The 101,732-nt window shown below is 60.9% G+C and overlaps 6 protein-coding genes across 15 annotated transcripts; 4 read left to right on the top strand and 2 right to left on the bottom strand.

The window, feature by feature from the left end:
• Window positions 1-15,886: 15,886 nt before the first annotated feature.
• On the top strand, window positions 15,887-26,217 carry CD276 (CD276 molecule). 7 transcript variants are annotated; one of them, XM_066196542.1, is made up of 7 exons: window positions 18,791-18,998; window positions 20,547-20,897; window positions 21,339-21,635; window positions 22,422-22,562; window positions 23,399-23,440; window positions 24,004-24,039; window positions 25,053-26,217. In XM_066196542.1, the coding sequence occupies exons 1-7, from the start codon at window positions 18,797-18,799 to the stop codon at window positions 25,073-25,075; spliced, it is 1,092 nt and encodes a 363-aa protein (XP_066052639.1). In that variant the 5' UTR covers window positions 18,791-18,796; the 3' UTR covers window positions 25,076-26,217. The 7 variants fall into 7 exon arrangements, 6 of the variants coding, with proteins under 6 accessions (XP_066052644.1, XP_066052639.1, XP_066052641.1 ...); XM_066196547.1 differs by lacking the exons at window positions 24,004-24,039; window positions 25,053-26,217 and adding an exon at window positions 15,887-15,953 and having other exon boundaries at window positions 18,877-18,998; window positions 23,399-23,759; XR_010723045.1 differs by lacking the exon at window positions 25,053-26,217 and having other exon boundaries at window positions 22,427-22,562.
• Window positions 26,218-28,407: 2,190 nt separating this feature from the next.
• On the bottom strand, window positions 28,408-37,598 carry INSYN1 (inhibitory synaptic factor 1). Of its 2 annotated transcripts, XM_066196529.1 has the most exons (4): window positions 37,484-37,598; window positions 35,796-35,954; window positions 35,014-35,520; window positions 28,408-29,102 (listed from the first exon to the last, which is right to left on the bottom strand). In XM_066196529.1, the coding sequence occupies exons 3-4, from the start codon at window positions 35,221-35,223 to the stop codon at window positions 28,467-28,469; spliced, it is 846 nt and encodes a 281-aa protein (XP_066052626.1). In that variant the 5' UTR covers window positions 35,224-35,520; window positions 35,796-35,954; window positions 37,484-37,598; the 3' UTR covers window positions 28,408-28,466. The 2 variants fall into 2 exon arrangements, with proteins under 2 accessions (XP_066052626.1, XP_066052627.1); XM_066196530.1 differs by lacking the exon at window positions 37,484-37,598 and having other exon boundaries at window positions 35,796-36,705.
• A 5,487-nt stretch (window positions 37,599-43,085) lies between these two features.
• Window positions 43,086-61,766, top strand: LOXL1 (lysyl oxidase like 1). Its single transcript, XM_066196107.1, has 7 exons — window positions 43,086-44,333; window positions 49,913-50,021; window positions 50,757-50,894; window positions 52,651-52,807; window positions 54,034-54,129; window positions 60,633-60,748; window positions 61,633-61,766. The coding sequence occupies exons 1-7, from the start codon at window positions 43,307-43,309 to the stop codon at window positions 61,637-61,639; spliced, it is 1,650 nt and encodes a 549-aa protein (XP_066052204.1). The 5' UTR covers window positions 43,086-43,306; the 3' UTR covers window positions 61,640-61,766.
• Window positions 61,767-61,836: 70 nt separating this feature from the next.
• On the bottom strand, window positions 61,837-70,441 carry ZP3 (zona pellucida glycoprotein 3). Its single transcript, XM_066196110.1, has 9 exons — window positions 70,185-70,441; window positions 69,077-69,195; window positions 67,778-67,881; window positions 66,993-67,170; window positions 65,548-65,668; window positions 64,014-64,105; window positions 63,806-63,933; window positions 63,607-63,690; window positions 61,837-63,051 (listed from the first exon to the last, which is right to left on the bottom strand). Exons 1-9 carry the CDS (start codon window positions 70,377-70,379, stop codon window positions 62,942-62,944), a joined length of 1,131 nt encoding a protein of 376 aa, XP_066052207.1. The 5' UTR covers window positions 70,380-70,441; the 3' UTR covers window positions 61,837-62,941.
• Window positions 70,442-71,997: 1,556 nt separating this feature from the next.
• PML (PML nuclear body scaffold) lies at window positions 71,998-83,295 on the top strand. 3 transcript variants are annotated; one of them, XM_066196101.1, is made up of 8 exons: window positions 71,998-75,025; window positions 76,617-76,665; window positions 77,279-77,903; window positions 80,338-80,915; window positions 81,694-81,722; window positions 82,023-82,091; window positions 82,169-82,352; window positions 82,813-83,295. In XM_066196101.1, the coding sequence occupies exons 1-8, from the start codon at window positions 74,123-74,125 to the stop codon at window positions 82,899-82,901; spliced, it is 2,526 nt and encodes an 841-aa protein (XP_066052198.1). In that variant the 5' UTR covers window positions 71,998-74,122; the 3' UTR covers window positions 82,902-83,295. The 3 variants fall into 3 exon arrangements, with proteins under 3 accessions (XP_066052198.1, XP_066052200.1, XP_066052199.1); XM_066196103.1 differs by having other exon boundaries at window positions 74,940-75,025; window positions 76,591-76,665; XM_066196102.1 differs by lacking the exon at window positions 71,998-75,025 and having other exon boundaries at window positions 75,553-76,665.
• Window positions 83,296-86,881: 3,586 nt separating this feature from the next.
• LOC136296734 (cholesterol side-chain cleavage enzyme, mitochondrial-like) lies at window positions 86,882-96,715 on the top strand. The gene is made up of 9 exons (XM_066196108.1): window positions 86,882-87,204; window positions 88,304-88,459; window positions 89,860-90,059; window positions 90,785-90,988; window positions 91,656-91,816; window positions 92,205-92,371; window positions 92,627-92,705; window positions 93,480-93,671; window positions 94,323-96,715. The coding sequence occupies exons 1-9, from the start codon at window positions 86,942-86,944 to the stop codon at window positions 94,440-94,442; spliced, it is 1,542 nt and encodes a 513-aa protein (XP_066052205.1). The 5' UTR covers window positions 86,882-86,941; the 3' UTR covers window positions 94,443-96,715.
• Window positions 96,716-101,732: the final 5,017 nt, after the last annotated feature.

Below are 101,732 nucleotides of genomic sequence, written 5' to 3'. Positions count from 1 at the left end.
CGGCCTGAAGGAACCGTCCCTGGCAGAGCTGCCTGAGAGATCCATCCCCTCACAGACACCATGGTGGAGCTGCCTGAGGGATCAGTCCCCTCACAGACACCATGGCGGAGCTGCCTGAGGGCTCCGTCCCCTCACACACACCATGGCGGAGCTGCCTGAGGGATCCGTCCCCTCACACACACCATGGCGGAGCTGCCTGAGGGCTCCGTCCCCTCACACACACCATGGCGGGGCTGCCTGAGGGCTCCGTCCCCTCACAGACACCATGGCGGAGCTGCCTGAGGGCTCCGTCCCCTCACACACACCATGGCGGGGCTGCCTGAGGGCTCCGTCCCCTCACACACACCATGGCGGAGCTGCCTGAGGGCTCCGTCCCCTCACAGACACCATGGCGGAGCTGCCTGAGGGCTCCATCCCCTCACACACACCATGGCGGAGCTGCCTGAGGGCTCCGTCCCCTCACACACACCATGGCGGAGCTGCCTGAGGGCTCCGTCCCCTCACAGACACCACGGCGGAGCTGCCTGAGGGCTCCGTCCCCTCACACACACCATGGTGGAGCTGCCTGAGGGCTCCGTCCCCTCACACACACCATGGTGGAGCTGCCTGAGGGCTCCGTCCCCTCACACACACCACGGCGGAGCTGCCTGAGGGCTCCGTCCCCTCACACACACCACGGCGGAGCTGCCTGAGGGCTCCGTCCCCTCACACACACCATGGTGGAGCTGCCTGAGGGCTCCGTCCCCTCACACACACCATGGTGGAGCTACCTGAGGGCTCCGTCCCCTCACACACACCATGGCGGAGCTGCCTGAGGGATCAGTCCCCTCACACACACCATGGCGGAGCTGCCTGAGGGCTCCGTCCCCTCACAGACACCATGGCGGAGCTACCTGAGGGCTCCGTCCCCTCACAGACACCATGGCGGAGCTCCTCTGGCTGGGATATGGGAAGCACCACACTCCTCCTCACTTCTTTTCTTCATGGACTTAAACCACTGGCAAATACAAGGCAAATACAAGGTATTTGGCTCTGTTCATACTCACATCAGGAGTTTCTGTGCCATTCTGTGGGGGCCACAGTGTGTCAGGGAACCCAATTCCACCCCAAATTGTTCAGCTTAAGGTCCGTGCACCCTCAAAAGGCCGCTATCATTTTAAACACCATTCTACCCATCACTTCTATGCTTCCATACGAGAGGTTTTCAAGGGCTGTGTCATTTTTGCACAGGTAGGAAACCGAGGCCACATGAAGCAAAAAGGTGTTTGCTGCACGTTAGCAGTGGAATTGTGGGCAAAGGGCACAAAAACTCGCTCCTGGGTGACTGGAAAAGCCAGGCATACTGAAAATTGGCGAGCTTTGGCTGGCTTTTCTCTGTTTTCCTGTCATAAATCACAGTCACCAGGTCCATTTTGCTGCATGCTTTTGCTTTGTTCTGTGCCCGTAACCACGGGTGATGGTGGGGAGATATGAGGCTTCTAGGAGATCATGGGACAGACCAGTGGAGGAGGCTGGGGGAGAAAAGAGCAGAAAGTCCCTCAAAAATCAGATTTTTCAGCTTTCCGCAGAGCCCTGTGTCACCAGCTTGCCCAAAGATGGGTGGTGACATCCTGAACTGTCCCGGTTTCTTGATTTTGTCTCCCTCCTCCTTCCCCCTGGCCGGGTCGATCTCAGAGCTGATCACCACCAGACTCCACCAGGTCCTTTTATTGCTGCCGTGGTGACTCACGGAAAGCCAGGATCAGGCACACCTTTTCCATGAAAACCCCGCTGAAATCCCTGCCTGAGCGCTTCGGGGCTTGCAGGAGGACGGCAGGGGCGAGGTCACCCGTGAGGAGCAGCAGTTTTTTGGGCCACGTGCTGGTGCTCCACGTCACGCCGGCTGCCCCCGGCGCCCCAGGGATGCCAGGTTTGATGTGCCTCAGAGATTCCGCTGCTGCGCTGGAGAATTTCCATGGTGCATTTCCATGACTCACTGTTGGTGCCAGCTGATTCATCGGCGTGACACTACGCTTGCTTTTTCTCACCGCCGCACGGAAACATCCTCTTTTTTCCCCCTCGCTCTGTGTGGAACAATCCTGACAGCAGGCCTTGCAAACCGGACAGGAAGGACAGCAGAGATCCAGGAATCCCGGCTTTACACGGCGCTGCCCTTTGCACGCCGTTTCCCCCAGGATTTCGCTGTAACTCTGCTCCTCGCAGACACCCACTCGCTATTAGGCCTTACCTCCACTGCCTGTTTTCCAAGTTTGGAAGGAGTGAGCGCTGGGAGCAGGCTCTGGATCTGCTCAGGAATCCTGCTCCGTAACCATGGCAGCTCAGGGTGACTCACGCTGCCAAGAGGCCCGCGCCCAACTTAGCAGGAGGAATTTTTTCCCCCCTCTGTCACCAGCTCAGAGTTTTGCCGGGAGTTTCTCTCCACAATTGCATAACTCAGCTGTCACTTGTGTTATTCCTCTGGTTCCGCCTCTGACAAGCCCGGGACACTGCCTTGCTCTCCTCTCACCTGGAGCTTCCCTGGAAAGTCTCCATTAGAAGTTGTTTCCCAGGCTCTGCACGGAGCTGATCTGTAGATATGTGATCATACAGCACAAGGAATCAGAGCAGAAAGTCCCCATGGCCAGGAGGTGTCCTCATGGGTCTGATCCCGAGTCTCAAGAGTTCCTACAAATCCCTAAAATTTATAACAAAGTGCTCAGGTATCCAGCCATATAAAATGTGGCCAAAAAAAACCCCTCCTGTTGTTCCATGGGTGAGGGAATCCTCCTGCAATTGGAGTTCTGCAGGAAAAGAGGATTTGCCAGGCCCGGATCCACCACGGTGGCTTGGTAGTGAGGAGAACTCTGGTATTCCAGCAGAGTTTGGCTGGTGTGGGGATGGTGGTTCCTGCCTTCAGGAATGCCAGGGAAAATTCAGGTACATCAAACCCCTGCATTTTCCCTTCCATCAACACCCATATTTTCACCTGGGCAAGGGGGAAATCTCAATTTTGATTATTCTCTGCTTGTTCCTTCAGAACGAGGTAGACAGAAAATCTTGGAAACCAGACAGGCAAAAAAGGAAGGAAAAACCCCCCCCATAATCAGCAGGAAATTCAGGAGAGTTTCAGTTCCCAGAAAGCAGAGAAGAGGCATCATCCTTATTTTGTGGGGGAATTTTGAGCTTCTCTTCTTGCAGCTGTGAGTGTTTGAGAGATCCCTGTTATTTTGATGTGTTCAGTGATACGCTTTGGCACTTGAAAAGCTTTCACAGAGTGGGTTGGGGCGGAAAGGATTTCAAGGATCATCCCCACGGGCAGGGATCCTTCCACTGTCCCGGGGTGCTCCAATGTCCAGCCTGGCCTGGAACACTGCCAGGGATCCAGGGGCAGCCACAGCTGCTCTGGGAATTCCATCCCACGGCCTCCCCACCCTCAGAGGGAAGAATTTCTTTGCTTTGCCCCACTTGGATTCACCTTCTTTTGAATGTGTTCTGGGCCAGGGCAGGGCACGAAACAGAGTCCAGCACAAAACTCCTCTTTTTCAGCCGCTCTCAGGGCTGAGAAACCCTGGATAACATCAGATAATGCTCCCAGGGCGGCTTGCCAGGAAAACAGCGGTCCCAAAAGGTAACTCCGACCTGATTAATGGGTATTCATCTCTCCCCACAGGCACAATGGCAGCTGCAGAACGACATTAACCCCATGGGATAACATCGGGGCGAGGCTCCGCGCCTCATTCACACCCTGCTGCACAGGTGACCGCCTTCAGTTTTCATCCTAAACAGCCAGGAAAAAAAAAAAAAAATTAAACTGAACAAAACCGCCATGTTCTGAGAGATGGGAGTGCTTGTAAAATCACACAGGGTCGTTCTCTGAGGGAAAAGAGTCAAACGCAAAGCTGCTAAAAAAACCCCAACAAAACAAAACAAAATTAAAGATCTCAGGGTAGTCATAAAACAACCCCAAAACCCTAGATGTCCTTTTTTTTTCCTCAGCAGAAAGCTGAGTTGACACTTCCCAATGCCATGGGGAATTGCAGCTGGGTTATTCCCGGTCTCCTGCCCGTGCTCGCTGCTCCTGCCGGCAGTGGTCAGCCCGGAGTCACTCCGCGGTTTCCTCTCGGAGCAGAAATGGCTTTCCATGCAAAACAAACGCGTGACACAAAGGGAGATTTGGGGCAGGGTGGTTCGGCATGCAAACACGGAGTCCGGGCAGGAATCTCGGCAGGGCTGAGATCAGCTCTGTTATGACAGAAAGCTGAAGTTTGCCGGACCTTGTTCTCTGCAGGGACGGAGCAAGAGGGACACAAATCAAACTGCTTTTCCCCCTCCCTCCTCTCTGACCCAGCCCAAAATTATTTGTCTCCACTGCAAATTCCTTCATCCAGCTCAGCCACGCTGTTTTTCTCCACCCATTTTTTTTTAGGGAATGGGGTCCAAAAACTCAGCCATTCCCTGACCTCATTACCCCGAGGGAAAGGATAACTTTTGTTGGGAGCAGCTCCATCCAGCCACGGGCAGGGACAGCTTTGCTACCCCCCAGCTTGCTCCTGGGTGCCAGTGAGGGTCTCCGGGAAGGCACGGGGAGGAAAACTTGGAACATATGGAGGAATTTTCAGGCTGCAGCTGATGCGGCAGGAGCAGACGGCAGGTGGCACCCCTGGATTAGCACAGGGCTGGCTCCAGCCAGGCTGGGCACGGCCTCTTTCCCTGCACTTTTCTTCTCCCTGAGGAGAAAAACAGGGATTTGGGCTCTTGCGGTGGCTGCAGGGGCAGCCCCGTGTCCTGGGGTGTTCCCAGGGCATTTTAGTAGCCTGAGGTGTGGCTTTGGACACGGGGTGCCCTTGTGGGGCAGCAGGGAGGGCTCTTCTCCCTCAGGGACAGGGAAGGAGAGCAGCCAGGAATCCCCACATCCTGCACAAGGTAGGCTGGAAATACCAATCCATAGCTCAGGATCAATCCTAGCGAGGGCACCAAGGGCTGGGCAGAGCCAGGAGATCCCTGGGCAGAGCCAGGGGCACAGAGCAGACCTGAGCTCAGGCTGGGAAATCAGTCCAGGCCAGGATTCACATCCCTGGACAGAGCCAGGGGCACACAGCAGACCTGAGCTGAGGCTGGGAAATCAGTCCAGACCAGGATTCACATCCCTGGGCAGAGCCAGGGGCACACAGCAGACCTGAGCTCAGGCTGGGAAATCAATCCAGACCAGGATTCAGATCCCTGGGCAGAGCCAGGGGCACAGAGCAGACCTGAGCTGAGGCTGGGAAATCAGTCCAGACCAGGATTCAGATCCCTGGGCAGAGCCAGGGGCACACAGCAGACCTGAGCTCTGCCTGGGAAATCAGTCCAGGCCAGGATTCAGATCCCTGGGCAGAGCCAGGGGCACACAGCAGACCTGAGCTCTGCCTGGGAAATCAGTCCAGGCCAGGATTCAGATCCCTGGGCAGAGCCAGGGGCACACAGCAGACCTGAGCTGAGGCTGGGAAATCAGCCCAGGCCAGGATTCACATCCCTGGGGCCCAGAGGTGCAGGGACAGCTGAGGCTAAACTAGAGACCAGCAGGAGCTCAGAATAAACCAGGACCAACCTTAAGCTGAGCTTGAAAGGGCTCCCAAGCCCGTGGGTGGGAATGCCACCCCAGGTGGGGCTGCCCAGGGCTTCAGTGGCCCAGGACTTGTCACTTGGCACCAGCTTGCTCAGGAGGCAGAAGAGCTGGGGCATCCCTGGTGGTTACATCCAGACACACCTCAAGGAGCTGTTTTCCCTCAGGGATATATTTGGCCACAGCATCCTGTGTGTCTGGGCACTTGGTTTGCTCAGCCTGGAGAAGGGGGAGCTGTGGGGACACCTCCCCGTGCCCTTCCACGTCCTCCTGAGGGGCACTGGAGGGGCAGGTTCCACTCTCTTGCCCACGGACAGGCCCCAGGGCACGGCTGGAGCTGTGCCAGGTGGGATTTCAGGGCAGGGTTCTTCCCCAGAGGTTGCTGGGCACTGCCCAGGCTCCCCAGGGAATGGGCACGGCCCCCGAGGCTGCCAAGGACAGCGTGGGATTTGTTGGGATGTCTGTGCAGGGGTTGGTGCATTGGGATGATCCCAACGGGTCCTTTCCCATCAGCCTGTTCTGTGATTCCACGATTCCCTCCTGGCTCCTGGCTCTGGTCCCACACGATGTGGGGTCACTGTGGGGTGCTCAGGGCTGGTTTGGGGTCCGGGAACATTTCCCGGCCGCAGCCATCGATGGAAGCGCCGCTATCTCGGCCAGCATCGAGCGGCCAGAGGCGCCCCAGGGCGCAGGCAGCCGGGCAGAAAGGCCGATAATCCATCTGCCTAAAGAGCAGTGATTAACATGAAACGAAGACAATGAGCTGCGATCAGCGTGGCGGTGACACAGGGGACAGCCAGGAGGTCACTGCCGAGCTGGCGGCAGCGGCACGGGGACAGCGCTGTGCTGCTCCTCTCATCGCTTGTGGGCGATGTTGATTTTGCCCAGCCCCTGCAGCTCATCCTGCAGCAGCTAAATCCAGACGAGACCTATCGCTTGGCCTTGTGAATGATAAATATAATTTTGCTAGTCCCGCGTGCTGCAGGTTGCATTAGGCAGGCGTGGTTGTGACCCTAATGGCTCACTCCGATCAGCGTTCTCTGCCGCCCCCGGGGCACGCTCACTTGGGCCAGTGATGCAATAAAAGTGATTTCGTGAAACCTGAGGCTCCCTCCTCCCTCGGGAGTGTGACACCTAAAATAAAGCCCAGTGAGAAGAAAGAGCTGGGCCCAGCCAGGGGGGCACTGGTAGGTTTTAATGGCCTTGAGCAGCTTTACCTGGGACCCCCACCCAGCCACCCTCTGCTGTTGCCCCGTGTAAGCTCAGCCCAGGGAGCTGCTCCTGCTTTGAGCTGCAATATGCTGAATCTGGCCTGGTTTGGGCTTCCAGCCCATTTTCACCCCCTGGAGGGACATGGATGGGGTGCAAACTGTCCCAAGATTGAGGTGTGATGCACGACCCGGCTCCAAAAACCTTCTCCCGCTGGCTGGGGGTTACCAAAACGCCAGAGTCATCTGGGCCAGCCCAAAATCGTTGTTATCACCCCCCACAAGTGGAGTCAGCGCTGGGGCTGTGCTGCTCAGTGCCACACTTTGGGGTGTCCTGTGCAGGGCCAGCAGCTCGGGATTTTCCACGGTTCTGTGCCCCAGCAAGGTCTGGAAATGGGCTAAATTGGGAGAATTGGGGATTTTAGGCTCTCTGTGTGCTGGGGACAATGTTTGGCCTTCAGCCTCCTGAGTAACAAGCTGAGGAAATTGCAGTGGAGAGAATTGGGAAGAGCTGGATGCACACAGTAAAAGAAAAGCAATTTATGAAGAGAAGATTTTTTTTTATCTCAACAGGAGAAAATGAACAAGAGTGAGTGACCAGACTGGGCTGAATATCCCGATTATTTCACCTCCTACAGCTCAGAGGACTGACAGGAGGGGAGGTTTAATTGATGGCAAGCATTAAAGCTGGTGCTGAATTCTCCAGCCTGGGCAGGAGTGACTTTTATAGCAGGGAACGCAGGAGCATTGTGAAAGATGATTGTGATTCTTTGGGCATTTCGGGGTTAGATTGCAGCAAAATTGCAGCGAAAAGAAAAAAAAAGCAATTTTGCTTTAATCAACTCTCTAACAAAGCCCCAACACAGTGAAGAGCAGAAGGCATCAGAAGATAGGAAATTGTCAGCCTTGCTGGAGCTGAAAGATAAGATTGTACTCCCTCCAGCAACACTGAGAGAAGATAAATTATCCTTGGGGGCAATTCAGAGAGAAAATAATACACAATTAAAGTTGTTTGAATTACACTTTTAGGGAAGCACGAGCACAGGAACGAAACAGCCTCAGCGGAAAGGCTGAAACCTCCTTCCCGTGTGCTTCTAGAAAGCAGAACTAAGGGGGGGAAAAAAAAAATCACAAACTTTGGGGAAAAAATGATAAATTCGTCAGGGCAACCCTAAAGAAGAGCAAAGGATTGTCTGTGTGAGGGGCCCTGGAGGGAGATGCTGAGCCCGGGGCTGTGCGCAGGGCAAGAGAAGCAGCTCGGGGCTCGCCAGGAGCGAGAGGCAGGGCTGGCAATCTCATCCCCGCGGGTCCCTGCAGCAGAGCCGCGGGTGGGTGTGGAGCAGGGCTGAGCTCCGGCAGGAGCAGGGCTGGGGCTGTGCAGCTGCACCAAGAGCAGCTCTCCCCCCCTGTCCCCATCCCGGGGGGCTCCCTGAGATCATGGGAATGGCTGCGGATCTTTGGGAAAACCCCGCTGGTGTTCGGGGAAAGCAGGCGGCTGCAGAGGTTATTTCAGGCCTTGCTGACACGTGCCCTTCTCTGGGCTCTGTTTGAGCAAACAAGGCCGGTGTAAAGGTTACAGAAGGCTCTGTGTTTCCGTGGATAGCCGTCCTGCATGTCCCCGAATTCCTGAGGGGACCCGTGGCCCATCCCCAGGCTTCACCAGAGCTCCCCCGGCTGCCGGTGGGAGCAGCCGGCTGATGGTGGGTGGGAATTTTCTGAGAGCTGGGAGAAGCTCCTGCTCCCGTCCGGAGCTGCCGGTTCCTCTGAGCATCCCCCCGGCCACCCCACGAGGGGCAGGGCCGGCAGGGGACACGCCGAGCTGTCACCTTGTCACACTGCCATGGGACAGCTGCGCTGAGGAGCTGGGAGCAGCAGCCGCGGATGAGCTCCTGCAGTTGCCACATTCCCCCTCCCGTGCTGGCAGCTGCCTCGGAGGAAGGGGGAATGAGGAGGAGGATGATGGTGCTGAGGTGGAGGAGCCGCTTCGGGAAGGGTTTTTCTTGGAAAAAAAGCTCCGTGCTGTGCGCCACAGGGTGGGCTCCAGAAATATGTGAGCCTGGAGATGTGGTGTGCTCACACAGTCAGCTGCTCTGCCAGCAGCAGCAGCAGCAGCAGTGCGGGGGTTATTCCATCTCCAGGCTTCCTTCCGAGCCCTTCCCCACCACTGCAGGAGCTGGGAGAGCCGTGGCACAGGTGGTGGCTGGGATGGAGCTGCTGGAGCAGGCCTGGCTGCCTGGCTCCTGCTGAAATCCCAGCCAAGCTGCTGGGAACCTTCAGCTTCCCGCTGCTTTCACACTTCAGGGGGTCGGTAGCGCGGGGACACTCACAGGATCCTGGCGCCTGTTCTTTGGGAATGTGTCAATGTGTCCGTGTGTCCATGTGCGGCCTGGCCGCAGGATGTGCAGCAGGATGTGCCTCTGGAGCACTGGGATGCAGTGTGGGACAGGGCAGTGTGTCTGTGTGTCCCTGTGTCCCTGTGTCCCTATGTCCATGTGCAGCCTGGCCACAGGATGTGCAGCAGGATGTGCCTCTGCAGCAGTGGTGTGCAGGGCAAGGCTGTGTGTCCGTGTGTCCCTGTGTCCGTGTGTCCGAGTGGCCGTGTGTCAGTGTGTCCATGTGCAGCAGGATGTGCCTCTGGAGCACTGGGATGCAGTGTGGGACAGGGCAGTGTGTCCCTGTGTCCATGTGTCCATGTGCAGCATTACGTGCCTCTGGAATCTCTCATGGCACACGGAGAGCTCTGCCAGGCCCTGCGTGATCCTGGTGGCACCTCCCGGGCAGGAGCTGAGCTCTGGAGGATCCTGGGATGCGCCACGGCCTCAGCCCTGGGATCACAGTGATGCCTTGGGCAGGCTGACCTGAAGCAGAGACTGCACAGAGCTGGGGAACAAGGCAGATATTTATTGACAGGCCTCCAGGGTACACCTTGGGCAGGACAGGAGCCTGGCCAGGGCTGCACCCAGGGTGGGCCCAAAATGGTCACAAAAACCGCTCCCCGGTCACGAGATCTCACACTTTTATCAGTTTTGGTCCATTTGCACATTGGGGTTTAATTGTCCAATTCCAGCTCCAGGCTGTGAAGTCCCATCCTTCTTGTTCCACCTTGTTTCTGCCCTTGGGCCTGAAAGTTGTCCTCAGAGTGCAGCAGGAAAAGGATTTGTTTTGTGTCCCTGCTGTGTGCAGAGTTGAGTGACACTGTCTGTGAGCTCAGAGCTGCACCCCTGGGCAGCACAAAACCTGAAATACATGAAAGTTAAAACTGAAGGCTTCAACAGGATCCCACAGTGGGGCGTGGGAAGGGACCTCAAACCCGTCCTGCCATGTCCCAGTGTCCCAGGGCGCTGCCAGCCCTGCGCAGCCCGGCCTTGGGCACTGCCAGGGCAGCCGCAGCTGCTCTGGGCACTCCTGCTCTGAGATTTGCCCAGTTTCAGCTCAGTAAAAGTGCACGGTGGCGTCTTCAGGTGTGGGTAAAGTCTGTGCAGCCTCTTGGTGCTTGTGTGCTCACAGACAGGGAGCAGCCTCGCCTTGTGCCAGGTGCCACCTGATGATCCAGGCGTGCCTTGTCCCTCCTTGGTGACAGCTTTTTCCGAGTTTCCACACGGTGTCACCGTGTCACCGCTTCCCTGAGGACGTGGTGCCCCCCTTGGGGGTTTACCCTGCCTGGCTGCCCCAGGGCTCAGCTGTGCTGCTGCTGCTCTGCTGCCCCCGGAGGAGTTTGTTCGTTGTAGCCACGTGGGGTTTGTGATTTATTGAAGAAAAAGTTTTAGAGTTATCAGCTCTTTTTTTTCCCCCCCTGAACCCTGAAGGGATGAAAGCCACAGCTGGAATCGATCTTGCAGAGGTGTTGCTGGGCTAGAGAAAAGCCTGCTGACTTTCCCCTGATAAGAAAATACCTGGCTGATATTTACAGATAGCTCGGGCTGCTCGGAGCTGAATTAATTTCCTGGGAGATCAAAACGCTGCACATGCTTTTTGGCACTGAAGCAGGAACCTCTGGCTGCTGCCTGCTGTTGCGGGGGATTTCTCTGGCCTCAGGTTTTTCCAGGTGCAATGCTCCTGCCGCCCCCCAGGAAGAGCACAGAGCACAGAGGGGTGATGCTTTTGAGGGAGAAAGTCTCATATTCCTTAAATCTGGAGGGGAAAAAAAATCCACCTTTTTTTTTTTTGGCCTTCTCCCCGCTGTCCTTGCTGGATGTGAGGTGCTGCTGAATCCCGGCCCAGAGGCGTTGGGTGCTGGTGGCAGCAAAGCTGGGGAGGGAGGATGCAGGAACGAAGCAGGAGGACCAGAGGAGGGAAAAGTGGGATGGAAGGGCTCTCCAAGGGCCTGGAGCACAGCTGGCTCCTCATCCCTTCATGCCTCACAGGCAGCTGGAATAGAGGAGCTTTTCATCCTGCAGGCTGTGGAAAAAAAAAAAACCTCTGTGAGGGAATGACGTGGTTTGGGGTGCAGACACACATCCCCAGAGCCCAGACTGGGATAAAAACCTCGTGGGTTTGGCTGACCCCACCCAGGAGCTCGCTGGAGCTCGGGGCTGGGGGAGGCACCCGAGGCCAGGGCTGCTGCCAGTGCTGCTGAAAATTCGATGGCATTTTTAAAAAATCACCGGCTCTGGGCCGGGGAGGCCACGTGGAGCTGGCTGAGGGCCGGGCACAGCTGGCGGGAGCTGCCCTTGGCACGCACACCGATTGGGAAGGCTCTCCCAGGCATTTTCGGGGAATGCAGAAAAATTTGCAGAATTTTTCTGGGCTTGAGTTGGGGGTGACCCTGAGCTCAGCCTCTCTCCCTGCCCCTTGCAGGCCCTTCAGGGCAATTTGTGGGGGAAATTAATTAAAGGTGGTTGCACTGTCCCTGCAGCCGCTTCCCGGTGCATGTTCCCAGTTCTTCCCTGGCACCAGATCTCTCCGGCTGGAATCTGGGGAACTGGCCCAAATAAATTGGTAATATTTCACTTAATCCAGTGGGATTAGTTTATCTGCATTGTGGGAGCATCCCAGACCACCTGGCTCTTGCCATCCTGGGTCCTATCCAGATCTGGGGATGGATAAAACCTCCATGGATTCAGGGAAAACCATTTTCTGGAGCTGGTGTGACCTGAGGGACAGCTGAAGGCTCTGAGTCTTCACTCCGGGCATCTCCTGGCAGCGGGGACGTGCTGGGTGTGGCTTTGGGAAGGAGAGGGATGGAGCTGCAGGAGCAGGCCTCAGCCACACCTGGGAGCTCATCCCGTTTCCATCAGGATGGTTCTGCCTCTGAAGGTTGGGAAAAGGCTGAGCTGTGCCCAGAGCGGCCCCTGCCACAACACAGCCTTGGAGCATCCCTGAGTGATCCCATCCAGCCCTGCCCCTGCATCCCAGCACGGCCACATCCGAGGGATCCCAGCTCTATCCCTCCTGATGGCCTTATCCAGAGGCAGCCTCAGCAAAAAGAGACCCAGGATGGGCTTGTAGGGTTGTTTTCTCCTGGCACCGGCTCCCTGCTCTGCCCCAAGGTTCAAAACCCTCCAAAGCCCCTTTCCTGCTGCTCCACATCCTTTGAGTTTGGCACTGGGACCTTCCTGGTGCTCCTTGGAGGAGCCGGAGCTGGTTTGTGGGGTTTTCCATGGATCCAAGGCTCCTGCAGTGGGAAACCGTGTGAATTCAGCTTCCAAAGGGCTCCAGAGGGATGACCAGGATGGAACAGGTCGTTTTCCCCATCCCTGGAAGTGCCCCAGGCCAGGTTGGACGGGGCTTGGAGCAGCCTGGGACAGTGGGAGGTGTCCCTGCCATGGCAGGGGTGGCACTGGATGGGCTTTGAGGCCCCTCCCAACCCAAACCATCCTGGGATTTCCATGATCTCAGCAGGTTTGGGGGATGGAAGGTGGGATTTGCACTCCAAGCCCTGCCTCGTACTGGATCACTCCTGGGTGCTGGTAGGAAATTTGGGAACGAGCCTCCTGGGCACCCCACCTTTGATTCCCACATCTCAGGGGCTGTGCAGCATTTCCATGGTGATAACGGCCAGGAGGAAGAGCCCGGATTCCCAGAGCTGACCCTGGAGCCCTCCTGGGGAGGCTCTGGATGTGTCCCAGCACCTCCCTCCTGCCGCTGGCCGAATCCTGGCTGAGCACAGCATGAACCTTGCAAATTGCAACCCCTTGCTTCACCTTTCTGTGGTTTTTGGGGTCATTGTCGTGCCCGTCTCTTCTCCCCGTACACCTAGGCCGCTGCAGGGATGGAGGGAGGAAAATAAGCCAAAAAGAATCGTTTGGGAAGGAAACATCCCCAAATGACATTCCCCCACCGAAGCCCTTTCATTGTTAATAACGAGCAGACACACGAGCAGCGTGGATTTTAATCCTGAGCAGGTTTTGGTGGTAAAAAAACTGCCTTTCTTTCCAAGCATCTTTGTTTTTTCTGGGTTTTTTTTTGTTTGTTTGTTTGTTTTTCCCCAGGTTTTTGTTTTGTTTTGTTTGGGTTTTTGGTTGTTTTTTGGGAGGGGGGGGTTGTGTTTGTTTGTTTTGGCTTTTTTGTTGGTTTTGGTTTAATTTGGTTTTTTGTTGTTTGGGGTGTGTTTTTTTTTTTTAATTTTTTTGTGTTTCTATTTAACACTGAGAAAGCTCCAGGTGCTCAGAGCTCCCTCTGTGCCTGCAAACAGCTCCAAGAGCAGAGCAGCACCTACCTGTGGCTGGGAAATCCAAGCTGTGCTGTGCCTTTCTCAGCTGCCCTGGTGGGACAAGGGACGAAGCCAGGACACTGCGGCAGCGGGAAGCCCCGCCCTGGGCCGCGCTGGCATTTCTTGTCTTCTCCGGGGGATTTGTGTCTTTTTCTTGCATCCCACCTGTGTTTTGGGATGCTGGAGAAGCCCGTGGAGTTGTTGTGCCAGCTGTGTGCCAGGCTCATCCCCAGCAGTGTGGGCAGGGGGTGAGGGAGGGAAGTCTGCCCTGCTCAGCTGAGAGCCCACCTCGGAGCTGCCTCCAACGGCAGGAGGACGTGAAGCTTCTGGGAAGAATCCTGAGGAGGCCACGGAGATGCTCTGAGGGTGGAGCCAGGCTGGGAGAGCTGGGGGTGCTCACCTGGAGAGGAGAAGGCTCCAGGTACACCTCAGAGCCCCTGGCAGGGCCTGAAGGAGCTCCAGGAGAGCTGGAGAGGGACTGGGGACAAGGGATGGAGGGACAGGACACAGGGAATGGCTTCCCACTGCCAGAGGGCAGGGCTGGATGGGATATTGGGAAGGAATTCCCGGCTATGGCTATGAGGATGACACTCCATCCGTGGGATGGAATTCCCAGAGCAGCCGTGGCTGCCCCTGGATCCCTGGCAGTGTCCAAGGCCAGGCTGGACAGGCCTTGGAGCAGCCTGGGACAGTGGAAGGTGTCCCTGCCCGTGGCAGGGGCTGGGATCAGACAATCCTGAAGGTGTTTTCCAAGAAAGCCTCTTGATTTTCAGGGCACATCTGGGAATGGAACACAGGGTTCCCCATTGAGTCCCTTTTGAGGCAGGTTGGCCTCACCCTGTCCCGTCCTTGCTGTCACCTTGGGTGCCCAGGTCACAGCACTCAGCCCTTCAGCAGCTCCCTCACTGCAAAATCCTCCCTTGCCTGCCAGGGAGAAAAAAAAAAAAAAACACCAAAACATGAAATGGTTTAAATATAGCACGTCTGGAGTTATTTTAACTCGCCTTTTAATTTTCAGCTCTCCAGCTCTGGGTGTTGCAGCTTTCCCCTGTAATCAAAGGGGTGAGGAGCTTCCTTTGCTCTGCAGCACAAAAAAAAAAAAAAGGCCCAAACCACCCTTGTGGGTGTTCCCTTCCAGTGCCACGGCTCCCAAACTTTGGGGGTTTCCCCAGCAGCACTTTCTGCCCAGCACGGTGTGGGGAAATCATTAACCAGGATTTTCCCAGGAAGCAGCCTGGGCTCCACCTGGCAAATTCCAGCTGCCTTTTGTCCTCCCCACAGGACATGGCTCAGCCTTCCTGCCTGGTTCTGTGCACCTCGTCTTGAATTTGAGGTCTCCAGAATCCCTGGTTGCCTGCACCTCATCCCAAATCTGAGGTCTCCAGAATCCCTGTCTCCCTGCACCCCAATCCCCTGGGGCTGCGTGTCCTAGCTCTGAGGGCTTCCCCTGGCTCCGTGCACCCCGTTTCCCCAGCCCTGTGCCCCCCAACATTCCCCGCCTCTGTGTACCCCAGCCCTCTGGATTGCAGTGTCCTGGCCCCCAGGCCCTGTCACCCCAGCAGCCCCCAGCCTGCTGTACTCTGCTCCCCTGGCTCCCTGCACCCCAAATCTCGGGGGGAGGGTGTACTCCAGTGTCCTCAGTGCACCCCAGTCCCCCTGCTCTGTGCCCCTAATGCCTTGACCCAGCCTGTACCCCAACCCTCAGACTCCAGGCACCCCAAATCCCTCTGGCCTGCTGCTCCCCAACACTCACGGCTCTGTGAACCTCAATGCCCCGACCCCAGGCTCCCCAATCCCTCAGCCCTGTGCTCCCCAATCCCCCACGCTCCCCCACCTGCCGGCTCAGTGCTCCCCTGTCCCCCAGGAACCCCAGTCCCTGCTCGCTGCTCCCCAGTCCTCTTCTCCAGGGTCACCAATGCCCGGCTCCAGTTTCCTCGTTCTCCATTTCCAGGCTCCTCGATTCCCCAGGATCCCCAATCCCCAGGCTTCCCGATCCCCCAGGCATCCCAATCCCTGTGCTCCCCCATCCCTGGCTCCAGGGTCCCCAAGCCCCATTCCCCAGCTCCCCAATTCCCTCACTCCCCTCTCCGGACTCCCCAGTCTCCCGGCTCCCCCGTTCCCCCGCTCCCCTATCCAGGCTCCCCGGGCTCCAGGCTCGCTCCCCAATCCCCGGGCTCCCCAGTCCCCGGGCTCTCCGGGCTCCACAGTCCCCCGTCTCCCCGGACTCCCCAGTCCCCGGGCTCCTCTATCCAGGCTCCCCAGTCCCCGTTTCCCCGGGCTCCTCTATCCAGTCTCCCCAGTCCCCGGGCTCCAGTCTCCCCAGTCCCCGTTTCCCCGGCTCCCCAGTCCCCGGGCTCCTCTATCCAGTCTCCCCAGTCCCCGTTTCCCCGGCTCCCCAGTCCCCAGTCCCCGGGCTCCAGGCTCCTCCCGCGCCGTTCCCGGCAGGAAGCGGCCGCGGCCAATCGAGCGGGGGCCGCCGCCTGCTGCCTGCGCTGCCTCCGCCGCCGGCCCGGTGAGTGCCGGGGCTCCGGGGGCGGCCCGGGGGGCTCGGGGGGCTCGGGCTCCGGCCGGGAGCGGGGCTGTCCCGGGGCCGGAGCCGCCCCGCTGCCGCCGCCCCTCCCGCGGGCCGCGGCTGGGCGCCGGGCGGGGTTCCGGGACGGACGGACGGAGAAAGGGAGGGAGGGAGGAATGAATGGGGCTCCCCCAGGCCGGGGCAGGCGGGCTCGGGGGCCTCGGGGAGCCCCGCGGGGGTTGGGGGGCTGCGGGGGTCCCCCCGGGCCGGGCCGGGGCAGTCCCGGGGCGCAGGCGGGGGCCCCGCGGCGGGGGTGGGGGCAGGGACGGCGGCAACCCGGGATGCTTGGAAATCCCGTTGGGACCGCTTCCCTTGGGTATCCGGGGCTGAACGCGCCCCTCGCGTGGGACACGGTCCCGAGAGGAAGCGCTGGTTCCCCTTTTCCCCGCGCCGAGACAAGGGGTAACCCACCCACCCTTCCTCCGGGCCACTGGTGCATCCTGAATCCCAATCCCTTCCTCTCGGCAAGGATCAGCTCGAATCCTTGTCCCTTCCTCCCGACAAGGTTCACCCCAAATCCTCATCCCTTCCCTCCTTCCCACTGTTGCACCCCAAATCCTCATCCCTTCCTCCTTCCCGGTACTGCACCCCAAACCCTCATCCCTTCTTCCTGCCAGTTGTCACCCCGAATCCTCATCCCTTCCTAACCCCGAACACCACACCCCGAATCCCCGATGGGATTTGGGGTCTGTATCCCTCTTTCCACGCCCCCATCCCCGCAGAGTCCCAAGTGAGGGATTGCTGCTGCATGCCCAGAAGTTGAGCAGGAACTAAAAATAGTGCTGAGCAGAGCCGGGCTCTCGGCTCGAGCAGAGGGGCAGAGGAGGGGCTGACCCAGGCGCCCCAAAAACCGGGATCGAGCTGGACTGGGAGGCGAGGACTTCTCCCTGGATCCGTCGGTGTTTCCTTGACACCTCAGGGTGATGATTTGGCAGTGGATAATTGGGGGATTATAAAAAAAATTGGGAAGGGCTGGCGTATGCTTCCCAGGGGATTTAATTATTCCTTGGGTTTCCGGAGGTTTCGGCCATCCCTGGCATGAGAGCATCCCCCTTCCAAGGGAAGTTTTTGTGGGATTCCTTTTATCCCGACTTGAGCTGAGGTTTTTTTTTTTGTCCCCAGGCCTGGGGAAACTGAGTCACGGCATGGCGACAGCAGCAGGAGGGTTGGGGACACGAGTGTGTCCTGAGCCGGCCTGGCAGGAACTGCAGGTCACCAAACCTGGAAAAGAGGATTTGTCCAACATCCCCTGGAAAAGGGAAGGATTCCGAGGGGGGTGACTCAGGGTTTCCCTCTCGAGGGCACGGAGTGATGCCCCATCGCCATTTCCCAGCACGGCTCCCTCCTTCCCTGGGATGTGTCCAGCTGGGAAAAGTTAGGGATAGGGCTTGAGAAAAAAGCCTGGATAATTTGCTTTGCCTCGTGCTTGGGAGGGAAGGAGAGGGGAAGCTCTCTTAGGGCTCTTGGGGTAGAAGCACCCTCAGTTTTCCCCATTCCCTGTGCCTCAGTTTCCTCCTTCTGCCTCAGTTTCCCCCATTCCCAGTGTCCCACCTTTCCTCTCGTGCCTCAGTTTCCCCCATTCCTGGTGCTTCAGTTTCCTCCATTCCCAGTGCCTCAACTTTCCCCATTCCCCGTGCCTCAGTTTCCCCTCGTGCCTCGGTTTCCCCGGTGGCAGCTGAGCCGAGTCTCCCTTTGGCGTGGCCGTTTTCCCAGTTAAGGGGATTTAGGGGATGAGGCCAAAGCTGTTCCCGCTGCGCCCCAGGTGCCATGACCCCACAGGTGTGGCAGTGCCAGGGGCTGCAGGCACGGCAGGGACAGGGAGGGGACAGCGATGGGACACAGCGGGACCCTGGGATGGGACAAGGACAGGATACAGCGGGACCCTGGGATGGGATGGGACAGGGACAGGATACAGCGGGACCCTGGGATGGGATGGGACAGAAAGGGGACGGGGAGGGGACAGGGACAGGACACAGCGGGACCCTGGGATGGGACAGGGACAGGATACAACGGGACCCTGGGATGGGATGGGACAGGGACAGAAAGGGGACAAGGAGGGTACACAGCGAGACCCTGGGTTGTGCTGGGACAGGGAGGGGACAGGCAGAGGCGCCGCTGTCCGGAGCTCATTCCTGCCGCGAGAGGAGTCACGCGGGATCCTCGGGAATCCAGCGGGGCCGGGCGCTCTGCCTTCACCTTCCCCACATCCAGCTCCGGTTGAATTCCCCCTTTTCCGGGACTGTCCCATCCCGGAGATTTTCCTGCCGCGAGCGGGCCTGAGCCTCGCTGCCCTGGAGCCGCTGCCGGAGCCGGGAATGCCGGGTCCTCCCGTTGTGTTTGGAGCGAAATTCCGGCCCCTGGGAGCGAGCTGGCTCCTCTTGGAGCACGGGGACGGAACGGCCCGGCGCTGCAGGGAAAAGCTGGGAAAGACAGGAACAAAGGGGAGGAGGAGGAGAAGCGGCAGCGAGGAAGGGAAGAGGCTCACGTGGCTTCCCCAGGGCACGGCCGCCGCCTCCAGAGCTGCTCCCGGTGCCGGGAATGCCGCCATCCCTTGGCTGGGGCTGAACGCCTTCCCGGGGGTTCTGAGGGCATGGGTGATCCTGGGAATGGCTGGAGAGGGATCCCGGGAGTGGCCAGTGAGGGATCCTGGGAATGGCCGGTGAGGGATCCCGGGGAATGGCCGGTGAGGGATCCCAGGGAATGGCCGGTGAGGGATCCCAGGAATGGCCGGTGAGGGATCCCAGGAATGGCCGGTGAGGGATCCCAGGAATGACCAGTGAGGGATGCCTGGCCTGGTTCCCATTCCTTGCTCGTGTCCCTCCTTCCCATCCCCATCCCAGCGTTTCCTTGTGCTTTCCCTCAGCTCGCGGTTCCCAGGGAGGAGCCTCCCGCCAGCATTCCCGGGGCCGTGCCCGCTCCTGCTGCTCATCCCGCCTTCCCTCCTGCCCAGGATGCTCTTCCCGCTGCTCGTGCTGGCGCTGGCAGGTGAGTGGGGCTGGGGGGCCGGGTGCCACCACCCCACGGGAGATGTCCCCAGTGCCACCTGCGTGCCCGGGGCGGCTCCCCGCTGGGTTTTGTGCTCCTAGCAGGGGACACCTCCCTCCTTCCCGGTGCTCCGGCTGGGCGGCAGAGCCACGGGAGGGGACAGTCCTGACGGATTCCTCTTCCCAGGAGAGCTGTTGGCCGTGCCCGCTGCAGATCCGGCCGGGCTGGCTCCGGGGTTTTGTTTTTGTCCGGCCGGAGCCGAGGTGCTGGGAATGTGCCCGGGATGTCCCCGGAGCCGGGCCGCCCGTCCCGGACCCTTTGCCTGCCTGACTGCAGCCCCTGGCACGGCTCCTTCCCCTGCTCCTCATCCTCCCGGCACGGGATCCTCCCAGAAATCCCCTCTCCCATCCCGGCCCTCGTCCCCGGGTGGGTGGTGTTTGCCATGGGAACGGGCTGGAATCGTGCCAGGGCACTGGGATGGGGCTGGAATTGTGCCATGGCACTGGGATGGAATCATTCCATGGCACTGGGATGGAATCATTCCATGGCACTGGGATGAGCTGGGATCATTCCATGGCACTGGGATGAGCTGGGATCATTCCATGGCACTGGGATGGGGCTGGGATCATTCCATGGCACTGGGATGGGGCTGGGATCATTCCATGGCACTGGGATGGGGCTGGGATCATTCCATGGCACTGGGATGAACTGGGATCATTCCATGGCACTGGGATGGGGCTGGGATCATTCCATGGCACTGGGATGGGGCTGGGATCATTCCATGGCACTGGCTGAACTGGGATCATTCCATGGCACTGGGATGAGCTGGGATCATTCCATGGCACTGGCTGAACTGGGATCATTCCATGGCACTGGGATGAGGTGGGATCATTCCATGGCATTGGCTGAACTGGGATCATTCCATGGCACTGGGATGGGGCTGGGATCATTCCATGGCACTGGGATGGGGCTGGGATCATTCCATGGCACTGGCTGAACTGGGATCATTCCATGGCACTGGGATGAGCTGGGATCATTCCATGGCACTGGGATGAACTTGGATCATTCCATGGCACTGGGATGAGCTGGGATCATTCCATGGCACTGGCTGAACTGGGATCATTCCATGGCACTGGCTGAACTGGGATCATTCCATGGCACTGGGATGAGCTGGGATCGTGCTGTGGCGCTCCTGTTGGCGCCGTGCTGGAGCGCTGGTGCCACCTAGTGCCTGCCAGCCCGGCCAGGGCTGGCTGCTCCTGGGGACCGTGTCCCCACCGCTGCCACCCGCTGTCGTGTCTCCGTGGGGACAGCCCAGGCTCCGTGTCCCGGAGCCCACGGCTGCTCCTGGCAGCTCCTGGCAGCCCAAGGTGCCCCAGTTTGGTGCTGGATGTGGGATTGTTCCCTTTCCAGGGGACAGTCCTGGGGTGCCACCTGCCCGCGTGTCCCTCCCGCGGGCGTCCCTCGGTTCTCCTGGCCGCTCTCCAGGCGGGAAATTCCGGGGCTGCTCCCGGAGGTGTCCCAGCTCGTCCTCGTGCCCTCCCGCAGGTGCCATGGAGATCCAGGTGCCGGAGGAGCCCGTGGTGGCCCTGTTCGGCCACGACGCCACCCTGCGCTGCTCCTTCTCGCCCGAGGCCAACTTCAGCCTGGCCGAGCTGAGCCTCATCTGGCAGCTGACGGACACCAAGCGCCTGGTGCACGGCTTCTCCGGCGGCCGGGACCGGCTGCAGGACCAGGGCCGCGGCTACGCCAACCGCACCTCGCTCTTCTACGACCAGCTGGCCCGGGGAAACGTGTCGCTGCTGCTGCGGCGCGTGCAGATCGCCGACGAGGGCAGCTTCACCTGCTTCGTCCGCGTGCGCGACTACGACAGCGCCGCCGTCACACTGCAGGTGGCAGGTGAGGCCCCCGGGGAGCAGCGGGAGGACGGGGAGGAGGAGGAGGAGGAGGTGGAGGAAGAGGAGGAGGAGGAGGAAGTGAAGGAAGAGGAGGAGATGGAGGTGGAGGTGGAGGAAGAAGAAGAGGTGGAGGTGGAGGAAGAGGAGGAGGAGGAGTTCCCCAGGTTTGCCAGCCTGGCTGTGGGTTCCCCCGGGAGACTGGGGACCAAGGGCTGCACCTCCCCAAAATATCCCCCAGGGAAATGGGGAGGATCTCGGCTGAGGGGCCGCTGATCTCAGGATCTCAGCCGAGCATGGATCTGTCAGCTGGCAGAGTCACGGCTGGTCCAGGCGGCCCCTCAGCCGGGACCCTCTCCATCCCCGCCGCTGGTGGGTCTATCGGCCGGGACAGCCCATCCCGATCTCCTGATCCTCGCTCCAGTTCCCCCCTTGTCCCCCTCAGCTCCCTACTCCAAGCCCAGCGTGCACCTGGAGCCCAGCAAGGACCTGAAGCCGGGCGACGTGGCCGTGGTGACGTGCCACGCGTCCCGCGGCTACCCCGAGGCCAGCGTGCTGTGGCAGGACAGCCGGGGCGCCAACCTGACCGACAACGTCACCACGTCGCAGGTGGCCAACGAGGAGGGGCTGTTCGAGGTGCGCAGCGTCCTGCGCGTGCTGGTGGAGCCCAGCGTCACCTACTCGTGCCTGGTGCTCAACGGCGTGCTGCGGCAGCACGGACACGCCTCCGTCACCATCACGGGTGAGCGCCCGCCCGGGGACACCGCGCACAGAGACCGCCGGGAGAGAGGGAGGGAGGGATGGAGGGATGGAGGGATGGAGGGATGGATGGAGGGATGGATGGAGGGATGGAGGGATGGAGGGATGGATGGAGGGATGGATGGATGGAGGGAGGGATGGATGGATGGAGGGATGGAGGGATGGATGGATGGAGGGAGGGATGGATGGATGGAGGGATGGAGGGATGGATGGAGGGATGGATGGAGGGATGGAGGGATGGATGGATGGAGGGATGGATGGATGGATGGATGGATGGAGGGAGGGATGGAGGGATGGAGGGATGGATGGATGGATGGATGGATGGATGGATGGATGGATGGAGGGAGGGATGGAGGGATGGATGGATGGATGGATGGAGGGATGGATGGATGGATGGATGGATGGATGGATGGATGGAGGGATGGATGGAGGGATGGATGGAGGGAGGGATGGATGGATGGAGGGATGGATGGATGGATGGATGGAGGGATGGATGGATGGAGGGATGGATGGAGGGATGGATGGATGGATGGATGGATGGAGGGATGGATGGATGGAGGGATGGATGGATGGAGGGATGGAGGAACGGATTTTGTATACATTTGATACTGGATCATCCTGGGTGTTGGGATCATCCTGTATGCTGGGTCACCCTGGATGTGGGGTCCCCCTGGATGTTGACCCATCCTGGATGTGGGGTCACTCCGGGTGCGGGGTCACCCCGGCTCCCGGCCGCTGATCCAGGCTCTTTCCCGTCCCTCCCCGCAAGGCCAGCCCCTGGCATTCCCGGCGGTGGCCCTGTGGGTGACAGTGGCCCTGGCCGTGTGCGTGGTGGCGCTGCTCGGCGTCCTGGCCTTCGTGTGCCACCAGAAAATCCGCGAGAGCTGCCGCGAGGATGAGGAGCGCGCCGGTAAATCCAGGGAAAGGCCGGGAAGGGGGGGATGGGGGTGGTGGCACCTGCTGGGGGACACTGGGGCAGTGGCACGGTGACACCCGTCCCAGAGAGCCACGCTGGCCACAGGGAGCGCTTCCCACCTGGCTCTTCCCAGCGCTTATCCCTCTTTTCCTGCAGCCTCTGGCACCTCTGGGAGCAGCTCCAGGCTCCTTTCCCACGTCCTTCTCCCATTTGGGGTCATATTTCACATTTTTGTGGGGTGCTGTTGGCACCAGAGGGGGATTTGTTCCCTAAAAAGCTCCAGAACAGCCGCGGGAGCGGCTCTGCCACCCTCAGGAATGAGCTTTTTTCCATGGATTTTCCTCCCAGTTTCTCACTCCACACCCTCGGGATTGACCTTTTTCCAAGGATTTTTCTCCCAGTTTCCCACTGCACACCCTCAGGAATGACCTTTTTTTTTTCCATGGATTTCGCTCGGCCGGGAGCTGGGCAGGGCCCCTTCCCGCACGCCTGGGAAGCAGGGACAGGAATTTTTTCCTGCTGGGAATGGCAGCAGAGGGTTGGGAAACTCCCGGGATCCTGGTGGGTGCTGGAGGGAGGGAAGGGCTGAGGGGCTATCCCAAGGTTTGGGGGATCCAGGGATCCGTCTCCGTGTGGCAGCTGTGCTAAAAACACACATATCCCTCAGACCTGGGGCTTTTCCCGCTGGGATTTTTGGGAATGTGCCGCCCTGGCTGGGGGCACGCCCCTGTGGAAAGCCCCGGATCACGGGGATGCTCCAAGGGGCACCCACAGAATCCCAGGAGTGGGATTTGGAGGGAGTTTCCCACCTCTGGATCATTGTTTTCCAGGCCCAGAGGAGCGGGATGAGGAGGGGGAGGAGCCCAAGACAGGTGGGTGCCCGAGCCTGGTTTGGGGTGGCACCCCAGGTGCTCGGTATTCCCGATTTTTCCAACACCCCTGACCTGGCAGATCCCACATAAACCTCCCCATTCCTTAATAAAATCTCCCAAATCCTTAATAAACCTCCCCATTCCCAGAAAAAACCTCCCCACTCCTTAATAAATCCTCCCCATTTCTGAATAAAATCTCCCAATTCCTGAATAAAATCTCCCAGTTCCTGAATAAAACCTCCCAATTCCTGAATAAAATCTCCCAATTCCTGAATAAAATCTCCCAATTCCCAAATAAAGCCTCCCAAATCCTTTATAAAACGACAGAATTCCATCATGAAACCTCCCAATTCCTGGTTTTCCCAGCATCCAGCAGGTCCATGATGTTCCTAGGGATTCCCTTTATCCCCTGGCATGGGAACAAGCCCTTGGAATTCTGCAGGGAGATTGGACGCGGGTGTCGCTCTTGGGGTTTTCTTATTCCCCCAAAAAACGGGATCTCGGAGCCATTTCCTTGGGGAAGGGGATGGGATTGACCATGGGATGTTCTTCCCTTTTCCCAGCTCTGCAGCTGCTGGAAAACACGGAGAGCAGAGAGGGTGAGTGGATGTTTCCGGCAGATTTGGGATAATTCCCGAGTCCCGGGTGACGTTTTCTCCCTAAAATCCCCACGGGAATCATTCCTCAGCTTCCAGGCGGGATTTTCCTCTCCCTAGTTTCCTTTTTCCCCGGGTTTTCCGTCAGCTTTTCCCGGATTTTGGTTTCCCGGCTCCCGTTTCTGGCCCAGTTTGGGCTGTGCCGGTTTCTCCTGGCGTCCAGCTGCTCCTGCATCCCTCGTCCCTCCTTTTCCCGGCCACTCTGGGATGGGGAAAAGCCTCCTGACACCCTGGGAGGAATTTGGAGTTTTTTTTGGGAAGGGGGTTTCCATGGAATTGCTGGAGTTGGTCCTGCCATTCCAGGGAGCCCACGGAGCTCCCGGCAGCGCCCTGGTGCTGAATTCCAGCTGGAATTCCACGGGAATTGGCACCTCAGACCCTATTTGTGCCTCTCCCTGTTCTCCCAACCTCCTGCCCCCAGCCCAGCCTGGAAGAGGATCCAGAGTTTTCCAAGGCTGCTCAATCCCGTCCCCAAATCCCGATCTTTCCTCTTCTTCCCTCCTTCTCCACGGGATCAAAGCTCGGCCTCTGCTGCTGGTGAATCCCTGCTGGTTCTCGTGTCAGGAATTACCCCTTCCTAGTTTTATCGTTGGGAATTAACCCTTCCCAATTATCTTACATCCTCGGGAATTATCCCTCTTCCCCTCGTTTCCCAGCCCCGTGGCTTCCTGTCCCCGGCGCAGATCCCACTTTTCCAGCAGAAACGCGGCTGGAACAACATCTCCCGGCGTTTCCAGCCGGGAGCGGGAATGATGGGATAAAACCACGGCCGGGCGCGATTCCCAGGGTCTGGAGCAGGGTCTCCCCTTATTCCCGAGAGCTGCTGCTGCCCCGATAGTTCATTAATTCATTAATTCATTAATTTATTTGTGAGCCTAGTGCTTTCTCTGCCCCAACCTTGGGAGTTCTCTTTTCCTGGCGCTCCATGTCTTTCCTCTCGATTCCCTTTCCCTCAGGTCGGGAGCAGGAGATCGATTGACGGCAGCGGGGGCCCCCCGGAGCCCCGGCCCCTCCCGATGTCCCCGCACCGGGACAGCCCCTCCCGATGTCCCCGCACGGGGACAGCCCCTCCCGATGTCCCCGCACCGGGACAGCCCCTCCCGATGTCCCCGCACGGGGACAGCCCCTCCCGATGTCCCCGCACCGGGACAGCCCCTCCCGATGTCCCCGCACCGGGACAGCCCCGCCCGATGTCCCCGCACGGGGACAGCCCCGCCCGATGTCCCCGCACGGGGACAGCCCCTCCCGATGTCCCCGCACCGGGACAGCCCCGCCCGATGTCCCCGCACCGGGACAGCCCCTCCCGATGTCCCCGCACCGGGACAGCCCCTCCCTGATGTCCCCGCACCGGGACAGTCCCTCCCTGATGTCCCCGCACGGGGACAGCCCCTCCCGATGTCCCCGCACCGGGACAGCCCCTCCCGATGTCCCCGCACGGGGACAGCCCCGCGGCGCCCCGGCAGGGAGAACCCGGAGCCGCTGCCCCCCTCATCCCATTCCCATTCCCATTCCCATTCCCATTCCCATTCCCATTCCCATTCCCCTACTCCCTTTTCCCGGGGAAACGTGGAGTGAGGGTCTGTCCCTGTGTCTCCATGTCCCTCTGTGCCCATCCCCGGGGGGACATTCCCCGCTCCGGGTGTCACCCAGGGCTCCTCTCCCCGCCCTTTCCCGAGCCCGGAGCCTCGGGAATTCCTGCCGGGGGCTGCGGGAGCGGGGCCGGGATCTCCCGCGGGATCTGCGGGCTCCGTGGGGATGTCCCTGCTCGCGCACGCGCGTCCCTCCGGGCTCCTTCTGGCCTTAACCGCGGGATGCCGGCGGGGTTTGTCCCGCCAGGAACGATCCCGGGGCATTTTTGGGAAGGGCGGGGCGAGGAGGCACCCGCTGGCCGGGTGAGGTCCTGCAGTGGGGACAGCTCTGGGGACATCCCCAGCTCGTTATTCCCGTGGGATTGGGGGCTCGGTGCCCACCCCGAGTGCCGCTGGAGCGTCCCGATCCCGATCCCGCTCCGGAACGAGGCAAGTCGCCGAGAGCTCCTTGGGTCGAGTCCTGCTTTAAAATCCGGGATCTGGAGAGTTCCTCGTGCCTTGACTAATAAATTCGGGACCGTGTCGGTCCATCCTTCCCAGCTCCGTGTGCTCTCTGGGGTTTGGCCACGAAGGGTCGGGATTCCCGGGGGAAAAGTTTTCCTGTGCCTGCGGAGCACGGCTGGGGCCTGTCCCCAGCCCTCAGCAGGAGCAGGAAAATCCCACAGGGATGCCCCAGCTGGCTCCCGAATTGAATCCCACTGCCCCAATGGGGTGGGAATTCCCCGGGGGATCCCTGAGTTTTGGTTGTCCTTCCCCGAGCTCTGCATCCCGATGGGAGAACATTCCCGAAATCCAGCCCGGGAGAAGCGTGCTGGCCTCAGGCTGGGGCCAGGAGAGATGGATGGTGGATCCAGAGGGATGGATGGTGGATCCAGAGGGATGGATGTGGATCCAGAGGGTGGATGTGGATCCAGAGGGTGGATGATGGATCCAGAGGGTGGATGGTGGATCCCTCCCAGGATTTGATCCCTGGCCAGAGTGCGGAGCAGCTCTGTCCTTCCTGAGGTGCAGGGTGGAGCCGGGATCTCCTTCCTGCCGAGGATGGGATCGCTTCCCTCATCCCGGCCATCTCTGAGCTGCTGATCCAGCCCCCCCAAACCCGCTCTTCCAGAGGCCTCTGCTCCTGGTGGCACTGGCCTGTGATCCCAGCCCCCATCAAACCCCAGGAGAGGGACATTTCTGGATCATGGGATCATTCCCACTTTTCTGGGGGGTGGCCGGTGGTCTCCCACCGCTGGGTGGCACCGGGGACATCGGCACACGCCCTGGGGACAGCGGGACACGCCTTGGGGACATCGGGACACGCCTTGGGGACAGCGGGACACGCCCTGGGGACAGCGGGACACACCCTGGGGACACCACCCGTGGTCAGTAGTGGGATATCCTTGGTGGGTCACCTCTGGGACATCATCCCAGCTCCCTGGTCCCCTCCGGGGTGGCATCCGTGGTCACTGCTGGCTGGAATCGGGATGTGGGAGACGAGGATGTCCTGTTCCACGCCCTCACAGTCACGGCTCTGGAAGCCCCTCCCAGCACCCGAAGGGTTAACGGCACCGGGACGGATCGTTGGATATTCCCATGGGAACCCAGGATGCTCCCAGGTTGGTCCCCCCCCACCCACCCCGGTATTCCCAAAAAATAACGGATCACTGGGATCCGGCGCAGTTCTGGGGGGAGATCTCCTTCTCCCTGCTCGGATTGGGGTCGGATCGAGCGGGATTCCGCACGTCCCACGGTCCTGGCTCTGGGAAAAGCTTTGGGAATGCAGCCTCTCCGACCTGGATCGACAACCAGGAGCCGAGGTGGAGTTTTTTGGCTCGGAAAAACCTTGGGAAAGCCTCGTGCCAGGAATGCTCCGGGATGTGAACGTCCTGGATCTCGTCCCTGCGGGAAGAGGCGCCAGCGGGAAGGACACCGGGACCTGTCCTGGGAGCAGCTGCTGCTCCGACCCCTTTGGACACCTTGGAAAAAACTGAGAAAAACGCCCAGGGTGGGTTTGGAGCTCTGGATTCCTTCCTTTTCCAGAGCCAGACCTGATTTCTTTCCCTGCAAAATCAGCGTTTGGATGTGGAAAAGCGGGATTCGGGAGCTCGGGGAGAGCTCCCTGATTTTTCTGGCATTTTCAGGCAGGTGAATGACTCGAGGTCAGGGATATTTCCAGCGGAGAAGTTGGAAATGGAGGGGGGAGGAGTTCCCAAGGCCGGCTCCTCATTCCTGGGAGGTTTCGGTGATCCCTTCTTTGTCCCTCTTGGAGCCGGGAATGACATTCCGATGACACTCCAGTGACATTCCGGTGACATCCCAGGGATATCCCGGAGCCATCCCGCTGCCATCCCGACTCGCCTCAGCCAGAAAAGTCCAATGCCATCCATTTGTCCTGATCCAAACGGGGATAACACATCCCAGGGAAGGGAAATTGCCCCTCCCCGATCCTGCCAGCCCCTCCAGCATTCCCACATCCCAATCCGTGCCCCGTTCCCACCCTCCGGAATTGCTCCTGGCACATCCGCGTCGGGATTTCTCCGTGACGGATGGTTTACTGAGCTCCTCCTTCCCAGGAATTAAACAAAGAGCATTTAAAATTCCCTGAGCCTGGAAAAGCATCGGGGACGCTGGGATGTCGGGATATTCGGTGCCACCTGCTCACTCGGCGTTTATGAGGAGTACGGATTTATTGAAATATATATTTATATTTATATATAGATCTTTTCCAGCCCCTTTTCCAGGGATTTTCCTCCCCCCCCCCCTTCCCCAAACCCTTCCCAAGCCCTGATCCCGGGCTCAGTTTTTGTTGGGAATTCTCTGCCTGGCCGGGACGTACGGCAGCAACGTCTGCGTGCTCTTATCGGCCACGGTCTGGGTGCTGCTGTTCCTGGTGGCCCTGCGGATCGGCAGCGTGCCCGGATTCCTCGGGAGCTGCTCCCGAGGCCCTTTCCTGGCGGGATCGTCGGGAATTTCGGCGCCGTCGTCGGCGTCGCCGTCGTCGTCGCAGCACAGGGCGTGGTAGAGCACCTTGTCGCTGAAGCGGACGCGCTCCCGCGTCCCCGCCGGCCGCGGCGCCGGGATTTTGGGAACGGAGGCGCTCCCAAAACATTCCTCGCTGGAGGAATCCGGGGTCCCCCCGCCCCCGCGGGGGCCGTTGGCCAAGGGGACCCCCCCGTTCATCAGCCGGGCCGGCGGCGGCCGCGGGGGCTCCGGACAATCGCCGGGGTCCGAGGGCGTGGAGGCGTCCAGGAAGGAGCAGAATTCCCAACTGTCCGAGAGGACGTCGGAGGAGGCCAAGTCCAGCGGGCCCAGCTCGAGGCTGGCGCCGCCGCGGTCACTGCTGGACGTGCTGCTGGCCGTGGCCGGAGTCCAAGCGTCCGGCTCCAGGTCCAGAGCAAAGTCCGACGTCAGGCGGTCGATCTGGGACACGACCTGCGGAGACGGGGATGGACACGGGGATGGATGGAGGGATGGATGGATGGATGGAGGGATGGATGGAGGGATGGAGGGATGGATGGAGGGATGGAGGGATGGATGGATGGATGGATGGATGGATGGATGGATGGATGGAGGGATGGATGGAGGGATGGAGGGATGGAGGGATGGATGGATGGATGGATGGATGGATGGATGGATGGAGGGATGGATGGAGGGATGGAGGGATGGAGGGATGGATGGATGGATGGATGGATGGATGGAGGGAGGGATGGAGGGAGGGATGGAGGGATGGAGGGATGGATGGATGGAGGGATGGATGGATGGATGGATGGATGGATGGATGGATGGAGGGATGGATGGAGGGATGGAGGGATGGAGGGATGGATGGATGGATGGATGGATGGATGGATGGATGGAGGGAGGGATGGAGGGAGGGATGGAGGGATGGATGGATGGAGGGATGGATGGATGGAGGGATGGATGGATGGATGGATGGATGGATGGAGGGAGGGATGGATGGATGGAGGGATGGAGGGAGGGATGGATGGATGGAGGGATGGAGGGATGGAGGGAGGGATGGATGGAGGGATGGATGGATGGATGGATGGATGGATGGAGGGATGGAGGGAGGGATGGATGGATGGAGGGATGGAGGGATGGAGGGAGGGATGGATGGAGGGATGGATGGATGGATGGATGGATGGAGGGATGGATGGATGGATGGATGGATGGATGGAGGGAGGGATGGATGGATGGAGGGATGGATGGAGGGATGGATGGAGGGATGGAGGGATGGATGGATGGAGGGATGGAGGGAGGGATGGATGGATGGAGGGATGGAGGGATGGATGGATGGAGGGATGGAGGGATGGAGGGATGGATGGAGGGATGGATGGATGGAGGGATGGAGGGAGAGATGGAGGGATGGATGGATGGATGGAGGGATGGATGGATGGAGGGATGGAGGGATGGAGGGATGGATGGAGGGATGGATGGATGGAGGGATGGATGGATGGATGGATGGAGGGATGGATGGAGGGATGGATGGATGGAGGGATGGAGGGATGGATGGAGGGATGGAGGGATGGATGGATGGAGGGATGGATGGAGGGATGGATGGATGGAGGGATGGATGGATGGAGGGAGGGATGGACCCAGCTCCTCCCCTTGGATTTCCCTGGGTTTTTTTCCCACCCCAAAACTTCCAGGTGATCCCTCCATCCCTCAAGCTCTGGCTTTGAAGTTTCTTGGGAATACCCCCAGGGAAACCTGGAAATCAGGAAACCTCCTTTTTCCCCTTCCAGATCCCTTTTCCTTTTATTTTCCCATCTTTTTTGGGGGGGAGGAAATAAAGGGCTAAACTTGAGAAAGAGTAAAAAGTGATTTTCTGATGTCTTTAGTTTTGGGACAAGGAAAACTTGGGAAGAAGGCTGGGGATCTTTGGGAATAGCCTATTACCAAATGGTTCTGCTGGAATGGGATCCCCTCTGCTCCCACCAGGAATTTCAGTGCTGGGACAGGGTTGGCGTGTCCCCGTCACCTGAGATCCCTTCCCAGCCTCACTGAAGGGGCTGGGAGGGAGCAGGGACAGTGGGAAATGCATCCCAATCCCAATCCTAATCCCAATCCCTATCCAGGCTCCATCCCAGGACTGATACCACTCACAGCTGTCCCCATCCCAGTCCTGTCCCCATCCCAGCCCTGTCCCCATCCCAGTCCTGTCCCCATCCCAATCCTATCCCCATCCCAGCCCTGTCCCTATCCCAGCCCTGTCCCCATCCCAATCCTGTCCCCATCCCAATCCTGTCCCCATCCCAATCCTGTCCCTATCCCAGCCCTGTCCCCATCCCAATCCTGTCCCCATCCCAATCCTGTCCCCATCCCAGCCCTGTCCCCATCCCAATCCTGTCCCCATCCCAGCCCTGTCCCCATCCCAATCCTGTCCCCATCCCAGCCCTGTCCCCATCCCAGCCCTGTCCCCATCCCAGCCCTGTCCCCATCCCAGCCCTGTCCCCATCCCAGCCCTGTCCCCATCCCAATCCTGTCCCCATCCCAATCCTGTCCCCATCCCAGTCCTGGCCCAATCCCAGTCCTGACCCAATCCCAGTCCTGGCCCCATCCCGGGACCGGTGTCACTCATGGCTGTCCCCATCCCAGGATTAGTGTCACTCCGGGCTATTTTTAGGATCGTTCCCTATTTTAAGGCGGGGGTTAAATCCCTCGTTGACACTCAGCTCCCGCGAGGGATTTACACGGAAAGAAGGATTTGGGATTTGCTCCTCCCGCCTTTTCCTCCCTCGCTGAGGCTGGCGGAGCTTTTCCAGCTTGGAGGGGAGAAAATCCCCCCAATTCCCTGGGAACATCCCCAGGGACTCATCCCAAACCTCGTCATGTGTTTATAGGGGAGAAAATCCCCCCAATTCCCCGGGAATATCCCCAGGGACTCATCCCAAACGCACTTTTCCTGCTCGTGGGGGACAAATTCCCAGGAAACTGGGATGGATTCCTCCCCCACAAGCGGGGGAGGAGGTTTGGGATGAGGGAATTTGGGGGGGAATTGTTCCCCTCCCCTCCGGGCACATGAGGGTGTTTGGGATGAATCCCTGGGGATATTCCCAAGGAATTGGGGGGATTTTTTTCCCCCTCCAAGCGGGGGAAGAGGTTTGGGATGAGTCCCTGGTGCCAGCCAGAAGTTTCCCAATAAAATCCCGGCTGGAATGTTCCCGCCCAGCTCAGGCAGATGCGGGACAGCTGGAGCCCCATCCTTGTTTTTTTCGGGATTTTGGGGGTTTTGGCTGCAGACCAAGTCCGAGGTCCCTGCCGGGGGTTGGGATTGGTGGCTCCAGATCCTGGATTTCGGGATGGGATGGGAGGGGTGGGATCCAATGGGATCCAATGAGATCGAGGGTTTGAGATCCAATGGCATCAAAGGATGGGATCTGTCAGGATCCAAGGGATGGGATATCAGGATCCCAGGGATGGGATCTGACCCCCTCCATCCCCACAGGGATTAGGGAAGAGGATTGGGAAGTGGATCGGGGCCTGGGATGGGGAGCTCCAGGCCCGGCACTGCTCGGGGGGTTCCCCTCCCTGCATTCCAGAGGGATGGAATGGTTTTCCTGCATTCCAGAGGGATGGAATGGTTTTCCCAATCCCAAGCTCAACACCTGGTCCTCCCAGCTGCCGGTCCCATCCCGAGCACGTCTGGCCAGGAATTTTAGGATTCAAAGCTTTTCCATGGAATTCTGGGCTGGGTTGGGCTGGAATTCTTAGATCCCATCCCATTCCCAGGGCAGGGACACTTCCCACTGTCCCAGGTTGCTCCAAGCCCCAAAGTCCAGCCTGGCCTGGGACACTTCCCAGGATGGATTTTCCAGCTGATTTTCCAGGCTGGAGATGACCTGGATCTGTCCAGGAGCTACAATTTCCTGGCTCTATTCCCAAATCATCCCAAAGTCCCTTCCTGGCACCCATCCTTGGGGAAAAAAAAAAAAAAAAAAAAAAAAAAAAAAAGGCCAGATCCCAAAAACCCAGTTCCCCAAATCCCCCCCAAATCCAGTTCCCAAAACGCCCCAAAATCCCAAAACCCCCCCAAATCCCAGCTCCCAAAATCCCCCAAACAAATTCCCAAAACCCCCAAACCCCAGCTCCTAAATAATTCCCACCCCTCTCCCAAAGCTGTTGTTTTTGGGATAACAATCCCTGCGCCTTCCCCAGCATTCCCAATTGATCCCACATCGATCCCAGCATTATGAGGGAATTTAATCTCATGGGGCAGGATTTTTCCAGGGAAAAGGTTGGGAGGGAGCCCCTTGGGGTGCTGGGATCCCGTCGATCCCATTCCAGCAATTCCCAACGGGATGGGCCCATCCCATGGGAATTTGGGGGGGATTCAGGGATTTTTTTTCCATCCAAGGATTTTAATCATCATTTCTCCCAGCTCAGAACAGTCGGGAATAATTCTGGACACAAACGGATGGGAAGGAAGGAGGGAGACCGGGAAAAGAGGGATGTCACAAGTCCAGGACACTTTGGTGGCCCTGAGGGACCCCAACCCAAACCCATCCCACCAATTCCCAAATTTCGTGCGGTTCTGGGAGAAAAACAAAAAAATGGAGCTCTGGATTTTGGAGTCCTGGGTTATTTCCGGTGGCGCCGGTGAGATTTAGGTCAGGAAAATCTGAATTTTGGGGTGTTCTGGATAAATTCTGGGATCAGAAAAGGGGAAATTGGGATTGATAAAGAGGAGAATTTGGCTCAGAAATGGGGGAAATGGGGATTGATAACGAGGGAAATTTGGATCAATACAAGGGGAAAATTTGGGTCAAAAAAGGGGGAAATTGGGGTCAAGAAAAGGAAGATTTGGCCAAAAAAGGAGAAATTTGGGCTTGAAAAAAAGAGGAAAAATTGGATCAGTCAAAGGGGGAAACTGGGATCAATAAGGGGAGAATTTGGATCAAAAATGGGGGGGAAATTGGGACAAAAAAAGAGGAAATCGGGACCAATAAAGGAGAAAATTGGCTCAAAACCGGGAAAATTTGGAGCAATTAAAGGGGGAAATTGGCCCACAAAAGGGGGGGAAAATTGGCCCCAAAAAAGGGGAAATTTGGGATAGAGAAAGGAGGAAATTGGAATAGAAAAGGGGGAAAATTGGGGTCAAAAAAAATGGGGAAATTGAGATTAATAAAAGGGGAAGCTGGGATAGAAAAAGGGGAAAAATTGGATCAATAAATGCGGAAAATTTGCCTCAAAAAATTGGAAAATTGGAATTGCCTTTCCCAATTTCCTCGGGGTTTTTTTTTTTTTTGGAAAATCCAGCTCAGGGAGATCCCTCTTGGGGCTGGGGATGCTGAGCTGGCTCCGCTGCCCCAGCCCAGCCTGGGAATTGGGAAAACTGGGACAGGCCCTTCCCTTTTGGGACCAGCAGCATCCCAGGAGTTTTCCTACCTGGGGATTTTGGAAATCAATAAAAGGCGGGAAGCTGGACTTGGGAAAAGGGGGAATTCTGGCCCCCCAAAAAAAAGGGGGAAATTCGGGGTAGAAAAAGGGGAAATTTGAGGCCAATAAAAGGGAGAAATTGGGATCAATAAAAGGGGGAAATTGGCACCAATAAAGTGGAAAATTGGCCCAAATTTTCTCCTTTTTTGGGGGGGAAAATTCATCTCATCCAGATCCCCCCCGGTGCTGCCACCGCTGCCACATCCAGAGCTGGGAAAGGGAAAAACGGGGACAGGACCGTCCCTTTTGGGACCAGCATTATCCCGGGAGTTTCCCTTCCTCGGGATTTCACAAATCACGCCCAAATTCTCTCCTTTTTTTTTTTTTTTTTTTTTTTTTTTTGGAAATCCAGCTCTGGGAGATTCCCCCCCGCTGCTGCCACCGAGCCGGGAACGGGGAAAACTGGGACAGGACCCTCCCAACATTATCCCGGGGGGTTTTTTCTGCCTTGGAATTTCACAGATCACGTCCAAATTCTCTCTTTTTTGGGGAAGGGGGAAATCCAGCTCATTTCACAGATCACGTCCAAATTCTTTCTTTTTGGGGGGAGGAGGAAATCCAGCTCATTTCACAGATCACGTCCAAATTCTCTCTTTTTTTGGGGAAGGGGGAAATCCAGCTCATTTCACAGATCACGTCCAAATTCTTTCTTTTTGGGGGGAGGGGGAAATCCAGCTCATTTCACAGATCACGTCCAAATTCTCTCTTTTTTGGGGAGGGGGAAATCCAGCTCATTTCACAGATCACGTCCAAATTCTCTCTTTTTTTTGGGGAGGGAGAAATCCAACTCATGCATCCCCCCCCCTCCGCCCGGCGCTGCCACCGAGCCGGGCTCGGGCAGAACCGTCCCCCAAGCCTTTCCCTTTTCGGGAGCAGCGTCATGCGATCCGCGGAGGGTTTTCCCTACCTCGCGGAGCTCCTTGGCCACCTCCTTGAGCTCCCGCAGGATGCCCTCGAGCTGCCCGATCACCATCCTCATGCGGCCGCGGATGCGCTCCCGCTCGCCCTCGCCCTCGCTACGGGCGCTGCCCGTGCTGCTGCCGGTGGTGCCGGTGCTGCCGGTGCCGCTGCCGGGCCGCTCCGTGCGCTGCGCATGCCGGCGGCTCGGCGAGTCCATCGTTCCCTACGGGCCGCTGTCCATCGTTCCTCGGGGGCCGGCGTCCGTCCCGCTGCTCCCCGCCCGGCCCGGCCCGGGCGGCTCTCACCATCTTAACGCCGCCCGCGGGGATCGGCGCGCCGCTGCACCATGCGCGGGGCTGGCACTGGGGTGACACCGCCAGCAGCAGCAGCAGCAAGAGGAGGAGGAGGAGGAAGAGAGGTTGGGATTCGCCGGGCAGCGGAATTCCAGCGGCTCGGTGTCCCCAAGGAGGGGCTGGTGGCAGGTCCGGCGTTGGCTCAGCGCGGGTGTCCCCTCCTGCGGGCGCAGAGGGACAAGGAAATGGGAAAGGGCCGGGAAAATGCCTCGGGAAGGGCTCTGGCCGCTCGCCCCAAATTGAGGGGAGGGCGGCGGGATGGCGCCCGGGAATGTCGCTGTCACCACCCCGCCCCGTGGCCCTCCCTCAGGGTGCCCCGGTCTGAGCCCGGGCACGGCGGGGCCTCCCGGGGATGGACAGACAGAGGGACAGGGGGACACCCAGGGGGACACCCACGGGGACACCCCGGGGGACACGGGGACAGCTCCGCACTCACCGGCGCTCCCCGGGGCTCCGCTCCCAGCTCTTCCCTGTCCTGTTTTTCCGCGGCTCCTTCCCTCGCTTCCTCCTCCTCCTCCTCCTCCTCCTCTCCGCCGCCGGCTCCCGCCTCCCTCAGGGCTTTTCCGCGGGGGCCGGGGCCGCTCTGCTCCGCTCGCTGTGCCGGGGGGGGACACGTTACCGGCGGTGACAGCCCGGCGGGGGGGTGGCCGCGGCCCCGGGGCCCCTCCCGCCGTCATCCTCCCCCCGGGGCGCTCCGGATCCCGGCTCCGCCCCGGCCGCGGCGGGGGGAGAACGCGCCGTGCCCCCGAGTGCCCCCCCGGGAACCGGGAACGGCGCGGGGGGAGCGGGGCGGGCCGGGGGGCGCGCGGGGAGGGAGGGATCGGGAGGGCCGCGGTTCCCTCGCCGGTACCGGCATCCTCCATCCCCGGTACCGGCATCTCTCAGCCCCGGTACCGACATTCTCCAGCCCCAGTACCGCCATCCTCAGCCCCAGTACCGGCACCTCCCAGCCCCGGTACCGGCATCTCCATTCCCGGTACCGACATCCTACACCCTCGGTACCGGCACCTCCCAGCCCCGGTACCGGCATCTCCATTCCCGGTACCGACATCCTACACCCTCGGTACCGGCATCCTCAGCCCCAGTACCGGCATCCTACACCCCCGGTACCGACACCTCCCATTCCCGGTACCAGCATTCCCTATCCCCGGTACCGGCATCTCCCAGCCCCGGTCCCCGCGTCCTCGGGGGATGGAGGGTGTCGGTATCCGCAGCTTCCAGTCCCGCTCTCCGAATCCTCCATCCCCGCTTCCCGAATTCCCAATTCCCGGTTATTGAATCCTCCATCCCCGGTTTTCACATCCTCCATCCCCGCCGCTCCCCGAATCCTCCATCCCCGGTTCCCGCATCCTCCATCCCTGCTCCCGCATTCTCCATTCCCGAATCCTCCAGCCCCGCCGCTCTCCTTCTCCATTCCCTCTCCCTGGATTCTCCATTCCCTCTCCCTGGATTCTCCATCCCCTCTCCCCGCATCCTCCATCCCCTCTCCCCGCATCCCCCTCCGTCTGTCCCCGCCGCTCTCATCCTCCATCCCCGGATTCTCCATTCCCGGTCCCCTCACGCTCCATCTCCGCAGCCCGGAGCCTCCATTCCCCATTCCCGCTCCCCGCATCCTCCAGTCCCGGTTCCTCCATCCCCGCCGCTGTCACCCTCCATCCCCGGAGCCTCCATCCCCTATCCCTGCATCCTCCATCCCCGGAGCCTCCATCCCCTATCCCTGCATCCTCCGTCCCCGGAGCCTCCATCCCCTATCCCTGCATCCTCCATCCCCGGAGCCTCCATCCCCTATCCCTGCATCCTCCGTCCCCGGAGCCTCCATCCCCTATCCCTGCATCCTCCATCCCCGGAGCCTCCATCCCCTATCCCTGCATCCTCCATCCCCTATCCCTGCATCCTCCATCCCCTATCCCTGCATCCTCCGTCCCCGGAGCCTCCACCCGCGGTTCCCGCACCCTCGTTCGGCTCTCCCCTCTCCGGGAGCCCCGGGAGGCAGCGGCGGCGCTGCGGGCTCGGCGGGGCCGGGCCGTGGCCGTGCTCCGGGCGGGCGGAGCGTGTCCCCGCCGTGCCGACCCCCCGGTGCCCCCCGCGCCGCTTTCCCTCCCGCGGGGCCCCCCCCGGACGCACCGGCGGCGCTGCGGGCTCAGGGCCGGGCTGTCCCCGGGCTCCGGGCGGGCGGAGCGGGCCCCGGGCAGGGCCATGAGCGGCGGAGGGCCCGGCCCGGCCCCGCTCCGGCCGCAGCCTCCCCGCGCTGCCGCCCGGCCCCGCGCCGGCGCTGCTGTGTCACCGGAGGGGCCGGGCCTGCGCCGGGAAACGGGAATTAAAGGCGCCGGGAGCCGGGAACGGAGCGCGGAGGGAGACGGAACAGGATCGCGGGAAACTGAGGCAGAGCGGGCGGCATTCCCTTGGGATGAATCTCCTTTGCCCTGCTTTTCTCCTCCTCCTAAGATACTGGAGGGATGGATGGATGGATGGATGGAGGGATGGATGGATGGATGGATGGAGGGATGGATGGAGGGATGGATGGATGGAGGGATGGAGGGATGGATGGAGGGATGGATGGATGGAGGGATGGAGGGATGGAGGGATGGATGGATGGATGGATGGAGGGATGGATGGATGGAGGGATGGATGGAGGGATGGATGGATGGAGGGATGGAGGGATGGATGGATGGAGGGATGGAGGGATGGATGGAGGGATGGATGGATGGAGGGATGGAGGGATGGATGGATGGATGGAGGGATGGATGGAGGGATGGAGGGATGGATGGATGGAGGGATGGATGGATGGAGGGATGGATGGAGGGATGGATGGAGGGATGGAGGGATGGATGGATGGATGGAGGGATGGATGGATGGAGGGATGGATGGATGGAGGGATGGAGGGATGGATGGAGGGATGGAGGGATGGATGGATGGATGGATGGATGGAGGGATGGAGGGATGGATGGATGGAGGGATGGATGGAGGGATGGAGGGATGGATGGAGGGATGGAGGGATGGATGGATGGAGGGATGGATGGATGGATGGATGGATGGATGGATGGATGGAGGGATGGAGGGATGGATGGATGGAGGGATGGAGGGATGGATGGAGGGATGGATGGATGGAGGGATGGAGGGATGGATGGAGGGATGGAGGGATGGAGGGATGGAGGGATGGAGGGATGGAGGGATGGAGGGATGGATGGAGGGATGGAGGGATGGATGGATGGATGGATGGAGGGATGGATGGATGGATGGATGGATGGATGGATGGAGGGATGGAGGGATGGATGGAGGGATGGAGGGATGGATGGAGGGATGGATGGGTGGAGGGATGGATGGATGGATGGATGGATGGATGGATGGATGGAGGGATGGAGGGATGGATGGAGGGATGGATGGATGGAGGGATGGATGGAGGGATGGAGGGATGGAGGGATGGATGGATGGATGTATGGATGGATGGGTGGATGGAGGGATGGAGGGATGTATGGGTGGAAGAATTCACTCCAAATCCAGAATCCATCCAGGAGGGACCAGGGCTCTGTCCCTGGGCAGTGCTGATCCCGGCGCATTTCCAAGATTTTCTCCTCCCATTGGGAATGCTCAATACCCCTGGACACCCTCTTGGCCATGGCTCCGCCCTCCTGATTCCCAAAAATCTCCCAGTCCTGGAATGGCGGGAACTCCATGGAGCCATCCTGGACTCCACAGATTTATGGGAATGGCCTTTTCCAGGATCAGAATTCCCAGTGGGAATCTCCTTCCCTAATTCCCACCTTGGGAGAACGAGGAGATCCTGGGAAGTGAATTCCGCTCTCTCATCCTGAAAGTCTGTGGGGATACCAGCACATGGATTGGTGGGAATGTCAGGACAGGGATTTCTGGGAAGAATGGAGATGCAGATCCAGGGATAAAATCCACGGAATGATTTTGGGAAGAGAAGAAACCCCAGTGGAGGATCCTAAGGAATTCCAGCTTCTCCCAGATCCTGCTTCTCCTGTCTCCCATCCCGAGGTGAATCCAGGGAATTCCAGTCCGGCCTCAGGTGGATAAAAATCCCTCCAAAATGCTCAGAGTGGGAGCACTTCCCACAAAACCCTTCTGGGATCCAGGGAGAAATCTGGGAAAAGCTCATCCTCGGAGAATCCAAGCTCATCCTTCGCTCCCCTTTTCCTTCCCATTCCCAGGATTCTCCATGCAGAGCTTTTCCCATGGGAATTCCATGGAAGGCGATGGAAAGATGGGAATGATTTTATTCCCGTTCCTTGATTTCCCGCCTCGAGTTTTATGGCATTTCCCAGAATTTTCCTGGGAAAATCCACAGGAAGGGGATTTCTCTGGGGAAAAAAAGAAAAGGGATTTTTATCCCTGGAATAAATTTCCACAGGAAAATTTTCCCACATTTTTCCAGGCTCATCCAGAATTTACTGGGATCTCCCCTCCCACCCCAGCTCCCCACCCTGGGACCCAAAATTTCCAATTTTGGGGGGAAAAATTCCATGGATTTGGACTCCCCCTTGGCCCTGATTCCAGCAGGAGGGAATTCCCGCCTTCCCGGAATATCCAGGTCTGGGAATATCCCAGGGATTCATCTCCATTCCCACCTTTCCTGCAGCCTGAATCCATCCAGGGAAAGGCTGATCCAACGGGAGAATCCCATGGGATCGGGGTCTCCTGGAGCCGCTGGACAATGGGATTTGTCCTGCCCAGATGTTGGGATCAGATCCTCGTCCAGATGTTGGGATCTGATCCTTCTGGAGCCGCGGAACCTTCTGGAGCACGGCGGGATTCCAGCCGGGAATGCCGACGCGGTGCCGATTCCCGAATTCCAGCCGGGCTTTGGGGTTTCCCCGGCCCGGCTGTCCCGAGAAATGCCGATCCCAAACTTCCCGGGTTTTCCCAGGATTGGCTCCTCCAGCGCGGGCTGCGGGCGCCCCCTGGCGGCGGCGACGCGGCCGGTGACACCCGCGGGTGGCGCGGGGACAGCGGCGACAAGCGGGGACCGGGCAGGGCTGGGATCCGGGATTTGGGGTCTGGGATCCGGGATTTGGGGTCTGGGATCCGGGATTTGGGGTTTGGGATCCGGGATTTGGGGTCTGGGATCCGGGATTTGGGGACTGGGATCCGGGATTTGGGGTCTGGGATCCGGGATTTGGGGTTTGGGATCCGGGATTTGGGGTCTGGGATCCGGGATTTGGGGTCTGGGATCCGGGATCTGGGGTCTGGGATCCGGGATTTGGGGACTGGGATCCGGGATTTGGTGTTTGGGATCCGGGATTTGGGGTCTGGGATCCGGGATTTGGGGTCTGGAATCCGGGATTTGGGGTCTGGGATCCGGGATTTGGGGTCTGAGATCCGGGATTTGGGATTTGGGATCGGGGATCTGGGGTTTGGGATCCGGGGTTTGGAGTTTGGGATCCGGGATTTGGGATCCGAGATTTGGGGTTGGGATTTGGGACTTGGGATCCAGGGTTTGGGGTTTGGGATCCGGGATTTGGGATCCGGGATCCGGGATTTGGAATTTGGGGTTTGGGGTTTGGAGTTTGGGATGCGGGTTTTGGGATCCGGGATTTGGGGTTGGGGTTTGGGATTTGGTATCCAGGGTTTGGGGTTTGGGATCCGGGATTTGGGATTCGGGATACGGGATTTGGGGTTTGGGACTTGGGGTTTGAGACTTGGGATTTGGGGTTGGTGATTTGGGACTTGGGGTTTGGGATTTGGGATCCGGGATTTTGGGATTTGGGGTCTGGGATTTGGGATGTGGGACTTGGGATTTGAGATTGGGGATTTGGGATCCGGTATCCGAGATTTGGGTGTTGGGATTTGGGATCCGGGTTTTGGGATTTGCGGTCTGGGATCTGCAATTTAGGATTTGGGATTTGGGATTTGAGGTTTGATATTTGGGATTTGGGATCTGGGATTTGGGATCCGGCGTTTTGGCTCTGGGACCTGTCCCGATTGTCACCTCCCGTGTCCCCACTCCAGCCCCGTGTCCCCTCCGCCACCCACGGTGTCCCTGTCCCCTCGGCCACCTCCCTGTCCCCGTTGTCACCTGCACTGTCCCCACTGCCACCCCCGCCGTGTGTCCCCCGGAACCTCCGTGTCCCTGTCCCCGGTGCCACCCTGCGTCCCTGTCCCCGCCGTGCCCCCCTCGTGCGGCCACTGTCACCTCCCCTGTCCCCGTCCCTGCTGCCACACGCCTGTCCCGTGAGCCCGGTGTCACCCCCCTGCGCCCTCGGTGACACCCGTGTCCCCGGCGTCCCCGCCCCATTGTCACCCTCCCTGGCCCCACTGGGGTTTGGGATCGGGGATTGGGAATTCGGGATCGGGGATTCGGGATTGGGGATCTGGGATTTTTGGATCGAGGATTCGGGATTTTGGGAATCAGAATTTGGGATTTGGGGATTGGGCATTTGGGATTCGGGATTTGGGCATTCAGGATTTGGGGATTTGGGATTGGGGATTTGGAGATTTGGGATTCAGAATTTAGGATTTGGAATTGGGGATTTGGGGATTTTGGGATTGGGGACAGGACCCACATGTCCCCCCCCATTCAGGGTGACTTTGTCCCCTCATCCCAATCCCGGTGACATCGCCTGGGCCGGGAATGGACCTGGAAATCCCCAGAATTCCCAACCTCATGGAGACCCCCCCCCCCCCCGTCCCTTCCCAACCTTTCCCTGGATCTCCTCCCTCCCTAAATCCCCAAAATCCCCAAATTCCCATCCCCGCCATCCATGGGATCCAGAGGGGACATCCCAGTGCCACCCCCTGTCCCTGCCATGGGATCTGGGATTTGGGAATTATCCCGGATTTCCATCCCACCCTGCTACATCAACTCCAGCATTCCCAGAAGGGGAAAACCGGGAATTCTTGGGGGATCCAGAAGGTTTTGGGGTCCCACAGGATTTGGGATTTGGGGATTCCCTCCTTGGATCCCACTTTTTATTCAATATTCCCAGAAGAATAAAGGAGTTTCCAGCCAAATTCCTGATTAATTCCAGGCGTTTCCCGCCATAATTCGGGATTTAACATCCAGGGGGAAAAAATCCCAAATGGACCCAAAGAGGCAAAATCTGGGAGGAAAATCCCATTTTTTGGGCACAGTTGTCCTTTGGGAAGCTCTGTAGAGGGAACGAAGGGGCTTTTCCAGAGCCTCATCCCGGGAAAATCAGGGAATTCGGGAGGAAAAGGGATCCTTCAAGGGTTAAAAAAGAGGGGAAAAGGGAAATTCCACCTTTTTTGGTTTTTTTAAATCCCAACTGGATGCAATTCCCGCCTTCTCCCGGAGGGCAGGACCCGCTCTGGAAGCGCTTCCCGGGAGCGAATCCCGAGGAATTCCACCCAAATTCCACTCCGGGATTCATCCCAGGGTTTTAAAACCTCAAAAAAAAGTGGAGAAAAGTGACAATTCCAAGGTTTTGGGTTTTTTTTCCCCGCCTGGATTCACTTCCGCCCTTGTCGCGGAGTTCGGGATCCGCTCTAGGAGCGAATCCTTGGAGCGAATCCCGCGGAATTCCCGCCGAACTTCGCTTCCCCTGAGGAGGAGGAGGAGGGAGAAGGAGAGGGAGGAAGGCTTGGAAAAGAGGGAGAGGGGAAAAAGAGGAGGAGGAGGGGGAGGAGAAGGAGGGAGGAAGGTTTGGAAAAGGAGCGGGAGGAGGAGGAAAAAGAGGAGGAGGAGGAGGAGCCGGGGTCGGAGGAGGGAGAAAAGTTTGGAAAAAGGGGAAGAGAGGGAGAAGGAGGGACAGGGGGAGGAGGAGAGAGAGGAGGAGGAGGAGGAACAGGCGAAGGAGGACGAGGGAGGAAGGCTTGGAAAAGGAGGAGGAAGGAGGAGGAGGAGGAGGAGGAGAGGAGCAGGCGAAGGCAGCCGAGGCCGAGGCGCCGCCGGGCCCGAGCGGCGCTGCCGGCGGCGCTGCCCCGGGGAGGTGACGGGCACGGGCGGTGCCGGCGGCCTCGGCGGCGATGCCGGCGGGGCTGTGGCGGCGCGGGGCGCTCTGGGCCGCGCTGCTGCTGCTGGCGGCGGCGCAGGAGCCCTGGCGGCAGCTGATCCAGTGGGAGAACAACGGGCGCCTCTACAGCCTGCTCAACAGCGGCGCCGAGTTCGTGCCCGCCGGGCAGGAGCGGCCCGCGGGCAGCCGCCTCTGGCTGGCGGGGACGGCGGGCGCGGCCGGCAGCGTCCGCCGCCAGGCGCCCGCCTCGGGGACGGTGCGGGGACAAGCGCGACATCCCTTCGGCTTCGGCCAGGTGCCGCCCAACTGGCGGGACGGCCCGCCGGGCCACGGCGCGGGGGGACAGCGGCGACCGGCGGCGCGCGGGCGGCAGGCGACGTCCTCGGGGGTGGCAGCGTCCTCCTTCGCCTTCGCCTCCGCCTCGGCCGGACAGCCGCCCTTTGTCGCCGCGGGGGTGGCGGGACAGCCGCCCTTTGTCGCCGCGGGGGTGGCACCGCACGGCGAGCGCGCCGAGGGCGTCCCCGCGTCGCGGAGCGCGGTGGGGACAGGGATGGGGACAGGGATGGGGACAGGGATGGGGACAGGGATGGGGACAGGGATGGGGACAGGGATGGAGGTTGGAATAGGGACAAGGATGGGGACAGCGATGGGGACGGGGTTAGGGACAGGGATGGGGACAGGGCCAGGGCCGGGGGTGGCGTTCCCGCTGCAGCCCCGCGCTCTGCCCGAGGATTTCGCGGAGGAGCCCAATCCCTACGGAGCCGCGGGCTTCCCGTTGGATCGCCGCTATTCCCACAGCCTGTACCACGACACCGAGCCCGAGCCGCAAACCGCCACGGGCTCCATGGAAAACCTGGGCTTTGGGGCGCAATTCCCGCCCCACGAGCGGCAGCCGCCCTTCCGGGGCCCCGAAGCTTTCGGGCTGGCCCGCGCCGAGCCTTTCCTTCCCGGCCGGAGCCCCGAGCCCGCGCAGGCGGTGCCCGACAGCCGAGCCCGCCTCAGCGTGGGCAGCGTCTACAGACCCAGCCTGGGGGCCCGCGGTGAGTTCGGGGTTTCCTCGGGATGGGCGGAATTCCCGGGATTCGCTCCGGGACGGGGCCGGAGCCGCAGGGGCTCGCGGAGACCCCGCGGGGTTTGGGAACGGAGAGAGGGAACTGGGTTGTGTCCAGAGGCATCCCCGTAATTTTGGGATGGGGCTGTGGCGTGTCCCAGCTCATCCCTTATCCGTGGGGGGGGGGGGTTCTTGTGCCTTGGATTGGGATCACGCCGGGATGGGATCAGGGCTGATCCCGGTTATCCATGGGGTGTTTGGGATGGGATTGGATCCTGGTCATCCATGGAATGTTTGGAATGGGGCTCATCCCGGTTATCCATGGGGTGTTTGGGATGGGACAGGGCTGATCCCGGTTATCCATGGGGTGTTTGGGATGGGGCTGGATTCTGGTTATCCATGGAATATTTGGGATGGGACAGGGCTGATCCCGGCAATCCCAGCCTGCACACTCTCCATTCCCGGCTGGATGGACGGACGGATCCGTGCTCCCCCCATTCCAGCCACTCCGGGGTCACTCCGGGGTCACTCTGGGGTCACTCCGGGGTCACTCCGTCCCCATCCCGATGAAATCCCAGGATTTGGGCTGAGCTTTCCAAGAGTTTTCGCTCCGAAGGGCGTGAGGAGCCCTCGGGAGCCGTTCCCAGCCCATCCCTCGGGAATCCCATCCCAGCCCGACCCCGTGACCCGTCCAGCCCCATCCCAGATTTCTGGGAAAAGCCCATCCCGCGGGATTCGGGGCCGTGGGAAGGGCCCGGCCCGGCCCTGCCCTACGCAGACAGGGAGGGAACACTCCGGGAAAAACTCGGGAATGGGGGTTTTTTTTGGGATCTCAGGAGCAACCGGAGAAACTCAGGATCTTTTGGGATGTCAGGAGGAGCCAGGAACGGGGCCCAGGGGGTGAAGGCGATGAGGGATTCAGGGAATTCCGGAATTCCCGAGGCTCCGGAGGGACACCCGAGGACAGCTGCCCCTCCGGTGACCCGGCAAAGATTCCGGCCAAATTCCCCGGGAAAAATTCCAGCCAAATTCCCCGTTGGCGGCGTCCGTGTCCTTCCAGGATCCCTGGAGCCGGTGGCTCCGCCAGGGAATTCGGGACACGCAGCTCCCGGAGCTTCTTCCCGCTTTTCCCGGAGAAATTCCGCGGGAATCGAAGCCCACCCCGTGGAATTCCGGCCGCTCCCTCCGCGGGGTCATTCGCGGTGTTTTGGGAATGTTGTCACCTCCCTGTCACCTCCCTGTCACCTCCCGGGGCATCCTAATTGGAGCCAGCGGTTCCCGGCGCCGGATTTGGTGTTAATTGTTAATTGTTAATTATTAGTGATGAGTTCTGCGGCCAAAGCTCCTCGGGAGCCTCCTAATCCCGGCCGGATCCGGCAGGAATGTTCGGCATTCCCGGCCCCCGGCTGGGGGTTAATGAGGGAATCTGATCGGGGGGGAAAAACGGGGGGAGAATGGGGGGAAATGGGGGAAACCAGGGGAAATTCCAGGGGAAAATGGGGAAAACCAGGGGAAAACTAGGGGGAAATGGGGGGAACCAGGGGAAATTCCAGGGGAAAATGGGGAAAGAGGGGGAAAACTAGGGGGAAATGGGGGGAAACAGGAAAAAATGGGGAAAACCAGGGAAAACCAGGGGAAAACTAGGGGGAAAATTAGGGGAAAACCTGGGGAAAACCAGGGAAAAATGGGGAAAACCAGGGGGAAAATGGGGAAAACTAGGGAAAAATGGGGGGAAACAGGGAAAACCAGGGAAAAATGGGGGAAAACCAGGGAAAAATGGGGGGAAAAGCAGGGAAAACCAGGAGGGAACGGGGTAAACCAGGGAAAATCAGGAGAAACCCAGGGAAACCCAGGGAAAAGGGGGAAATAAATGGGCCGGGGGTTCATGAAGGAATTCTCGGGGGTTCTGCGGGAACGGGGCCGTGGGGGGTCTGCACCGGGTGGGGAAATCTGGGAAGAGGGGACGGGAAAATTCCAGGCCTGATCCAGGGGTGGGAGCGAGAGGAGCAGCTCCTGGGGGTGGGGAAGGGAAGGGAAGGGAAGGGGGCTCCAGACCCCAAAAGTTTTCCCTACCCAGATCCCAACCCCGATCCCATTTCCAGAGGTTTCCCAACCCCGATCCCGTCTCCAGGAGGGTTTTTCCCCTTGGCCCCATGGATTGGGTGCCCCAGGGTTGGTTTGGGAAGGAAAGGGGGATTTGGGAATTCCACGGGAATTTGGGTCCCACCGAGAGGGAGTTTGGCGTCGCCCCTGGATGAGGCGGGAGGTGTCGGAATTCCCAGGGAAGTCTCTCTTTGCTGGGGTCGGATTTGGGATTGGGGTGATTCCGGGGGTTGGGAATCCCGGGATTCCATGGGGATGGAGGAGGGATCCTGATGGAATGGGATTGGGATGGCATTGATGGGATGGGAGTGGGATTGTGAATGGAATTGCATTTGGGATGGGGAATGGGATTGGGATGGGTTTGATGGGATGGGATTGGAATTGGGAATGGAATTGGGAATGGGATTGGGAATGGGATTGGGAATGGAACTGGGAATGGGATTGGGAACGGGTTAGGATGGGAAGGAACTGGGATTGTAAATGGAATTGGGAATGGAACTGGGATGGGTTTGATGGGATGAGATTGGAATTGGGAATGGAATTGGGGTTGGGAATTGGGGTGGGATTGATGGGATGGAATTGGGAATGTGAATGGAATTGCATTTGGGATGGGGAATGGGATTGGGATAAATTTGATAGGATGGGATTGGAATTGGGAATGGAATTGGGAATGGGGTTGGGATGGGATGCCGGAATCCCCTCGGTCTCTCCGGGTGTCCCCATTCCCATTCCCTCCCCTCCCGTCCCCCCCGCTCCTGCTTTTCCACCGCTCCCTGTGGGATTTTCCGGCTGATCCCGGCACACCTGCACAAACAGGGGCCGATTATCCCGATTTTCCCGGGAACAGAGGGAAATCTCCTCTGGCAGCTCCCGGGGCGGCCGGGTGGGAAAACCCAAACCTTTCCCTGCTGGGATTGTCCCGATCCGGGAACGATTTTCCCAGGTTTTTTGGGAAGCGGGAAAACGCTGGCTCAGCAAAACCCTCCAGAATTTGGGGTGGGCTGGGGACAATCCCAGATCCCGGTATCCCGGGAATTCCGGAGGTTTGAGCCCAAAAGGAGGCGCGAGATCCTATAAAAACCACGGGGCCATCCCAGGGCGAAATCCAGCAGGGAAAGGGGAAAATCCAAATCCCACAAAACTCCCCGTTGGTCCGGGAGTCGGGTTTCGCTCCGGAGCTTCCAAGAATTCCTTAAAAACAACGGGCAGGGAGGGAAAAAGTTTCTGAAAGGATGGAAAACCTTCCCTTGGCTGGCCCCGGGGTCTTTTTCCATGTTATTTTTGTTTTTTAGGAATTTTTTTAAGGGATGGGGGAGAAGATTTTCCGAGCTCTCCCGGTTTTTTGGGATTTTTCTTTTTTTTTTTGGGTCCCCCCCCGGGAATTACATCAGCGGGAATGGGGCAGGAAATGAGCTCCAAAGGAATGACGTGATCCCTCCCGGGAAGGCAGGCCCAGAAACAAGGAGGCATTGTTCTCCTTTCCAGGGAAAAATGGGGAAAATGGGGAAAAACTGGGGAAAAGCAGGGAAAAAAACCAGGGAAAAGCAGGGGGAAATGGGGGAAAACTGGGGAAAAGCAGGGAAAAAAAAACAGGGAAAAGCAGGGGGAAATGGGGGAAAACTGGGGGAAAAAAACAGGGAAAAGCAGGGAAAACCAGAGTAAACCAGGGGGAAATGGGGAAAATCCAGGGGAAAACAGGGAAAAATGGGGAAATGGGGAAAAAATGGGGGAAAAGCAGGGAAAGGCAGGAAAAAACAGGGAAACACGGGGAAAACCAGGGGAAAATGGGGAAAATCCAGGAGGAAATGGGGAAAAAATGGGGGAAAACCAGGGAAAACCAGGGATGAACAGGAGGAAATGGGGAAAACTAGGGAAAATGGGGATAAACCAGGGAAAATCCAGGGAAAACCAGGGGAAATGGGGAAAAACCCAGGGAAAAGAGGGAAAATGGGGAATTGGGCCGGGAAACGGCACCAGAGGGAAGGGAGGGATCCTGGGGGGATTGGAAGGGGTGGGAATGGAGCTGGGAGTGGGATTATGGGAATGGGGTTGGGAATGGGGATTTTGGGAACGGAGATTTTGGGAATGGTGCGGGCATTTTGGGAATGGGCTGAGGATGGGAACAGGGATTATAGGGACGAGGATCGTGGGGACGGGGATGGGGTTGGGAATAGGGACGAGGATGGAGGTGGGGATGGGGATTTTGGGAATGGCCTGCGGATGGGGACAGGGACGAAGATGACGGGAATGGGGATCGGGATTATGGGAATGGGATCGGGATTATGGGAATGGCGATAGGGATGGGAACGGGGACGGCGGTGAGGATTTTTGGGATGGGAACAGGGATAGGGCCGGGAATAGGGACAGGGATTGGGATAAGGATGGGGATGGGATGGGAATGGGAGAAAGAGAGGGATGGGAATGGAATTGGGATACGGATGGGACAGGGATGAGGATGGGAACGGGCCAGGGAGGCCCAGAGCCCCTGGGGAACATCCCCCCCATGCCGATCCTTCCCGAGGGGAGATTCCAGGACAATTCCAGGGGCTGGAGGCGCCTTTGGGAACGGGAGGTGCAGAAAGGGGGCGGAATTCCCACTCCAGCTCCAGAAATTTGGGGAACCGAGGCGGCCCCGCCTGTCCCCGCATCCCTCCGTCCGTCCCCAGGGAATTGTGTGGAATTTCAGGAAAGAGGGAGAAGGGCAGGGATAACCCCGCTTCGGGGTGAACAGCGGGGAACGGGGACCGTGTCACGGCAGGGATTGTCACCGCCCTGTCCCCGCGTGTCCCAGGGACACATCCAGGGCCGGGACAGGGAATGGCTTCCGGGGCAGCGGCCCGAGCCATCCCCATCCCCATCCCGATCCTGATCCCCATCCTGATCCTGATCCCAGTCCCGGTCCCGATCCCCATCCCACTCCCAATCCCCATCCCCATCCCGATCCAGACCCCGATCCCGATCCCAATCCCGATCCCGATCCTGATCCCGATCCCAATCCCGGTCCCGACCCCGATCCCCATCCCGCTCCCCATCCCCATCCCGATCCCGCTCCCGATCCCACTCTCGCTCCCGATCCCGGGAAATGGAGGCTCGGGTTCGGCCGGAGGGAGGAGGGAGGGCGGATTTTCCAGCTGGAAATTGGGAAAACCTGGCGGGAGCGGAGACACGAAACTTCCCCAAAGGGCTGCGGCGAGGGGCGGCGCCGGTCCCTGTCCCCAGGGGTGTCCCTGTCCCCAATCCCTGTCCCCAGGGATGTCCCTGATCCCTGTCCCCAAGGATGTCCCCAGGGATGTCCCCAGGGATGTCCCCGTGGTCGTTCCCAGATCCCAAACGTGTCCAGGCCTCCGGGAGCTGTGTCCCCAATCCCAGGGGATGTCCCTGTGATCCCGCAGATCTCCCAGATCTGATCCCGGATGTCCCCTGTCCCCTGTCCCTGTCCCCAGTGGTATCCCGGATTTCCCGCAGGTCTCCCGGACCTGGTCCCGGATCCCAACTACGTCCAGGCCTCCACGTACGTGCAGAGAGCTCACCTGTACTCCCTGCGCTGCGCCGCCGAGGAGAAGTGCCTGGCCAGGTGAGAGTCCCGGGAATGGGACAGACGGGATTCCCGGGAATGGGACAGACGGGATTCCCGGGAATGGGACAGACAGAATTCCCGGGAATGGGACAGACAGAATTCCCGGGAATGGAGAGGGAGGATTCCCGGGAATGGGAGCGCTCTGGGATCGGGGGATGTGGGAGCAGGGAGAGGGGCTGGGGTGAGGTGGGGATGGGATTCCCGGGAAATGGGATTCCCGGGAAATGGGGATGTTTTGGGAAGGAGGCGAGGCCTGCATTGGGGTGAAGTGGGGGGAGAGAGGGTTCCCGGGACAAGGGGGACACGGGGAAGAGAAGAGGAAAAGGGAGGAAAGGGAGGAGAAAAGGGAAAGGGAAAGGGAAAAGGGAAAGGGAAAGTGAAGGGTGGAGGAGAGAGAAGGGGAAAGGAAAAAAGGGAAAAAAGTGAAAAAACGGGAAAGGGAAAAAAGGGGAAAGAGGGAAGAAAAGGGGGGAAAGGAAAAAAAGGGGAAAAGGGAAAAAAGGGAAAAAGGGGAAAAAAGGAAAAGGGAAGGGAAAAAGGCGCCGGGAAGAGCCAGGCGAAGCCCGGGACGTCCCTCTCCTTTTTCTTTTCCCTTCCTTCCCCACGGAGGAAATTCCCTGGGGAAAAGGGCAGAGGGGATTTTCCCGGCGGGCGGGCAGGGGGCGGTGGCAGTGCCACCCTCCCCACCGTCCCCGTGTGTGTCCCCGTGTCCCCGTGTCCCCGTGTCCCCAGCACGGCGTACGCGGCCGAGGCCACCGACTACGACGTGCGGGTGCTGCTGCGCTTCCCGCAGCGCGTCAAGAACCAGGGCACGGCCGACTTCCTGCCCAGCCAGCCCCGCCACAGCTGGCAGTGGCACAGCTGCCACCAGTGAGTGTCCCCAGGTGTCCCCAGGGCCGGCCCAAGCCTGGTGACGCCCCCAGGGCTTTGGGTGGCGTTTTGGGGACATTTCCCCGTTTGGTGGCTTCGTTTTGGGGTATTGATAATGGGGACGCTTCCTTGGGTTTTTTGTCCCCAAAGCCACCGTGATGGTGGCAGCGGCACAGGTGCCACCAGTGAGTGTCCCCGCGTGTCCCCAGGGCCGGCCCAAGCCTGGTGACACCCCCAGGGCTTTGGGTGGCGTTTTGGGGACATTTCCCCGTTTGGTGGCTTCGTTTTGGGGTATTGATAATGGGGACGCTTCCTTGGGTTTTTTGTCCCCAAAGCCACCGTGATGGTGGCAGCGGCACAGGTGCCACCAGTGAGTGTCCCCGCGTGTCCCCAGGGCCGGCCCAAGCCTGGTGACACCCCCAGGGCTTTGGGTGGCGTTTTGGGGACATTTCCCCGTTTGGTGGCTTCGTTTAGGGCTCTTCCTTCAGCTCGTTGTCCCCAGGGCCACCCTGTTGGTGGCAGTGGCACAGGTGCCACCAGCCCTGTCCCCTCCCCCTGGTGGCAGCTCTTCAGCGGCGTTTCCCCGTTTGGTGACGTCGCTTTGGGGTCTCCTTGGGGCTGGTGTCACCTTCCCTGGGCTCTTTGTCCCCAAAGCCACCGCGCCCCCACAGCGATGTCCCCTCGCTGCCACGGGGAATGTCCCCAGGGCGGGAGCTGCCACCTGCTGTGCCCCAGCACGGATGTCCCCTCCCCCCATGTCCCCTCTAAAGGGTGGGGACACCCCCAGTGTGTGACGTCCCCTGGGTGTCCCCGGAGTGTCCCCGGAGTGTCACCTCACTGTCCCCCTGTTGTCCCCTCACTGTCCCCATGACTGTCCCCCTCTTATCCCATGGCTCGTCCCCTTGATTGTCCCCCTTGATGTCCCCGGAGTGTCCCCTTGATTGTCCCCTGATTATTCCTCTGAATGTCCCGGTTGTCCCGGTGTCCCCAGAGTGTCCCCAGAGTGTCCCCTGCCTGTCCTGATTGCCCCCTGAGTGTCCCCATGATTGTCCCCTGACTGCCCCCTGATCGTCACCAGTGTCCTGACAGTGTCCCCTGACTGTCCTGATTGTCCCCTGACTGTCCCCGTGTCCCGTGAATGTCCCCTGACTGTCCCCAGAGTGTCCCCAGTGTCCCCATGTCCCCATGTCCCCAGTGTCCCCAGTGTCCCCAGAGTGTCCTCAGTGTCCCCATGTCCCCAGAGTGTCCCCAGTGTCCCCTCAGTGTCCTCATGTCCCCAGTGTCCCCAGTGTCCCCAGTGTCCCCATGTCCCCAGTGTCCCCAGAGTGTCCCCAGTGTCCCCATGTCCCCATGTCCCCAGTGTCCCCTCAGTGTCCCCTCAGTGTCCCCATGTCCCCAGTATCCCCTCAGTGTCCCCATGTCCCCAGTTTCCCCAGTGTCCCCAGAGTGTCCTCAGTGTCCCCATGTCCTCAGCGTCCCCTCAGTATCCCCTCAGTGTCCCCATGTCCCCAATGTCCCCAGTGTCCCCAGAGTGTCCCCAGCGTCCCCTCAGTGTCCCCTCAGTGTCCCCATGTCCCCAGTGTCCCCAGTGTCCCCAGAGTGTCCCCAGAGTGTCCCCAGCGTCCCCTCAGTGTCCCCATGTCCCCAGTTTCCCCAGTGTCCCCAGCGTCCCCTCAGTGTCCCCTCAGTGTCCCCATGTCCCCAGTGTCCCCAGAGTGTCCCCAGCGTCCCCTCAGCGTCCCCTCGGTGTCCCCAGGCACTACCACAGCATGGCGGAGTTCAGTCACTACGACCTGCTGGATGTCACCTCTGGTCGCCGCGTGGCCGAGGGACACAAGGCCAGCTTCTGCCTGGAGGACACCACCTGTGACTTCGGCCACCTCAAGCGCTACGCCTGCACCGCCCACACCCAGGTGACCCCGGGGACGGTGGCCTGGTCACTTCTGTCACTTTCAGGCCACTTTTTGTCACATTTCCCACCCTTTTTGTCCCCATTTTGTCCCTTTTTGTCCCCATTTTGTCCCCATTTGTGGCACTACCCCCGCCCCGCCCACACCCAGGTGACACCAGGGACGGTGGCCTGGTCACTTCTGTCACTTTGGTCACTTTCAGTCACGTTTTCCAGCCCTTTTGGACCCTTTTTTGTCCTTTCTGGTCCATTTTTAAAAACTTTTCCTTCCCCATTTTTTCCCATTTCCCCCCAATTTCTCATTTTTTCCCATTTTCCCATTTTTTTTCCATTTTTTCCTCCCTCCCCCCCCCCATTTTCCCCTTTTTGTCCCTTTTTCTGTCATTTTTTCTCCTTTTTTGTCCTTTCCCCCTCCTTTTTCCCTTTCCCCCATTTTTCCCATTTTTCCCCATTTTCCCATTTTTTGTCCCCTTTTTTCCTCTCCTTTTTTGCCCATTTTTTTCTTCCCCCGCCCCCATTTTTCATCCCTTTTTTTCTCCCATTTTTTTCTCATTTTGCCCCTTTTTTTGTCCCTTTTCCCGTCATTTTTTATCCCTTTTGGTCCATTTTTTCCCCCTCTTCCCCCTCCATTAATTCCCCTTTCCCCCGTTCATTCCCGTTTTCCCCATTAATTCCCGTTTATCCCATTTTCCCCCCATTTCGCAGAGTCTCAGCGAAATGGGGAAAATTTGTCCATTTTTCCCCATTTTTTCCCCCTCCCCCCTCCGCCTCCAATTTTCCCCATTTTCCCTTTTTTTTTGTCCTTTTTTTGTCCCTTTTTTTGTCCCTTTTTTTGTCCCTTTTTTTTTGTCCTTTTTTGTCCTTTTTTTTTGTCCCTTTTTTGTCCTTTTTTTCCTTTTTTTATCCCTTTTTTGTCCTTTTTTGTCCTTTTTTTGTCCCTTTTTGGTCCCTTTTTTTGTCCTTTTTTGTCCCTTTTTTAGACCTTTTTTTGTCCCTTTTTTGTCCTTTTTTGTCCTTTTTTGTCCTTTTTTTGTCCTTTTTTGTCCTTTTTTTGTCCTTTTTTTGACCCTTTTTGTCCCTTTTTGTCCCTTTTTTGTCCCTTTTCCCGTCATTTTTTCTCCCTTTCGGTCCATTCCCCCCCCTCTTCCCCTCCATTAATTCCCCTTCCCCCCGTTCATTCCCCTTTCCCCCGTTCATTCCCGTTTTTCCCGGTTTTCCCCCATTCCGCAGGGTCTCAGCCCGGGCTGTTACGACACCTACAACGCCGACATCGACTGCCAGTGGATCGACATCACCGACGTTCCCCCCGGCAACTACATCCTCAAGGTGCCGCGGGGACACTCGGGGACACTCGGGGACACTCCGGGGACACTCGGGGACACTCGGGGACACTCCGGGGACACTCCGGGGACACTCGGGGACACTCGGGGACACTCGGGGGACACTCCGGGGACACTCGGGGACACTCGGGAGACACTCCGGGGACACTCGGGGACACTCCGGGGACACTCCGGGGACACTCCGGGGACACTCGGGGGAAACTCCGGGGACACTCGGGGACACTCGGGGACACTCGGGGGACACTCCGGGGACACTCCGGGGACATTCCGGGGACACTCGGGGACACTCGGGGGACACTCCGGGGACACTCCGGGGACACTCGGGGACACTCGGGGACACTCGGGGACATTCCGGGGACACTCGGGGGACACTCCGGGGACACTCGGGGACACTCGGGGACACTCCGGGGACACTCCGGGGACACTCCGGGGACACTCCGGGGACACTCGGGGACACTCCGGGGACACTCGGGGGACACTCGGGGACACTCCGGGGACACTCCGGGGACACTCCGGGGACACTCGGGGGACACTCGGGGACACTCCGGGGACACTCGGGGGACACTCCGGGGACACTCGGGGGACACTCGGGGGACACTCGGGGACACTCCGGGGACACTCCGGGGACACTCGGGGACACTCCGGGGACACTCCGGGGACACTCCGGGGACACTCCGGGGACACTCCGGGGACACTCGGGGACATTCCAGGGACACTCCGGGGACACTCGGGGACACTCCGGGGACACTCCGGGGACACTCGGGGACACTCGGGGACACTCGGGGGACACTCGGGGACATTCCGGGGACACTCCGGGGACACTCGGGGACACTCGGGGGACACTCCGGGGACACTCCGGGGACACTCGGGGGACACTCCGGGGACACTCCGGGGACACTCGGGGACACTCGGGGACACTCCGGGGACACTCCGGGGACATTCCGGGGACACTCCGGGGACACTCGGGGGACACTCCGGGGACACTCCGGGGACATTCCGGGGACACTCCGGGGACACTCGGGGGACACTCGGGGACATTCCGGGGACACTCCGGGGACACTCGGGGGACACTCGGGGACACTCCGGGGACACTCCGGGGACACTCCGGGGACACTCGGGGGACACTCCGGGGACACTCCGGGAACACTCCGGGGACACTCGGGGACACTCGGGGACACTCGGGGACATTCTGGGGACACTCCGGGGACACTCGGGGACACTCGGGGACACTCGGGGACACTCGGGGACACTCCGGGGACACTCGGGGGACACTCGGGGACACTCCGGGGACACTCCGGGGACACTCCGGGGACACTCCGGGGACACTCGGGGGACACTCCGGGGACACTCGGGGACACTCCGGGGACACTCGGGGACACTCGGGGACACTCCGGGGACATTCGGGGGACACTCCGGGGACACTCCGGGGACATTCTGGGGACACTCCGGGGACACTCGGGGGACACTCCGGGGACACTCCGGGGACACTCCGGGGACATTCCGGGGACACTCGGGGACACTCGGGGACACTCGGGGGACACTCCGGGGACACTCCGGGGACACTCGGGGACACTCGGGGGACACTCGGGGACACTCGGGGACACTCCGGGGGACACTCGGGGGACACTCCGAGGACACTCCGGGGACACTCCGGGGACACTCGGGGGACACTCGGGGGACACTCCGGGGACACTCGGGGGACACTCGGGGGACACTCCGGGGACACTCCGGGGACACTCGGGGACACTCGGGGGACACTCGGGGGACACTCGGGGGACACTCCGGGGACACTCCGGGGACACTCCGGGGACACTCGGGGGACACTCCGGGGACACTCCGGGGACACTCCGGGGACACTCGGGGGACACTCCGGGGACACTCCGGGGACACTCCGGGGACACTCCGGGGACACTCGGGGACACTCCGGGGACACTCCGGGAACACTCCGGGGACACTCCGGGACACTCCGGGGACACTCCGGGGACACTCCGGGGACACTCCGGGGACACTCGGGGGACACTCCGAGGACACTCCGGGGACACTCCGGGGACACTCGGGGGACACTCCGGGGACACTCCGGGGACACTCCGGGGGACACTCCGGGGACACTCGGGGGACACTCCGGGGACACTCCGGGGACACTCGAGGGACACTCCGGGGACACTCCGGGGACACTCCGGGGACACTCGGGGACATTCCGGGGACACTCGGGGACACTCCGGGGACACTCCGGGGACACTCGGGGGACACTCCGGGGACACTCGAGGGACACTCCGGGGACACTCCGGGGACACTCCGGGGACACTCGGGGACACTCCGGGGACACTCGGGGGACACTCCGGGAACACTCCGGGGACACTCGGGGGACACTCCGGGGACACTCGGGGGACACTCCGGGGACACTCCGGGGACACTCGAGGGACACTCCGGGGACACTCGGGGGACACTCGGGGACACTCCGGGGACACTCCAGGGACACTCCGGGGACACTCGGGGACACTCCGGGGACACTCCGGGGACACTCCGGGGACACTCGGGGACACTCGGGGACACTCCGGGAACACTCCGGGGACACTCGGGGACACTCGGGGGACACTCGGGGGACACTCCGGGACACTCCGGGGACACTCGGGGACACTCCGGGGACACTCCGGGACACTCCGGGGACACTCCGGGGACACTCCGGGGACACTCGGGGGACACTCGGGGGACACTCGGGGACACTCGGGGGACACTCCGGGGACACTCCGGGGACACTCGGGGGACACTCCGGGGACACTCCGGGGACACTCGGGGACACTCGGGGACACTCCGGGGACACTCCGGGGACATTCCGGGGACACTCCGGGGACACTCGGGGGACACTCCGGGGACACTCCGGGGACATTCCGGGGACACTCCGGGGACACTCGGGGGACACTCGGGGACATTCCGGGGACACTCCGGGGACACTCGGGGGACACTCGGGGACACTCCGGGGACACTCCGGGGACACTCCGGGGACACTCGGGGGACACTCCGGGGACACTCCGGGAACACTCCGGGGACACTCGGGGACACTCGGGGACACTCGGGGACATTCTGGGGACACTCCGGGGACACTCGGGGACACTCGGGGACACTCGGGGACACTCGGGGACACTCCGGGGACACTCGGGGGACACTCGGGGACACTCCGGGGACACTCCGGGGACACTCCGGGGACACTCCGGGGACACTCGGGGGACACTCCGGGGACACTCGGGGACACTCCGGGGACACTCCGGGGACATTCTGGGGACACTCCGGGGACACTCGGGGACACTCGGGGGACACTCGGGGACACTCGGGGACACTCCGGGGGACACTCGGGGGACACTCCGAGGACACTCCGGGGACACTCCGGGGACACTCGGGGGACACTCCGGGGACACTCCGGGGACACTCGGGGACACTCGGGGGACACTCGGGGGACACTCCGGGGACACTCCGGGGACACTCGGGGACACTCGGGGGACACTCGGGGGACACTCGGGGGACACTCCGGGGACACTCCGGGGACACTCGGGGACACTCGGGGGACACTCGGGGACACTCCGGGGACACTCGGGGGACACTCCGGGGACACTCCGGGGACACTCCGGGGACACTCCGGGGACACTCGGGGACACTCCGGGGACACTCCGGGGACACTCCGGGACACTCGGGGACACTCCGGGGACACTCCGGGACACTCCGGGGACACTCCGGGGACACTCCGGGGACACTCCGGGGACACTCGGGGGACACTCCGGGGACACTCCGGGGACACTCCGGGGACACTCGGGGGACACTCCGGGGACACTCCGGGGACACTCCGGGGACACTCCGGGGACACTCGGGGACACTCCGGGGACACTCCGGGAACACTCCGGGGACACTCCGGGACACTCCGGGGACACTCCGGGGACACTCCGGGGACACTCGGGGGACACTCCGAGGACACTCCGGGGACACTCCGGGGACACTCGGGGGACACTCCGGGGACACTCCGGGGACACTCCGGGGGACACTCCGGGGACACTCGGGGGACACTCCGGGGACACTCCGGGGACACTCGAGGGACACTCCGGGGACACTCCGGGGACACTCCGGGGACACTCGGGGACATTCCGGGGACACTCGGGGACACTCCGGGGACACTCCGGGGACACTCGGGGGACACTCCAGGGACACTCCGGGAACACTCCGGGGACACTCGGGGGACACTCCGGGGACACTCGGGGGACACTCCGGGGACACTCCGGGGACACTCGAGGGACACTCCGGGGACACTCGGGGGACACTCGGGGACACTCCGGGGACACTCCAGGGACACTCCGGGGACACTCGGGGACACTCCGGGGACACTCCGGGGACACTCCGGGGACACTCGGGGACACTCGGGGACACTCCGGGAACACTCCGGGGACACTCGGGGACACTCGGGGGACACTCGGGGGACACTCCGGGACACTCCGGGGACACTCGGGGACACTCCGGGGACACTCCGGGACACTCCGGGGACACTCCGGGGACACTCCGGGGACACTCGGGGGACACTCGGGGGACACTCGGGGGACACTCCGGGACACTCGAGGGACACTCCGGGGACACTCCGGGGACACTCCGGGGACACTCCGGGGACACTCGGGGACATTCCGGGGACACTCGGGGACACTCCGGGGACACTCCGGGGACACTCGGGGGACACTCCAGGGACACTCCGGGAACACTCCGGGGACACTCGGGGGACACTCCGGGGACACTCGGGGGACACTCCGGGGACACTCGGGGACACTCGGGGGACACTCCGGGGACACTCGGGGGACACTCCGGGAACACTCGGGGACACTCCGGGGACACTCGGGGACACTCGGGGACACTCGGGGGACACTCCGGGGACACTCGGGGACACTCGGGGACACTCGGGGGACACTCGGGGACACTCGGGGACACTCGGGGGACACTCCGGGGACACTCCGGGGACACTCCGGGGACACTCGGGGGACACTCCGGGACACTCCGGGGACACTCAGGGACACTCCGGGGACACTCGGGGGACACTCGGGGGACACTCGGGGGACACTCAGGGGACACTCCGGGGACACTCGGGGGACACTCGGGGGACACTCCGGGGACACTCGGGGGACACTCGGGGACACTCGGGGACACTCGGGGACACTCGAGGGACACTCCGGGGGACACTCGGGGGACACTCCGGGAACACTCCGGGGACACTCGGGGACACTCGGGGGACACTCGGGGGACACTCCGGGACACTCCGGGGACACTCGGGGACACTCCGGGGACACTCGGGGGACACTCAGGGGACACTCCGGGGACACTCGGGGGACACTCGGGGGACACTCAGGGGACACTCCGGGGACACTCGGGGGACACTCCGGGGACACTCCGGGGACACTCCGGGCTGGGAAATCCCAATTCGGGCTCCCATCGGGATTTTCACACCCTTAGGGGTTGTTTTGGGGTTTTTTCTGGGATGGTTTTCCTGGTTTTTCCCCCTTTTCCTGGTTTATTTTGGGTTTTTTTTTTCCTGTGATTTCCCCGTCTCCATCTTGATTTTTAGGAATTTTTTTCCCTTCTCTTTTCCCTGTTTTTGGGGTTTTTTCCCCCCCTGATTTTTCCTGTTAATTTGGGGGATTTTTTTTTGCCCCATGAATTTCCTTTTCCCCCGTTAATTTTTGGGATTTTTCCCCCCCCAATTTTTCCTTTTCCCTGGTAATTTTGGGAATTCTTTTTCCCCCATGAATTTCCTTTTTCCTTGTAAATTTTTGGGATTTTTTTTTCCTGATTTTCCCTTTTCCCTGTTGCTTTTTGGGTTTTTTTTCCCCTTCTCTATTCCCTGTTGATTTTGGGGAACTTTTTTCCTGATTTTCCCTTTTCCCTGCTAATTTTGGGAATTTCTTTCCCTAAATCTCCTTTTTCCCCTAAAAATTTTTGGGATTTTTTTCCCCCCTCCTTCCCTTTTCCCTGTTGATTTTTGGGATTTTTCCCCTCCGGTTTCCCCATTTCCCTCTTTTTTTTTTCCCTGATTTTCCCTTTTCCCCTCTCGATTTTGGGATATTTTTTCCCCCTTCTCTTTTCCCTGTCGATTTTTAGCGTTTTTCCCCCCAAATTTCCCCTTTTCCCTGTTAATTTTGGGATTTTTTCCCCTTTTCCCTGTTCTGGGGAATTTTTTCCCCCCTGATTTTCCCTTTTCCTTGTTGATTTTTGGTGGGATTTTTTCCCTTTCCCTTTTCCCTGTTTTTGAGTTTTTCCTTCCCAGATTTCCCCTTTTCCCTGTTAATTTTGGGATTTCTTTCCTTTCCCTTTCCCCTGTTTTGAGGAATTTTTTCCCCCTTTCACTCTTTTAGGATTTCCCTTTTCCCAGACATTTTTCCTCTTTCCCACCCGATTTTTTTTTTCCCGGGAATTTTTTTTTTTATTTTTTTCCCGCTGATTTCCCAGCTCCCTTTTCCCTCATCCCAGGTGCAGGTGAATCCCAAATATTTGGTGCTGGAGTCGGATTTCACCAACAACGTGGTGCGCTGCCACATCCACTACACCGGGCGCTTCGTGTCCGCCTCCAACTGCCGCATCTCCCAGTACGGAATTCCCAAAAAAAAAATAATCTGGGATTTGGGCTCCTTTTCCTCCTTTTTTCCTGCTTTTATCCGGCTTTTTTTCTGCTTTTTCCTGCTTTTTTCCCCACTTTTTAATAAATTTTCCCCACTTTTTAATGAAATTTTCCCACTTTTTAATGAAATTTTTCCTGCTTTTTCCATTTTTTCCCAATTTTTCCCACTTTTCCTCTGCTTTTTCCAGCTTTTTCCCTGCTTTTCTCACTTTCCCCCCACTTTTTAATGAAATTTCCCAGCTTTTTTCCTGCTTCTTTCCAAATTTTTCCTGTTTTTTTTTCCTTTTTTCCTGAATTTTTCCTGCGTTTTTCTACTTTTTTTCCAGATTTTTCCAACTGTCTTTGAATTTTATTTTTCCTGCTTCCCCCCCCCCTCCATGTTTTTCCTGGGGTTTTGTTGGTTTTTCCCCACTTTTTTCCTGCTTTTTTCCCACTTTTCTCCCACTTCTCTCCCACTCTTTTCCCTGCTTTTTTCCCAGCTCTTTTCCCACTTTTTTTGCCCTTTATCCTGTTTTTTTCCCACTTTTCCCTGCCTTTTTCCCAGCTTTCCCCCCATTTTTCCCACTTTTTTTCCCCCTTTTTTCCCCCTGATTTTTTGGCTTTTTTCCTGCTTTTTCCCCACCTTTTTTCCTCTTTATTCCCATTTTTATCACCTTTTTCCTGCTTTTTCCCACTTTTTTTTCCCAGCTTTTCTGGTGCATTTTTAGTGGTGAAGGTCAGGGGAAAAAAAAAAATCAGGATTTGGGGTTTCCTGAATTTTCCATGGAATTTTCTGGGATTTGCCCATTTGGGGTTGGTTTTTTCCTCCTTTCCCACAAAATTTTCCAGGATTTTCCCATTTTTCCCCCGCAGATCCTGATGGCAGCCGAATCCCAGGACCGTCGCCCGTCCCATTTCCCGGGAAATTCCCGAGGTGGCTCCGACGTGACCCCAAACTTCCCCCTTTTCCCAATAAAAAGCGGGGAAGCCACGAGGACTCTTTGGAATCTTTTTTATCCCGAATTTTCCCGTTATTCCCGTTTTTTTCCCCCATTTCCTGAGGGAATCCACGGCTGGAATAAAAGCAGGGACCTCCCCCCCCCACAATGTTCCATAAAATCCTCGTGATCCCTCAAATCCTTGGGAATTTTTTGGGAATGTCCCCAAGGAGGGAACGAAACAGCTCCGGGAATTTTGGGGAGGGAAATCCCGTGAGGTTTGGGGGGTTTTTAGGGATTTTTTTTGTGTTTTCCCAACTTTTCTAAAAACCCAGAGAGATCTGAGAAGTTTTGGGATGGGAATGGGCTGGGAATGGGGACACTGGGATTGGGGACTTTGGGAATGGGATTGGGGACACTGGGATGGAATGGGGGACATTGGGATTGGGGACACTGGGATGGGACTGGGAACACTGGAATGGGAACACTGGGATTGGGGACATTGGGAATGGGGCTGGGGACACCAGGATGGAATTGGGGACACTGGGACTGGGAACACTGGGATGAGGACACTGGGATTGGGGACACTGGGATTGGGGACACTGGGATGGGACTGGGGACACTGGGATGGAATGGGGGACATTGGGTTTGGGGACACTGGGATGGGACACTGGAATGGGGACACTGGGATTGGGGACATTGGGAATGGGGCTGGGGACACCAGGGTTGGGGACATCGGAGTAGGACTGGGGGAACCGGGATTGGGGACACTGGGATGGGACTGGGGACGCTGGGATGGAATGGGGGACATTGGGATTGGAGACACTGGGAATGGGGACATTGGGAATGGGGATATTGGGACACTGGGATACTGGGAATGGGGTTGGGGACACCAAGATGGGAATGGGGACACTGGGATGGAATGGGGACACTGGGATTGGAGACACCGGGACAGGAATGGGAACACTGGGATGCGACTGGGGACACTGGGATTGGGGACATCGGGAATGGTATTGGGGACACCAGGATGGGACTGGGGACACTGGGACAGGCCTGGTCACCCTCCCTGCTCCATTCCCGGGATTCCTCCCCGGAGTGACCCCTCGGACACCGTTTGTCCCCCGGGACTTTTTGGGAATTCTGTTTGTCCTTGTGGGGTTTATTGGGAATTCCCCCCAGGATTTATTGGGAATTCTGTTGGTCCTCGTGGTGTTTGTTGGGAATTCCCTTTGTCCCCCCAGGATTTATTGGGAATTCCGGCGCCTGAGGCCGATGGCCAGCACGGCTCCGGCCACCGCCACGCCGGCCACCGCACAGGCCAGCGCTGTCCCCACGGCCGGCGCCGTCACCGCGCCTGCAAAGGGACACGAGTGACCCCGAGGTGACCGGGCATTGTCACCCATTGACACTCAGTGTCACCCAGTGTCATCGATGGTCACCCAGTGTCACTCATTGCCATCCATTTTCACTGATTGTCATCCTGGTCACCGATTGTCACTGATTGTCATCGATGGCCACCCAGTGTCACTCACTGTCACCCACTGTCACCCATTGTCATCGATGGTCACCCAGTGTCACCCACTGTCACCCACTGTCACCCATTGTCATTGATGGCCACCCAGTGTCACTCACTGTCACCCATTGTCACCCATTGTCATCGATGGCCACCCAGTGTCACCCAGTGTCACCCACTGTCATTGATGGCCACCCATTGTCGCCCGTTGTCACCCATTGTCACCCACTGTCATCAATGGCCATTGTCACCCATTGTCACTCACTGTCACCCATTGCCATCAATGATCAACCCATTGTCACCCGTTGTCATCGACGATTGACCCATTGTCACCCGTTGTCACCCACTGTCACTCATTGTCACTCATTGTCCCCGCGGTCACCGGCGGGGACGCACCCTGGTGGCTCTGTGGGCGCTGTCCCTGTTGATCACTGGCGAGCAGCACTGGACCGATGACAACATCGGCTTCAGAGGTGGCAGCTGGGGACAGCGGGGGACAGTGAGGGGACAGTGAGGAGGAATCACCCCACCCACACTGTCCCCATGTCCCCATGTCCCCATGTCCCCATGTCCCCATGTCCCCGTGTCCCCTCACCGTGTCTCCGGTAGCGGTGGCCGTCCCACGGCTCCGGTGGCCGCACGCTCCGCGCCGTGCCCGCGCTGCCGCAGTTGCCCAGCTCGCAGCAGCTGCAGATGTCCCTTGTCCCCTCCACGGGCGCCCACCTGTGGCGGGGAGGGGACAGCAGTCACTCTGTGCCACCGGGCCGGGGAGGGGACGGCGGTGTCCCCGCGGTGTCACTCACGTGTTCCGTGCCTTGCTGAAGGAGCAGGCCTTGTTCAGCGCGTCCGGGCTCTGCTCGGCCGGCGTCACCTTCAGGTGACACGTGATGTAGATCTGCGGGGACGGGACAGGGGCACCAGTGTCACCATTGTCACCCACTGACGCCCATTGTCACCCATTGTCACCAATGGTCACCAAGTGTCACCCATTGACATCCATTGACACCCATTGATACCCATTGTCACCCACTGACACCCATTGACACCCATTGTCACCAAGTGTCACCCATTGTCACCCATTGTCACCCACTGACACCCACAGTCACCCATTGACACCCATTGTCACCAAGTGTCACCCATTGTCACCCATTGTCACCCACTGACACCCATTGTCACCCACTGACACCCACAGTCACCCATTGACACCCATTGTCACCAAGTGTCACCCATTGTCACCCACTGTCACCCATTGTCACCCACTGACACGCATTGACACCCATTGTCATCAAGTGTCACCCATCGTCACTCATTGTCATTGGTGGTTACCCATCGTCTCCCATTGTCACTCATTGTCATTGTCACTCATTGTCACTGGTTGTCACCCATTGTCAACCATGGTCACCCATGGTCACTCATGGTCAATGTCATCAATTGCCATTGATTGTCATCGATGGTCAGCCATTGTCACCCACTGTCACCAATTGTCATCAATGGTCACCTATTGTCACCGCTTGTTGTCGATGGTCATCCATTGTCATTGATGGTCACCCATTGTCACCCATTGTCACCCATTGTCACCCATTGTCACTGCTGGGTTCTCTGTGGGCCCACCGTGGGGTGTGGGGACATCGCGGTGTCCCCAGGTGTCCCAGGGTGTCCCCAGGGCGGTACCAGGCTGAACGTGTCCCTAGATGTCCCCAGGGGCCCCGGGGTGTCCCCAGGTGTCCCGAGGTGTCCCCAGGTGTCCCCAGGTGTCCCGGGGTGTCCTGGGGTGTCCTGGGGTGTCCCCAGGTGTCCCCAGGGTATCCCCAGGTGCCCCCAGGGTATCCCCAGGTGTCCCGGGGTGTCCCCAGGGCTGTACCAGGCTGCGGGTGTCCCCAGGTGTCCCCAGGGTATCCCCAGATGTCCCCAGGTGTCCCAGGTGCCCCCAGGTGTCCCAGGTGTCCCAGGGTGTCCCGGGGCGTCCCTGGATGTCCCCAGGTGTCCCCAGGGCCGTACCAGGCTGCGGGTCTCCCCAGGGTATCCCCAGGTGTCCCCAGGTGTTCCCAGGGTATCCCCAGGTGTCCCGGGGTGTCCCCAGGTGTCCCGAGGTGTCCCCAGGGCCATACCAGGCTGCGGGTGTCCCGGGGTGTCCCCAGGGTGTCCCCAGGGTGTCCCCAGGTGTCCCCAGATGTCCCCAGATGTCCCCAGGGCCGTACCAGGCTGCGGGTGTCCCCAGGGTATCCCCAGGTGTCCCCAGGTGTCCCGGGGTGTCCCCAGGGTATCCCCAGGTGTCCCCAGGTGTCCCGGGGTGTCCCCAGGTGCCCCAGACGTCCCCAGGTGTCCCCAGGGCCGTACCAGGCTGCGGGTGTCCCCGGCGAAGCGGAAGGCGTCGATCTGGAAGCGCAGCACGTCCTGCCGGGGCCGGGGGGTGACAAAGGCCGAGCTGGTGGCCTCGGAGCGCCCGTCCACCAGGCAGCTGAGGGGACAGCGGGGTCACAGCCAGCGGTGGCACCGCCCTGTCCCCATGGGTCCCCAGAGCACCCGGGGAAGTTGTGAGGGCTCAGCACCACTGGGCGTGCCCTCAGATCCCCAAATGTCCCCAAAACATCCCCAAAATGTCCCCGCAATGTCCTCGCAATGTCCCCAGCTTACCCGTGGAGGTTGATGATGGGGCGGTGGGGTGGGGTGAGATGTCGTCACCATTTCCCAGGCCCCAAAGTGTCCCCAAATGTCCCCGAGTGTCCTCAAACGTTCCCAAACCCACCCGTTGAAGTTGAGGGTGGAGTCGTGAGGTGTCACCACCATGTCTCTCACCCCAAAGTGTCCCCAGATGTCCCCAAAGTCCCCAAAACCGCCTGCTGAAGTCGATGATGGAGCACTGGGGTGGGATGAGGTGTCACCACCTCCTGACCTTGTCCTTTACCCCAGATGTCCCCAGAGGTCCCCAAACGCACTCGTTGAAGTTGGTGATGGTGCAGTGAGGTGTCACCACCCCCTGACCATGTCCCAAACTGACCCCAAATGTCCCCAAACACCCCCAGATGTCCCCAGACTCACCCGTTGAAGTCGTTGATGGTGTAGTGAGGTGTCGCCACCATATCCCAGACCCCAAAATGTCCCCAAATGTCCCCAAACATCCCCACACCCACCTGTTGAAGTCAATGTTGGCCTAGTGGGACAAGGAGGGCTCACTACCCTTTGCCTGTCCCCCAGACCCCAAATGTCCCCAGGTGTCCCCAACGATCTCCAGATGTCCCCAAAGGTCCCCAGCACCACCCACTGAAGTCAATGACGGAGCAGTGGGGAGGGATGAGGTGTCATCACCTCCTGACCGTGTCCCTCACCCCAAATTGTCCCCAAATTATCCCCAAATGTCCCCAAACACCCCCAGATGTCCCCAGATGTCCCCAAAAGTCCCCAAATGCTCCCGGCTGTCCCAGCGCACCCGTTGAAGTCAACGATGGAGCAGTGGGGAGGGATGAGGTGTCACCACCTCCTGACCGTGTCCCTCACCCCAAATTGTCCCCAAACGTCCCCAGACTCACCCGTTGAAGTCACTGAGGTGTCGCCACCACGTCCCAGACCCCAAAGTGTTCCCAAATGTCCCCAAACACCCCCAGCTGTCCCCAAACACCCCCAGCTGTCCCCGGCACACCCGTTGAAGTCGATGATGGAGCAGCGAGATGGGATGAGGCGTCACCACCTCCTGTGTCCCTCGGCCCGAGTTGTCCCCAAATGTCCCCAGACCTCCCCAAACCTCCCCAAATGTCCCCAGCCGTCCCCGTGTGTCCCCGGCGCACCCGTTGAAGTCGATGATGGCGTAGTGGGGCTCGCTGCCGGCGCCGGGCCCCAGCGAGGCCACGCAGGAGTCGACGAAGAGCCGCAGCGGGACGTGGCTGTGGGAGCCCACCTCGGCCTGCAGGTTCAGCACGTCCCCCAGGCGGAACGCCGAGAAATCCCGCTCCGAGCTCCAGTCCTCTGGAAAACCCCGAAAGGGAAAAGGGAAAGGGGCAATCCCAAAAAATCCCAAAAAATCCCGTCCTGGAGTTCCAGTCCTCTGGAAAATCCCAAAAGGAAAAAGGGATGGGAAAGGGGGAATCCCAAAAAATCCCGTCCTGGGGTACCAGTCCTCTGGGAAATCCCCAAAAGGGAAAAAGGGATGGGAAAGGGAGAATCCCAAAAAATCCCATCCCAGAGTTCCAGTCCTCTGGAAAATCCAAAGGGATCAACCCCAAACCCACCCCAAAAGGGGGAAAGGGGAGGAACAAGGAGTGGGAAAGGGGGGGAAATGGGGATGGAAAATGGGGAAAAGGAATGGGAAAGGGGATGGAGAAATGGGGGGAAAGGGATGGAAAAAGGGAGAGACCAAGAAGACCAAGCTCCTTTTGGGGTTCCAATCTTCCGGAATACCGATGGGATTGTTCCCAAAGCCATCCCAAAAAGGGGAGAGAAAAGGGGGAAAGGGAGGGAAAAGGGATGGGAAAGGGGATGGGAAAAGGGGACGGGAAGGGCCGGAAAGAGGGACGGGAGCGCAGTGAGAAGGGCCGGGAAGGGGCAGCGGGGCCGGGGAATGCCGGGGCCGCACCGTTCATGAGGCGCAGGGAGAAGAGGAGCCGCTCCTCGGACGCCAGCTCCGAGTTGAAGGGAGCCCAGGTGGGACGGATGGAGCCGCTGGTGACGTTATCCCGCCTGGAACGGCCACACCGGGAGTGGGACACTGGGAATACTGGGAACGGGACACTGGGAATACTGGGAATGGGGGCACTGGGAATACTGGGAATGGGGACACTGGGAGTGGGACACTGGGAATACTGGGAACGGGACACTGGGAATACTGGGAATGGGGGCACTGGGAGTGGGGCACTGGGAATACTGGGAATGGGGACACTGGGAGTGGGACACTGGGAATACTGGGAATGGGACACTGGGAATACTGGGAATGGGGACACTGGGAATACTGGGAATGGGGGCACTGGGAATGGGGCACTGGGAATACTGGGAATGGGGACACTGGGAGTGGGACACTGGGAATACTGGGAACGGGACACTGGGAATACTGGGAACGGGACACTGGGAGTGGGACACTGGGAATACTGGGAATGGGGACACTGGGAATACTGGGAATACTGGGAATGGGACACTGGGAATACTGGGAATGGGGACATTGGGAACGGGACACTGGGAATACTGGGAACGGAACACTGGGAATACTGGGAATGGGGACACTGGGAGTGGGACACTGGGAATACTGGGAGGGGGACACTGGGAATAGGATACTGGGATGGGACACTGGAATGGGAATGGGGACACTGGGAGTACTGGGAATGGGGACATTGGGAATGGGACAGTGGGATGGGAATGGGGACATTGGGAATGGGACATTGGAAATGGGATACTGGGAATGGGGACACTGAGAATGGGATACTGGGAATGGGGACATTGGGAATGGGGACATTGGGAATGGGACATTGGGAATGGGACATTGGGAATGGGGAGCCGGTGGAGATGTTATCCCGCCTGGTAAAGGGACACTGGGAATACTGGGAATGAGACACTGAGTATGGGATGGGGACTCTGGGATTGGGGACACTGGGAATGGGAAAAGGGACACTGGGAATGGAATGGGAATACTGGGACTGGAATGAGGACACTGGGACTGGGCACTGGGGATGCTGGTGACGTTATCCTGCCCGGAAAAGAGAACGGGATCCTGGGAATGTAATGGGAACACTGGGATGGGAATGGGGATGCTGGGACTGGAACGCGGCACTGGGAATGGGAATAGGGACACTGGGAATGGGGACATCGGGTTGGGAATGGAAATGCCAGGAACGCAGGCTGGGATCCCAGGGCGGGAATGGGAATGCCGGGAATGCCGGGTGACCTTGGGTAGTGGCACTCGATGGGGATGACGGCGGGGTTGCTGCGCACAATGGCGGGGTTGCTGCCGGGGCTGGGGTCGTAGCTCAGCAGCGTCCGGTAAATCAGGGACTCCGGGGTGATCTGGGAATGAAAACCGGGAATTCCGTGGGAAAGGGGGTTCCCCGTGCCAGGGCTATCAGCAGGGGGAGAGGGCATCCAAAGAAATCTGGGAATCCGGGGTGACCTGGGAATGAAAACCGGGAATTCCGTGGGGGAGAGGCCACCCCTCATGCCGGCACCACCGCTGGGCTGCCTGGGAATGCTGGGGGGAATCCAGGGAAAAGGTGGGAAAGGGGGTGGAAAACGGGGGAAATGGGCTGGAAAAAGGACAGGGAAAGGATGGAAAATGGGGAAAAGGGATGGGAAATCTCCGTTTTCAGGGAGTTGAATTAAAGTCGAGGGAAAAGGAGTTTTTCCCAGAGGAGTGGGAAAAGCTGCGGGAGAACCGCTCCGATTCCCGGGAAATCCCGACTCCTCCTTGCCCTGGGATAATCCTGGATCCAGCCCATGGATCTGCCGTAAAACTTGGAATCCACGCGGCCTCGGGAGCCGTTCCGGGAGGGAATTCCGGGATAGGAGCGGGACTCACCTGGATCTCCCTTAAATCTGGGATTTGCAGGAGCCCGGGAGCCGCTCCAGGCGGGAATTCCAGGATCAGGATAGGACTCACCTGGATCTTTCCCGACACCGCGGGAGCCGCTCCAGGTGGGAATCCCGGGATGGGAACAAGAGCTCACCTGGATTTCCCCCGATCGGGATCTCCTGGAGCCGCTCCAGGTTGGAATCCCGGGATATGAGCGGAATCCCGGGATCGGGGCGGGGCTCTCCTTAAACCCGGGAATCCGCGCGACCGCGGGAGCCGCTCCAGGTGGGAATTCCAGGATCGGGACGGGACTCACCTGGATCTCTCCCGACTCCCTGAGATCTCCCGGAGCCTTCTCCCGGCCGGAATCCCGGACTCACCTGGATCTCCCTTAAACCCTGGGATTCGCGGGACCGCGGGAGCCGCTCCCGGCGGGAATACCGGCGGGAATGCCGGCGGGAATGCCCGGCTCGGAGCCGGGACTCACCTGGACGGTGCTGCCGCACTCGTGCAGGCCGGCGCTGAAGGTGACGGTTTTTTGGGATGGATCCAGGCGGGAATGTTTGCAGGCGGCGGGACCCAGGCTGAGCTCGGCCGCGTTCACCAGGCGCCCGTTCCCGAACAAATCCCGGTGCACGGTGACCACCAGCTGCGCCTCCTGGCACTGCACTTCCACCGGCATTTGGGAATGGGGCTGGGAATGGGGCTGGGAATGGGGCTGGGAATGGAGCTCGTCGCCCCAAATCCAGGGGCTGGCAGCGCTCCGGGCCGGCTCCCAGGGCGGGGGAGCGGCGGCGGCCGGGGCGGCGCAGAGCAGCGCTCAGCCGGAATCCTGCAATTCCCGCGCGACGTTCATCCGGATTATATCCCGCTTGGAATGAGTCCCCCCCCCCCCCCCTCCCTCCCTCACCTCCCCCATTCCTCTCCCACCCTTTGGAATTCCAAGGGCGCCCCTGAGCGCGCCCTCCGTCATTTCCGGGGTGCCGGCGATGGGGCCGAGCATTCCCGGCGGGATTGTTGGGGGTTTTTTTTGTTGTTTTTTTTTTTGGGAATTGTTTATCCCCGGCCGGAGGCGCGGAGGCGCGGGCCGAGGGGATTGTTTGGGTTCCGGGCTGATAAGGGCCGGGCCAAGGCTCCGCTTCTCCCTAATTCCAGGAGAATCCCGGAACGCCCGGAGAGCTGCGTTCCCCCTGCATGGGGGAGTTTTGGGAAGGGAGGGAGGGGATTTGCGCATCCACAGGGGGTCGGATCATCGGGAAGGATGGAAACCCCCAAAATTCCAACCCCGGCAGAGCCAAAATTCCTTCGGCTTGATTTTTATTTTATTTTATTTTTTTGGGGGGATAGAACGTGTGGATCCCCTCCTTCCCTTCCCCCCGAATTCCTCATCCAAAGGGAAAACGGCGCTCCGGGGGGTGCCGGGATTATCCCTGGGATTGGTGGGGAAATGAAGGGATTTGGGCTGGAATTTTGGGGTCTCCGTCATTCCCGGTGATCCAAACCCAAATCCCACCCCCCCCCCCCCCTTTTTTTTTTTGGAGGGAGGGATAGAATTTGGGGAAAACAACGCTCCGGGATTTTCCCTGGAATTCGGGATCCCGGGGAAAAGCGGGATGAGGATTTGGGGGAGGGGAAGTCGCTTTCTATCCTCCCCAAAAAATGGGATTTGGGTTTGGATCACCGGGAAATGACCGAGACCCCCCCCAAATTCCAGCTTTCCCACCCCCCCACCCCCCCGGCTCTTCCCATTCCATTGGATCCAAGGAAAAGGAACCGGGGAAATCAGGGAAAACTCCTCGGGAATGAATCCCACGGATTTTTATCCCATTCCCAATTTTCCTCATTTTCTCTGGGGTTATTTCATGACCTTTGTTATCCCAATCCCCGGGTTTTTTAATGGAATTTCTGTCCCTCTTCACTTCCCTCCCCCTCCTCCCTCCCAGTTTTCCATTCCCAAATCCCCAAATCCCCTCTCCCGCTTTTTGGGACCCTCCCCTGGAAAACCTGGAAAAATCTCCCCAGGATTTGGGATTTTTTTTTTTTCCAGCTGGAAAATTCTTGGAAAATGAAGGGAACGGGAAATTTTGGAGGTGTCGATCCCAAAGGAATTCCCGGTGGGGGTTTGGAGCTGGCACTGACTCAGCATTCCCAAAAAATTTTCTGGATCAGCACCAAACCCCTCCGCTGCTTCCAGGGGTTTTCCGCTCATCCCAAAATCCCCGAATCCCGTTTTTTTTTTGTGGGGTTTTTTCCCTCTCTGTGTTTAAAATACCTTTGGAAGCGGCTCGGGCCGAGTGGAAATTCCCGGAATTCCAGAGGCTCAGCTCCTGCGTCAGGGAGATATCGGGAATTCCGGGAATTCCGCCGCTCAGGGGGGGAGAATCCTTGGATTCAAGGCCTCCTCCTCATCCCAGGAAACTCCGGGATTCCTTCGGGATTTCGGGGGGAAAAAAAAAAGTCCCTGGGGATGGATCCCACGATGGGGAGTGAATTCCAGAGGGAAAAATTCTGGGAATGCGGGTGGGGGGGTTTTCCATAGGGAAAAGGGGATTTTCTGCTCTCCCGGGAAAAAGAGGGAACGGAAATTTTGGGGATTTTCCAGGGAGCTGAGAAAGCACCAAATCCCGGCTTTTTTTCCCCATTTTATTTTCCTTAAAAACCGAGTTTGAATCCCGGAGAATTCTGGGAGCTGCTGGAATGAGACGGGATCTCCGGGAATTCCAAAGGTTTTCCCTCATCCCAGATTTCTTTCGGATTTTCCCGAGCTTTTCCCAGCTCCAGGGTTGGCATTTGGGCTCCTCCCAAGTTTTTAAGTTCAAAATCCCTCCGGATCCCGGGAAAACCGAGGGATGATCCCAAAAAAAAACCCCTGAATCCGGGAGGATGTGGGGCCTGGGAAAGGATCTGGGAATTCTCCCCCCAATCCAAGGATTCAGATCACCCCCCCCAAATCCCCCTCGGAATCTCATCCCAAGGAATTCCAAGTGAGGCCCAGCCTGTGGATTCCCAGTTTTCCAGGGCCGGGAATTCCAAATCCAAGGGGAGCAAAGCCCAGCTCCTCCCATGAAAAATCAGGGATCAGGCTGGAAGAAATTCCCGGTTTTTTCCTGGCTCTGGAGCTCCCTGATCCCGGGAATTCTGCACCTACAGGAATCCCAGGAAACCCTCTGGAGCCTCCTCCAGCTGGAATTTCCCCCTGGAAAAACCTGCGGGAAGAAAGCTCTTCCCAAACTCTCATTTTTCCATGGATTTGGGAATGGGATCAAACCCGGGGCCGTTTTTCTGGGAAAAAAAAAAAAAAAAAAATCCCAGCTCGGAAGGAGAGAGAGAGGCCGGAATTCCACCCCCAGGAATTGCAAACCTGGGAATTCCGTTCCCGGCTCCAAGGATTGTTTGGAATTGTTGGATCCCACCAGGATAAACAATCCTTGGGATTCCTGCGCTTGGAATTCCTTCCTCAGCTCCCAAAAGTGGCTCCGAATTTCCCTTTTCCTGCCTTTTTTTTTTTTTCCCCACTCGTTTTTTAAATGGAATTCTGGGTTTTTTTCCCATTCCCATCCCCGAATCCTGGGATTCTGTGAGGGTGGAAAAGGTTTTTTGGGGAATTCTGGAGCAAATTCTGGGTTTTTTTTATGGATTCAGGGGCTGAGCATTGATGAAATATTTCAGGTTTTTTAAATAATTCCTTTTTTTTTTCCCATTGGAATTTTCTGGGAAGCGACACTGGGATTCTCCCAGGAACAAACAAACAAAGTCATGAATTCCCCAATTAATTGCTAATTATTTATTTGATAATTTCATTTATTAATTTCCACCAGGAGCTGCTGCTCCAGCCCCAAATCTCGATTTTCCCATGGAAGCTGCAAGGAAAATCCCGGGATTTTAACAGGGAAAATCCAATTTTCCCACTTTTTGGGAACGGCGATTCCCGAGAAATCCGACTTGGGAGAGGCAGCACCGGGATGACCCCAAATCCCATCCTCAAATCCCAAATCTCGTCCCCAAATCCCAAATCCCATCCCCAAATCCCAAATCCCGGCCCCAAATCCCAAATCCTGGCCCCAAATCCCAAATCCCGGCCCCAAATCCCAAATCTCATCCCCAAATCCCAAATCCTGGCCCCAAATCCCAAATCCTGGCCCCAAATCCCAAATCCCGGCCCCAAATCCCAAATCTCATCCCCAAATCCCAAATCCCGGCCCCAAATCCCAAATCCAGTCCCCAAATCCCAAATCCCATCCCCAAATCCCAAATCCTGGCCCCAAAACCAAATCCTGACCCCAAATTCCATCCTGTTCCCAAATCTTGTCCTGTCTCTTAAACCTCGTCCTGTCCCCAAATCTTACTTTGTCCCTAAATCCCAACCTGTCCCTAATCCCATTCTGTCCCCAAATCCCTGTCCCCAAATCCCATCCCTGTCCCCAAATGCCGTCCTGGCCCCAAATCCCATCCCCAAATCTCCTCACTGTCCCCAGATGTTCCGTGCCCAAATCCCCGTCCCCAAATCCCCGTCCCCAAATCCCCGTCCCCAAATCCCTGTCCCCAAATCCCCGTCCCCAAATCCCCGTCCCCAAATCCCATCCCCAAATCCCCGTCCCCAAATCCCCGTCCCCAAATCCCCGTCCCCAAATCCCATCCCCAAATCCCCGTCCCCAAATCCCCGTCCCCAAATCCCCGTCCCCAAATCCCTGTCCCCAAATCCCCGTCCCCAAATCCCCGTCCCCAAATCCCCGCCCCCAAATCCCCGCCCCCAAATCCCCGTCCCCAAATCCCATCCCCAAATCCCCGTCCCCAAATCCCCGTCCCCAAATCCCCGTCCCCAAATCCCATCCCCAAATCCCCGTCCCCAAATCCCCGTCCCCAAATCCCCGTCCCCAAATCCCCGTCCCCAAATCCCCGTCCCCAAATCCCCGTCCCCAAATCCCCGTCCCCAGACCTCCGAATCTCCTCCCGTCCCCAAATCCCGCCCCGTGTCCCATGGGAAGCTCCCGCCCGCCGCTCCCGCTCCCCACCGCGGCCACCAATGTCCCTGTCACCCCCCCGGGGGACACGGGCGGAGCGGTGACACCCCCGCCGCCACCACGGGTGACAATCCCGGCGGTGCCACCCCCGCTGCCCCCCCAGGTGACACCGCGGGGACAATTCCCGTCGGGATCGGAGCTCCGGGATCGTCCCGCGGCCCCGGCCCCGCTCTGGCGACATCGGCGACAGCGGGTGAGGCGGCGTTGTCGCCAGAGCGGGGATGGGGACAGGAAGGAGCGGCGCTGGCGCTTCCTGGTGGCTTCGTCATGTGACAAAGGAGCGGATCCCGTCCCCAGTCCCGGCCCGGTGAGCGGATCGCATTCCCAGAAAACCCCGGGAATGCGGGCTTTGGGAAAAGGGGTTTGATCCCGAAATTCCCGCCGCGCTCGGCCTCCGTGTCCCCGGGTGGGAAGGGAGGGAACAGGGATGGGAATGGGGCCGGGAATGTCCCCCGGGATGGGGCGGGGACAATGGGGACAGCCCGGCCCGGCCCGGCACGGCACGGCGGAACCGCCCCACGGCACCGGGATTGTCCATCCCGGGGCCAGAACCGCATCCCGGGACCGGGATTGTCCATCCCGGGGCCGGAACCGCATCCCGGGACCGGGATTGTCCATCCCCGGGCCAGAACCACATCCCGGTACCGGGATTGTCCATCCCGGGGCCGGAACCGCATCCCGGGACCGGGATTGTCCATCCCTGGGCCAGAACCGCATCCCGGTACCGGGATTGTCCATCCCTGGGCCAGAACCGCATCCCGGGACCGGGATTGTCCATCCCGGGGCCGGAACCGCATCCCGGGACCGGGATTGTCCATCCCCGGGCCAGAACCACATCCCGGTACCGGGATTGTCCATCCCGGGGCCAGAACCGCATCCCGGGACCGGGATTGTCCATCCCGGGGCCGGAACCGCATCCCGGGACCGGGATTGTCCATCCCGGGGCCGGAACCGCATCCCGGCACCGGGATTGTCCATCCCCGGGCCAGAACCGCATCCCGGCACCGGGATTGTCCATCCCGGGGCCAGAACCGCATCCCGGTACCGGGATTGTCCATCCCGGGGCCAGAACCGCATCCCGGGACCGGGATTGTCCATCCCGGGGCCGGAACCGCATCCCGGGACCGGGATTGTCCATCCCGGGGCCGGAACCGCATCCCGGCACCGGGATTGTCCATCCCCGGGCCAGAACCGCATCCCGGCACCGGGATTGTCCATCCCGGGGCCAGAACCGCATCCCGGCACCGGGATTGTCCATCCCCGGACCAGAACCGCATCCCGGCACCGGGATTGTCCATCCCGGGGCCAGAACCGCATCCCGGGACCGGGACTGTCCATCCCGGGGCCAGAACCGCATCCCGGGACCGGGATTGTCCATCCCGGGGCCAGAACCGCATCCCGGGACCGGGATTGTCCATCCCGGGGCCAGAACCGCATCCCGGGACCGGGATTGTCCATCCCGGGGCCAGAACCGCATCCCGGGACCGGGATTGTCCATCCCGGGGCCAGAACCGCATCCCGGGACCGGGATTGTCCATCCCGGGGCCGGAACCGCATCCCGGCACCGGGATTGTCCATCCCCGGGCCAGAACCGCATCCCGGTACCGGGATTGTCCATCCCCGGACCAGAACCGCATCCCGGCGCCGGGATTGCCCCATCGCTGCATCCCCATCCCGGGGCCAGAACCCCATCCCGGGACCCGAATCCCCATCCCTCATCCCCATCCCTGCCCCACACCCGCCGGTCCCCGCAACCCCGGATTCCCCCGGCGCCCCCTCACCGCTCCCGCTCTCACTCCCTTCCCTCCGTCCCTCTGTCCCTCCCTCCGTCCGGCGCTCGGTCCGTCGCTCGGTTGCCGCCCCGTTCCGCAGCTCCTCCCCCGCCGTTCCCGTCGCAGGCCGCCCGGAGCCGCCCCATGCCCGGGAGCCCCGCCGAGCCCCCGCCAGGTACCGGGGGGGACCCGGGGGACGCGGCCCCAGCGCCCCGGAGGGACGCGCCCGCCCTTCCTGCTCGGGGACAGGGTGCGGCTCAGGTTTTAGGGTGCGGAGCCGCTGTGGGGTGGGGAGGGGGCGTCCCGGCTTCCTTTGGCTCCCCCAAATATTCATTTTGGGGTGGGGGGGGGGGGGATTGTCCGCGCTGCCGAGCTGGGAGGGGAGGAGTGGCGAGGGGGACACCTTTGGGGACGCCTTTGGGGACGCCTTTGGGGACAGGGCTGGTGCTGGGGACAGCGCTGCCGGGGAGGTTTTGGGGTCGGTGCCGAGGGGGTTTTGGGATCGGTGCCGGGGGGGTTTTGGGGCCGCGGCCGGGGAGGTTTTGGGGTCGCTGCCAGGGTGTCCAAGGGGCGGTGGCCGCACCAAAAGCCGTTTCGCTTTCGTTTCCACCTCGGCGCGGGCTGTTCGGGAATGCCGAATTCCGGGAGGAGCTCGGGGGGGGGGGGAGGGGCGGGCAGGAGGAACCTGCCGGGATGCCTCGGAGGGAGAGCAGAGCCCCGAGCGGGATTTATGGGGTCCGAGCCACAACTCCCACCCCACGGGGGAATTTCCCTGCGCATCTCCACAGGTGGAGACGGAACCGGGGACGGAACCGGGGATGGATCCGGGGACAGAACCGGGGACGGAACCAGGGACGGAACCGGGGAAGGAACCGAGCCCCCCGCAGGGCCGGGCCCCGCCGCGGGCACCCCCCCGCCGCCCCCCGCGGAGGAAGAGGAGGCTGGCGATGACGAGGAAGATTTCCAGTTCCTGCTGTGCGAGGGTTGCGGGCAGGACTGCGCGCAACCGCGGCTGCTGAGCTGCCTGCACACGCTGTGCCCCGGCTGCCTGAGCGACACCAAGCAGTGCCCGCTGTGCCGGGCGGCCGCGGGCGGCCCGGCCGTGGACAACCTGCTCTTCTCCAACCTGCGCGGCCGCCTGCAGGTGTGGAGGCAGATCCGCAGCGCCCGCGGGCCCGGCTGCAGCCGCTGCCGCGCCGAGGCGGCGTTGGTGTGGTGCTCGGACTGCGAGGAGTTCTTCTGCGCCCGCTGCTTCGAGGAGCACCAGTGGTGGCACAAGAAGAAGGAGCACAGGTTCCGCAGGGTGGAGGAGCTGCGCGCCGGCTCGGTGCAGCAGTTCCTGGAGGACACCAAAACCTCCTGCAGCCTCTTCTGCTCCAGCGCCAGCCACCCCGGCGAGAGCCGCGTGTGCAGGTGGGCGCGCCGCGGGCAGGGGCCGGGCCGCGCACTGTCCCCGCGCCTTGTCCTGTCCCCGGACCTCACAGTGTCCCCAAACCTCAGTGTCCCTGCGCCTCATCCTGTCCCCAAACCTCACAGTGTCCCCGCGCCTCGTCCTGTCCCCAAACCTCACAGTGTCCCCAGACCTCACACTGTTCCCAAACCTCACAGTGTCCCCGCACCTCGTCCTGTCCCCAAACCTCACACTGTCCCCAAACCTCAGTGTCCCTGCGCCTCATCCTGTCCCCAAATCTCACAGTGTTCCCAAAACTCATCCCATTCCTAAACCTTGTCCTGTCCCCAAACCTCACACTGTCCCCGGGCCTCATCCTGTCCCCAAATCTCATCCCGTCCCCAGGACTCATCCTGTTCCCAAATCTCACACTGTCCTCAAAACTCATCTTGTCCCCAAACCTCGTCCTGTGTCCGAACCTCATCCTGTCCCCATATGTCACATTGTCCCCAGATCTCATCCTGTCCCCAAATCCCTGATTTGGGGATGATGCTCCAGCCTGGGGTGGGCAGGAGCGGGATGAGCCCAAACCTCGTCCTGTACCTAAATCTCACCCCGCTCCCAAATGTCATCCTGTCCCTAAATCTCGTCCTGCCCACAAATCTTGTCATGTCCTGAAGCCACATCCTGTCCCCTGTCCCTCCGTGTCCCCTGTCCATCCCTGTTCCCTGTCCATCCCTGTTCCCTGTCCATCCCTGTCTCCTGTCCCTCTCTGTCCCCTGTCCCTCTCTGTCCCCTGTCCCTCCTTGTCCCCTGTCCATCAGTGACCCCTGTTCCTCCCTGTCCCCTGTTCCTCCCTGTCCCCTGTCCCTCCCTGACCCCTGTCCCTCCCTGACCCCTGTCCATCCCTGACCCCTGTCCCTCTGTGTCCCCTGTCCCTCCCTGTCCCCTGTCCCTGCCTGTCCCCTGTCCATCCCTGTCCCTCCCTGTCCCCTGTCCCTCCCTGTCCCCTGTCCATCCCTGTCCCCTGTCCATCCCTGTCCCCTGTCCCTCCCTGTCTCCTGTCCATCCCTGTCCCCTGTCCCTCCCTGTCCCCTGTCCATCAGTGACCCCTGTCCCTCCCTGTCCCCTGTCCATCCCTGTCTCCTGTCCCTGCCTGTCCCCTGTCCATTCCTGTCCCCTGTCCCTCCCTGTCCCCTGTCCCTCCCTGTCCCCTCTCCATCCCTGTCCCCTGTCCCTCTCTGTCCCCTGTCCCTCTCTGTCCCCTGTCCCTCCCTGTCCCCTGTCCATCCCTGTCCCCTGTCCCTCCTTGTCCCCTGTCCCTCCTTGTCCCCTGTCCCTCCCTGTCCCCTGTCCATCAGTGACCCCTGTCCCTCCCTGTCCCCTGTCCCTCCCTGTCCCCTGTCCCTCTCTGTCCCCTGTCCATCCCTGTCCCCTGTCCCTCCCTGTCCCCTGTCCATCCCTGTCTCCTGTCCCTGCCTGTCCCCTGTCCATCCCTGTCCCCTGTCCCTCTCTGTCCCCTGTCCCTCTCTGTCCCCTGTCCCTCCTTGTCCCCTGTCCCTCCCTGTCCCCTGTCCCTCCCTGTCCCCTGTCCCTCCCTGTCCCCTGTCCATCCCTGTCCCCTGTCCCTCTCTGTCCCCTGTCCCTCCTTGTCCCCTGTCCCTCCCTGTCCCCTGTCCCTCCCTGACCCCTGTCCCTCCCTGACCCCTGTCCCTCCCTGTCCCCTGTCCATCAGTGACCCCTGTCCCTCCCTGTCCCCTGTCCCTCCCTGTCCCCTGTCCATCCCTGTCCCCTGTCCCTCCCTGACCCCTGTCCCTCCCTGACCCCTGTCCCTCCCTGTCCCCTGTCCATCAGTGACCCCTGTCCCTCCCTGTCCCCTGTCCCTCCCTGTCCCCTGTCCCTCCCTGTCCCCTGTCCCTCCCTGACCCCTGTCCCTCCCTGTCCCCTGTCCCTCCCTGACCCCTGTCCCTCCCTGACCCCTGTCCCTCCCTGTCCCCTGTCCACCCCTGTCCATCCCTGTCCCCTGTCCCTCCCTGTCCCCTGTCCATCCCTGACCCCTGTCCCTCCCTTTCCCCTGTCCATCCCTGTCCCCTGTCCCTCCCTGACCCCTGTCCCTCCCTGTCCCCTGTCCCTCCCTGTCCCCTGTCCCTCCCTGACCCCTGTCCCTCCCTGTCCCCTGTCCCTCCCTGTCCCCTGTCCATCCCTGTCCCCTGTCCCTCCCTGTCCCCTCTCCATCAGTGACCTCTGTCCATCCCTGTCCCCTGTCCCTCCCTGTCCCCTGTCCCTCCCTGTCCCCTGTCCATCTCTGTCCCTCCCTGTCCCCTGTCCCTCCCTGTCCCCTGTCCCTCCCACCCCTCCTGGGACCCAATCCCTGACCCCCGGCGCCTCTCCCGCGGTGTCCCCACTCCCCCGTGTCCGTGTCTCTGATGTCCCCGCGTGTCCCCTCCCTCCCCTCAGCATTTACTGTCCCCGCTGTGAGCGCGCCCTGTGCTGTCCCTGCGCCCTGCTGGACACGGCCCACGCTCCGTTCCGCGACCTCCGCGCCGAGAGCCAGCGGCGGCAGGAGGAGCTGCGCTCGCTGCGCCGGGACCTGCGGCGCCTCCGCGGCTCCTTCGAGGCGGCGCTGGCGCGGCTGCGGGGCGAGGCGGCGCGGCGGGAGGAGCAGCGGGAGCGGCTGCGGGAGCGCGTCCTGGCCGCCTGCGAGCGCCTGCAGCAGCTGGTGCGGAGAGAGGCGGAGGAGCTGCAGGAGCTGCTGGAGGCGCGGCCCGAGCGCGGGCGGAGCGCGCTGGCCGAGGAGCTGCGCGGCGCCGAGGGCTCGCTGCTGCGGCTGCGGGCGGCCGAGAGGCTGGTGGAGCGCCTGGGGCGCTACGGCGGCGAGCAGGAGCTGATGGACATGCAGCCCTTCGTCAGGGCGGCGCTGCGGGAGCTGCAGCGCCTGCGGCCGCCTCGGGCCCCCGAGCTGCGGGAGCCGCCGCACTTCGCCCTGTGCCGGGCGCGGCTGCGGGCCCTGGCCGAGAGGGTCACCGGGAGGGCGGGTGAGACGGGACCCGCGGCATGCGGGGGGGCCGGGGGAGGTGGGGTGAGGGAGACGGGGTGTGGGGTGTGGGATGGGATCCATGGGATGGGATGGGGTCCGTGGGATGGGATGGGGTCCATGGGTTGGGATGGGGTCCATGGGTTGGGATGGGATGGGATGGGGTGGGGTGGGATGGGATGGGATGGGATGGGATGGGATGGGATGGGATGGGATGGGATGGGATGGGATGGGATGGGATAGGACGGGACCTCGGGGCTCATCCAGCTGCAGCAGAGGCAGCGCTGGAGCAGCAGGGGTTGGGCAGAGTCCCGGCTGGGCCTGGACACTTTGGGTGGTGGGACATCCAGAACTTCTACTGTCCTCTTTCTCCTTCTCCTTCTCTTTCTCCTTCTCCTTCTCCTTCTCCTTCTCCTTCTCCTTCTCCTTCTCCTTCTCCTTCTCCTTCTCCTTCTCCTTCTCCTTCTCCTTCTCCTTCTCCTTCTCCTTCTCCTTCTCCTTCTCCTTCTCCTTCTCCTTCTCCTTCTCCTTCTCCTCCTTCTTCTCCTCCTTCTTCTCCCCCTCCTCCAGCTCATTACCCCCCCGGAGCCAGGATTTGCTCCATAGTTTTTGTGGAGCCCCTTGTGGGTGTCCCCCCGATCCCGCAGGCTCTGGGAATGCTCATTCCCGTTTTCCCAGAGCCTCCCAATCCCGAGGGAAGGGATCGGAGCTGCCGGGTGGGGTTTTCCCAGCTCCGGAGGCTCCGGCTCGGGATCTCATCCCGGTTTTCTCTGTCCCAGATGTCGAGGTGGCCCTGGAGAACAGCCTGGTGAGACATCCGGGTGCTCCTGCCCCATCCCAAACCCGGGCCTCTCCTTTCCCTCCCCATCCCGGTATTCCCGGTTTTTCCTCCCCCATGACTTCCCATATCCCACCGGGCACGGTCCTGCCCCATCCCACTGCTCCATCCCCGCTTTCCCACGGGGAATTCCGTGACCGTGGCACCAGCCAGGGGAGCCGCAGCCAGCCCCACCCCGACTCCTCCGTGCCTCAGTTTCCCCATTCCCGAGGGTGTTCCCGCCCCTCCGCCGGGATCCACGCCCGTCCTAACTCCACGCTCTTCCCGCAGGAAGACGATCCATTCCATCCCAAAATCCAGAGCGTCTCCCACGGCCTCGAGGAGATCCACGTGGACCAGGTGAGGCCCATCCCATCCAGGCGGGGCGCGGTGGGATCCAGGCGTTCCCGATCCCGACCCCAATCCCGCTTTCCCAGCCTGTCGCGCTGCCGCGGTGCAAGCGGCCCCTTCCGTGCATGGAGAAGGGCAGCCAGATGTCTCCCAAAATGCTGAAGCTGGAATGTGAGCAGGAGGCGGGGCCCAGCCAGCCCCGGTCCCACTGGGAATTCCAGGCGGAGCCCGGCCCCTCCACGTGGCAGCAGAACCGCGCCGGGGACGCAGGTGGGCGCCGGGAATGGCAGCGGCCTCGGGGTCCCCTGTGTCCCCTTGTCCCGGGACCTGCCCTGGCCCGTCAATGGGAACCTTGGCCCAGATCCGTGGGGAGAGGATCCGTGGGATGAGGAATCCATGGGGTGAGGGATCCGTGGGGGGAGGGATCCATGGGGTGAGAGATTCATGGAATTCAGGATCCATGGGGTGAGGGATCCATGGGATGAAGGATCCATAGAATTCAGAATCCATGGGATGAAGGATCCATAGAATTCAGGATCCATGGAATTCAGGATCCATGGGATGGAGGATCCATGGAATTCAGGATCCATGGAATTCAGAGTCCATGGAATTCAGGATCCACGGCGTCCCCACCATTCCAGGGGTGTCCCCCCAGCTGTGGTTGGTTCCCGGTGCAGACCTCGGGAACGTTGGTCCCGTGGGATCCGGAATTCTGGGATTTCCCTTGCAGAGGGCGGCAGCATCATCATCTGCAGCTCGGACGACAGCGACGAGGACACCGTGGTGGTGACGGTGACACCGGAGCCGCCCCCCTGCTGACGCCCCGTGGGATCATCCCCAAATCCCCGGATTTCCGCTCGGGCTTTGCCCTTCTTGGCCAATCCCGGATTTATTCCTGGGATGAGCCCCCGGTGTTCCCGGGCGGCCCCAAATCCCGTGAGCTCCCCTTTGGGGTTTTCCTGGGAACGGAATTCCTTCTCTTAAATCCCGGCCCAGGATGATCCCAAAAGAAAATTTGGGATGGGATTCGGGATCCGTGCTGGCAGATCCCATTCTCGAGCCCCCCCAAAGGGTGGGATTCCCTCTGGGATCAGCACGCGGAGCAGGGAATTCCTTAGGATTGGGATTGGGATTGGGATTGTTTTTCTGCAGTAACAAGGGATTGAAATCCTGGGTTTTTTAACGCCTCCCCCCAATAAAACTGCTCTGGGATAAAATTCCAGCCCTGGCGCCGCTTCCTCGGTTCTTCCCATCATCCTGCTTTTCCCAATCCATCCCAAACAGGGAAAACCGGGAATTCTGGGGTAAAACCTGCCCCGCACCCAGTTCCTGGGGTTTTAGGGATGGGAGAAATCCCTGAAGGCAAGGGGAGACCCCAGGGATCAAATTCCCACATTCCACGAGGGAAGGAGCCTCTTCCAGCCACATTCCCACAAATCCGGGGCTGCCGGGAAATCGGGAAATAGAATTTCCTGAGGGAAAACAGGGAATGAATTCGGGGCTCTGCTTTTATCCTGGATCCCGTTTTTGGGAACACCCAAAATTCCCCAGCTCCAGGAATGTTTTCCATGGATTGAATTCCTATTCCTCGCTCCCAAGGTTGTTCCCATCCAACCCCAAGCCACCAGCTGGGATTGGGAACCCTTCTCCCGCCTCTTCCAGGATTTTGGGGACATGGGGACGCCACCTCGGAGGTGTCACCTGGCCCTGTCCCCATCCCGGCCAGGATTCCCAGTTGGAGCCGGGAATTCCGGGATTCCTCGGCCTCGGTGCTGTCCCCAAAAGGGACATTTTCTGGGGAATGTGGGGACACTCGGGAACCCCAAAATCCCGATCCCAACCCCTTTTCCCAGGATATCCTGGAGGTTCTGGCATCGAGGGTCCCCAAGGAGGTGGCACTGGGTGTCCCATGGAGGTGTCACTGGGCGCCCCATGAAGGTGACACTGGGTGTCCCCAGGGAGGTGGCACTGGGTGTCCCCATTGCGGTGGCCTCCGGTGGCAGTCGCGGTGTCGCCGAGCGGGGCTGGCTGTGACAAGGCAGTGCCACCACCAGGTGTCTCCTTCGCACAGCGGCTCGCGGGCTGGCGCTGCTCTGGTGACGCTGGGGACGCGGACAATGTGACAGTGACAGTGGGGACAGTGGGGCCACTGAGCTGGGGACACGGACACTGTGACACTGGGGATACAGACAGCATGACACTGACACTGGGGACACGGACAATGGGGACACGGACAGTGTGACAGTGACGCTGGGGGCACCGACACTGGGGACATTGAGCCTGTGACACTGACACAGTGACACTGGGGACACTGACACAGTGACACTGGTGACACTCACACTGTGACACTGGTGACACTGGGGACACTGACACAGTGACACTGTGACACCAACACTGGGGACATTGACACTGTGACACTGACCCTGTGACCCTCACACAGTGACACTGATACTGGGGACACTCACACAGTGACACTCACACGTGTGACACTGGGGACACCGATACAGTGACACTGACATGGTGATGTTGACACAGTGACACACTGAGGACACTGACACGGTGACACTGACACGGTGACACTGGGGACACTCACACCTATGACACTCACTGTGACGCTGACACGTGTGACACCAACACTGGTGACACGGACACTGTGACACTGACATTGGTGGCGCTGGGGACACTGACACGGTGACATTGACTGATCCTAAAGGACCCAGGGCGTTATTCCCGGACTCTCTGGGCTGTGGGATCGGGATCAGCTTTTCCCTGCCCTGATCCTGCCCCAAAGCTCATCCATCCCAAAAAAAACAGGACTGGCACTCGCAGGGGGGGCAGAACAGCTCCCAAACCCCCAAATCCTGGGAAAAGGGCTCTAAGAATTCCGCAGAAATCCCAGTTTTCTCCTCTGCGCCAGGAAAATCCCATCCCCGGGAAGAGCAGGAGCCTCTCCTGGTGTTGTTAGGGCTCTGCTGGAATGATATTGATGATCCCGATGGGATGTGATCAATAATTCACGGCCCCATCAATCAGTTCCTGAACAAACACTGGGAAAAGGGGTGGGAGCGGGAGAGGGGGGAATGGGGTGGGAAAATATTGGGATAAATCCGGTCTGGGGATGGAAATGGAGCTGCGCACTCCATGGATCCATGGACCCACCCATCCATCCATCCATGGATCCATCAACCATCCATCCCTCCATCCCTCCCTCCATCCATCCCTCCCTCCATCCATCCATCCATCCATCCATCCATCCATCCATCCATCCATCCATCCATCCCTCCATCCATCCTTCCATGCCCCCCCCCGTGTCCCCCCGTGTCGCCCCGTGTCCCCCCGTGTCCCCTGACCCCGTGGCCGTGGCGGGAGCGATGCCAGCGGGTCCCACCCAGGGCGGTGACAGCGCAGGGGACGAGCAGGGGGTGGCACTGCCACCAGTGTCCCCAAGGCGTGGGGCTGCTCCGGGCTGCGGCCAGCGCGGGGCTGGGGCTGGGACAGCAACGGGGACAGGGACAGCAGGGACAGGGACAGCAGGGACAGGGACAGGAGGGGACAGGGACAGGAGGGGACAGGGACAGCAGGGACAGATCCCGGGCCCTCGGGGGGTAAAGGAGGGGACAAGGACCTCGGGACAGGAGGGGACAGGCTCCCGGTAGGGGACAGGAGGGGACAGGAGGGGACAGGAGGGGACAGGCTCCCGGTAGGGGACAGGAGGGGACAGGAGGGGACAGGAGGGGACAGGCTCCCGGCAGGGAACAGGAGGGGACAGGAGGGGACAGGAGGGGACAGGCTCCCGGCAGGGGACAGGAGGGGACAGGAGGGGATAGGAGGGGACAGGCTCCCGGCAGGGGACAGGAGGGGACAGGAGGGGACAGGCTCCCGGCAGGGGACAGGCTCCCGGCAGGGGACAGGAGGGGATAGGAGGGGACAGGAGGGGACAGGCTCCCGGCAGGGGACAGGAGGGGACAGGAGGGGACAGGAGGGGACAGGCTCCCGGCAGGGAACAGGAGGCTCCCCGCCCCGGGCAGGGAGGGGACAGGCCGCTGCCGTCCCCGTGCGGTGGCACTGACGCGCCCCCCGGTGCCCGTCGCCGATGTCGCATCCGCCGCCGGCCCCGCTCGGGCTCCGGGCTCGTCCCCGCGGCTCGTGCCGGTCGCCAGAGAGAGACCCCGGGACCCCCGTGTCCCCTCCGCGCTGTCCCCCGGCGCTGCCTGGGGACAAGGGACCCGTGTGCCACCACCCTGGGGGGCCGCACTTCGGCCCCGGCTCGGGCCCCTCAAAGCCTCTCGGGATTCCGCTCGGGATCCGGGATCCGGGATTCGGGATTCGGGATTCGGGATTCGGGATTCGGGATTCGGGATTCGGGATTCGGGATTCGGGATTCGGGATGGAGCCGGGAATGCCGGAGCCGCTCCCGAGCCCCCGGCGGTGCCCGAGTCCCCAAGGCTGTCCCCGGGTGGGGTGGCCCTGGCCGGGGTCCCCAAGGCTGTCCCCGGGTGGGGTGACCCTGGCTGGGGTCCCCAAGGCTGTCCCCGCCCGGGTTGACCCTGGCTGGGGTCCCCAAGGCTGTCCCCGTCCGGGGTGACCCTGGCTGGGGTCCCCAAGGCTGTCCCCGCCCGGGGTGACCCTGGCTGGGGTCCTCAAGGCTGTCCCCGCCCGGGGTGACCCGACCCGCGCTGTTGTCATTTCTGGGGCCGGTCCCGGCCCCGTCTCGAGGCCGCCGTGTCCCTGTCCCGGGAGGGGCGGTCCCTGTCCCGGTCCCTGTCCCGGGAGGGGCGGTCCCTGTCCCGGTCCCTGTCCCGGTCCCTGTCCCGGGATAAGAGCGCGGCCGCCCGCCGTCCCCCCGGGCCGCCCTCTCCATGCTCGCCCGCCTGGCCCGGCCCGGAGCCCCGCGGGGATGTCCCCGCGCCGCGGCCGCGCCGTGTCGCCGGCTGGGCGGGGCCGTCCCCGCTGTCCCCGCGGCTGTCCCCGCTGTCCCCGCGGCCCCCCGGCCCTTCGAGCAGGTGCCGGGCGAGTGGCGGGCGGGCTGGCTCAACCTGCTCCGCTTCTGGCGGGAGGGCGGCCTCAGCCACCTGCACCTGATCATGGCGCGCAACTTCCGCCGCTTCGGGCCCATCTACAGGTGAGCGCCGCCCGCGTCACCGGTGCCACCTGCCCTGTCACCTCCTGTGTCACCTGTCTGTCACCTCCTGTGTCACCTGTCTGTGTCACCGCCATGTCACCTGTGCCACCTGCCCTGTCACCTCCTGTGTCACCTGTGTCACCTGTCTGTCACCTCCTGTGTCACCTGTCTCTGTCACCACCTGTGTCACCTGTCTGTCACCTCCTGTGTCACCTGTCTGTGTCACCGCCATGTCACCGGTGCCACCTGCCCTGTCACCTCCTGTGTCACCGCCGTGTCACCTGTCTGTCACCTCCCGTGTCACCTCCTGTGTCACCTGTCTGCGTCCCCTGCCCTGTCTCCTGTCTGTCACCTGTCTGTGTCACCTCCCGTGTCACCTGTGTCACCTCCCGTGTCCCCTCCTCTGTCCCCTCCCGTGTCCCCTGTCCGTGTCCCCCTCCTGTGTCCCCTCCTCGTGTTCCCTGCCCATGTCGTCTCCCGCTGTCCTCTCCCTGTGTCCCCAGCCCTGTCCCCTCCCGTGTCCCCTCCGGTGTCCCCAGCCCTGTCCCCAGCCCAGCCGCGTTCCCGGTCGGGGCTGGGGAGGGGACAGGGGGTGGGGGCTGCCCAAGATCCCCGATGTCCCCCTGTGTCCCCTGTGTCCCCCATGTCCCCATGTCCCCGGTGTCCCCATGTCCCCGGTGTCCCCCATGTCCCCATGTCCCCCATGTCCCTATGTCCCCGGTGTCCCCATGTCCCCATGTCCCCCATGTCCCCATGTCCCCACGTCCCCATGTCCCCGGTGTCCCCCATGTCCCCATGTCCCCCAGGTCCCCCAGGTCCCCATATCCCCGGTGTCCCCACGTCCCCGGTGTCCCCATGTCTCCCATGTCCCCCATGTCCCCATGTCCCCGGTGTCCCCCATGTCCCCATGTCCCCGGTGTCCCCGGTGTCCCCCATGTCCCCATGTCTTCGATGTCTCCCATGTCCCCGGTGTCCCCCATGTCCCCACGTCCCCATGTCCCCGGTGTCCCCAGGGCAGGAAGGCAGCGGGGCCGGCTCCCCGACCCCGCGGCCCCCCCGGGCCGGGCCGAGGTGACGGGGGCGGTTTTGGGGTCCCCAGGGAGAAGCTGGGCGTGTACGAGAGCGTGAACATCCTGAGCCCCGGGGACGCGGCCGCGCTGTTCCGGGCCGAGGGGACCCTGCCCGAGCGCTTCCGCGTCCCCCCGTGGGTGGCCTACCGTGACCTGCGCCACCGGCCCTACGGGGTGCTGCTCAAGTGAGGGGACAACCCGGCATGGGGGGACAACCCGGGATGGGGGGACAAACCGGCATGGGGGGACAAACCGGGATGGGGGGGACAAACCGGGATGGGGGGACAAACCGGGATGGGGGGACCCTAAACCGGGATGGGGGGGACAAACCGGGATGGGGGGGACAAACCGGGATGGGGGGGAGAAACCGGGATGGGGGGACCCTAAACCGGGATGGGGGGGACAAACCGGGATGGGGGGACAACCCGGGATGGGGGGACAAACCGGGATGGGGGGACAAACCGGGATGGGGGGGACAAACCGGGATGGGGGGACAACCCGGGATGGGGGGGACAACCCGGGATGGGGGGACAAACCGGGATGGGGGGGACAAACCGGGATGGGGGGGACAAACCGGGATGGGGGGACAAACCGGGATGGGGGGGACAACCCGGGATGGGGGGGGACAACCCGGGATGGGGGGACAAACCGGGATGGGGGGGACAAACCGGGATGGGGGGACAACCCGGGATGGGGGGACAAACCGGGATGGGGGGGACAACCCGGGATGGGGGGGACAACCCGGGATGGGGGGACAAACCGGGATGGGGGGGACAAACCGGGATGGGGGGACCCTAAACCGGCATGGGGGGACAAACCGGCATGGGGGGACAAACCGGCATGGAGGGGAGAAACCGGGATGGGGGGGACAAACCGGGATCGGGGGGACAAACCTGGATAGGGGGGACAAACCGGGATGGGGGGGACAAACCTGGATAGGGGGGACAAACCGGGATGGGGGGGACAAACCTGGATAGGGGGGACAAACCGGGATGGGGGGACAAACCGGGATGGGGGGGACAAACCGGGATGGGGGGACAAACCGGGATGGGGGGACCCTAAACCGGGATGGGGGGACCCCAAATAGGGCTGGGGGGGACTCCAAACCCAGCCTGAGAGGGGACCCCAAACCGGGATGGGGGGGACCCCAAAGCCGCGCTCCTGTCACCCCTCAGTGAGCGGGGACCCCAAAGCCACGCTCCTGTCACCCCTCAGTGAGTGGGGACCCCAAAGCCGCGCTCCTGTCACCCCTCAGTGAGTGGGGACCCCAAAGCGGCGCTCCTGTCACCCCTCAGTGAGTGGGGACCCCAAAGCCGCGCTCCTGTCACCCCTCAGTGAGCGGGGACCCCAAACCCGCGCTCCTGTCACCCCTCAGTGAGTGGGGACCCCAAAGCCGCGCTCCTGTCACCCCTCAATGAGTGGGGACCCCAAAGCCGCGCTCCTGTCACCCCTCAGTGAGTGGGGACCCCAAAGCCGCGCTCCTGCCCCGCCAGTCCCGGCGCAGGGCCCGGGGCCAGCCCGGAGGGTGACCCTGGGGACGCCGCGTGTCCCTCGGGGCGCCACCGCCGTGTCCCCGTGTCCCCAGGACGGGCGAGGCGTGGCGCTCGGAGCGGCTGCTGCTCAACAAGGAGGCGCTGGCCCCGGAGCTGGTGCCCGGCTTCGTGCCCCTGCTCAGCGCCGTGGGCCAGGACTTCGTGCGGCGCGCGCGGGCCCAGGCGCGGCAGAGCGGCCGCGGGTGCTGGACGGGCGACTTCAGCCAGGAGCTGTTCCGCTTCGCCCTCGAGTGTGAGTGCCCCGGGCAAAGCGCCCCAAAACTGCCCAAAACCGCCCAAAACCGCCCCAAAAACTGCCCAAAACTGCCCCAAAAACTGCCCAAAACCACGCCAAAAACTGCCCAGGAACCGCCCCCAAACCACCCCCAAAACTGCCCTAAATACACCCTAAAACCCACCCCAAAACCGCCCCAAAAACTGCCCAGAGACACCCCAAAACACAAAACACCCACCCCCAAAGCGCCCCCAAAACCGCCCCCAAAGCGCCCCCAAAACACCCCAAACCCGCCCCAAACCCGCCCCAACCCCCGGGGCCGTGCTCGGGGATCGGCCAGAGCTTCACCCCAAAGCCCAAAGGGGAGCGCAGAAAGTGTCACCTCTGTGGGCGGGGGGTCCCCTCCCCCGGCAGGGATGTGCCCTCCCCTGGCGGTGTGTCCCCCCGTCCCCTCCCCAAACCTGCCCAGGACACCCCGACATTGTTGACTGTCCCCTTTTGTCACTTCCTGGCCACCAGCCGGTGACAACCCCAACAACCCCTGAGGAGCAAACAGGGCCAGGCCAGGTCCCCACGGCCACGGCCAGGCTGGAGGTGGCCACGGGGACGGGGACAGGGATGGGGACAGGGATGGGGACAGGGATGGGGACAGGGACAGGAGCAGGTCCCTCACCGTCACTGGGAGCAGCTGGGGCTGGTCCCCGTGGCCATGGGGACATGTCCCTGACTGTCGCTGTCCCCAGCCGTGTGCCACGTGCTGTACGGGCAGCGCCTGGGGCTGTTGCAGGATTTCGTGCAGCCCGAGCTGCAGCGCTTCATCGAGGCCGTGTCGCGCATGTTCCACACCACGGCGCCGCTGCTGCACCTGCCGCCCGCGCTGCTGCGCCGCAGCCACGGCCGCACCTGGCGGGAGCACGTGCGGGCCTGGGACGCCATCTTCGGCCAGGGTCAGTGTCACCTGGGGGTGGGGACACCGCTGGGGACAGTGCCATCTTCGGCCAGGGTCAGTGTCACCTGGGGGTGGGGACACCGCTGGGGTCAGTGCCACCTTCGGCCAGGGTCAGTGTCACCTGGGGGTGGGGACACCGCTGGGGTCAGTGCCACCTTCGGTCAGGGTCAGTGTCACCTGGGAGTGGGGACACCGCTGGGGGCAGTGCCATCTTCGGCCAGGGTCAGTGTCACCTGGGGGTGGGGACACCGCTGGGGACGGTGCCACCTTCGGCCAGGGTCAGTGTCACCTGGGGGTGGGGACACCGCTGGGGTCAGTGCCATCTTCGGCCAGGGTCAGTGTCACCTGGGTGGTGGGGACACCGCTGGGGACAGTGCCATCTTCGGCCAGGGTCAGTGTCACCCTGCCACCCCTCAGGAGGGTGTCACCTCTGGGGTGAAGAGCAGAGCGCCGGGAAGGACAGCGGCGTCCCCGGGGACAAGGACAGAGCGCCTGAGGGGACAGCGGTGTCCCCAGGGACAAGGACAGAGCGCCTGCGGGGACAGCGGTGTCCCCAGGGACAAGGACAGCCCCTCGGTGCCGGGACAAGCCCCCGCTCCCCGGGGCGATGCGCTGATGTCCCCGGTGTCCCCGCGGTGTCCCCGCGTGTCCCCGTGTCCCCTCAGCCGACAAGTGCATCCAGAGCGTGTACCGGGACCTGCGGCTGCGGCGCCGGAGCCCGCAGGAGCCGCTGGGCATCCTCGGCAACCTCATCGTGCGCGACAAGATGGCCCTGGACGACATCCGCGCCAGTGTCACCGAGATGATGGCCGGGGGCGTGGACACGGTACGGGCACGGGGGGACACGGGGGGACAGGGAGGGGACACGGTACGGGCAGGGCGGGGACACGGGGGGACACGGGGGGACACGGGGGGACAGGGAGAGGACACGGTACGGGCACGGCGGGGACACGGGGGGACACGGGGGGACACGAAGGGGACAGGTCCTGGTGGGAACAGGGAGGGACAAGGAGGGACAAGGTCCTGGGTGATGCTGGGTGAGGCAGCGCTGAGCCGGGCAGGAGCAGGTCCTGGCAGCGCAGAGCAGTCCCGGCAGCCCCGCTCAGGTCCCGGCAGCCCCGCTCAGGTCCTGGCAGCCCCGCTCAGGTCCCGGCAGCCCCGCTCAGGTCCCGGCAGCCCCGCTCAGGTCCTGGCAGCCGTGTCCGTCCCCGCAGACCTCCATCACCCTGCAGTGGGCCATGCTGGAGCTGGCGCGGGCCCCGGGCGTGCAGGAGCAGCTGCGGGCCGAGGTCCTGGCAGCCAAGCGGGAGGCGGGCGGCGACCGCGAGAGGATGGTGAGAAACACGCCGCTGCTCAGGGCCGCCATCAAGGAGACGCTCAGGTGAGGAGCAGGAGACAGGTGAGGAGGAGGAGGGGCCCAGGTGAGGAGGAGGAGGGGGAGGAGGAGGAGGCGGTCGGGTGAAGAGGAGGATCGGCTCGGGTGACAAGGGGGTGCTCAGGTGAGGAGGGGCGCTCAGGTGACGAGGGGACGCTCAGGTGACAAGGGGACGCTCAGGTGACAGGACACAGCCCCGCCCCAGCCGGCCCCGCCGCCGGCCGCTGTCCCCACAGCCCGCGGGTGGCCCGTGTCGCGCAGGCTGCACCCGGTGGCCGTGACCCTGCAGAGGTTCACCACGCACGAGGTCATCCTGCAGGACTACCGGATCCCGCCCGGGGTGAGGGGACACGGGACACGGGGACATGGGGACACGGGGCAGGGGGATGAGGGACATGGGACACGGGACAGGGGACATGGGGACACGGGGCAGGGGAATGGGGGACATGGGACATGGGGATATGGGACAGGGGGATGGGGGACATGGGACAGGGGATACAGGACATGGGGACACGGGACATGGAGATGGGGGACACGGGACAGGGGACACGGGGACACGGGACAGAGGACAGGGGGATATGGGAAAGTGGACAGGGGGACATGGGAATATGGGGATATGGGGATATGGGGACATGGGGATATGGGGACAGGGGGACATGGGGATATGTGGGCAGAGAGATATGAGACACAGGACATGGGGACAGGGGGACATGGGGATGGGGAAACATGGAGACATGGGGACAGGACACACAAGGACAGGAGGACACGGGGACAGGGGACACAGGGACACAGGCACACAAGAATACGAGGACACGGGGACACGGGGATGTGGGGACATGGAGACACAGAGACACAGGGACAGGGCCACCAGGACAGGAGAACACAGGGACACAGGCACACCAGGATAGGGCACACAGGGGACACAGGCACACCAGGACAGGCGACACCGGGACAGGGCACACCAGGACAGGGGACACCAGGGCAGGCGACACCAGGACAGGCGACACCGGGACAGGGCACACCAGGACAGGCGACAGCAGGACAGGCGGCAGGGGCCGCGGCGGTGGCAGCGTGTCCCGCCCCGCCCGCCGCACGGCGCCGCCCGCTCCCGCAGACGCTGGTGCAGGTGGGGCTGTTCGCCATGGGCCGCGACCCCGCCGTGTTCCCGCGGGCCGAGCAGTTCCGGCCGCAGCGCTGGCTCGGCGCCGGCCCCAAGCCCTTCCAGGGGCTGGCCTTCGGCTTCGGGCCGCGCCAGTGCCTGGGCCGCCGCATCGCCGAGCTCGAGATGCAGCTCTTCCTCATGCACGTCAGTGGCCCCGGCTGCTCCTGTCCTCTCCTGCCCTGCCCTCTTGTGGCCTGTCCTGTCCCTGTCCTGTCCCTGTCCCTGTCCCTGTCCTGTCCTGTCCTGCCCTGTCCCTGAGCCTGTCCCTGTCCCTGTCCTGTCCTGTCCTGCCCTGTTCCGTCCTGTCCCTGTCCCTGTCCTCTCCTGCCCTGTCCTCTCCCTCCTGTCCCTGCCATGTCCTGCCCCATCCTGCCCTGTCCTGTCCCCATCCTGTCCTGTCCCTGCCCTGTCCCTCTCCTGTCCCTGTCCTGTCCCTCTCCTGTCCTGTCCTGTCCCCGTCCTCTCCTGCCCTGCCCTGTCCCTGTCCCCGTCCCTGTCCCCGTCCTGTCCCTGTCCTGTCCCCGTCCTGTCCCCGTCCTGTCCCCGTCCTCTCCTGCCCTGCCCTGTCCCTGTCCCCGTCCCTGTCCCCGTCCTGTCCCTGTCCTGTCCCTGTCCTGCCCTGTCCTGTCCCCGTCCTCTCCTGCCCTGCCCTGTCCCCCCGCGGGGTCCCCTCAGGGCTCCGGCCCCGGGAATCCCGGCTCGGCTCGGCCCGGTCCGGCCCCGGGGTGACCCCGGCCCGGCCCCCGGTGTCCCGGTGTCCCCAGAGCCCAGCCGGGCCCGTCCTCGTCCCCGCAGATCCTGGAGAACTTCAAGATCGAGACGATGCGAGCCGTGGAGGTCGGCACCAAGTTCGAGCTGATCCTGGTCCCGGACCGGCCCATCGAGCTGACCCTGCGGCCCCTCGAGGGCCCGTGAGCAGCCCCGGGCCGGGGGCAGAGCTCCGGGGCGGCGAGAGGATTGCTGGGGGGCTGAGCCCGGCCCCGCGCCCTGGGGTGGCTGTGGGGACACCGGGGACACCGGGGACACTGGGGACACCGGGGACACTGGGGACACCGGGGACACTGGGGACACCGGGGACACCGGGGACAGCGGGGACACTGGGGGTGGGGACACTGGGGACATCGGGGACACCGGAAGTGGGCAGGGGGACACTGGGGACACTGGAGGTGGGCAGGGGGACACGGGGGACACTGGGAGTGGGTATGGGGACTCTGGGGACACTGGGGACACTGAGGGTGGGTGTGGGGACACTAGGGACACTGGGGGTGGGGACATCGGGGACACCGGGGACACTGGGAACACTGGGGGTGGGGACATAGGGGACACTGGGCCTGCGTATGGGGACACTGGGGGTTACCCCCTGGTCCCCCCCGATAATCACCCAGGCCGGCGGGAGGGCGCTGGGGTGGCTGCGGGGACACTGGGGGTCACTGCCTGTCCCCTCCCGGGCTCACTCAGGCCAGGGCCGGGCCGTGCTCCCGACCCCAACCCGGGCCGGGTGACCCCAAACCGCGGGGCCAGAGCCCCCCGGCCCCCCGAGCCCCCCGACCCGGGCACGGGGGCAGCGGGGTTGGGGTCACCCCCCCACCGGAGCCGCCCCCGGAGCCGCCGTCGGGCTCTGTCCCCCGGGCCAGCCCCGTGTCCCCTCCCCGGTGTCACCGCGGGGGTCGCGGCCCGGGGGGTCCCCCCGGCTCCTCCCGCAGCCGCCGCCCCCCGGCCAGCGCGGCCCCGCCCAGGGGACACCTGTGGGTGGCGCGGAGGGACAGCGGGACGTGTCCTGTGTCCCCCCCGTGCAGGGACAGCGACCCCCGACCTCTGCCGTGCCCGGGGGCGGGAGTGAGGGAGGCCCTGGCAGGGGTCACCCAGGGAGGGCTGGGGACACCCCTGAGGGTCCCTGTCCCCTCCGCACCCACCCACGGTGTCCCCTGCCCACCCTGGACCATCCCAGGGATGCCACAGCTGGGCTGGGGACACCCCTGAGGGTCCCTGTCCCCTCCGCACCCACCCACGGTGTCCCCTGCCCACCCTGGACCATCCCAGGGATGCCACAGCTGGGCTGGGGACACCCCTGACGGTCCCTGTCCCCTCCGCACCCACCCACGGTGTCCCCTGCCCACCCTGGACCATCCCAGGGATGCCACAGCTGGGCTGGGGACACCCCTGAGGGTCCCTGTCCCCTCCGCACCCACCCACGGTGTCCCCTGCCCACCCTGGACCATCCCAGGGATGCCACAGCTGGGCTGGGGACACCCCTGACGGTCCCTGTCCCCTCCGCAGCCCCGCTCGGCTCTCCCCGTGCTCCCGCCCGGCTCCTCCCGCAGCAGCCGCTCCATGGCCTCGGTCACCCGAACAGAGGCCGCCGCTGCTGTCCCCGTGTCCCCGGCGTGGTGACAGGGCCCTGTGCCCACCCCGGGGAGGGGCAGGACGGCCCACAGGGGCTCCTGGTGTCCCCAAACCCGTCCTTGTCACCTCAACCCCCGCTGGCCTTCTGCTGCTGCCGCAGCGCCCCGGCCTCGGCCACCGTGTCCCGGCCTCTCCTCGGTGTCACCTCCTGCTGCTGCTGCAGCGCCGGCTCCTTCCCGGGGTCGTTTTCCTGCGGGAAAATCCCCTGGGAATTGCGGGCATGGCCTCTCTCCATCCCTCCATCCCTCCCTCCATCCATCCCTCCAAACCCTCTCCTTTCCCTCCCCATCTCCCTGTTTCCCACGTTTCCCAGCTCTCCCCGTGTCGGCGCAGGCCGGATCGGGACGGGGCTGCCCAGGACGACTCTTCTCCCTCGTTAAGGATTTCACTCAGAGCCCGAGGATGGCAGCAGGGCGCACGCTCTGCCCCCATCGCCCCCAAATCTCCTCCTCACACACCACCCCGACGCTCCTCCGGCCTTCACCCGCTCGTTCCATCCGGGGGCTCACGGCACGCTCTCCGCCGCTCGGAGCAGCGTTCCTTTGCGTTTATGAACCACGCTCAGCGCCCGCGTGGAGCCGAGCACCTCCTGCTCTCCCGCCGGCCGGTTGTTTTCGGCGGTGCCGAGATTTATTCCGGCCAAACCGCGGACGCTCGGCCTTCGTTTCCCGTGCTGCTCTGTCTTCTCTGCTTTCGGACTTTTCCAGCGGCAGCGGGCTCTGAGTTCTCGGCTTCTCCTGTTTGAGGCCTGCTCTTCCAGCTCCAAAAAAAAATCCTTTTTTTAACTTTGAGCGTTCCCTCCATCCCTGCGTGGGAATCTCCCGGCGGTGTGGGGTTGGCTCTGGAGTCAGGAATGGGCTGGAGGACATTTCCAACGGATCATCCTGGAGGTTTTTGGCCGGCGCGCGGCTGGAGATGCCGGGAGGGGGGGGGAAAGAATTCCTGAGGAATTATCTTGGATCCCTGTGGGAAGACCCGGCTCCCAGCCTCGGGTGACAGCCCAGGGGACTCTGGGGACAAGGGAAGGGGAGCAGGAGCAGCCAGATGTTCCAACCCCTCCTGCACATCTGCCGGGAATGGGGAAAGCCAGGAAGTGCCTCATTGCCGAGATAAACTCCGGCCGAGCCCGGGGCTGTCCCCTCCCGGAGCGGCCCTGGGGACATCGCTGTCCCCGCCTGTGTCCCCGTGTCACTCACCGGCGCCTGGGCGTGCCCGGCGCTCTCCTGGCAGCTGCCGGGGAAAAAGGGGGAAGGATGGAGCTGGAAACCACTCCAAGGAGGAATGCAAGCTCTGGATGCTCCCGTGCCTCTGGAATGGCATCCAGGGCTGGCCCAGCTGGCAGGGGACACCAGGGACCGGCAGGGGCAGGGTGTCCCCTTCCCGTTCCTGCCGTGTCCCATTCCACGTCCCAAATCCCCCCGGATTCCCAAAAAACCACAGGGGAACCCAAAATCCGCACAGGGGAATTCCCAGGAATCCCAAAATCCACACAAGGGAATTCCCAGGGAACCCAAAATCCACATGGAGGAATTCCAGGGGATCCCAAAATCCACACAAGGGAATTCCCAGGGATCCCAAAATCCCCATGGGAGAATTCCAGGGGATCCCAAAATCTATGTGGGGGAATTCAGGGGACGCCAGGTGATCTCGAGATCAGAACAAGGGAGTTCCCGGGGATCCCAAAATCCACATGGATGAATTCCAGGGGCACCCAGGGGATCCCAAAACCCACACGAGGGAATTCCAGACCATCCCCAAAATCCAGCTGGAAAAATCCCAGCGGCACCCAGGGGATCCCCAATCCCTCATGGATAAATCCCAGCGCCTCCCCAACCCCTCCCCATCCCAGCCCGGTTCGGGGGGTCGATTTTCCCGTGGTTTTTTCGGGAATTTTGGGACGTTTCCCGCTCCATCTTTTCCCTGGAACCCACCCGGAGCTGCGGCCGCCGCCGCCGCCCGCGGGAGGCCGGGATGAAAGGCCGGGAATCGGCGCGCGGAGCTTTGAAATCCCGGGATTTAATATTTATTTCTCTTTTTCCCCCTGATCTTTCCCGAGCCTCTGAAGCTCCCCCCGCCTTTGGATCCTTTCATCCGCTCCCGCTCCTTCCTTCCCGATATTTACTCATTCCAAAGGTTTTTTGTTTGGTTTTTTTTTTCCAATATTTATTTAACAAATCGCTCCGTGGGGTTTTTGGTGGATTCCGGCAGCTGGAATCAATCCTTCTCCAGGAGGGATGGGGAATCGACCTCGAAACTACACCGGGAGGCCCCAAAAATGGGAGGATTTGGGAATATTGTAGGGGTAGGGGGGGGAAGCAACATTTTCCACGCGTTTTTCCACGTCTTCCCCTATTTTTCCCAGATTTCCTCCCCATTTTCCCCGAATTTCTTCCCATTTCTCCCCCTTTTCCCTACATTTCCTACCTATTTTTCCAGGATTTTCCCCACGTTCCCTCCCACTCCCATTTTCCCAAGATTTCCCCCCCCCCCTCCGTTTTCCTGGATTTCTTCTCATTTTCCCCACATTTTTCCCAGATTTCCCCACATTTCCCTGTATTTCCTCCCCATTTTCCCAGGATTTCCCCCCTATTTTCCTCCCATTTTTTTTCCCAGATTTCTCCCCAATTTTCCCCGGATTTCTTCCCATTTCCCCCACATTTTCCCCCTACATTTCCCTCCCTGTTTTCCCCTCCCATTTCCCCCAACCCTCATCCCATGGGAATATCCCAGCTCCACGGGCAAATGAAGACATCCCAAATTCCCCGCGGCCTCACCAGCTTTTGTAGGAGAGGAAAAAAAAAGGAGAACTGGAATTTTTTCCCCTCTCTGATCTCCTTTAATCCGCATTTCCCCCCCTTTTCTCCTCAGATATGTAAATCCCAGCTTATCCCGTCCTCCCAACAATTAAGGAATTAGGCTCGACACTCATCCATGGCTTTATCCGGCTCATCCATGAAATCCCGGTGTTGGTTGCAGGGCGGGAGGAAATTCTGGGATGCTGCCAGGGGCTGGGATCCCTGGAATGAGCTGTCGCATCCCAGGCAGGGATGGGAGAGAAACGAGCGGGAAAATCCGGGAAAAATAGGGGGGAAATCTGGGAAAAATGGGGAGGAAATCTGGAAAAATAGGAGGAAAATCCGGGAAAACCAGGGGGAAATGCAAAAAAAAAGTGAGGAAAATGAGGGAGTGAAAGTGGGGGAGAAAGGAGAGGGGAAATGGGGGAGAAATAGGGGGAAACGTGGGGAAATGGGGTGAAAATGGGAGGAAATTGGGAAAAATGGGGGGGGGGAAATGTGGAAAAACGGGAGGGAATGGGGGAAAATCAGGGAAAAATGTGGGGGGTGGAATTTGGGAAAAATGCAGGAAAAATGGAAAGGGAAATGGAGGGAAATATGGGGGAATGGTGGGAAATGGGTGGAAAATGGGGGAGAAATGGGGAAAAATGGTGGGAAAAGGAAAAATAAGGGAAAATACAGAGAAAATGGGGGAGGAATATGGGGCAGAAATGGGGGGAAATGTGCGGAAATGGGGGAAAATGTGGGGAAACGGGAGGAATGAGGGGAAAATGTGGGGGAAATGGGGGGAAATGGAGGGTAATGTGGGAAAATGTGGGGAAAATGGGGGAGAAATGTGGGAAAAGAGGGGAAATGGGGAAAAGAGGAGGGAAATGAAGGGAAATGGGGGGGAAATGTGGGAAAATGGGGAAATGGAGGGGAAATGGAGGGAAAATGGGGGAGGAATGAGGGGGAAATGGGGGAGAAAATGGGAAGAAACGTGGGCGAAATGAGGCAAAAATGTGGGGAAATCCTGGGAAAACAGGGGGGAAAGCACGAAAAAACCCGGGGAAAACTCAGTTTTCCCGCATCCACCCCCGAAATCCCGGCGTTTTCCCCGGGAACCCCAATTCCCCGGGGGAAAATAAAGAATTTTCCCGGCGGCTTCTCGCCTCACACCCTCGGCTTTATCTGATGGACCCCGGGCTGAACTCGCTTATCCCAGCGGCGGGCGGGAGTTAATTGGATCAGAGTTTAATTGAGAGCGGGCGATGAGGCGGGGGGCTGGCGGCCGCTGATAGCGCGGATTCCTGGGATCTCAAAGCCTCTGGAATTCGCCGGGAAAAGCTGCCCCGTCCCGCCTGCGCGGCCGAGATAAGGCTGGGGACGCGGCCGAGCCTCTGCGAGTCGCTGCTGCGGCGTTTTCCTCAAAGAGAGGCGGGGAAATGAAAGGGAAGGAGGAAAAAAAAAATGAAAGGGAAGGGGAAAAAAGTGAAAGAAAAGGAGAGAAAAAAAAAAGGAAAGAAGGAAAAAAAAAGAGAGAGAAAAAAAGGAAGAAATGGGAAAAAGAAGATGAAGGAAGGAAAAAAGTAAAGGGAGGAAGAAAAGAAAGGAGAAAAAAAGGAAAGAAAAGGAAAGGAGAAAAAAGAGGAAAGAAGGAAAAAATAAAGGGAAGTAAGAAGAAAAAAAGGAGAGGAGGAAAAAAAAGGAGAGAAAAAGGGAAAGGTGAAAAAAGGAAAAAGGGAAAGAAAAAAGAGGAAAGAAGAGAAAATAAAAGGAAACTAGATTAAAAAGGGAAGGAGAGGAAAAGGGTGGAAAGAAGGAAAGAAAGGAAATAAGAAAAAAGGAAAGAAAAAAGAGGAAGGAAGAAAAAAAAGATTAAAAAGAAAGGGAAAAAAGAAAAAAGGAAAGGAGGAAAAAAAGGGGAAACTTCCTATCCTCATCTGCATTTTGGGATAAACCAGGGGGGAAATTTCCCCAAAAAAATCCCAAAATCTCCCCCAGCACCCCAAGTGCCAATGGGAGATGGGGCGGCTCCGTCAGGAGGGGATGATCCCAAAATCCCCCAAAATCCCCCAAATATCCCCCCAAAATCTCCCAAAATCCCCATAATCCCCCCAAAATCCACACCTGGGACCCGAACTGAATCCTCTCCCCTCTCCCCAGAGTTCTTTGGGCTCAGGAAAACCCGAGAATTCCCAAAGGAGTTCCGTGGGCAGGACACACATTCCAGAGTTGGGGGGGGAAAAAAGGGAATTTGGGGCCAATTCCACCTTTTCCCTGTGCCGGGGTCGCCACAGGGCCACCCCGTCCCCAAAGGCCACCAACAGGAAAAGCCACCGAGCCCTGGAGCATCCCAAAATTCCTCCTGGCTCCTGGATTATCCCAAAATTCTACTTGGAATGAAACTGCAGCTCCTGGATCATCCCAAAATTCCTCCTGGATGAAACTGCGTCACCCAGGTGAGCCCAAAATTCCACTGGGCGTGAAAACTGCCTCTCCTGGATCATCCCAGGATTCCTCTCCCAAAATTCCAGCTGGGATGAAATTGAGGCTCCTGGATCATCCCAAGATTCCTCCTGGGATGAAGCCGCAACTCCCGGATTGTTCCCAACCCCCTCCGGAGCCGCGTCCCTCTGTCCCCGCCTTGTCCCCGAATTTCCCGCCGGCTTTTCCTGTCCCGGTGATTCCCAATCCAGGGATATCCGGGATGTCCCGATCCCAAAGCCATTCCCGATGCAGGAATGTCGGGATGAGCCGTTCCCGGACGCTAGATGGGGCTGGAAGCGCGGCCCAGCCCCGCCAGGCTCCGGCTGCCTTCGGATCCTCCTCTTCTTCATCCTCGTCGTCTCCATCATCCTCCTCATCCTCCTCATCATCCTCCTCATCATCCTTATCCTCATCTTCATCCTCATCCTTATCTTCATCTTCATCCTCCTCATCCTCACCGTCATCCTCCTCTTCATCCTCCTCCTCCTCCTCCTTATCCTTATCTTCATCCTCATCCTCCTCATCCTTATCCTCATCT

This window comes from Chamaea fasciata, unplaced genomic scaffold, assembly GCF_029207755.1.
Source record: "Chamaea fasciata isolate MVZ Bird 193981 ecotype frontalis unplaced genomic scaffold, bChaFas1.0.hap1 SCAF_14, whole genome shotgun sequence".
Taxonomy (NCBI): domain Eukaryota; kingdom Metazoa; phylum Chordata; class Aves; order Passeriformes; family Sylviidae; genus Chamaea; species Chamaea fasciata.
This window is presented reverse-complemented; position numbering and strand designations above follow the sequence as displayed.

Excerpts from the sequence above, each read along its gene's own strand:
- CD276 (XM_066196541.1), top strand. The coding sequence starts at position 18,797 with ATGCCTGGCCTGGTTCCCATTCCTTGCTCGTGTCCCTCCTTCCCATCC. Across the intron at positions 18,999-20,546 it reads GCTCGTGCTGGCGCTGGCAG|GTGCCATGGAGATCCAGGTG; the intron begins GTGAGTGGGGCT and ends GCCCTCCCGCAG. Across the intron at positions 22,563-23,398 it reads CGAGGATGAGGAGCGCGCCG|GCCCAGAGGAGCGGGATGAG; the intron begins GTAAATCCAGGG and ends ATTGTTTTCCAG.
- INSYN1 (XM_066196529.1), bottom strand. The coding sequence starts at position 35,223 with ATGGACTCGCCGAGCCGCCGGCATGCGCAGCGCACGGAGCGGCCCGGC. Across the intron at positions 29,103-35,013 it reads TGGCCAAGGAGCTCCGCGAG|GTCGTGTCCCAGATCGACCG; the intron begins GTAGGGAAAACC and ends CCGTCTCCGCAG.
- LOXL1 (XM_066196107.1), top strand. The coding sequence starts at position 43,307 with ATGCCGGCGGGGCTGTGGCGGCGCGGGGCGCTCTGGGCCGCGCTGCTG. Across the intron at positions 52,808-54,033 it reads CCTGCACCGCCCACACCCAG|GGTCTCAGCCCGGGCTGTTA; the intron begins GTGACCCCGGGG and ends CCCATTCCGCAG. Across the intron at positions 54,130-60,632 it reads CCGGCAACTACATCCTCAAG|GTGCAGGTGAATCCCAAATA; the intron begins GTGCCGCGGGGA and ends CCCTCATCCCAG.
- ZP3 (XM_066196110.1), bottom strand. The coding sequence starts at position 70,379 with ATGCCGGTGGAAGTGCAGTGCCAGGAGGCGCAGCTGGTGGTCACCGTG. Across the intron at positions 69,196-70,184 it reads AGTGCGGCAGCACCGTCCAG|ATCACCCCGGAGTCCCTGAT; the intron begins GTGAGTCCCGGC and ends TTTCATTCCCAG. Across the intron at positions 63,934-64,013 it reads TTCAGCAAGGCACGGAACAC|GTGGGCGCCCGTGGAGGGGA; the intron begins GTGAGTGACACC and ends TCCCCGCCACAG.
- PML (XM_066196101.1), top strand. The coding sequence starts at position 74,123 with ATGCCGTCCTGGCCCCAAATCCCATCCCCAAATCTCCTCACTGTCCCC. Across the intron at positions 80,916-81,693 it reads GAGGGTCACCGGGAGGGCGG|ATGTCGAGGTGGCCCTGGAG; the intron begins GTGAGACGGGAC and ends TCTCTGTCCCAG. Across the intron at positions 82,353-82,812 it reads GAACCGCGCCGGGGACGCAG|AGGGCGGCAGCATCATCATC; the intron begins GTGGGCGCCGGG and ends TTTCCCTTGCAG.
- LOC136296734 (XM_066196108.1), top strand. The coding sequence starts at position 86,942 with ATGCTCGCCCGCCTGGCCCGGCCCGGAGCCCCGCGGGGATGTCCCCGC. Across the intron at positions 88,460-89,859 it reads CCCTACGGGGTGCTGCTCAA|GACGGGCGAGGCGTGGCGCT; the intron begins GTGAGGGGACAA and ends CCGTGTCCCCAG. Across the intron at positions 92,706-93,479 it reads ACTACCGGATCCCGCCCGGG|ACGCTGGTGCAGGTGGGGCT; the intron begins GTGAGGGGACAC and ends CCGCTCCCGCAG.